Source organism: Amblyomma maculatum, chromosome 1, assembly GCF_055883805.1.
Source record: "Amblyomma maculatum isolate TAMU_Amacu chromosome 1, ASM5588380v1, whole genome shotgun sequence".
In the NCBI taxonomy this organism is placed as follows: domain Eukaryota; kingdom Metazoa; phylum Arthropoda; class Arachnida; order Ixodida; family Ixodidae; genus Amblyomma; species Amblyomma maculatum.
Genome location: NC_139344.1, coordinates 362,242,634 through 362,386,812, shown reverse-complemented (window position 1 = coordinate 362,386,812; position 144,179 = coordinate 362,242,634). Strand labels below are relative to the sequence as shown.

Genomic DNA, 144,179 nt, shown 5'->3' with positions numbered 1-144,179 from the left:
TGAGGAAATCAGCATATGGGCTATGCCTCTGATGCCGTAGTGATCCAATTTCTTAAGCAACGCAGAGTGATTAGCAAGGTCAAACGCCTTTGAAAAATGTAAAAATAATCCAAATGCCATGTTTTTTATTCAAATTTTTTTTAGTATGAACTCTTTCTAAGCAAGGAAAGCTAACTTAGTCGATCTGTTTTTACGAAAGCCATATTGAGCTGTAGTGATAATGTTATATCTTTCAGCGAAGCAGGATAGCCGTTTAAGAGTAACTTTTTCGAGGCCTTTTGAAAACACAGGTAGGATAGGTATCGGCCGATAGTTTGCCACTTCATTTTTGTTTCCTTTCTTATATACAACTGTAACTTTTGCCCTTTGCATAAGACGCGGGAAAACGCCGGACACCAAATATAGGTTGAAGATATGGGCAAGACAAGGTGCAAGAATGTCGATAGTAAATTTTATGGGCTGTATCTGGAAACCTGACGCATCTGTAGCTTTACTATTATTAAGTGATAAAAACTCTGTAATGACTTCATTTACTGTAACCAGTGCTAAAAATATTTGTTCGCCATTTTGGGCACTCATATTAGACAGATTTACGTCGCTGTTTGATGTATCATCAAAGGAAAGTAGTCATCAAAGGCATCTGCTAGGTCAGCACCTTTTAATTCAATTCGTTCATGAATAATTTTTGTGGTCGGTTCGGAAGAATTATCAGATAGATTTTAAAACCTTCTTAGATTTTCCACCAGTTGAATTAAATCGGTTATAAATTTATTGTTTTTTAGCGACGCGAAGTTGCTTTGTGACAAAGTTCCTAAATTTTTTTAACGTTTTCAGCGCTTCAGGACGCCTACTTTGTAAAACAGTCTGTAAAGTTTATCTCGTTTGCTTATCAACTGCAACATTTCTTTGTGCACCCATGGTTTCCTGCTTTTCTTTGATTGTGAGAATTTCTTCAATGGAAAAGAAGCATAATAAATGGCAGTAAATATCTCTAAACATTTTGCATATGCTTCATCAGGGTCCCTTTCCTCAAAAACATGTTCGCAGTTAACAATAGATGAGCGTTCCTTTAACTCGTATAACGTGTGATCATTTATAACTCGATAAAATGACGTTTGGTGCGGTTGTCGTTGGGAATTCGGAGTGAAATTAACAGATATTAATATTGGCATGTGATCACTCAGAGCATAAGAAATAGTGCCAGATTTCAAGCTATCTGTTTTGAAGTTTGTTATGAAAAGATCTAAAAGTGTTCGTGATTCTGTCGTAATCCGTGTAGGTGACATGATGACATTCACACAGGAGTGAACTTTAAGTAAAATATTAAACTCGATTGATGTGTTATTATTGACCAGCATGTCAATGTTAAAAGCACCACCTAAAATTAACTTATATTGGTTCATGTTAACAAATTCTAGGAATGAATCAAGAAATAAAAAGAGCTCAGCAGTACTGCTACCCGGGGGACGATAGCAGACACAAAATATTCTTGTGCCAGACTTGACTGCCAAGGCTTCGTAATGAGGCGTTATGCAACGAAATTCAGGCAGCATTTCCGATTTTAAGATTCGAAACTAACACTGAAACACCACCTGCCCTTCTTATGGATCGATTCATATAGAAACACTTGTATGTCGGTATAACAAACGTCACCTTCACAAGCAAACCACGTTTCCGAAAAGATAACATCGAAACGAGTTTCCACTTCTCTGAAAAAAAAAACAGCCAAGTTCTTCTTGCTTATTTCGGCCACATCTGAGATTAACGTGAATACAAAAGCAGCAATGAGGATTATCAAGCTTAATGGAACTACTGAGGTCAGAGAGATCAAGTAGATCAGTAAAAAAAAAAGACATTGAAAAAGAGTGCCGCGTATTACCGCACATTACTGGCCTCACAATCAGTCTAAATCTGCTGCACAACGGATGACAATCGCAGGATCGTATTGTTTCTTTCTAACGAACACTTTTTTCAATTCCGGTGCCAAACGTACTGGTACTCATTTTCACCTGCCCAAGTCTTTGCATAGCGCAACAGCTCACGGCTTTGACGCGTCATGTTTTCAATAACTGAAACATCCGACTGAGCATCTCTTAAGGCTGTCCGCTTCTGAAACCACATGTCACGAGTTGAGAGCTTTGAAAACCGTGCAATGATCCCGGGCACCTTCCCTGCCTTTGAAGGAAGTCTGTGCCCAACACCGACGTCGTTCAAAGTGAGCTCTGGCAAATTCACACATTTTGCTACATCATTTACCTTTTCCATCAGATTCTCATCATTTGTCACCGGTATGCCATGCACCTCAAGGTTCAACTTTCTATTTCGCCACTCAAGGTCGTTCACAGTCATTTTCAACAACTCAACATCATCAGCGTCGACTCTATTCTCAAGGGCACTAACACGTTTCTTTAAGGTACAGATTTCTTTACCATGTTTCACTTGTTGCTCAAGTATATCATCGTATTTTTTTACATTAGTTCAATGGAATTCTTCACTTCATCGACTTGATCAGGCAGGCCAGCAAGAGCATCAGGTTTTTGGCATATGCCGGCTAAACAGCTATCAAGGTCTAGCTGCGTACTGGGTGCGTCAGAGCTTCCTGCGTTTGTTTTACGACAGTCTGGACATCGCCACACTTTGCGACCTTTCTCGCCTTTTCCCTTATATGTTGACAAAGAGACACCAGAGCAATTGCCGAGATGGTAGGTGTACTCACATTCGGCGCACTTGATGGCGAGTCCATCACTTGGCAGACATTCTTTGCAGGAAGGGCATGCAAGGTAGGGCATGTCTCTAGCATATTAGCCTTAGTATAGCTTATGTAACATACAGGTTTAAAATTGGAAATATTTCTCCTAACTCTACAAATGAGAGCACGGTAAAAAAAAAAGGAAACAGCGAGCAACACGGCAGCAGCAGCAGTGGTGAAAGAAAAATGTCTAGTAGAAAGGTAGGCTTTTCGCCAACCTGTAAGGCGAAAACAAAGCAGATAAGCGGGCGTCCGATCACCACCGTCGCTGCTGCTCGTGTGACCCGTTTACAGCTCGGCCGGCCGAAGCACGGTGGCGCATAAGTCTGTGACGTCACACTTAGAGCTGTCCTGAGGCCAGTGCAGCACGGTTCTTCGTTGAAATCTGTAAGGCGAAAACAAAGTAGATAAGAGGGCGTCCGATCACCACCGACGCTGCTGCTCGGTGGTGATCATTTCCTACCATTTCCTACCAAAAACATTTCCTACCGGGCAGAAAGTGGCGAACACGTCTCATCTCTTTGCAGTGAAGTTGCAAAATTTCGCACTCTTGACGCCCACTTTCTCTTGCTTTATACGGAATGTATATGAACTGAAATATTGAAATTTTAAGAGCGTAGCTAGAAAACTTACAAAATGTGCAACGGTCAGCATATATATGTTAATAAACGACATAAGGTTCCAAGTCTATCGTTAAGTCATTTTGTGCAGATCGGGATCTTCAGTATTAGCTGCCTTGAACTATGTATCAAGAAAGAAGAGTAATTTAGGTGACCGTAAATTAAGGCAAAAGGAAACCGAGGTGCCTGAACAGCACAGGAGCGAAGTGCAAAGAACTGTCACGCAATGCGCAAAATTAGGTCACGTCCTTTTGGATTCCCTAGTGCTTTTCCGGCCCGGTACAACAGACACGGTATAAGCTACATGTCAGGGCATCTAAGCAATGTGAACCGTCCGAAGAAGAGAACTGAGAAAAGGAGGGATCTGAGTGAAAGAGAGCAGCCATGGCGATTTCCTTTGGGAGCAATATCTCGACGTGGCCACGTTCTCTCTCTGATCCCATAGATTATTGCCCCCAGATGGGGATACACCGCGCTTCTCTTAATAGGCCCACACTTTCCGCAGCCACGAATAGGGTGGAGGACGACTGATGTAGAGCGCTGCCTCGCACCCCTCGTCTCGTAGAGAATCCTCCACGCTTGCCAACTAGGAGCTGGTGGGCGCACTCAGAGGTACACGTGAATGCCTGCTCAGCGCTTCTCATTACAACAGAAACATTTACCTAAATAATGAAGAATTCATGGAGGTGACGATGTTTAGTGTTCAAATGACGTGCCAACTTAAATTTGCATACGTTAAGTGTACTACACTAAGACGCGTCTCTTTCTAATCGTTTTTGGTCTTCCGACGTGTCAGATAACATTTAAAATGAGCGTTCTGTTTTCGTGAAAAGCAATCCTCTGGTGTCGAATACCTGGCTTGCTTGATTGAGAAAAAAATATTAACGCAGTATCGGGAAGACACGAAAAAACCATATTGAATTTGTTCTACGAATTCAAGTGAGCAGGGCATCACGAATGCAGTTTCTTCTTAAAACGACAGAATGTTACAGGAAGAAAACGAAGTAATGGTACAGCTTCAAGACTTTAAAGTATTTGTTATTTAAAATATCGGTAGATTGTGTACCATGTATTGAAAAAATCGGTGGAATGTGCACAGCTGCCATCACGCAATTGCAGAAGAAATATAAATTTCTTACTTTTCAGGCTACCTAAACCCTTCCTATAGTTTTTGCCTCATCCAGCGCCGGAGCTTCGTGGAAAGATGGATTATCCGAGAGCCGAGCGCGAGAAAGCGAACTACTTTATAGTTTCTTACTCTCTAAACCTTATCTCTACTTTGCACTATATTCGTCCCTGTTCTTGGCGACGTTCTTCGCCTGTTTTCTTCGCAGCCTGTCGGCCTAGATCCGCCCGTCTGTCTACCGGATGCCTGTCGGAAGTATGATCGAACTCACGCATGGAAATGTGACAAGAAACAATTTGCCGTCGTCTTTCTAACAATCAACGACATCACCAGTGCAGCGAAATCGCAGCAGACCAAGCCTATAGAGACCCTACATTCCGCACCGTCTTCAGTGGGGAGGAAAGCAGCTGTTGCAGCAGCATGCCTAATACATCCGTTCTTCGCGCCATAGGTTGGTAACCATCTCACTATTCGTTAAGATATGCGACAATAGATTGCCATCTTTTGCTTACTTGCTCGAGTGTAATTTAGAGATAGATGGATTTATTGAAAGGAAAAGGCAGAGAGGTTGGCCCGAATAATTTGTCATGTTGCTCGTGACTGCCTTCAGTCAGCACTTCGTTGCTATGCTACGGCGATGACGAGTTTCATTGCGATAGCAATACTGCGCCAGGTTTCGGCCCGTCGCGTTGTCCCGGGAAGGGCCACGTTTGACCTTGAACAGCCGAGGAGGAGGAGGAGGAGGAGGAGGAGGAGGAGGAGGAGGAGGAGGAGGAGGAGGAGGAGTAAAAAAGAAGAAGAATTTAACCCTTCTCATTTATATGTGGGCTGGTAGCTTACGCTTTCGCGTCATACTCTTAAAGGCCCACTGTCCACCCTCCGGTCGAAAATATTTTCTTCCCCTGTGACTGTGAGACTTCGCCCCTAGAAAGCAAGGCCTCAAAATGTTTTTGAAAAGAGTAACTAATAACGCAGTTACAGCCACCGCAATCACCCGATTCTATCATGCCTCTCTCCTTCCGTTCCCTCGCAAAGGTTTTTCACTCTCCTGCCCGAGGTCGTCTAGCCTCCGCAATACAAATTCCCCTTCCTCCTCCGCGTTTGGCGGGAGGTGGGGCGTGGCTCTCCGCGAGCGCGAAAAAAAAAAAACGGTCGAGGGAGCGCGTGCCGCTGGATTGTCTGGTCGTGGCGAGGGAAAAGCGCGCTGCGAGAGGTAGACACCCATCCTTCTCCCGTCAGTCAGCGAGACGGACCAATGGACATCGTTCCCGGTACGTACGTGTGGCCCGTCGGGCCAGCGCAGGAAACGGGGAAGCTGGCTTCCCAGAGGAGAACATGAGAGAGCTTTGAATTGTATTTTCTATGCTTTGCGGCGCGCGTGTCACTGTAGCATTTTGCACAGACTATCTCCGGTACCTGATCGAAACACTGGGCTCCTTTGCTTAAAAGGGCCTTCCCTGGACAGTGGCCCTTTAAAGGATGAGCTTAAGTGCCCCAAATAGTGTAGCACCTTACACTGATAGGGCCTGATAGGAGAATAATGTAGCAGGCAAAAGAAGCTTCCCCCGTTGCTATCGCAATTCAAATAAGGTTAACCACAGTTAAACCACAATTCATTTTTATCTCAATCTCACCGATTCTGTCTTCACTTCAAAGTAACAGCTGACGAGCGAGGTTAATAAATTTCCTTAACACATATACAAAAAATATCGATGGCTTAACCCAGCGAAGTCAGGATATACAAGTTGAAAGCAGTAGTAGTCGTGGATTACACCGAATCATTTCTCTGTTCTTGTCGCATCTTCGGCTCCGCCGCCTTGCGTCGTCGCTTTGCCTGTCTTTCTTCTCGCTCTTAGGAAGTTTCCACTGACGTTTATCTCACTCATCTTCTTTCTATGTGCCGCTTCTTCCCGGCGACCGATGTCGGCAGGATGAGTAAATTCGGCTTGTAGGCGAGCGTAGCGAGCGCTCTCAATGAGCCTATTTGCCCCATCCATGGCTTGGCACTAGACTCGCTGCAATTCTCAGCGAGTGGCTGCTCCGCTGCTTATATCCCACCCTGCAGCTCTTTGCGCTCACAAAGCCCTGATCTTCTTAAACCTACGTCGTTTGCATGGGCAATTTTAACACTCCGTATTCAGACTGTAAATATGTCAACAACTCACCTAGAGGTGCAGCGAATGCGCGCCAGAGACACATTTAGGCTAGAATTACTCAAACCCCATCTAGACCACCACATATTGCAGCAATGTAATAGAGACGTGCCCCGACATTTCACTGCTCAATAACACGTTCACTACGACGTTGACAAACATGGGCAAGAATTTCGGCAGTGCCATTCAATAATCCGCACTTCTACCTCTACAGCCAAAATCAGTTGCAAACTCGGCACAGCATGAAATGGACTGGGGTAAATATCGAGCAAATGCGAACTCCAAGACATTCAGTCTATTATGGAACTGAGCGAGACAATCTAACAATTCCATAAGTCGGCTATTACCGAGGTCAAATGCGTGCCAGATACACCCGAAATCGATCGTCATCTAAACTTTTGGGTGATAAAACAAGCACTGCTGCGAAGGTAGAAAAAAAAACATGAAAGCTAAAACTTCGCATTGAACAGATTACGCAAGAAGCCCCAAAATACACCAGGACGCCGTTCAAGCAAAACTAACAGGATTCTTGAAAAACGCTACAAAGCACTCTCAGCACTTCTTAAACGTAGGCCATACTCCAACATCTATCATACATCTCCACATGCACTTCGAACATGACTGCACACTTTTTTCCAGGAACAGATCAGCTTCATCAAGCACTCACTGACAAATACATAGGCACTTATATGGACCCCAAGTCAGCAGCAAAACATCAGAATGCTGAGCTAGAAACTGGTCGCACCAATTACAACCGCAGAAGTGTAGCAGCAGCCCAATCAGTAGCACACAATACCACTGCTGGCACTGACAGCATCCCAAATAGCATAATCTGCAATCTTAATAAAACTGGTATTAGGACCCTCATGACTTACATATAAGTAAATCCCTTTGAGAAAAGGGCGAATTTCAATGGAATGGAAGCATTCTGGAATTATAACCATCCAAAACCAAGCATGACGATCTCATGCCTAGGCAATTTCTATAAATGAGTTATACACACCCGCCTTCAAATTTAATTGAGGACAATCAACCCCTCTCTCTCACAATGATCAGCTTCCGAAACGGACTGCCTCGCAGCGATTCATTTTTCCTCACAAAAGAAGAGGTCCTTATTTGAGAAATCTCAAGCTACAGTGAATGATGCATCGTGGTTATTCACCTTAAGGGAAGCTATAATAATATCTCAAACATTGTCATCTTAAAGGATCTGAGAAGATAGGATACATTTGGACTTTCATCAGCAATCGAACAGCAGCAATTGGAATGGGAGAGATCGCATGGCGACGCTAGACATGCCAAAGACACCTATGGCATCTGCTATGCCATCTGCATTGAAGCTCAAGCAGACAAATGCAGGCTGTGGTGTGCACAGAGAAATCGGAAGTCATGTATAACATGTGGGTTATGCCTATCGATCTCCGGACCCCCTCAGTATTACAATACATCGGGTTTTTGTTTTTTGTTTTTACATCGCGTAGCCAGACAAGGACAAAACACGGAGAAACAAGTCGTACACACAGGCGCTTTGTCCTTGTCTGGCTACGCGCTGCAAAAAACGATGGAAAACCAACTAGTCCGACAACTTGTCCTCTTCAAACAACACATGCATCAAAAAGATTCAAAAGAAGATTGAAAAGATGAATTTTTTATCTTTGGCTAAAAAGAGGGGAGTGTTATATTTGCCCTCCAAAAAATTTAGAGAACGAATCTACTAATTGATAGAATGACAATGCGAGTCACTAACATTTGCAAAGGCATGAGGGAGGAAGATACCATACTGGTAAATGCCCTCATTATTATCCGGCTAGTCTACGGATTCCTAACATAGAAATGTTCTAGAAGGAGAATGACGAAGGAAATGCTCTTTTGGATGGCATACAAACAGGTGATTGGCCTACCCTCCTTCATGCCTAACTTGAGGCATATGGCCTTCACAATATCTTCAAAGAAACTCAGTAAATGATGCTCCTAACCCCAAAAATTACATCTGTACTCTGCACCAGTAGGCAGGTAAATTCTAGAGAGAATGGGCATGCCAGCTAACCAAGCGAAATTTCTAGATATCAGGGCCCTACCACCAGCCCTTCACAAAAGGACCCATGTGACTCCACTACAAAAAACATAGAGAAACACAGGAGACTGAAGAGCTATACACATACCACATAAGACACCCTCACCACTAAGCGCTAAAGGCTGTTTAAGTTGACGCATCTAGCTGTGCCTACTCTCCATACTCAGTAGCAGTCGTCCTGGATAATTAATTCTGGGAAATCACAATCCTTCACATCAAACTCTACTGCAGCACAAGTGGCAGCCACCGTGGTGGCCATTCAGCATGGCGAAAGCACCAGCAAAAACTTCAGCATAGTCATAGGTTCACAGGTAACGTGTGTGGGCCTTGCAAGGCAAATACCTAAATAATTATATAAATTATCTACCAGAACAAAGGCACTAACTCTGATTGGGAACACCAGCTTGTCTGAATGCCAGTGCGTGAAGGCTTCGAGGGAAATGGTAGCGGACAGCTTAGCTCGAGGATATACAAAAGGAGTGCCTGATCTCCCAGATCGCATCCCTACCTCAACCTATAGCAAGCAACTTCAATCAGTAAGACAGCAAATGATCTTTTCCACTTCACACCCCAGACTAATGGCACAGGAGGCTGGGGACTGGAGGAAACTTCAAACACCTTCCCAAACTTACTCAGCTACTGCTTGATCTTTCCAAGTACGAAAAGATTTGTCTACACTGTGGGGACACTGACTATATTCCACACTACTTGAGCCTGCACCGGAGACAAAACCCCTAGAACTAGGCTTAACTAAGGCCGAGGAACAGAGAGGGGCAAGAGTCAACTGGTCACCCAAGCAAGGGCAGCGGCCAAAGTGACTTAGGCACTGCACTGAGGTCACTGCCTTTCAGTGTATCGCTCTCCTATTTTAGATATTTTTAACGATCAGGTCACCCAAACTGCCTTGCATATTTTCGGCGAAAATTCGTTTAGCGTGGTAGAGTAGGGCTATATTGCAGGCAGTAAAGTGCAAGGCTTGCTTCACCTAACCAGTGCAGAGAGGCAAGAGTCCTCGTGAGCACAATATGACACACCTTTCGCTCTGCACGATCTATTTAATCTCTGACAAAGGGCGCTGGCGAACCTGACCACGTTTTCTCGCTTGAAGGCAGCTAGTAGACTCTGGAACCACGCATGCATTTGCAAGGACCTAGAAGATGCTAGCACTGCACCCAATTATTGTCCAGCAGTTATTATCTACCTGAGTCCTTGCTCGAGGAAGCTTTGTTCGCAAAAACGTACCATGCAGCGAACTCCTCCCTCATTATCTCCTTACCTTTTGGCCAAGCAGTTTTCCTGCCACATGCTGAAGGCATAAATTTTGCAAAATGTATGCACTTCTTTTGATTTTAATCGCTTTCCAAATTTAGTAATCATGGTACTGGCCTTTAGGACTGTGCAAACACAAAGCTTTTTTTTTTTTTTTTTTGCTGAATGCAAACAAAATATTCAAACATAGCGCACAGTTAGAATCGTGAGTAGACCTTAAGTTGTATGAAGATTTTCAACTAGTTTCTGCAACTGCAACTGTTTTAAAGCAACATTATAAAATCACATTGCCATTATCAGTTGCGAGAAGCAAAGCACACAAGTGTAATCCACAGTTTGAGCGAAACAAATAATTAACAAAAAATCAAGAATCCTGAAGAAAGAAAATTTATTTCTTCATCCCAAAGACAACACAATCACGCCACAGAAAGAATGGCTTTCTACGAAAACTAAATTTCTTTTTACATATTACTTCTAAGCTACTTATTCGACACCTGTAGAGTGGGCATTGCTGACTGACTAGGTTCCCACACTGACTAGGTTCCCAAGACTTGCAGCAAAGCCTATAAATGAGTATTTCTATCATGAAGCTTTCATGAATCATTTAGACCACACAATAAAACATTGTGAATAATTGAAGTGTACATGCCAGGAATGTCGGATGTGCTTGCCTCAACGCTAAAAATATTTATGAAAGTATAGCAAAAAGGTCGAGAAAATATTGATCTAAAGTAATTCCAGTTATCACAATTAAAAATGCAGACGTCTCAATAAAATCAATGATTAGATATGTAGTAAAATTATTAGCTCAAAATAAGATGCTGCTACTCTACAATGAAACAAGCTTACTGCACTCAGCACCAGCCACACTGAATCAAGCATGCAAAGTTGGTTTTTTTTTTTCACAGCGTTTTACACTCCACCGTAGTGTCTGCATTTTCCTTTACCCAGGGATGATCCAGCACTTCATCCAAGGAAATGCGGTCTTTCGCAAGTGGCTTGAGTAGCTGTATCAGGAAAAGAACGAAAGTAAACAAGCACAGTAAAAAAAAAAAAAAAAAAAAAAAAAAAAAAAAAACAAGCATACACGCTAGACATACATCATACGTCAGACATGGCCAAACAAATAAGTGTTAAGCTCAGTTTGGCATTTGACATGCTTGCCCAAACTCCAAGTACCAGAGAAGGCATAAACAGCAATATTGTTTGTGCATCTAGCAGATTATCATAGTACTGCAAGACATAGTACAATAAAATCTGCGAAATGTGACCAACTATAGTTTTACCTAATCGGCGCAGAATCCTCAAAAACTACAGCTTTTGCAATACAGTTTTTTCAGACCATGGACATTGAAAGTTATTTTAGCAAGGACACTCTCTCCAAGGTACAGTACACTAGCTTTGGTTTTGCCTCAAGGCACTTTCCAGGTTTTTAAATAGTTATTCTGCCTCAAAAACAAAAAGGTAACCCAAACCTGGTGACGTAATCTAATATAAAAGGTAACATGAACCTGGTGATGGTAAATGAAAAAAAAAAGAGACATAAAGAAAATAAATTTGAAAAAAAAATCACTTTTTATCTTACATGTTCAACAGTGCAGTCCATATCAGTTTAATTGTGGTCTTATGCATTCTCGTCTCGTTTCTCCCACTTGCAACTAGGTGGCATTGCTTAACAGCAAGCTATAAAGTTATTAATACATAGTAACTCTAGCAAACTGCGCTGTTGGATACGAGCTCCACCGTTGGAGCAAATGCTGCTATTTGTCGATCTCATACCGCAGAGGAGATCATGCGACTCATCTTACATCAGGAGCAGAGGGTGCTCGAAACAATTCATGCATTTTAAAAAGCACGAGTTATATTATTCTATTTTTTTCTGTCCGCGTATCATATCTACTTGCCTAATTATTGTCACACTTTTATATTCCCCCATAATATATAAAAACTTGGGGGATGCACTTACTGCGAAGAATAAACACTCAGAAAAATTGTACATTTTGACAGCCAAATTAATAGGTGAAGCCATTATGCGAGTAAGTACGGTGTTTTCCACCCAGTACAAAAGCACTCCTGAATCAGAGATTAGTCCCTGGGTTATATGCACCACTGGCAAGAGCACAACTTTCAGTGCACCTAATTTCCCAGTTGCAGTTTTGCGAGTTCTGTGACATCTCTAGATAATGGGACAGTTTTACCTGCCAGCATACTGACCAGTAAAATTATCTCCTTTCCACTCATCACTTACCAAAAAGAAATAGTTAGAATTACTCCCTTATAAAATTTATACATTGCTAAAATCTACATTACCAATCTTATTTCCTTGTTTCTGTATTCCTTCTAGTCCTCCATTTCAAACCATTGGTCCTATCGCTGTTACACAATTGATACTAAGGTGTAAGTATGCGCACGTGCAGAACAACCATACATGTTCTCAATTTATATACATAATCTTATATAAAAATTATGTGCTCTTCATTTAGTATCGTTTTCTCAAGAAAAGTTTCGCTTGCTTGGTCCCAGTCTCTCCGTCATAAATTGCAAGTTGTCGCATGAATGGGGCAGACAATGTGTATCCCAACCGCAGCCTCAAAAAATGGAACAGAAAAATGTCCCTTTCGTGTAAAGGCCATATCGTATCATGTTAGAAAAAAAAATTGTGGCCTTATATGAATGCATATAGCATGTCTTTTTTTTTTTTTTTCATGAAACTATTCTTCAGAAATTGTGTCCTCAGCCTAATGCCTTGTTCTTCTTCGCCCCCTTAACTGTCTCGCTGCAGTTATTTTCCTACTGCTCCTCCCTCCCTGCCATGTTTTTTTTTTTTTTTTTGCATGTCATCTCCACGCAAACTTAATGCTAATAATACACAACCATGCCCTGCAAGGCAAATGAACATTTTTTATTCCTCTCGTTGCGTTTCCTCATCTTCATCAGATTAAATCATTAATTCTTAGGTAGCTGAGGCGTTCCCTAGAAGTTGTGTTTAACAAAGGAAAAAACAGCGCTAAATGTTAGAATACACAGAAAGACGAACGGGACAGGCGCTGACGCCAACTACATCAAAAGAATTTTTTGTGGAAAACACAATGTGGTTAGTGGTTAAACACAATGTCACACCAACTAGCCCACCAAGAGATACTGATTTCCTAGAAGTATACGATTGAAAACACATATAGCTGAGCTGAGACATCGTTTTCACTTTCACATCAGAATTAATCAATAGCTTCCGTAATTAGTTGTCTGTCAAAGCGTGGACGCACCTGGCACGTGGACTCACCGCAAATTCGCTGCTGAGATTTGGAAGTGACACGGTGATGATGATAATGACAATGCAGATGTACAAGCATCCACTCTATCTGCTGTCTAAATCTTACCCAACAATTTGTATGTTTATGTTGCCTCTCCGAAGACCAAGACATGGCCACACTATTTCTTTCCCTATACATCATCAACCAACCATCAAGAAAGGATGTAAGAAGTGGCACAAACCAAAAGGCGATAGAGTGGTTGTTTTTGCAGAAAATACTTGCAGCATGGAAACCAAGCGAACGTTTTGCGTGTCTTATCAACCAGCACAGCACAGATGCAGCTTTCAGCCATTACCCTAACATAATTTGACGCAATCTCCGCCACTTACTTTTCTGATGATGTCGCGCGCCCAGAGGCTGACATGGCGCGGGAACCGAACCTGCGCTTTCCGAATGTTCTCGTTTGTTTCTTTCTCAGTGTTGGCCATAAATGGTGTCTGGCCCACTAGGAGCTCGTAGATGAGAATTCCCAGGCTCCAGTGGTCGACCCTCTCATCATACGGGGATTTGTTGATCATCTCTGGCGACAGGTAGACTGGCGTACCGCAGAATGTCACTCGTCTGAAGAGTGCATTGCAAAACGCAGCAATTGAGTGCGAATTTTCGACTGACACTTTTCGCTATCTGCTGCCTTTTCATGCAGCTGCAGACCCTCCCCTCCCCCCCCCCCCCTCGAGTCATTTTAGTGGACACAAATATAAAGGGGCACTGCAAATAAATTGAAGCTAATTATAGTGCTCTGCCGGAAAATGGTTAGCTTGTAGTTCATTTCAACCTCTGAGGTTCTTAAATCTAATTTTTCCCTCAATTAGCGTCTTTTGTGGCGTAGGAAACGATCATTACTTGGAACGAAAACAGAATTAAGCTGCCTTTAATCCCTTTCTAAATAGCATGCCTGACTAACAAGAGGCGATTGAGAAAAGAAATAGACTTGTCACGCAATAACCAGCAGCTCACAAAACAACACCGATATTCAGGGCTTGGTTACACGGAAACTGAAGGCGTGCCATCCACACAGGGTGGAAACCGTGCTGAAATTCCCCAAGGCGCTGGCGACGAAGTTATTTCCTCATTGACAATGATCTGACATCGAACTAATGCACCGCGCTCCAGAAAAAAAAAAAAAGTGAAAAGGGTTTTTTTTTTTTTTTTTTAGCATCATGGAAAAGATGACCAGGTCGCACAAAGACTGAAACCCACGCCTGTAAGAGTAAAGGTTTCCTTGCTCCACGAAGCAAGCCCCTTTTCATCAATGATCATTTTATGCTGGAAAAAACATCTCTTTTGTAAGGCCCTCACCCTAAAAAAAGAACAGGGGGCTTATTTCTTACAGGTCGACCATTGTCATGCAGAAGGGCACCTTACAGTAATGTGTAGTATATTTCTAGCGTCAGCAACCTTGGCATCTTCAATTAAACCAGTACCCAAAACAGTCATTTCTTTGTAATAAAAACACTATAAGTGGGTCCACCTTACTTTCATCATGATACGGTAATGTTTGCCTTGAACTTAATAATGTCCTGACTCACCATAAATCATATCGGCAATTACCCTCGCCTTCAATCGTCTTTTATGCAATATTTTTCCTCCAGAAAGCAAGCATAACAAAAGAGATTCCATTGTTAAAAAGGATGACAGGAACAATTCAGTTAATTACAGAATGATTACCGGCATTTTCAATGACTGAAATGATTGCTTTTTTTTTTTAAGTGCCTTAAAAAAAGTAGCTCAGATACACATGTTGTCGTCTTATGAGAGCCGTACTATAACTACAGAATCACTGCATGACTTTAAAAAAAACCTCTCTACTGAAACTGCCCTTTAGCCCACCTCAAAATTTATTGTGCATAATTCTGAAGACTGGCATTGTCATATTCTTCTGGTTCCAGTCAAGCTACTCTTGTTTAAATCTCTATTCATGCCCCACTACATTACCGTCGCCTTATATGAGGCATATTCACATCAATTAGCCTTCAGATACTGTCTACGACAACAAAAAAAAAAAAAAAAAAGCTCTTCGAGAGATATTTGATTAACCCCGGGTGTAAGCTGCATAAGACCTTTCAGCATTGCTAACAAACATTTTTTTCTCTGAATTACTTACGCCTGTTTGGCTTTACAAACAAGGAAAAGAGGAATCATTCTCTTAACTAATCTAGTGGAATTTGTAATGATCGTATCAACCTACTATCAGCGTTGGACAGAGCTGTATTTTAAAACGACTGCTTGATGTATCCCGCTATGCTGAAAACCTAGTGTTTCCCCATCGGCTTCCGGAATCCTGTCCCGAAAATCCTGATTAGTCCACAGAGTAGTGGCATCACAACCACATGACCACACACAGAAATCTCAAGACACCCCACAACGCTCACGTAATACACAATGTTCCGCTTGGAACCAGAATAAATAAACATGCAGCGAAAATTAAACATCGCTGCATGGCTCAAATGATTTAACTTCGTAGTTTACTTAAAGAAAAACAAGAATTATCAGTTTCAGGCCAGATTCAAACCCACATTTGGTTTGTAAGCGTGTAATAATAATAAAAATAATTGGTTGATGGGAAGGAAAAGGCGCACTATCTGTCGCACTTGCTCTGTGGACACCTGAACCGCGCCGTAAGGGAAGGGGAAGGTGGTAGTAAAAGTGGAAAGAGAGAAAAGTGGAGCCGTAGTGGAGGTCTACGGAGTAATTTTGACCACCTGGGGATCTTTAACGTGCGCTGACATCGCACAGCACACGGACGCCACTTCGTTTCGCCTCCATCGAAACGGAGCCGTCGTGGTCGGGTTCGAACCCACATTTGGTTGTACACACTTGTACGGCTTGGGAACAAGCAGGTATATAGGTGTATGCTGCGTGGTTTTTAAAGTACAGTTCCATCTTACTATAGTGTATACACTAGCAAGGAGTATGCGTGTGATTACAGAGGATCACAGGCTGCTGTCACGTCGTACATTTAAGGTGGAACTTGTCTCCCTATTTTTCATACCCACCCCACAAAGTAACTACGGTATACTGAATGGCTGTGTTATTTGCTCAGAAATAAACAGACTAACTGCTAATGGTCTTGAAATTGTCTACTATTCGAAGGCCAATTATACAGAACTCTGTAGTACTTTACTCCTCTCCTTTTTTTAATCACAGGACCTTCCTTGTTCGCATGACATTATTCCTTTTGTGGTGTGAACTTGAATATAAGCGTAGGTTTCACAGACACTACTGATACGCATTATATATGACAGTTTCAAGCTTTTACCACAATACTTGTACTGCCGAGTTTTTCTTGCTCTATGCACAGACGTTTTTGAGCTCGAAAGACTGATTAACGTTGTGCCATTATTGTTTGCGACCACTGGCTGGTTGCGCTCACTTATGCGATTTCTTTACCTGCTTGTAAATTAATTGGTTTGGTCTGGAAGATTGAAGACTGGTTTGATTTGATTTTACCGTCCATTTCCGTGATTTTTTGCATACCTGGCAGGCAGGAGGAAACGAAAACGAGGCAAGAAACGCGAGTTTCTTTCACACCTTGCATAATTCAGACGACAGGTCCCTCAAGGTTTACAAAAGGCAAGAGTTTATCATTCTATATATCTGTGTCATATCTGTCTTTCACTAAGCTGAATTCCACAATTTTAAAACCGTGACCGAACCGGATTAGACCTAGTATGCTGAAAAAGCTAGGTAACGTAATCTTCACAACTGACGAAATATTCACGCTGGTGTATAGGGCATAACATAGCCTCAATGCATGCAATCAACCCCGGACGCCATGTAAAAGCTCTCCAGAGCCATGTAATCTAGTATACAATAAATTCTTTAAATAATATGTGCGCCCACCTGGATGAGGATGAACGAACTGACCAGCCAAAGTCGGCCATCTTGATTTCTCCATTGAAGCCCAGCAGCAAATTTTCTGGTTTAATGTCTCGGTGGATAACGTTATGGCTGTGGCACAGCTTGAGTGCAAGGCACAGCTGGTAGGTATACTGCATGAGGGAGAGCACATTGTTGATGCAAATGATGTTACCAGACAGATGTGTTAAGCCTAAAAATGGCTACCTTTTCTGTCAAACCATCTTTTTGATGCACGCGACAAAATGAGTGTCAGCACCATCTGTTCATTATCGCATTCAAGTTTGGTATATAGCGTAAAACCCACTTAAAACAATACCCGTTTTAACAATATATCGTATATAAACGGGCAGCCGCTGCACCGTCAGATTTGCTCTGTGTTCTGTGGTAAAATAAACTGCTTATTACATTGGTGTCATATTATATTATCGGTTATAACAATCAAATGGGGTCACCGAAAGTCAACAAAGACGTGGAAACCCGGCGATAACGAAAACACGCGCTCACGCGGAGACGCCGACAACGCCGACCACGTGACAATGGAAAAAAAAAAAAAAAAAAAAAAAAAAACAGAAAAAAAATCGGGACAGAGCGCGTCAAGCCTTTGCGTTGGTCGGGTGGGCCGGGGAAGCTTGCATGCCACGTAGACGCGGAGGAGGACAGAGCGCTCCTCACCTCCTCCGTCACCTCCGTCACGCCGGAGTTTGACGGAGGAGGGGAGTAGCTCAAATATTTAGGAGAATCCCCCAAGGTTCGGGAGTAATTACTCATTGGCATCCACCCAAGCACAGCCAACGGCTACGAAGAAAAGCTATACAGCTTCCTCAGAAACTTCGTAGTTACAGAAATATTCGTCCTAAATGGTGCCAGTTAATGGTGCCAGGGAAAGCTTTAAGCGCTCCCCTCAAGACCGCCCATTACCTAAGAAGCTCGCGTCCTCTCTACCTCTGCACGGTAGAGGAGTCCATTCTGAGGGTGCGCTGACCGTGGTGTGCTGCACTAACTTTCCCTATCTGTGTTGTCCAAGCCCCCGCTTCGCGGTTTCACATGTTTTATGGCAAGCGTGCAGCAGCGTTCGTGCACGTGTCTATAGCGTGGTTCTCCTAGTGTGCCATCATCGTTGCCACGATTTTGTTGGCCCAGGATTTTCCGTGAACAGCAATGGAGGATTGTCCAAGAACGCCTGAAGAACTCGCTCCTGATGGCAGCGCAGTTCATTTTTGAAGCATGCATGACAAAAGTAAGCTCCTCCACCATCATGAACTGCTTCGAGAACACGAGCTTCGCTGGGGATGCCGGCGACGCAGAAGGTCGCAAAGCTCCTGTTGACTCAGCGATGACCGAACCTTGGCCCACAGTGATCGGTTGTGACAGCGACGCGTCGGGACTTGAGGAATTTTTACATGCCGCCGATACAGTATAGAGACAGATAAAGAGCTGACAAGCAAGGCTATCGTCGCGGCAATCACTGGCGCGGAGGACGGTGACGGTAGCGACGACGACGAACTGGAAACTGTGCAGGTGGCTTTGAGAATTATCGACTCTGCAGGACTTTGTCTTTACTAAGAACCTTCCACTGCACTATGTTCAGCAGTTCAATGACCTGCAGAAAGATATCGGCCAGATTGCCATAAAACAGACAGCGCTTACGGATTACGGGTTTCTTACCGCTACGAAATAAAAAGTGTAAGCCACCTCGTCTTTTTTAAATGTGTAGTTTATAATGTTTTCTTTGTTTTTTCGGCCTAACCCGGTTGCAACAATGATATTTCCAAAATGCTTCAATATTGTTATAAGTGGGTTTGACTGTAGTTTCGTTTCCACAAAATGAGCCCCATGTCTTTTTAATAAAGTTTTATGTTATTATATGTTATTTTATGTTTGATGTTATATGTGCCATATATTTAATGCTGAACACTCCACCCAGCCTTCACCAAACTCTATGAAGTCGGACATTCCCAAATAAAAATAGCTGCTTGGACAGTTATTTTGTTACATTCCTACATATGGTGGCCACGTGCGGTGTGGTCTTATCTGGTGGTATAAATGCAGAATGTCTTTGTAGGTTTTGTCTGAAAGTCATGAAGTGGTAAACAAACTCTATTGCATTGGAAAGGCAGCTAGGCATGCTCGCACCCTTTGGGACAGGTAAGACAAAGCCATTTTGTAAGTATTTAAAAAGGTAACTTAATTTCATGCTTCCACGAAGAGTTGCTCTGGCTGCCCACAGATGATTGTACAGTAGCACGCAAAAATAAGGATCACTTAAGGATTAATCTAGCCTGGTTACTCTGCTCAAACACTGCTTATTTTTGCAAGAAGGCTGTTACAGAAGATTTCTCTTTCCTGCACTGACTTTTTTTTTTTTTCTTGCGGACTAAGAAGTGGCAGATAAAGTTTTTAGCGTGAATATTGTCAAGTTGCATGAGATCCCACTGTCAGGTAGCTTGGCGCATAAGGGGATGCCGATAAAAGTTTTGGGGTTTTAGTGAAGAAAATGGGTTGTAGAGGAATGACATTCATCAGTGACACACCTCATTCTCCTCAAAGGTGAATGCAATTCAGACATTGGCTCTGAAACTTGTACACCCATCAGGAAAGAGGACTGTGGTTATGTTTCAGCCCATCTAACAGCCCCTACGACATCGTCAGTGCCCTTTGAGTGTTTGTTTAGATTGGGTCTAGATTGGGTGACAAGTACAGTGAACCAAGCTTACACAAACTCGCTTCATCTGCTTTAAAAAAGTGGCCTGAGAAGTCACCACGCATTCATGCTTCCGGTCAGCATTAAGGTGTTTAAAGCCCTGCTTTCCAGAAACCTTCTTCATGTCTATAGAACATCATTTATAGCATGTAACCCTTTTTGTGAAATGCTTAGGGCCTGTGCCCATGCAGTTAGCATAAATTTTTCCGTTTTCCAGAACCTTTTCATGAATGGTGTCCACATTGTCTGACGTGTGACATCAACCTTTTGTCCCGTCGTGCTAGGATCACTTTCGGTATCCCATCCGCGTTGCCGGTTTGTGGTATCTTCAGAATTAATCTATAAGGACGACACTAAGTGAAAGCAACCGAACTGGTTTATTCTGTCGCATCTGCATATACGTACTCCGGTCGCGGCAGTACGCCGTTTCTTTTGTCTTCGTTCCTATGTGTGCGTCCGCTTCCCTGTTTACAAGTGGCTGGGCCGTTTCGCGCATATGCTCGGCGGGGCTTCCCTGGTTGAACTCTACCTCTGCCGAGCATGTAGCGTCATCTATTATTGGCGCAAAACACTGCAGTGCCAACATCTGTTTTTGACTGCTCTTTAGGTTTTGTTTCGTTATGTGCGGTTTATAACGTCCGAAACTGCACATGGGTGGGTTATGAGACACGCCGTAGTGAAGGGCTCCACATTATTTTTGACCACCTGAAGTTCTTTAGCATGCTCTCTCATCACAATGAACATGACCATTTTTGCATTTCGCTTCCACTAATATGCAACCTCCACAGCTGAGATTCAATGGGCGCAGCAAATGAACACGACACCATGACAGATACATTTTCAGCACATTTGAAGTGTATGAAGTGCGTTTTCAGCACATTCCCCTTAATACATTCAGTTGTGAGCCAGCACTGTTATGTTTCACCCTTCCTTCATCCGTCACCAGTGCTGAGATTTTCCAACTCAAAATTCCGAGCCAGCTAGCCTAATTGTAACTAATTAGCCTTTCTCGTGTGCCCCTTGTACTTAACCAACTGGAAGTCACTGCAACAGGATTGCCACAGACAGAGGAACAAGCCACGTCATTGACCAATGCTGTGGAAAAAGTTAGAACTGATGCTTGGGCGAGTTGGTATGCCATTTTTTATGAAGAACAGCGGTACTTGGACAAGGAGGGAAGGAAGACATACACAGACAAGCGCTGACTTTCAACTGATGTTTATTGCTCAGAACGTGGTAATATGTATATCAGGCTCCAAACAACAAACGAAAACAAAGAAGCGATACACATTTGATTATGCACTGGAAAACACGTGAGATGCCACCACGTCACTTCCCTGTAGCTAGATACCTTATTTCCTTGGCTGACAACGCCAAGGACGGGCTGCTGACACAGGCGTCATTTGACCAAGCAATTTGTGCGGCTTCAATAATTTCACGATGCCTATTCCCGATGCCTATTTAACACTATTGTTTGTTTGTTTTTTGGAAATATGGCCGGCAGTCTTTACTGATACAATCTCTGTAAAGGATGCCGAGATGCCCTTTAACGGAGTTCAAAACATTGTTATTGTGTTCTCTTAGGCACTCGTTAAGGCATCTGCCCGTCTGGCCGACGTACTGTTTGCCGCAAGATAATGGGATGGACAAGATAACACCATCTTTGCATGCAACAAATTGATTTTCATGTTTTATAGCGCACTTTTCTAGTATATATATAGATACAGCGCATCCACGCTGAATCTATAGATTATGAATAGATTACCACGTTCCGAGCAATAAACATCAGTTGAAAGTCAGCGCCTGTCCGTGTATGTCTTCCTTCCGTCCTTGTCCAAGTATCGCTGTTCTTCAAAACTGTGGAAAAGGGCAAGGGTAAGGCAGAACAGAGCACTCACCGTGGCGGCCTGTTTTTCAGTGAATCGCCCCACTTCACACAGTCGACGGTACAGCTCCCCCTCAGGAGCATACTCCAGGATCAAGTACACACGCTTCTCATCATGGAACCAATTGTATAAGCACAGGATGTTAGGGTGCCTGCAAAGGAAGGCACAAAGACACCGAGGAGGAACTACGAGTCGGTAACTAGCAGTCAATCGCAGAGCACATGGTACGGTCTTTGTTAGCTTACACTGAAAAGTACACATAATTTTATATGTGGAGAGGTGGCTTTTATATACAATCATCATCCCCAGCCAGGTTATATCCATTGCAGAGTGAAGGCCTCTCCCATATTCCTCCAATTAACCTGGTCCTGTGCTAGTTGCATCTACTCGACTCCTGCAAACCTCTTGAGCTCATCCGCATACCTGATTTTCTGTCGCTTCCTGGTACACTTTCGTTCCCTTGTAATCCAATTTGTTACCCTTGGCAGCCACCAGTAATCCTCTCTTCGTGCTACATGTCCTGCCCATGTCCATTTCTTCCTCTTCTTGATTTCAACTAGAATGTCATTAACATGAGTTATTTCTCGCCCACTCTGCCCGCTTCCTATCTCAGAGCTCACACCTACCATTTTCCGTCCCGTAGTTCTTTGCGTTGTCTTCAACTTAAATAGAGCCCTTTTTATTCGACTCCATGGTTCAGCCCCACAGGTGAATGCAAGTAGATGCCACTGTTAAAAATTCTTCTCTCTTCGATGATAATGGTAAGCTGCTAGTCATAATATCCGAGTACTTACCAAATGAACTCCATCCTAACCTTGCTCCCTTAGCTAGAAATATATGAATATAGTGTGAAGATGGCCCCTTCGCTGGACGCTGACGAAGAAGAAGCAGTCTGTGGAACTGCTATCGCGCAGATCGTTTGCTGGTCTTGATCGCACCACACCGCTTCATTAAACCTTCTTCCACAATAGTTATGAATTGAAATAATTCTGCCAGGTGTCCTGGCTAGTCTGAGCCAAATATTAAACATGTACTACGGCTAGTTAGGTGAAAGCGACTTTAACCATGCTGTCGACCGCTCTTTGTAGTAACATAATGTTATTGTATTTTGTTCAATGGAGTATACTTTGAAAACTTACTTTCACTTTTCTGAAAAAAATTTCATGGCCAAATTGTATGAAATCCCATGAAGCACCTTACACACGAATTTTGATGTGTGCCATAGATGAGCTTTTTACACATTGAAACAAAAAGAAGCCTTCTCTCTGCGAGAAAATGTCATGTGGCCTTGCACTTGGTCAGGGCAACATCAGCCCTCTCAAAAGCGCGATTCACGAACGTAGACATGTTCCCAAATCGTTTCCTTCCATTTTGTCAGCAGCACCCACTTAACCATTCTCACCCTTTCACATACGTGACACCATCGAACACGGTTATGTCCACACATTTTGCTTATGAGAGCACTGATGTCGCTCTGCACATGCACATTGTCGTACGTAATATATATATATATATATATATATATATATATATATATATATATATATATATATATATACATACATACAAGTGAAAAGTTGCTTCATACTGTTTCCAAGTTTATTTGTAGTCGACGTTTCGGCAGGAGCCCTGCCTTTAGCTGAGAGTCTTGAGAAAGGCAGGGCTCCTGCCGAAACGTCGACTACAAATAAACTTGGAAACAGTATGAAGCAATTTTTCACTTGTATGTAACCTCTAGCAACCAAGTACGTCTATTTACTTATACTATATATATATATATATATATATATATATATATATATATATATATATTTTTTTTTTTTTTCATCTTTCATGCGGTTTCTTTTCAACACAGGAAGACCTCTCTGTAGCATAGAACTGAATAGATTCAACGTTTTTGAGCTTGCTCTACAACATGGCACTGGAATTTTCACGGGCAATGCAAGAACGAAAAAGATTCTCGGTTTATTTGCGAATCAAATGAACAAAATACAAAAATGTTCCGGCTTATTAACATATATCGTCAGGAAAATGTTTGAAATGACATGCACCAAATATGCTAGTTTATTTTTTTAAAACCTTGGCTCCAGTTAGCTGAGACACCTGGTGGATGCGATTGTAAGTGCTAAAAAAAAAAAAAAACATCCTCAGAAGAGGACCCACAAATAAAGAAAAGAAATGGACATTTAAAGCATAGATAAAACATTCCAAGGCAGTCAGTCATGTATCTTTTTTAATCGCTACAACAAGCATTGATGCACTCAATTAGTTGCATTCAAATAGTTTGCGCAGCAACATGTATATCTGCTAAATCATAATAATGGCTTCTTAGGAAAATATGTACATGCAAAGATATACCCTCCAGACTGCCACACTTATCGCATACTTGCAAGTTCCCAGTTCGTGCCGTTCAGAGCAAGTGCAGCCTTCCTTAAGATAAAAAAGAAACGCTGTCACGGAAGCGCTACGATAATTTGTCAACTTTTCAAGCTCATGTAAAAGCCACGTCAACAAAACATGGTTCGTTAGTAGCCATTTCCTTTCAAATCTGAGCTTCGATTCGAATATATGAGGGGCCTTGTAGGTAAAACATACCAAGTTTTTGTTTTTGCGTTAATGCCTGTTTTTATTTTGCATTAGCGCCTGAAACAGTGAGATATTGATCCCTCTCGAACAAGTCGGGTTTGGTTTGGTTTGGTTTGTATGTTTAACATCCCGAACAAATATGGTTTGATTTATGGGCTTTAACGTCCCAAAGCGGCTCGGGTTATGACAGGTGCCGTAGTGGAGGACTCCGGAAATTTCGACCGCCTGAGTTCTTCAACGTGCACTAGCAACGCGCAGCACATGGACGCCACTCAGTTTCGCCTCCATCGAAACGCAGCCACCGGCTGCACAGGCCAAGCAGGCTTACCTTAGGAGCGACTGTATTTGAATTTCCCTTTGAAGTTGCTCCTCCATCGAGTGTTTCACCAGCTTAGACTTGAACATCACCTGCACGCAATATTTTATCCTACAGTTCTTCCTCCAGCAGAACGCTGCTTGCTTGACATTTCGCCAACCAAGTGTTTACTATACTATACCAGTGTTAATGAATGTTCTAAATTGGGCGCTACTACATTGAGCTCCGCGCATTTCTTGCTCAGCTTTCGCTTCGATCATGTTTAGGTTTGGTTTTTGGTTTGGTTTTGGGTGTTTAACGTCCCAAAGCGACTCGGGCTATGAGGGACGCCGTAGTGGACGACTCCGGAAATTCCGACCACCTGGGGTTCTTTAACGTGCACTGACATCGCACAGCACAAGGGCGCCTAGCTTTTCGCCTCCATCGAAAAGCGGCCGCCGAGGCCGGGATTTGATCCCGCGTCCTTGGGCACAGTAGTCGAGCGCCCTAACCACTGCGCCACCCCGGCGGGGCAATATATGCATGCAGAAAGACGTCAGAACATTCAAACACAAACTTCCGATGACTCATTCACCTCGGTAAGAGAGGACAAGGATTCGAAATTTTCCTTAAATTATTGTGTCCAGTTTTATGCCGTTTTCCAGCCTGTCGTCAGAGCTTCATTTTTTGCTGAGATGCATCAGGCAGCCCTTAAAAAAAGTACTCAAATAATCCACGCTGGTTATATATGCATATCGGGGAAATGGTCGGACAATAAGAATTTTCCCCGTTCAGGTTTTCTGACTACATGCTCAACTTGTTGAACAGATTTCTTTGCGCTGGCGTTATATATTTTGATCTCATTTGTATATCTACATTTCTAGGACCATGCTGCAGATCACATTCTTTGCTTTCTTTACTTTTTTCGATTTATAAAGTTCTTGTATGAAGTTATCTTTAAAATGTAGAGAGGTCTACAGGAACTACATAGCGAAACTTCAGAACTGTTCCAGAAAAAGAAACTTCAGACTGTCTTGACCTGTAGCATACATGTGGAAATGCAGTGAACGTTTAACCAGCCTTCAGCTGCCATATTTTGTTAAGCCTTGCATGGCTTTTCGCAAGGATCGGGAGGATTAAATACTAAGACAAAGAGCTTGAAAAAAAAAGCTGGAATTTTGTGAGAGTATTAATTTTAATATACTCCAAACGTTTAGTGAAAATCTATCAGGAAAAAATAATTTGCAGCAAGTTGCGCCCTCCCCCCCTCCCCCTATTAAGTATAGGCAAGCGTCATGTCGTGTGCTGTGCGATGTCAGCGCACGTTAAAGATCCCCAGGTGGTCGAAATTACTCCGTAGCCCTCCACTACGGCTCCTCTTTCTCTCTTTCCACTTTCACTCCCATCTTCCTCCCTTCCCTTACGGTGCGGTTGCGGTGTCCACAGAAAAACAAGTGAGACAGTTACCGCGTCTTTCCCTTCCTATAAATAAATCAGTTAAATCAGTTTGTAAACAAAAGCGATGTCAGCGCACGTTAAAGATCCCCAGGTGGTCGAAATTACTCCGTAGCCCTTAACTACGGCTCCTCTTTCTCTCTTTCCCTTTCACTCCCATCTTCCTCCCTTCCCTTACAGTGCGGTTGCGGTGTCCACAGAAAACAAGTGAGACAGTTACCGCTCCTTTCCCTTCCTATAAATAAATCAGTTAAATCAGTTTGTAAACAAAAGCGATGTCAGCGCACGTTAAAGATCCCCAGGTGGTCGAAATTACTCCGTAGCCCTCCACTACGGCTCCACTTTCTCTCTTTCCACTTTCATTCCCACCTTTCCGCCCTTCCCTTACGGCGCGGTTGCGGTGTCCACAGAAAACAAGTGAGACAGTTACCAAGCCTTTCCCTTCCTATATATAAATAAGTTTTTTGTAAACAAAAGTGGCGCTGCGATCGGCAGCGACAGGTGGTGTAGGCAAAAACGCAGCGTGCCTACACTGCGCCAAGCGACGCCGCGTTCGAAACCAGTTCGCGCGTGCGAATATTCTGAAGCGTAAGCTTTGCTTGCGCGTAGAAATAGTTTGGTCTATGCCTGGAGAGTAGTTCAGCACTTTACTAACCGATTACTGACGGAATTACTTGGAGAAGAGCACTGTATTGGCTTCCTTCTCCGTGGCATCAACAGCGCGCGGCTACGGTGGGCGACTGTAGCAACGTTGGACTGTAGTGACTGATTAAATTATGAAAACGAGCAATCGCAATGTATAAAAAAAAAACTAATATATAGTCAACACTGTCCAACTTCCGAGCCTATTGTTAGCGCATGCAAGGACGATAATATGTATGACTGGAAGTGCGTTTTTCATATGATGACTATTTTGATGGGTACCTTTTCTGCTGCTCCAAGCAATTTCACTCTAAAGAACAATATTACCGGCAACTATACTGAACTAGAAATCATATTTTTAGCTCACTGTACCAGCAACTTAAGTCATATAATTTCACTGAATAAGAACTCTTCTAGTTCTTTGTAACACTGGAGAAAAACGCTGACCAACAGCTACCCTCAATATGCAGCGCCAATATGAAACATTTTTTTTTTAAGTACTTCTTGATGGATTTCAGCAAGTAAACTTTGGAACATAAAAATCGAACCACAGAAGTGGATGCAAATATTTGTTTTTCAAAATTACATTTGGCTTATTTTTTCCACCTCAAAGTCGTATCAACAAGGTCCTATAGTCTTCACCTTGTTCAAGACTGGTTGTAAAGTGCAGCAAGTTCTAAATAAGTTCATGTTTTCAACTCCTGAATCTTAATTATCTGCAATTCCCATTCATATATGTACTTTTCTTTACACTCTCTGCTACGTGCATACGCCCTCAAAAACACCCACTCCCCAGCCTGTACTCCCGTAATCCATGGCTCTTCAACCCCTTAACAGGAACACTTTCTTTGAGAAATGGTACCAAAATGGTCAGTATTGGTATTTAACGAAACGGTGTTTTGGTTGGTGTAAAGTATAAAAAACACAATAAGATATGTTTGCTTTCCATACAGACGTAACTTTTTTATGCCTATTTGTGTTGTATTGAAATGCAGCTATTTCAAGGTACCTATAGGAGAACATGCATGAATAGCTTTCAAAAATGTCATGAAATGTTTGTCAAACTCTAAAAATCCCTCAAATCTTCGTATTCAAACCTTTCACGGGTGGTCTGGCTTATATTGTTTTATGGAGTTTAACGTCCCAAAGTGACTCTGGCTATATGAGACCCAGGGCTCCGGACATTTCGACCCCCTGGGGTTTTTTAACATGCATTGACATCGCACAGCAAACGGGCGCCTTGCTTTTCCGCATCGCCGCTGTCGTGCTCCGCAATTTTAATTGTGCAGTGACAAGTCTTTTTATCAGGCTAAGCTAAAGCTATCAGCTACCGTCTCTCGACAATCCAAAAAAAAGAAAAGTATTCTAGATGAATCCCACATATCAGATGACATGCTTTGAAGCGCGCATTTGCGAAAAGCTATTTCAAATCGAACTTTCATGTCAACTCTCTTGACACATGCTATTTCCAGAGTTTAGCGTTCGAGACTCATGAGTATGTTAAAATCACATCTTCAACATGGCGGCGTACTTCGAAGCAGGCCGTCCTGCTTCGCAGTACACTCGTTGTTGTTAATGGGTTTCTTGGTATTTTTGTTGGGAATCCCGCTTTCATTTGGCCTGAACTCACCTGCATCAAGATTCACGAGTATTAAAATGTTTTTATTATTATTATTATTATTATTATTATTATTATTATTATTATTATTATTATTATTATTATTATTGTTATTATTATTATTATTATTATTATTATTATTATTATTATTATTATTATTATTATTATTATTATTATTATTATTATTATTTTTATTATTATTATTATTATTATTATTATTATTATTATTATTATTATTATTATTATTATTATTATTATTATTATTATTATTATTATTATTATTATTATTATTATTATTGGCGATGACTGCTTCTCCCAGGGCTGAAGTCGGTTCGGTGAAAAAATGGCTAAGTTCGGAAAAACAGATGACACCGCTAGGCTGAAGCTGGCACCGCGGCTTCGTTTGCAATGAACGGATTGGACAGCGTAACGTCACTCAAAAGGCTATTTTAAAGCTTATATGATTTTCTTTTATGTTTGGTACATAGACAGCGTCTATTTATATCTTTTACAGCCCAATCTGCATATGCCACGAGCACGTACAAATTTGGGGCGAACAAGGAAGTGGTGAGATACAGCAGCATGCTTCATGTGAAGCGCACATGCACTTGTCCGCCTGCCATAGCAGCTGCTGAAGCCACCAAAATAAAGTCAAATTGTAATACACATCATATCATGCAACTTAATTATGGCTGCGTTATGTTTTTCGAGCACCGCTTGCAACAATTATCTCTCGAACACTGTAGATACGGTCCTACACAATCAAGCAAGGTGACATTGACAAGATAAACTGTGCCTTTTCTATGCAATCCCCTAGTTCCAGTGTTGGTATTGTTTATCATTTAATTGTTTTTTTTTCTTCACAAGTTTCAATAAGTCGTTCAGGACATATAATCTCACAAGTGCCTGATTACCGCCATTCACATTATCAATTCTGATATGTTTCAAACATGGTTTGGTTTGGTTTTAGGGTTTAACATCTAAAAGCAACTCAGGCTATGAAGGACACCATGGTGGAGGGCTCCGGATATTTCTCTCACCTATAGCGTTCTTTAACATATGCACTGACCTCACACAGTACATAGGAGCCTTGCTTTCCGGCGTTATTAAAAAGTGACTGCCACAGCCAAGATTTGATCCTGCATCCTTGGTTTTAGCAATTAAGCGCCTTAACCACTCAGACATTGCAGCAGGGGTTCAAACTGGGTTTTAAAAAACATGAGGTATTAAATGCTTCTTCAACAAATATATACCTCAGAACTGTACGTCATAATGCTAGCTGCCATTTTTACATAAAATATGACTCTGTGGTGATTCTACACCCACCTTAAGAGCAACAATATACTTTGTTTTCTTTTCCCGGGCAAGGTAGACGACGCCATATTTGCCCTTCCCGAGTGGTCGGCCTATCTCGAAATCCTGGAGGCACCAGATTTTGGCCGGCCTGCAAGTTTAAAATGAGAGAAGAAATAGTGCTTCTAGACGAATGATACAGCAAGAAATAAAGACAAAGTTTCTGATTAATGATTAATGTGGAATATAACTGTTCCACAGTGTTGCATTAACCATACATCGTCATTACCAGAGTCAAATGACGAAGTGCGACATTTCAGCATTTTGTTTTAAATCATCATAAGCCAGCTGCTGCAACACTATCTCAACAAATTCCCTTAGCTCATCTTGGTCATGCAACATCGGGATCAGTGCCATCCACAGTAAAGCATTTCACATCCCTTTGAGGCTAAGATTTTTCTTGGTTCCATACCAGCCCTTTCCCCATTTCCATTTGCATTTCAGGCCAGAACATATGCCATACCTCATGTTCATCAAATCACATATACCATGTTTCCTTATTATGTGTGTCGTTTTTTGTTTATACACAGATGATTGTACTGCTCGTTAGTGTATCATTTCAGTTTGCTTCCGAATTCCGCCTCTACAGTGCTCTGCAACTTTATCGGAAACGTTTTAAAATTTCTTCCGTCGCAAACGGTGACTCATTTGCACTGAAACCTGAAGGTTGGCCATGCATGTCGTGAAATTAAAACTGCAATCATGGGTAGAAAGTAGTGTAATCGGAGAGCTTCAGAACGGGTTTAGAAATGGCAGGCGCTTAGATGATAGCCTGTTGTGCTTACCCAGTGCATCGAAATAGCTGGAGCGGAAAACAGGCCTTTGTATTTAGCCTTTCTGGATATAAACGGTGCGTACGACAACGTAAACAGGGACTCCTGTGAAACATACTGAAAGAAGGTAACGGTCATGAGATAACAGATTTCCTACGGGAAATATGCCGGGATAACAAAGTAGAAATTACATAGGGAGGGATAAGAAGTACGGACGCTGTCAATGCATGCAAACGATCACCGCAGCTATTCATGCTTTATATGATAAATATGGAACGGATGATATAGGAAAGTAATCTAGGTTTTAACCTATCATGTAGATTAGGTGGAAAGGTCGTAAAGTAGCGCCTCCCAGGTTTAATGTATGTAGACAATATTGTGCTTTTAGCAGATAGCAAGGAAGACTTGCAAACACTTAAGTATTGCGGAGACGAGGAGGGCTCTAAACTTCAGTTTTAGCGCAGTTAAGTCATGTCTGATTATTTTCAACGGCTCAACTGATCAGGGTCCTAAAATACAAGGCTATGAAATACCTAGATTGGCAGAATATAATAATCTCAAGGTAGCGGGAATTCAACATTCCCCTGGCCCGCACGACGCGGCGAATGCCCTCTCCCTCTCTTTTACGAGGAGCCCTCATCTTTCTTCTCCTGACATCCTCCTCCCGGAGCTGTGGCGGAGGAGGCGGAGGATGAGAGAACTGGCGTAGCGCGCCGGGCGGCCCCTCCTTCTCCCTCCCCTCTCATTTCGGCGGAGAGTATCTGCATCCAAAGAGACGACGCCGCGTCGCCGGAGCGCGCGGGTGCTGCTACGACACCGAGGATGAAAATTGAGCACTCTCAATAAGAACTTGGCCCGCTGGCTGTGCCTCGGTGTTTCTTTCGCGAAGCCGGAGCCCCGTGAGAACCCCTACAAGATATGGGTAAACGAAGGATTCCCTAGCGAAAAAACCGTATGAGTCACAATAACCTCATACAGATTTCTCATAAATTTCATACTAACCTCATACAAATCTCATACAATCTCATATATTTCTCATACGTTGAATGATATATGTATGAGCTTATATGAGAATTATAAGAGTTTAGTATGAGAAATCTGCATGAGGTTATTGTAACTGAGTTTTTTCGCTAGGGTTGACATACATTGAAAATCATGAGCAATCACTTAAAGTTTTGTGCCTAAAAGCAGATGTACGTTCGACATTAGAAATAAATTAGAGAGCTGTCGGACGATTGGCCCTGGATTCCCACGGCAAAACCACAAATGAGGCGGTACATGGAATGTGGGCTAGGTATTTCTTGAAGCACGGGAAGCTCAGAGTAAAATATTATATAAGGAACGCCTGAGGAAATTGGACTGTAGCAGTTGGGCAGCTAAAGTATTTAAATATCTATACCTAAAAAGTGTTGACTCACAATGGGGGAAAAGAACCAGGAAACTAACCAGTAAGATATGCTGGTCACAAGGACGGAGAAATAAAGAGCGTTAAACAACAGCTGAAAAACACAGAAGGTAAAGTTTGGATAAAGTCTGTGAAAAAAAAAAAAAGAGAGTGTAGAACTATACCGAAAGTGGACAAGGCAGATCACGAAGGAAGTTTTCTTTAATAACTCAAGAGTCAGTGCCCTACTTTTTGAAGCTAGATCAGGATGCCTTAAAACACGCACAGCTACAAAAATTTAGCTATGAAAATGGCACTGCAGTATGTGGTAAATCCATAGAAACAATTGAACATGTTATACTCGAATATGATGTGATGGTATCCATCCGGATGTCGATGCAGGTCAGTTACTCTTTCTGGGGCCCTGGGGTTTAGAGATACCAGTTGTCGAGTGAATGAATCTGCGGTAAAAGCTAGCAAAAAGCAATTGGAAGATCGGTGGCTTCAGAGCAGAAAAGTGACATAATGCAGTAATTTAGAAATAAAAATTCAGTAAATGGAATGGTAGTATTGTTGACCGATCTAAAACAATATTCAAGATATAGGAGAAAAATAAAAACGAGCATGAGAGTAACTGCTACCATGCACCTGTTTCAAAGGGGACTATATTCCATCCATCCATCCATCCAGCTCGAAACGTCGTTGACGTCTTTTTCTCCCCAATCTCGTTTCAGACGGTTCTTGGGTTTTTTTTTATCATGCGCGGCCAAACCGTGCAGGCACCATGGTCAAAGTTCGTAACAAAAGGGTCAACAATGCGCAAGTTTTGTGCGCTTTTTCAGCGCAAATGAGCCTCCGGTTGAGGCGGGAGAATTTTTGAAAACGGTTCCGATAAAGTTTCAGAACACTGTACAATGCACCACACTCCAGACAGCGTTTCTTGCATGTGAGATGTCATAACAGCAAGGAAAAATACTGGGTGTGCCTTGTCACATGCGAGTACTCCTCCACTATATATTTCCATGTACTTTACTACCCATAAGCTGTTGCTTTTCATCACAGAGTCTACCACAAGGTAGAGACAGCCTATGCCATCAGAGAAGATTTCTGAGGTATTCGGATCTAATCCTAGCTCAAGCCTACCTTTGAAATCAAGCTCTCTGAATACTGATTTGTGACATAAAGTGGGCAACTATATTCCCTGTAGCCACCAGACACCCTGAATGCAACCATATATGTCTAGCAAAGCATCACAAGTGCCCAAATGTTAGTGCAGATCCACTTGTGGAAAAATGTCGTCAAAGATACGTATACGTGCCATATCGTGGTGAAAATTGTAACCGGTCCAATTGGGTTACAAGACGATTTCTTGAAAGTTTCAAACTGACACCAATTCAACTCCCATTTAATCTGCAAGAGCCAACTGGAAATTGTGCTACGAACCAGCTGGACCCGTCATGATTTTCAGCAGAGGTGCCTAGAGCTAAATATACTTTAAAAATTCTAAGGCACAATGAGCTGTGCATATGAAAAGCAAAGAAAAAAACTGCAAGAGTCATAAAATCCCCGTCGATCGCACTTCTGGCACCAAATGATTCTGAGGTGGTGACATCAATATCCAGTTTTGTGCCAATCCGTTATTCCAGTTTCGCATGTGTAAGCTGTTTTTTTTTTGCTAAAATATAGGTGCCCTCACGTATTATCGACGTCTTCAGGGTTGCTTGTGGACGCCGTCCCAGATAATGGCTGCTCTTCTACCATGTTACTGCGAGTCGATCACACCCGAACTCCTTCGAAGAGCACTGCGCACATCCGTAAATTAGAGAGCGATAATTTATGAAAAGGACTACAACACTGTAACGGGTATACACGCCGATTAGTACATGTACAGTCGAGCGCGATTTGAAGGTTATCGCGCCTGATAATTTACATTGCTGCTCGCATTTCGGTGCCATGATATAGCAGGTGATCGTCAGAGTGGCATCCTAACCATGAATGCCGATGCTGCACTGTGGGTGCACATCATTGCTTAAAGGGACAGAACACTGGAATTTAGGTCTTCCATTTTTTTCGCCGCGGTGGAAAGATTGATGTCTCAAATGTTTGATTCCAAAACGGTTTTGTCAGAAACGCTGTAGAAAACTTTTACCGGGAATTTTTCGATCAATGCGTGCGCCCGTTTTTATGTAGTCCGATGATGGAAACCATGAGCAGCGACCGCGATGACGACTGGTGGCCGACATAAAAGACGTACCGAAAACAAATATAACTTTCACTAGTCAGACAGTAATCAGACATTTTTTGCGTAGAGTAACGTCCTTTTCAGTTTCACACTCAATGCTGTTACGGCACAATAACGCACGCCCTCGTCGACGAAAGTTTTAGTGGGCACTGTCATTGCTTCATTCACGAAATTGCAAACACTGTGGCGCCATCTAGTGTCAAAACCTGAAAGTATATCTATCGCAGTGCGAAAGCAGGGGTGGTTTTTATTTAAAGACGCGCTGGAGACAGCGCAAAATATAATACATTATGGCAAGCACTCTAGAATAAAAAAGAACAATACGCAGTTACGAAAATCACCGATATTTTGCTGACATCTAGTCACGTGGGGGGGTACACTGAAAGTACTAGGGTTTCTCCGCTAGATAGCGCCTCTGTCGTTTTTATGCGATTTTCAATGGCAAATTAAAATTGTTAAGCCTCTTTTCTTGTATATTGTAGTGCTCGATCTGTACTATATGAGGAAAGATCTTTTCATCTCCACCATAAGCTCATGACATAGTTTGGCCACATAGTTTGGCCAGTGTTCTGTCTCTTTAAATAATTCTGCAACTGGAAGATTCGATCTTCGTAAAATACGCGAATACCGAAAGGCCAACCACGAGCGGTGAATGACAAATTTACGCGGCGAGCGCCGGGCTAGCTGAAGGTCTACTTCGGATCAGTTGGCCTGTGGCACTTCACAAACAGAAAAATGTATATGACTTGTATAAAGTCAAACTGAACTTTAAGTATTTAAAAAATTGAGTACATGAAGCGCCACGCGCAAAACTAGTCCCGCTTGAGAAACTACTGACGCACAGCGAGGTATACTGCTAGCAGACCACGGAGTGCTTCTTGATATTACAAGATAAGACAACAACTTCCTTTTGAACCTTTTTCTACGACCTAACTTCTGCGAATAAATTATTAACTCTCGAGAAGAACTCATCTGGAACCGACTCCCGCTGTTCACATTCGTGATACCAACTAGCAAAAAACTACCGCGGCACTTAAGACTCCTTACGTGCCTAAGAATATGCACCCGATTCATGACAAGGAACGAAGACAGCATAGAGCAAAATTTATTAACGACCCTCCTGAGGAATCAGCCTATTGCACGATGCTGCCTGCGGGCTAGAAGGGACCGCGGTCATAGCAGTGGTAGCTGGGAACCACTCCCAGAAACTAATTGGATCCATTAATACGCGTTAATAGCTGAAGAGGCTGATATAGCGCTAGCATGTACAGCCATATAAAGCCAGAACTATCTATTCAGATAATAAGGCGGCTGTTAGGAACTTCGGCAAAGGCCTAGCTAATTTTCAAGCAGGCAGCCAGTCTACTGAGAAAGCACCCGCTAAACCGGGAGGTTTCAGTCATCTGGGTTCCAGCTCACGAGGGTCTACCAGGCAATGGGGCTGCCCATCGCCTCGCTCGAGATGTATACACCCACGGCCATAGAGACCCCGCTACCCGGAGACAAAGACCCTCTCATCACCTACAAGAAGCTCTCTGAGACTCCCAGACTAAACAGAAAGATCTATCCACCACCAGATAGGTCCCTAATACCCTCGGAATGCAGGACCTGGCGAAAAATTCAGGCCAATCGTTTCTTTCTTCGTGTTACTCTGCATAATGAGTTGACAGGGGACCCAGAGGCTTGCAATCTTTGCAACGTACCTCTGAGTCAAAATCACCTAATCTGGCAATGCCCCGATTCTCCGGGAGCTAAAGAAACTGATCCCCTTGATCAAATTACCTGTACTGTGAAAAACTGCGCCGAAATAAACACACCACGCAGTTTTTCACAGTACAAATATGAACCAACTAGCCCAAGAAACGGTATTAATGCAAATTACCTGGGAGTCCTACATCTGCAGCCCAAATGTAGATGAACAAAAGATCGTCCTACGCCTGGCGGAGGAGGCTTACTTCAAGACCTTCTCTGCGGCCACGGCACAGGAGAGCCGGCAAGGAGACCCTCCCCCTGGCTGAGCCCCTGCCCCGAGGTCCATGTCGGTGTAAATAAAGTATTCTCACTCACTCACTCCTTACGTGCTGCTAATGAGTATCGTTAAGTTCTGCTGTTTCACTTCCGTTGCGTGTGTGTTTTTAGACGCTGTAGATAATTGTTAGCTCGGTTAACGCGCGATTTAATCAGTTTGACATGATTTTCCCGTGGTTTAGCGTTCGATTCTGCATTATACTCTTCGAGGTCTTTTCAACGATATATGTTTTAACTCCTATAACGTTAATGATGATATTATTAATCCCATTTAAATAATTTTTAACGGTTAACTAAAAGCTGTAATTAGTGTAATACAGTCATACTCGATATAAGCTGTTCAGCGATATAACTTTATGTGGTAGCGAAACTTTCAATTTGGCTATAATTAACGGTAAGTAATTAGGACATACAATTGGTCCTGTGCAATTGCACTCAGCATAACGTATATGCAATGATGTATGACTTATTGGTGTAGCCTAATGTTCAACTTAATCCTAGATAACTAATTAACGACGGTTAACTGAGAGCTACAATTAGTAATGGACAATTATACTCAACATAAGCCATCCGATGATATAACACGTTGCGCTATTATACTCAACATAAGCTACACAGCCATGCAGACACATTCTGTTCACACATACCATAAATATGGCGCACATGAGCTAAGTAATGCTGCGCAATAATAAAGCACTACGAAGCAGTCACCTTTAACTTTGTTTCCCTGATAATAATAATAATAATAATAATAATAATAATAATAATAATAATAATTATTATTATTATTATTATTATTATTATTATTATTATTATTATTATTATTATTATTATTATTATTATTATTATTAATTGGTTCACGGGTAAGGAACATAGCACCTTTTTGTGTATAGCAATACCCGCAGCAATATTTGGATACCTTAGACGAGGATAAATGCCAAATTGCGAATCGCTATCCTGCACTGCCATAGTACTACTACAGTGAACTAGAATTCTAGTTCACTGTAGTACCGGTAGTACTGCTATGGTGGATTGCTGCGGTATTCAAAATCCCCCAGCATGGCGGAAATGTGCAAGGTCAGCGCAAGGGGGCGCCAGTTTTTGCATAAGTTCTAATAAAGCGATTCCTGGCCTCAAGCGCTGCATATGTTATCACGAAATATATCCTCCTTGGTGATACGCTGCAAGCAAGGCTGCGAGAATAAAAGAATGCGCATGCGCACTGCTATGTCTCGACATCAGAAGTGCAACGTCAGGCGATGCGGCGATGCAATTAAATTTAAAGCCACTCATCTTATTTACCTGATCTGTCATTGTCGCGTACGTGCCCCAGGTTATTTTGTCGCCGGTTTTTCAAGACAGGCTTGGTTGTATTAACCCAGGCAGGGAAGAAAATACGACATACAGACAAGAAAACACGGCGCACGTATGCCCGAAGATCCAGCTGACAGGAGTTCTGCACCCTGTGCATGTACCGTCTTTGCCAAAAGCAAGACCGACTGAAATACAGACCTGCACAAAAAACAGGGTCCTATGGGACCTCGTGCGCCAACTTTCGTTACCTTTCTCGTCGTTGAGGGCGCTCGGTTGACCTGTTCGTCTGTCATTTTCATCATCATCAAATCACAAATTAATATAAACAAACTGTACCCAAATTAAAAAAAAATATCTTTGCCCAAGTTATACTTCTAAAATTTTGCCTTTTTGTATTTTAGCGGAGAGTGTTTATTTTTATAATGTTTTTCTCTCGCTAGACGACATACCGCGATTCCGCTTTGTGCGACGGCACTGCAATTACTCGCTGCACATGCGCAGAACAGGTGCTTATGCATTACAGCGTGGACAGATAAACTATAACGACGAAGAAAAATAACAGAACTAATAGACCCTTCTTATTAACAGGTTTACAGTAGCGCCAGGTTACCCGTAGTGTTCGTTCCCTAGCGGCGAAGGCTATGAACTAGAAGGTGCGCGCTGGAGCAGTGGTATCTGTGCATGTCTGTGTTTCAGTCGGTCTTGGCCAAAAGTAACCAGGCTGCATGGTTTGCTTCTCGCCTGTATTCTAAAGCCAACGTGGAGGACCTGGAACCCGTGGCGAACACGAACGGCCGCGCTAGCTCCGCGCGTGTGTCGGACATGGGCGTGTACATATCCGTCTCAACCACAAAATCTAAGCAAGTCGCACAGGAGGTGGACAAGCGACGCGGAATAAATTATGAGCTGAAAACGATGCATACTTACACTAATCGCAGAGGCACGCTATGAACAAGACAGGGCGGCACAGCAGCTCCTAGGGCCAGCAAAGACCGCCGTAAAGGCCGCTGCAAATCGTGCAGCCTCGTCCGCCTCGTGACGTTCGGCGGAAGCTATCTGGTGCTGCTGGCACGAGCGCGAGAAAGCACGCGTGGCGCGAGGGCAATGCGGCCAGTGAACCAATGCGCGCCGTTTTTGGAAGAGGACAAAAACAATTTAGCCCGCACCAAAACCATTGAATAATTACGACCATATTGACATTACTACCTAAGCAGGCATGATTAAACTGACATGTACCGCAGTGTCCACGGTGTTACTGGTGCCAATTAGATACCCATTACCAGATGTACGTACTACACTTCCATGCCACGCTACCGTGCTACTCGCGTTTCTGCGGTTTCGTTGCTGCCCTTCCTGTGGGCGAAAGCAAAAGGAAAAACTCCATACCTGTGCGTATAGTTTCGGTTTACTTTGCGTGCAGAGAACTTCCCGTGGGTGAAAGCTCCATATCCGGATGCATAGTTTCGGTTTCGTTTACACGTGCTGGACGCCACACTAAAGTTTCGAAAGCACATTTTTAATTTATTTACTGTGATAGTGCAGGTGTACTTTGCAATTTATTCTATATTTATTGTACCTAGTGCACATGTATTTTACATGCAGCCCAGCTCTTTTTTTTTTCTTTAAGACCTTGGATTCCATTGCAGTGTGCACATATTCAACACTTAAAAGTGCTTTTTTTAATCTTTATTGCAAAACAGATCTTCGGTCACAGCCATCCAGCCTTCACTGGCCAAACAAAATGCACAGAGAAGTTTATCAGTCGCAACATACACGCAATGTTGCACATATTGAATGCTGCACGACCAAAGGTGATGAGGGCTTTTGGCAAATAAGGCATGTTACACAGAAGTGCGCACACATTTGCAATTAATAACTTGGTGCGGGATAGTCGGTGAATGATTGTAGAAAGTGGCAGCGCAGTAGAAACGCGGATACAAGAGAAGGTACATAGACAACAGGGCAAGCGCTGATCTGTCATTTATGTGCATTCTTTCTTTCGTTTTTTTTTTCTTTGCGCTGCCACTTTCTACAACACTTGCAATGCTTTTGTCATTTACAAGTTATCAGTAAAGTAAATGTAAAGAACTGAATGAGTTCAAACAAATGCAATCACACAAACACAAACAAAAATAAGTCAGAACTCACAAATTTTTTAACACTGTACTCGAGTAGACAACAAAGATTCCTAGTGTGAGATAGCACAAGCCAACTTTCCCACACATCCTTTTAGACTCGTCGGACAGTATTCCATGAACATAAAACATCACACTTACAACAAGCTTAATACTTGCATTTCAGAAAAAAATGGATGAAAATCAAAAACACGAAGGAAGGCTTTTGAAGGAGCCTAAAGGAATGCAAAGGAAGGAGGTCTGCTACACCATTGTGTTCCACGGCCACAGTAATGCATGTGTGTGCGGCCACAGGAGCGACCACATATACAAGCATTGTTTTCAAAATTCCAGTAGAGTAGAACGACACTTCACATTTCATTTCAACTAGTATTACAGTTGGCATGATGCAGATATTACGGCATAATAGTAGTGTCCCAACTAATTTTGATACAACTATGTCAGAGTGGTAGAAGTAGCATTTCAACTAATTTGCTTCGCTTTCAACTACGCATATTAACCGAAAAACAAATTTCACATCTGAATACCACAGACTGATAGATATTAGAAATTGCCTCACTATATGCACTGGTTGAGACATCAAAGGAGGAGGTGTATTGTATAAGTAAATAAATGCGAAGAAAGTGTACCACATTATGCACAGTAATTGCAGTTTACTTCAGGCGCTCACCTGTTTTCAGTCGTGGCTTTCCCCAATGCATAGGCAAATAAACATAACCTCTTCTTGACAAAAAACTGCAGAGTTGTCCGAACTTTGTCGAAAAATATTCTCTCTCAGTACAGTTGCACAGTGTGAAATCGGTGCTTCCCAAACCACTAGCAAAATGTGGGTTCTATCACCTAGTCTTTCAGACGAAAGTGCAAATCAGTAACATGAACTTGAGTTGCCTTACATGACTATGCATTCAGCAGCCATGAAAATTACAAAAATAGCCAGGAGTACGTACACGACATCATAGTGGAGGATGCCCAGATGCAGGAGAGGATACGGGTTCTTGGACATGGGCAGGCAAGTTGCAGTCAAACATTGAAAAACTGCCTCCCCAAAGTGCGGTCCATTCGAGACTCGAAAAGTTGCCTTGCACGGCTTAAACCTCTGTTGAGCTAATTGAGCTAGCGGCATTATACTGTACACAACCCACCACGTGAGCCATCATCACTTTAGCTCTAACACAGGCCATTTCAGGCAAGGTTTCCACTTGGCCATCTTTTCTCACTCCAATGTAAATGCTCTCGATGAGCAAAAGCAGGTGTATCTTCGAAGCCAGCCCAAAGCACCGGGATCACGTCAGCACAGCATGGCACATCTTCTCTTACTCCAATGCAAACGGTCTCGATGAGCACAAGCAAATATATCTGCGAAGTCAACCCAACACACCGGGATCACACAACCATGGCAGAACAACAATTGCCAGCTTCCACTATAACATGTATGCACATGCATGTGAATACATGTATGTGTGTAAATACATCTATCTTCCACAAACTTGTTTTTTCACCTACCCTTGCTCAGGCAGGTAGAAGAACATATCGTCACCAACCCTGATCAACTGCTTCTCTATTCAATGTACGTCTATGATGCTGAACACTGAACACCTTCAATTCTCGTGCTGCCCAACAACTGGATGGTGACACAGAAATGTGCTTGTAATTAGAACTCTGCACATACCGGTTTACAAGGCACAAACAACCTTGAGCTGTGCAACGACACCACATTTACCATAAACCTCACCGACCAATACGATACAGCATCACCACAACATGCTTCAAGTGCCAGTTCCAGAGTAATGCACGTCCTAAAATAGAAGCCAAATAGCAATAGTTTACTCTATGCTGTTCCAGGTAGAGCCCTCATTGACTTCTATATTTCATCTTCCACTGCACAATGTTCTGACCTAAAGAGAGCACGAAAGTCCTTCATTTTGAAACATGCACGAACATTGCATTCGTCAACCCGCCCGGTATGGGGACAAACGGCGTTAAACGCTGACCAACTCGGACTGTACAGAACAATAATGCTCTTTATACATTTTCTCACAAACAGTTTCAAGCATTTACCCACATCAAATAAACGCCCTTTCAACACCCGCTCTCAAGGCATCTCTGCTACGAGAGAAACCATCATCGGGGCCAGCTCCTCCTGACCTAATGAGTCCTGCAAGTTCCAAGTCGCACTGCACAAAGATAGTTGAGGGCGATCACTAACCTCTAAGCGAAAAAAAATCTGGACATTACAAAACAGAAGCCAACACAAACAGTGATAGGCTGGTACGGCACGTCTAAAGCAGAGAAGTGCCACGCATCAACAGTTTTGAACAAACAATGCCGGCATGACAAGGGAGTGACATCAACCCCAAAGCTTGCCGCTGCAACTTATGCATTGGCCTGTTCACTATGGGCAGACACAATTGCTCGTAACAACAATGAGAAACAACGCTTTCAGTCTCGCAGAACAAACTAGCTAGAAAAATACTTTGCTGGGTAAACTAAGTGAAGAAAAAAAGCACAACCTTCTTAAAAACAACAAAAGTGCATAAGTGTTATCATGCCACCTATATTGGGTGATAAATGCTGCACACACTTTCAAAAAATGAACGATAGATACAACCTTCAAAAACAAGAATAAAAAGGAAACTAAACAGTACATCGGGAAGCGGTACCCACTTAACAGCAAAAAAAAATGTACACTGGAGGTTTTGTTCTCGAGGTCCTGACTCTGAGCATCAAGTCATTAGGTCCACATTACACTTTATACAGAGCTTCATACAGAGGAATGGTTAGGCAAAACGCAGTAACTTTGCCTGACTCAAGATCACACAGCATATTTCAAAGTGGCAAATACACTGAAAGCCATAGGCATGGCGTATACATGGGGCATTTAGCAAAAAAATAAAATAAAAAAGTTGGTAAAAGCAAGGCATCAATCACTTCTCCATCACATGACTTTCAATAATGCTCCCTGCGCAAAGACGTCCACTTGAAGTGGCAAATACAACACAACTCTTGACTCTTCTGAAGCGAAAACTAGGCGCGCTGTACCACATAATGCCTAGGTCCACGAAACTGGGATGCCCAGGTAAAGGAGGCACTTTCAGAAAATGTAGCACAGCAGTCACTCGGTGAAAGAGGTGCATACAGCCTATAACACCACTTCTTAGGCAGTACTGGTCCTTTTTGGTGCAAGTGCAGCACACTTCATATAAAAGAAAAATATAAAAGAAATAGGCTCAAAATGTGCCAAACAGACCAGCCTTCCAAGTTGGACTTCAGAGTTTTGGAGAACCTCATCAATTCTATGAACCCAGCACAATGTGCTTTGGACCTCTCCCTCAAAATGCTGAATATTGCCCGTAGATGTCAAGGTGAAAAAATGTGAGCACTTAAAGCGAGTGCTCTGCTGCTTTCACCTGATTCGGGCATTATGTCTGACACAGGTCACAGTTAAACTCCATCTTTTTTTTTCCACTCTTGCATGCAACAATTGTCGCTGGCAATAACAAAATGAGGACGAATCTGCACTACTTCAATGCACCACTCTTTTCAAGCGGGAAGGAGAACCAACTTCTGAGCGAAGCCGAACTTCAGAAGGCGTAACATAATTTATGCACTCCTGTCCACGCAAGAGCAATAAAACTGAAGTAGCAAATCACCGTGTCTAGCTTAGAGTAAAACACAGCTCTTAAATGCAAAATTACCATGACCTTTGTCTTCGGTGTCTAGATTGTTACCACGGCTCAAACCAACATCATTCCAATGTCATGTCTAAGCTGTCATTGTTCAACCTGACATCTCAATAAGCCTTCCTTCTAATGCACTTCCAAGACACCATTTCCACATCACGCTGTTCAAACCAATGCGAAGCGCATCTCTGCAGGCTGCTCACTGCGTGGCAGACCTTTGCCAACACACGCACTTACACAACAAACATGAAAACTCTTCTCAGGTAGCAAACTCAGTCCACCATGATCGACACACGACCACAAAGACCGCACATAAGCCTTCCTTCTGATGCACTTCCAAAACACCATTTCCACATCACGCTGTTCAAAACAATGTGAAGCGCATCTTTGCAGGCTGCTCACTGCGTGGCACATTTTTGCCAACACGCGCACTTACGCAACAAACACGAAAACTCTTCTCAGGTAGCAAACTCAGTCCATCAGGATCGACACACGACCACAAAGACCGCGCGTGTGACACACTTTCTCAAAATATTTCAGAACACTGCACCAGTGCCTGACTGCGCATTGCTACCCTGGTGCGCTGGTGCAGGGCACACTTGGTGCACATGTTGTTGCACTGCCTTTGCCCCGTCATGCAGCTCTGAGGGCACCAGTGTTACACTGCTCCTGCCCTCAGAGGGACAGAAGGTCGTCTTCACGATCGAGCAGGCCCGCCTCGCGGCTGCAGGCACCAGAGGCCACGAATCGTCGCAGCTCTTCTTCCTCCTGGGGCTTGAGGCCACTCGAGAAGAGCGGGGGGCTAGAACCCAGCCGTCCAAAGGCTGCCTCCATTTCCTGCCACGGTTAAAAACAACGACAGGTGAGCTTGGATGCAAAAAACAGACTTTGGGCACGAACCAAACATACTCGGGGCCAATCATTTGTCTCTTTTTTTCCCTAGTGAATTTGAGGCTACAAATCAAGCAGTAATTTTTTAGCTCAAATGTCGGCACAAAGTCATCATCATCATCAGCCTGACTATACCCACTGCAGGGCGAAGGCCTCTCCCATATTTCTCCGCTTAACCCGGTTCTGTGCAAGCTGCATCCACTTGACCCCCGCGAATTTCTTAACCTCATCCGCCCACCTAACTTTCTGCCGCCCCCTGCTACGCTTTCCTTCTCTTGGAATCCAGTTTGTTACCCTAAGCAACCATCGATTATCCTCTCTTCGCATTACATGTCCTGCCCATGCCCATTTCTTCTTCTTAATTTCCACTAGAATGTCGGTAACTTGAGTTATTTCTCTGACCCACTCTGCACGCTTCCTATCTCTTAATGCTACCCCTACCATTTTTCGTTCCATAACCCTCGGGGTTGTCCTCAACTTAAATAGAACTCTCTTGGTTAGCCTCCACGTTTCAGCCCCATAGGTGGGTACAGGTAAGATGCAACTGTTGTATACTTTCCTCTTCAGCGATACCGGTAAGCTACTAGTCATAATCTGCGAGTGCTTGCCAAATGTGCTCCATCCCAATCTTATTCTTCTTGTTATTTCCTTTTCATGGTCCGGATCTGAGGTTACTACCTGTCCTAAGTAGACATAATCGCCTACTACTTCCAGTACTTCGCTACCTAATGTAAACTGCGGTTCCTTCCCGAGGCTGTTGGATATTACCTTAGTCTTCTGCATATTGATTTTCAAGCCTACCTTCCTACATTTCCTGTCTAGGTCACCAATCATTATTTGCAGTTCATCCCCCGAGTTGCTTAGCAAGGCAATGTCATCAGCAAATCGCAGATTACTGAGGTATTCTCCATCTACCTTATCCCTAACTGCTCCCATTCCAAGTCTCTGAATACTTCCTCTAAGCAAGCTGTGAATAGTACTGGGGAGATTGTGTCTCCTTGCCTAACACCTTTCTGTATGGGAATCTTGTTACTTTCTTTATGCAGAACTATGGTTGCTGGGCAGCCACTATATATATCTTCCAGCACTTTCATGTACGGCTCGTCTACTCCCTGATTTCGCAATGCCTGCATCACCGCCGATGTTTCAACTGAGTCAAATGCTTTTTCGTAATCAATGAATGCTATGTATAAGGGCTGGTTATATTCCGAGCATTTTTCTATCACCTGATTGATGGTATGGATATGATCGATAGTAGAGTACCGTTTCCGAAAACCTGCTTGATCCTTTGCTTGATTGCAGTCTAAGGTTGTCCTGATTCTATTAGCGATTACCTTAGTAAATACCTTATACGTAACAGACAGTAAGCTGATTGGTCTGTAATTTTTAAGGTCCTTAGAGTCCCCTTTCTTATGAATGAGGATAATGTTTGCATTCTTCCATGGTTCCGGTACCATCGATGACACCAGACACTGCGTATACAGGGTGGCCAGTTTTTCTAGCACGATATCCCCCGTCCTTTAGCAAATCTGTAGTTATCTGATCCTCTCCAGCTGATTTCCCTCTTTTCATACTTTTTAATGCTTTCATGACCTCGCCCTTCGTCACTGGTGGAATGTCTGACTGTTTTTCCCTGCCACCAATCTCGTTACGGTCCTGACTACTTTGGCTGCTGTAGAGATCTGTATAGAACTCCTCGGCTACTTTGACTATCTTGTCCATATTCGTGATGATGTTGCCCGCCTTGTCCCTTTTCGCATACATTTGGTCTTTGCCTATGCCCAATTTCTTCTTTACCGCTTTAAGGCTTCCCCTGTTCTTAACAGCATGCTCAATTTTCTCCATGTTATACTTCCTTATATCAGCCACCTTGCGCTTATTGATTAGCTTTGATATATCGGCCAATTCAATCTGGTCTGTTGGATTGGAAGCTTGCATACTCTGGCGTTTCTTAATCAAATCTTTCGTCTCCTTAGACAGCTTGCCGGTATCCTCTCTAACTATCCTACCGCCTACTTCTACCGCACACTCAGTAATGATGTCTCTGAAATTATTGTTCATTGCTTCTAGGGTAGTGTCGCCATCCTCGGTTAGAGCTGAATATCTACTCTGTAGCGAGATCCTGAATTCTTCTGCCCTCCCCCTCACCGCTAATTCGTTGATGGGTTTCTTTCTTACTAATCTGTTGCGTTCCTTCTTCAGATTTAGGCTAGTTCGGGACCTCACCATCCTGTGGTCACTGCATCACACTTTCCCGATTCAACAAGGTTGACGACTGGGCAAGTTGGTAAGGGTTCATACTTAACCAGCCAAAGGATGAGACACAGGAAAGAAGAGGACAGGACAAGGCTGGACTAGCAACTGAATGTTTATTGAACAGAAGAAAAAAACGAAGACTCCTTCGTTCAATAAACATTCAGTTGCTAGTCCAGCCTTGTCCTGTCCTCTTCTTTCTTGTGTCTCGTCCTTTGGCTGGTTAAATATCAACACCTTCTCGATTACCTCTGCATCTTGCACAATGGCGGGGTTTGAACACATTATGAAGTCAATTTCATTTTTAGTCTCCCCGTTAGAACTTTTCCATGTCCATTTCCGTTTCTTCCGTTTGCGGTACAAGACTGATTAGTCAATAAAACTGTTTTTCGGTCTTTACTCCCTTATTTAAGAAAAGACAATATGCTATAAATGCTTACTTTTTTTTTTTTTGTGGAACGTAACATGATGCACTTTTTGCTCACTATTTTCATTAAGAATACAGATGTGATGGGCTTACTGAAAAAAAAAAAAAAAATATAGCAATCAAATCAAATATTTCTTTTCTTCACATTTAGTGCATTCAATCTGTGACTTGCATTGCCATCCTGTGCTTCCCTTTTGCATCTGCCCATATACACTGCCTTGTGCAAAAACATCTATAAAAACCCATGGCAACCATTTTAAGCTAACAAGCGCCAAGAAGCAGGTCATCATTAGAGTGAGTACCATTTGGTACTATAGTTATACAAATAAAGCGTGCGGTTAGTACTACCAGCGGCTTGGTTTCAAACTATATTTTCTAGAAAGCAAATTTTTGCCAGCCAAATTAAAATGCCATATAACATGGTTTCACTCAATTTGAAAATCAGCACACTGCAATACACAACCAGCCAGAGATTAGCTGGCTGAATAAACAAAGCAGCGTCTTTTACACACATTGTTTTGCTAATGCATACATTAAAAAAAAGGAGGGGTTCGACGTACTATTTGTATATAAATATTCACATCATAAATCATATCTGATATTGGGCCATATCAAGGTGCACTTCTCTTAACTCAAGCCTCTGGTTATTCAAACAAGAAAATCTCTGGTCTCCTTACCATCAATGACATTTAACTGTATACTGCACATTATACTTACAAACTCTTACTCCACAAAAAACTTCTCCTGTGTAGATTGGGGGCTTTAGAATAAGGTTTCACATAATCCTTGTGTTCTTTGTGTTTTCTGGTCTCCCCAAGCATTTAACTCGTCTCATTTCAAGGTAGGCATTAATTGCGTACAGTTATGTTTTATCTATAGCTAGTCCAGCATAGTCACTAGCCAACTCTAACTGCTTTGTTAGGAGTCTGCATATACCCTCCTCTCTGTATATAAAAAGCATGTAGCAATTATACCACACAAGAAAAAAATTGGAGAATGGTTACGATGCTCGGTAATGCAAAATTTGAGCACAACCATACTGTGCTAAATCAGTATTCTGCCTGTTACAAAAAATATGTAATTGACTGAAATTCCGATTGCTCCACTTGGGATGAAATTGATTAGTGTAGTCAATTACGGTCCCTGAAAAGTAACTGAATAATTACGAAAGTAATCAGTTATTGCATTATTTTCCTTCCATCATTTATTCCTATAACACAAATTTATTCTGACAATAATGAACTAATGCAGATCGTTTTGTCACATGATATGCATTTACAAAAGGATGTTGTTCTTTGGAACCGTTACGGATTCATCTTTCCTCGTCGACAGGTCAACGGCCACATACTCTCTCTCAATTTGTGCGTTGGTGGGAAGAGTCTCCCTACTATACGGTACGAAAACCTTGTGCCCCAGCTCACATACAAAATCATCTCACGCGGCGAGGGTACTTGCACAGGATATACGTGATATTTCTCGGGAAGCGAACCACCGTACGAGATGGCGGCGAGCCGGTGAGGGCCCCAACATAATCACGCACGGTGCTTCTCCAGAAGTCCACTGCCGCTCTGTCAGACAAAACTTCCCAACTAGCGTCAGTGTTTGCCACCAAATTGAGGTTCTCATAGCTGGACAATCAGCCACATTTCGCTTTTGGGGAAACAAATGCAACTGGTTAAAAGTAATCAATTGCAAAAACATATGTGACTCGACCACGGCGTTGCCATTTGAAGACAGTAATCAATTATAATTACAAAATTACAAGAAAATTCAAGTATAGTCACAAGGAATCAATTACCTGCACTGCGCTACATACCATTCTGGCTCAAATCATAGGTGACTGCACATGCTATTGCTGCACTTTCATCCTCTGCTGTGCTCCTTGTTCGCTCAGAAGTTAGGCTGTCCGATCAATGCTGCTAAGTCCACAAATGGGTTCCAGAGGTGCACTCCAAAAATGCACTATGGTGCAGAGCAACAGCTCTTGTTCGTGGCTGAACAGTTTGCTGCTGCGATATTTCAGCTTTTTGTTTTCAGATCTCCTTTTCCTTATAACCCCCCCCCCCCATTTCATTTCTTTTTATTCTAATCATATTTTCAACCTTAATTTCTTTCCAGGCATCTCAGTGAGTTTAAATTATCCCTTAGGCTAATTCCGACGAGCACAATCAGGAAGACCGACAGGTAAACATGTGGCGCAGACTTGAAAATACCACCTCAATTACCCCTTCAATAAAAAAAAAAAACACCTTGCCTCCTCAAAACACCTCAAATACACCACCTCAATTCGACCAAAAAGCCTTTCCCACCTTGTTTTGCTGTGATTCTCATTTACCGCTATGATACAGTGCTAGTTTTGTTAAAAAAAAATAACAGCAAAAGGGGCGCGTTCTGAAGGAGAAGTACACAGGACGCTAAAAACACAACTGAAATTTTCTTTTCTTAGTCAACTGCTGGCAGGGTGAACGCGTCCTTTCCGCTGGTTTTTTTTCACATAGTACCATGCACAAATTAGCCCAACAAGCTAAGCTTCTTCGCACTGCTATTTCTGCATTGCAAGTGCGTCTATAGCGTTGCAATTCCATTATGCAATCGATCACTTATACTCTATTTTCCACACAGTGTAACCTAGCCATCATTTATCTGTTAAAGGGTGTAACTCCTACCAAGAAAAGAAAAACAAAAAGGCAGCACATTTACCTGTCACAGTGAAGAATGCAGCAACTACAGACAAACACGAAGGAAAAGACAACATCGGCATTAATGCTATTCCCGCATCCCCATTTGTCGTGCTTTCTCAACTCCAGCCAAGGAACTAATCGACAAGATGCGTTGCGTTGGCTTTTATGACACATAGGCAACTAAGGCCATCATGTACCAAGTTGAGGGTAAAATAGTTCCTTTATATAAATAAATTAAGAGTTTGAAAAAAAAATCTACAATGGTGTTCTCTTCTAGGAAGAGGCTAGGATGAAATCGGATGTGTTTGTTATAGACACACAAAATATTTCTTCCCAATGTCCTCCAATTTCATGCACAATATTAAAATGTAGTTTATTGTCAACTGTTCACCGCATGCCTCACATGTAGGTTTTTCTTGTTTGAGAAGTATGAAGTTGTGTGTGAGATGTGTATGTCCACTGAAGACGCAACGTAGGGTTACCTCTAAAAAGCGCTCTCCATGACTGGATGACTTCCATTCTTAAATGATAGGCTTGAACAGGTGGTTTGTTATTTCCTTCACTATTCCATGAAGCCTGCCATTTAGCTCTGTACGAGTTTCACACAGTCTTTACGCGCATGTTGACTTGCTTTATTACAGTGTTATGGGCGCGTGCAGCACAATTGTCCACTTCCTCGTTCCCACCAATTCCCAAGTAGCTAGAGACCCAGCTGAATTTTATGAATTTATCAGCTCTTACAACAATGTGAATGACATCTTCATCCACAAGTTCACCTTCACGAGGTCACCTTTACTGGAAGCTTCATGCTCTGAAGGCATACCTACCGTATTTGCACAATTCTAATGCGCACTTTTTCCGAAAATAAGCGTTTAAAAATACATGCGCGTTACAATCAAACTCGAAACGCCAAAAAAAAAAAAAAAAATACAACTTCAAACCGATACCTGCATCAAAAACTGAAACGAAGCAGCTCAATGAGCGATAGCCAGCCGCAGTGCCATCGGTATCAGCAAGCCGTTTTGAGTCAGATCCATCCATGAGTGGATCCAGCGTTTCGATTGCCATTTTTCGCATACGTTCCGTTTCGCTGGTGTACCCAGAAGCTGCGTTGAATTCGTGCATTCACCCACAGCACAGTGACAAGATGGAAAGGCAACGACGCTTTCATAACGAGGCATCGTTTAAGCGGAAAGTAATCCTGTTACCAGAAAAGGAGGGGAACCGGGCAGCGTCCCGTGCATTAGATGTTCTGGAGACATGCGTTCGCGATGACCATTTGTGGTCGGTGGACAGTGAAAAAGAGCTGTCTTCCGACTCTGACGGCGAGTAGACTATGATGTTCCCATCTCGTGGTTGTGTTCGTGTGTTCCGATATGTGTTCTTGAGTTCGATTAAATCTTTTAGGCAACTTTCAGACGCTTGCTGACTGCGTTATTCAGTGTGCGCGGTAGAATCGGCACAAAGTTATTTCTGTGGTTTCCGGGCCTTAAATATTACTGCGTGTTACAGTCAGGGGTGCGTTAGAATCGTGCAAATACGGTAATCAAAAACTCATGACGTGCAAAATTATTCGAGAGAAGTAAACCACTATATGTTCTCTTACTGCTCTGCCCTTTCTCATTTTCCCATTCTTGCTTGGTAACACTCACAGTGATGCCCTCATCAATTGTTGTGGTAGCTGCCTTGGACATCTGTATAGTTAAACAACACTGAGCAAGCTGCAACTCGGCAATGGCAAGCTTAAGTACTGTCCGCTTTTTTTTTTTATTCTGCCTCATTCACCCCTTCTTTGGATTCCTTCTTTCTCACCACGGTCGAGCTGTCCGCTCACTACATATGACTGTTACCATGCCTTTCCGTACCAGCCCTTGCAACCCATACACAAACTAGCACAAAGTGTTGCAAGAGAGATGCGTGGAGGTGTTTGGCGGAGTCTCACGATCATGCGTTCCACCCGATGACGATGGCACCGTGGGCCGCGCACAAGAAGTGGTCACCTGATTGCGGAGATCAACTACGCGCTGTCTGCGGGAGCTACGTGTGACCGGTGGCGGAAGGTCTCCCGCGAGCAGTTCTCGCTGTAATGAGACAAGAGCGCAAGGCACCAGTCTAAGGTGGTGCAAATGGTGAAGTGGCGGCAAGGCTGTGCAGCTGCTGTGTCAATCGGGATGTAGGTGCTGTGCTCGTGCTGTGTAAGGTGCTGTGCTGGTCCTTGCTGCACACGTCTGCTTCTGACTAACGTGAATGCTATGGCGAACAAAACGGCAGTGCGTGCAAATGCCAGCCACTCTTGCAAAATTCTGCGTATTGTGGATGCTGGGATATGTAAAACTTCAGGACTACACAGATAAAGCCTGATATGGTCACAACTTGCTTTTGCTCGACTTAAGCGAGGGATTTTGTATATGTAGGCAGAGTGACGAATTTCCGTCAAGCAGGACCTTTGTTGTAAATGCACTGTGGTGACCTTGTGTTTGAAATTTTGCAATACTATGCTGAAAATATGAGCTCACTGGGAGGTTCTTCCATCTCCCAGGACTTGCAAGAAGTATTACAGAAGCCTCTATGCTACTTTGCCGCAGCAAGAAAAGAAAAAAAAAAAAGGACTTATTGCTATGCCTTGGTCAATAACATGCTTTCTTTTTTTTTTTAATCCTCCAAGTGCATTACTTGGCCCTGTCAAGGCAAAGGAAAGTCTTTTTTTATCCTGACTGCTGCTGCTGCTCTTGGTTCGCTATTACAGATGCTTATAGGATGGTACAGATTTATGCTTTGTTTTACCCAGTTTCCTTCGATTAATTCGAAGGCCTGACACTGTTGTATTACAGCTGCACACACCCTTCTCTCTTCTGGCAATGACAGCGACAGCTGTTCTGAATCATATTACATACCATATGCCAAGTCAAAATCTGAGGAGGACAGTTTTCCAGCGGATGACAAAATACATTTAGGTTGGTGCTATTTGCAAGCCTGACATGGTCATGCAATACAGAAATGGGCGCAACGTGATGGCGCCCGAACACGGCATACCCAGTGAAACTGCCATGTGCACACTAACGCAACTCTGCACCCCGATCAAAGTGCAGATAAACGTTTTATGCGAGCAGAAAGCGATAAAGCCGTGCTTCAAGGAATACCACATTGTATAAAATGCTGACCATTTTTTTCAGCTTTGGGAGCTGTTGTGCTTTAAATACTACCACTAAATTTTTTCTCCTTTATTTTAGTCATTCTGTTCGCTCAAAAACCCGAGAAAAAAAAATTGAAACTGGCTGAAAGTTCCCTTTTTTTAATTTGAGCCTTAAAAGGTTTAGTAGTCCTCTCTGTTCTACCCTCAACAAACAGAGGGTCAGCTATGTTTAGTCAGGTTAGTTAGAGCTCAACAAGCAACAACAAACATGGGTTCACCTATACTTGCTTACATGCACGCCAGACAACATGGGCTCACAACATGGGATACTTGCTCGGACTTATGCCCCTTGCATCGACCGTCGCGAATGCTCAGGCCCAAATAGCCCCAATTACTCTAACCAAACGGGAAGCCAATAAAGAGCTCTGGCCATAAGACACACCGTGTCCGAGGAGAGGTCAATGAGCGGCGTGACGCGGCCTTCCTCCTTTCCTTCAGCCTCCTTGTTGCCATTGGCCTCTGGACGGTCACCCAGCTGACCTCCACCCTCCTGCAGAGAAAAATCAGGGGCAAAATCTGCGCTCATCCTTCTTTGACACAGAGTCCAGGCAACAACGTTGCACAACAGCGAAAGGAAGCCAACATTGTGCAACAAGATGTGTACCATGAACGAACTTCACAGGTATCCACAAAGTTTACACTGTACCTTAACTTTTCCCTTTCAGACCTCCTTCTCCTTAATACGCTTTTTTTTTATGTTGGCAACCAGTGAGGAGTTTTTGTCAGCCCTACTCTGGCCACGGTGTGGCTCACAGTAAAATAAAATGAAATAACTAAGGGCTCTGAGATGTTAAAGAGCTGCAAAACATTTGACACATCTTGCATCAGGTTTCACAGGTAAGCACGATATTAAAGGGCAGCTGCATCACTTTTTAAAAAAAATGAGTTCGGAATACAGATATATAGTTTACGACCCCCTGAACACGAATACGACGTTAAATTTAGTCATAAGTGACCGCAAACTACTTTTTAATCAGAAAAACGTGCACCAACGCCGTGGAGCGTTTTGAAAGTGGCGCTCTTGCCTCTGATTGGTCAAGCGCGCCGTGACGTCAAGGACGGCAATGACAGCGGCGGTCCAAGCGATTGTACATGCACGCACGTGCTTTTCTGTGCATGCATGCTGCTGAACATGCAACGATCACGCTGCTCAGTGGAATATGATATTGAGCCGTACTTGTTCGAGCCAGCGGCGGCTTCGGAACAAGGTGACACTTGCGGCAGCGGCGACATGACGAGTGAGGAGACAGCTAGCAGCGGCGATATGACGAGCGAGGAGACAGCGCTAACCTTTTCCCGCATGGGAAATTCACACTGGTACGTACCGCTGTGCTGCACTGCTGTATGCGCCTGTGATTCGCTCTCAATTGAACATATCTGCGTTACTCGTGCCCTAAATCTCCTGCCAGACTCGAACGAAGCAGTGCCACGTCAATGCGCTTGATGTGCCGATTGTAAACAAATGAACTCATCCAGACAAGCCGTCGCCCCAGTTTTGTTGCGTGAATTTAGTCATTTATATGTCAGCAAGAGCAGCAAAAGTCATGCTCTCAGCTCCCGCAACCTTGAGTACGTATACATTTTATTCTGGCGGGATTTAGCAAATTAACGCGGGAGCGCGGTATCGACGAGAAGCCAGGCCGCTGCCTTGCTGCGCGCGTGTAATCCCATTTAGAACACCGGTAAAAATACCGAAACGCTAGGACAGCTATCGGCAGTCACGCGCTGCCATGTCACGAGTTTAGCGCACTTCATTTAGCTGCGCTTAACATCGCGACTTCGACCACAGACATCAAGCTGCCCCGATTTCTTTTCTTAATTGGGATAGTTGTTGAAATGAGTTTGACAGTGGGTAGCTCAAAAGAAAGATAGCACAGAAGGCAGGGGGACAGGACACACACTAGACTTGCGACTGAATTTTACTCCGGAAAAAACGAGTTTACACACATTTTTTTATCTTTATCCAAGTGCAACCAAGGAAGATAAAAAAAAATGCATAAACGCATCCTCTTCGGAGTAAAATTCAGTTGCAAGTCTAGCGTGTGTCCTTGTTCCACTGACTTCTGTGTGCGTCTTTCTGGTGCGCTAGCCACTATGTGTCAGACCCATTAAGTCAGTCTATGAATCCAATAAAGGATATTTAAACTGCATTTGCATTGCTCAGACTGTCTTTTATTTACAGGTGCTCATGCATGCACTGTGTCCCAATGGACACTGAAGAAGAATGTATGTGCTGCCAGGAGGTCCAACAAATAACCAAAAAACAGAAGCACCCACTGTGCATTGTAAGAACAAAGAAATTCAGGGATGTGTGCCTCAATACCACAGTCTTGGAAGTGGCACTTGCGCAAAGAGGCACCAAAGTAGCTGCAAAAGCTGACAAAGAAACTTTTAACCGGTAAGAGATGTTATCAGTTTTGCTAAAAGGTAAAACTGCTAGAAAGAAATGGGACAAGAGAGGAAGGCACAAAAAACAACACGGGCGCAAACTTTCAACTTGTTCTTTCCTCTTGTCTCATTTCTTTTCATTTGTGCAGTTCTACCTTTTATCTGCAATGAACCAACTAGCCCGCAGAAATGTTCACCAGTTTTGATGTTGAATAATGCAAATACACTTTTTATGTCCGCAGGCAAATGAGGTATGCAGCATACCGCCAATTCGTGTGGCTGACATGGAAGCGGATGGGCAAAGGCAGAAGAGTAATTCTGCCAAGCTGTGTGGTCAGTGCAATTAGGAAACGTTACGCATCAAAAAATGGACTATACACATGTTTTAGACATGTCTGAAAATGCCCTCAGGATAAGGACAGGAGACATGTATACTGGAGAATAAATATTTATTGCGAATGACAATTGTTTGATACTGCTACAGTGGATACAAGCCAAACACTAAGCTAGAAATACCCCTCAAAAGAGGCTTTTCAGCCAACGATACACAGTTGTTGACTGCGATGCCATGATGCTATCACCATTGGTTGGAAGGTGAAGTTGTATCTGACAATAGCATTTTAGTACACACATAAGTGGCGATTCAAACTGTTAGTGTAAGCTCTGCCTTTAATTAAAGACTACTTGCAAGCACCTGATCTCAAAGAGTCACAGTTGCCCCTGCTACCAACCTAGCTGAAAGCTCACATTCTGCCACATAAATGCTGTCGCCATTCTCAAGCTTCTCATTTCAAGAGGTCACATTTGTTGTTGCCCAATGGTGCATGTGGGTAAGTTGCTAGAGAACTCTCGCATACCATGTAGACAATCAGCATGAAGGAAAGCAATGCTTCACCAAGCCAGCAACAGACCAAGTGATATATGTGTAAAATCTTACCAAGCATGCAACTATATTTGTTACGTGGTGACACTAGGAGGCCCCAAGGTAAAAACTGACAGAAAGGGGGGGGGGGGGGGGGGGGGGGGGTAGTACTAAGAACACACAATTTATTACAAATTGCTGCAAACACAAGTCACAATATAAATAAGAAATACTGAATTAGTAGTAGCAAGCAAAGGAGACAAAGTGGATAAACAGCACATTGATTAGTGCATTAGGCATCGGTGAATATATTCATATAGCATTCTTTAACATGAGTCTGGAATGAATGTAAAGCACATGGTTCAATTTCGACAGGAAACGTGTTCCACAGTGCTATGCTGGCAAATCTAGTGGTAAATATGATGTAGTTTGTTCAAACCTTGAAAAGAAGACTGCAACAAGGCACCCAAAGGGTAAATGAACTCAAATATATACACATTTAGCTCGACAGCAAAAAAGTGGTTTGTGTGAATTTCATGTTTCCATGTGCAAGAGCAAAAGCACCGGAAGTGTGTTAAACCACCGCTCTGCAATATGTGCGGGTCCTGCCAGCAATTCGCCCAGTCAAGGCTCCCACGAATTCATCTCTGGATTCCGTCTTCCATGCTTCATACTGACATGGTGAGCAAATACCAGCCCCAAGCAGTAGGGATCACTCAATCTGTACAGCTCTCCAAATGGCACCAACAACCCTGGGACAATGCACAATGATACGCATGTATTCAACATACATGCAGAATCTGAAATCAAAGTGCTGGCTGTTCACACTACCAAATCTGTCAGACTAATAACATAGGTTCCTGTGATGATTCCTCAAGGTGTTCCAGGTGGTTCCCCGAAAGTGTCTTCTTGACGGCACCCAAACCCTTATCCATGGGGAAGAAGCAGGAAGAGAAAGAGCGAAATAAATACTCTTCTGCCTTAGAGCAGAGACTGCCAGTATGAGTCCCGCTAGCGATGTGTGTCATCCATTTTCTGGGCGTCTCCCGCGCCCTTCTCTCGGCATGGTGGTGACTTGGTTTAGCATTCTGAGGCTCAGCCCTTACAACCCTATAACAATTCTGGCAACAAGGCGAAAGTCTTTTTCTTGCATTGCATTACATTCATTACATTCTCTGCTACTATATCAACCTACGAAGTACTGGAGCTGTTTTATGGCAAAGAAGCAGCCTGGACTGAGTACCTGGATTGAGTGAAGCTGTTTTTTGATGCCAACTGCATTCCAGAGGAAAAAAAAGGGTGGGTGTTTCTGACGTACTGTGGCCCAACACATCACATGCTCTTTGCTATGGAGCTTGTTAACGCCCAAGATGCCCGATCAAGTGTCCAGTCTCCATAGATGACATGTTCACCATGCTGTCATGCTACCTCATTTCGAAATCTTCCATGGCGGTGTGCCGCTTCATGTTCAACAGTTGCTATAGCCAACCAAATGAATCTGCAAACAACTACACAGAATCACTGAGAAAGCTATCACCAAACTATAAGTGCAGCACTTTTTTTACTGACATGCTGTGGGATAGACTTCTTTGTGGCAATAATGATGCACCAAAGTAGCAGCACCTCCTTGAAGAACCAAACCTGATGTTCAAGTTAACAGTCAACTCCTTGTTGTGCTGGAGACTGAAGATTGACTGAGACATGTTGATGCTAACGCAGGGCATAGCCAAAGCTCACCAAGTTTACACTGTATATGAGCGCACATGAAACAGAAAGGTTGTGATTGCTGTGGAAAACCACACTAAGCAACAGTATGCCAGCATGCCAATCACGGTGCAACACATGCATTATGATAAGGTATTTAGCAGGAGTATGTCACTCTATGAAGCTACAGACACAAAGCAGAACATGTCAAGTAGGCAAAACAAGCAAAGGCAATGGAGCCAGTGCAAAGCCTTGAGAATGATGGGAACCTTTCTGCAACCAAACCGCAAGTCTACAAGCTGTGGCAAATGAACAGCGAGTAAACATTTTCATAATTGTGGCAGTTTACAAGTTCCAAGTGAGTCTCTATGAATGGAGCTGGACATAAGGCGGTGGGTATTTTCGAAATGAATGAAACTGCATTCCAAAAGCAATTTTTTAAGCTAAGTAAATCCATCGGACATAACACAGAAGAGTTATTGTGGAAGACTTACGCCTGTTAGGGGAAAGGTTACCATGCCAGTACTGTTTTGGTGAAGAAAAGCTACACTGCAATTGTTTGTAGCTCCAGACTACTATCCAGCCCTTCTCGGGAGATATTGGATCAACGCACTGCAGCTCGACCTAGAATGGAGCTGGACATAAGGCGGTGGGTATTTTCGAAATGAATGAAACCGCATTCCAAAAGCAATTTTTTAAGCTAAGTAAATCCATCGGACATAACACAGAAGAGTTATTGTGGAAGACTTACGCCTGTTAGGGGAAAGGTTACCATGCCAGTACCGTTTTGGTGAAGAAAAGCTACACTGCAATTGTTTGTAGCTCCAGACTACTATCCAGCCCTTCTCGGGAGAAATTGGATCAACGCACTGCAGCTCGACCTAGGTGATGCCAGAGTTGCTGGCTCACTTAAGAGCATTGGTGAGCTCCTCACTCAATGCAAAAACGCATGACATATAGTCATACATTGCTAGCCTTGTTAGTCATGGACATAACTCAGCCAGACCGAGACCGAGAAACTCTACACATTTCACTTGTTACTAGAAATCAGCATGAACATTAGCAAGTGCGTTTGCTGGAAGTCCCTTTATCAAATGGGGAAGCGGTGTACTCTTGTATGCTGTTTTCATTTGAACAAAATTCAAGAATTCAAGTAACAAAATTGTTGACATCAACCTCACCATAGTGGTTCAGTGGTTACGGTGCTCAACTGCTGAACACAAAGATGAGAGACCGAATTCCAGGCACGTCAGCAACTTTCAAGACGTCTTTGTATTCTGCAATGTCAGTGGATGTTAAAAAACACCAGGAAGTCAAAATTTCCCTACCCATCACCATGGCCTTTCTCATAGCCTGAGTTGCTTTAGAACATTGAACCCTATAACCAAACTACTGACATAACCAACCTAGGCCATGCTACGGCTTTCACATCTGGAAAAAACATGACACACTTGTAGCCATACTGTAAAACTTATTCCAAATCCTATGCAGTGACTGGAATGAACAGCATTTAAATGTTGATGTTGATGTTATGTTTGCCTCTTGTTCGCACAACTTTCAGGATGATGCACAGCCGACCAAACTATTACAACTGACTGAATCTTGTCTTCTTTTGCCGCACAGCCTCATCCTTTGACACCATAGGGTACTGGCTGCTTAGTGGTGGTGGTTCTTTCACACAGAGGACCGTCCTTGTGTGTGGTTTCTTCTCCACCTCAGCCATGACTACTTTCAACAGCCTCCTCACGTATCCTGCGAAAGTATTTCAGATGGCATTGATAATTCAGTAACAAATAGAGTACACTCAATCATACCATGGGTGGGCTGCTCCTTCACAGGACGAGCTGTTGCTTTGCCTGCTGTGGCCTTTGGGTACCTCAAGCTCCACCTCTCTCTGCCATCCTGTGTACATGCCTGGCTTCTTCCACTATTTTCATTGTAGTGGAGTGCTGCTAACTGGGTTCTGTAAGTCACATATGGTCAGTACAGTTATACACAATGTCATAATCCTTTTGTGCTATGCAGGGCAGTACAAAACAACCAAATATAAGAGACTGCCAATCTGCATGAGCTGACAACAGGTGACAAGCTTTTGTTTTCCAATGATTGCACGGGATTTTCAGCAATATGAGTAGGACTAGAGAAATGCATGAATAGTAGATTTAACAGCACTAGCTAGTAATGAGCATAATATCCTACAGACTAAGCAATGTAAACACAGCATGCAAAGTAACAGTGCTTACCAAAAGAGGGGAACCGATGATACCAAAAGGAGCATAGGTGATTTTTTTTGTGCATGCACTGGTCACATAGTAAAACTAAGAAACCATGCTGTTGCGAAATACGGCTAGACTCTGTCAAGGTTAAAAATGGGTTTTTTATTTGGATTATGTGACTCAAATGAAGTAAAGGCTCCAGGCCATTGAAAGTTACAGACTGGCTCCCAAAGTGGCTGCTCTGTACCACTGCATAAGGAAGAATTCTTATTTTTCACCAAACCTGCAGCCCTTACTTTGCAACAATACAAGTCCAGCTCTTGATTTTGTTTAAAGTTGCACCTAAAGCAGGAAGGCCTGCAAAAAGAGGCTGTGGCCTAGCATCCACTTCCCATACACTTCATGAAACATGTGGTGCCATGGCAGCAAAAATGATGAACTTGGCACATGCAAATGCAAAAAAGCAATGGTGATATGGTTGCTTGCTTGGTTATCAAGTATTTAATCACTGTGCATATGCAGCAGAATGAGAGAAGAGTAGAATGGATATGAGGTGTTCTATCTGTAGCCATTTCATCCACCCTTGCTTTACACATAGAATGAAATAAAAAAAATTAAACAGCACTGCAGAATCTGCATTGGAGTAATGCGAAAGCAGGGATGCTGCTGTTGGTTGCTCCTGGTTGCTTAATTCACTTCTTGTTCACCCATTTTACTCTTTGGTACTTTCAAATTGTGCACCAATCCCTCCCTATGCCCTTTTTCGGCTCTACTTCTGGTTGCGTGACGTCACAACCTCTACGTCATAATAATTCACTTCTTGTTTACCCATTTTAGTTTTGGTATTTTCAAATAGCACGCCAATCCCTTCCTATGCCCTTTTCTGGCTCGACTTCAGGTTGCGTGACGTCATATCCTTGACGTCACCTTAATTGACTGGTTTAATTAAGGATTTAGTATTTAATACATCTTGACATCACCTTAATTGACTGACCTAATCTTTCATTTCTTTCTTTGCCTTTGACGAGGGTATCAGAAATACAGGACCCACTGACGCGCGGCACTGCATGTGGGTCGGTCTGCGCAAGGAGTGTACAGCGCAACGACGCGTTCCGTCAGTTGTGGTTACACGCCAGTAAGCAACTGATCACAGCTGAGGTTGTGTATCGGTATATGTTTGCATCCTACAGCGAACCTGTGCGATGGAGAGTTGTGGATGCCATTTTCTTGATTTAGCATAAAACACGCATATATTTTCACTGATTGAATGGGGTGCTAAGGCAAGGTTACAGCGTAAGTACCCTAAATTTTGGTTAGCTGAATTAGTTATATGGCGAACTTGTTGCGACCAGGTTAAATTGTTGCTCAAGTGGATGCCGAGTTTAATAACTATTTTAGTATTTGATACATTCAAATGTGGTGTCAAGCCATTGGCTAATGAGACCATTTTTGCCTTTACTTTTACGTTTTTCCTCTAATTATTTACCTAGTTATCTTATTGGCCTAATTATTTTTTCAGACACAACATTACGTCACCCTCTATCAATTGACACCACTCATTAAACTCTACCACTTCTCAATTACTCACAACTGCGGCGGACACGATTTTGCGGACGCGGTCTGCGAACAGAAATCTGTGAACATAGCGAAGTAATGTATTCGCATTAATAATGTTTTCTTAATTTCCTACGTGTGGGATACAGAAAGCAGCATGCTTACCTTGCCTTCATGCCCAAGTAAGAGTACTGGCAGAACTTTGGAGCAAAGTGGAGCAGCAGCCCATGAAACGTTTCAAGCCCATACGTCTGGTGACTTGTTGACAGCTTAGGCATGTCTGCTAGCAAGTATCTGGAGGTTGCAATAGCTTTCAGTGTTATGAATGCCTTGGATTCTGAAAAGGATGCCCAGAAACATGTTTAAAAGAACAGAAGGTACGAGTTATAGCAAAGACATAAAAAACAAGAGTTGCAGAAAAAAAGAAATTTTGCTAGTGTGGCTTCCCATAGCAAATCTGTTCACTGAAATTGAGCTTGATCAGGACAAACATGACAATGACTGAAAAGCATGTTAAATTTTGTGACAAATGTCATTTACTGTTCACACCGTCTGTTTTGCTTCTACAGTGAGTTACTGGTTAAACCTTTTCATTGAAGTGCTCATATTGTGCTGCATCATGCATGAGCAATATTACTCATGCAAAGCAAAAACAAGTTTGCTTTTAACAATGCCTATTCAGGAAGCACATTGAGCTTATACTGATGAAGACCCAGACAAAACTGGTTGAAACAACCACCACTGATTCACTGAGCATTACGACAGAAATTTTTCTTAACTTGTGCAAACCACAAGACATGCTAGATGACTGTGAGCAGAGCCTCTTCAGCGGTGTCCCCATTAGTAAACTGCATATTACAACAGCAATAAACACTGCCTACTGTTGGCTTCTGCATAAAATATAAGGAGAGCTCTAGTAATCACTGCTTGCTGAGACAGCTGCAAGTCTATTGTTGCCTTTATTGTGATCGCCGCAAGCTTGTTTTAGAAATGAAACATTGAGGCCTGATAAAAAATCAATACAATAAAGCTGCATCAGCCCTTAGACTGCCTGTTTACTGCTCACTGAATGCACTGAAGCCTTTTCAAGATAACTACCAATTTACAGCACTATTCCAGTAAATACTGCTTTGAATCGGCACATATGTGTGTGTCTAGGACCCTGCATGTCAGCTGTGCAAGGCATATGGCTCGTGGACTGAGAGGCAAACATGAACGTGACAAAGACAACATAACAAAGAAAATGTGAAAAGACGTATTCTATGTTCATGTACTGCAAAATTACACTTCACAAATAAGTATTCAGCCAGTATGTGGGGCCTCATAAAGTTAAAATACTGCCTACACTCCTAAGCTTTTAGGACATAAAAAGCATATACTGAAAGTACTGCCCGCTCTCTTTTCATCTACCAAATTGCATTAGCACTAAAATCTCAGGTATGATGCTTTGGTCCCAAGTGACTCAGGCTATAAGAGATGACATAGTGAAGGGCTTGTGAAATTTCGTCCACACAGGGTTCTTTAACATGCACTGAGATCGTACAGCACATAGGCATCTTGCTCTTTAACTTCAACGAAAAGTGGCCACAACAGCCAGGATTTGATCCTGCTTCCTTGGGTTCAGAAGTCAAGCACCATAACCACTAAGACCCCGCAGCATGCACCTCATGTATGAGATGTATTACTATAAATGGTTGGTTGGCGCAATGTGCATGTGAAAAAATGATGAAAAATTAAAAAAATATTCTGATGTTGCACTGCTTATGTGTGCAGTACAATGGCAACAATAACTCGAATATCTGCCAGTTAAAGTACCACATACCTTCCTTGAGCCATTGCCGGGGTTCAATTTCTCCATGCAGGCATACAGGGAAGAGGGCACAGTCGTGGACATGAACGTCTCGACAGTGATTTAGCAGTGATGTCCACTTGGGCACAATCATCTCCTTGCATCCATGGCTTGACACCGCTGCCCAATACAGGTGGTTTTCAACTGCTTTAGCCCAAAGCCCAAGCTCCTTGCAGCCACTCTGCTTTACAGCAGCAGCTATCTTCTTTGTCACACCTGGAAGCATATTTTACAATAAAGGTGAATACAGAGTCATCAAAATACAACATGTAAGTTGGTACTATGATCAAGAAATCTGCTTTGCAGTACCTTTTGCCACATGCCAGACATCAAACTCGTGGGTTATGCTTGGCTTGTCCCTTTTCAGAAATGCCTTTACTTGGGTGTGTCGGTCCGTCACCAATACTTCAATGGACAATCCATGCTCCTCCACAAATGTGAGGCCACGTTTCAGCCCCTCCAGCTCCATATGGCAGCTGCCACCAACCTCATTGGACTGCAATATTTAGAATTCAAAAGTTCAAATTAACATGAAACTAGACCAAGCAGCAAGCATCCAAGGTGCAACCTCAGTAGTTCTTGCTACTGTAAAACTGTTCATAAAATATTAGTAGGTAGTACCAAGTTTTCAGACCATGAAGGATGTTTAGAACAAACCTGGACAAGTTCGAAATGCAGGACCTTGTTCTTTTCTAAATCGAGCAAAGTGTATGTTCCAAACTTTGCGCTATAACCGGGTGAATCGGCCCGCCCATCTCCGGCAAGCTTCACTTCCCTGCCCGAGGCATCCTCCAAGAGCTGTTTTTGCTCTTCTTTCCAAACCTGTAGAAAATTTCACATCACTAAGCATCTCACCTGCAATAAATGGCTGAATGAAAAACTAAATTCAGAAAGCTTACTGTGTCAATGGCAGGCCAGAGGTAATCATGCTGAAGCTTGAAGAATGTTCTTGGCCTAATCACTTGTATTCCAATTGAAGCCAGCATTCTCAATGTAGCTGTGGGGTTGTTACCAGCAAATAAAACAGCTGCACTAAGCTGCACATTTAGGACAGGCTGCTGGTTGATGACTTCTTGATTGCTCCAGTAATATGTATGGCCTGCTGGGCATTCTGCGTACACCTCCAGCAATGTGCCTGTGCATTTTAAAGTGCAACTGCATGTTGCAAGGCAGGTGTGGCAGGTGTGAAACAGTACTTTTAGCTTCTTCACCTCAACTAAGCAGACTATGCTTTCTTCGGGTTCAGTGGGAGCATCTAAAACATTAGCTCGGTCGTCATGGCTGAAACAAGTAGCACAAATTTTGTGATGAACAGAAAAATAAAGACATGAAACACTCACTGTATAAATTAATTTGTCTTGTGCAATGTCACCAGATATCACAAACACCCAAGTATGATGCGGCAAGCACAGTGTCATAACACATACCTGAACTCTGTTGAAGGACTGTAGTCTTCATCTTGGTCATCAACCTCATTTTCACTGAAGCTGTCCACAGTGTCCTCCTCAAAATCAACCGGGGCCACCTTGACCTGTGCAGTGGTAGCCAACATGCTGCTCCCAACCTGGATACCTGGAACAAGCATTTTGTATGTGGTCTGCACTCAGAGCAACTTCAAAACCTGAAAAAGTGTTTCCTTTTCATTCGGATACACAACAGCCACAATGCACTCACACTCTTTCTCTGCTTAACCTATGTAATACACGTTAATGGGAATCGTGAGTGCATCTGGGTTACTAGAAACCACACTTCACCTTGGATGTGTGTGTGTGTGTGTGGGGGGGGGGGGGGGGGTGAACAATAATTTGTTGCGAAACCAGAGAAACATACCAATAGAAGTCATCCGAGGTCTTGTCTGCAGGCTCTTCGACAGCATAGTTGTATCTTTTTCGGTCTGTGAACCTTGACAAGCTGTTGCTGGACGCACCACCACTTGACAGCATTTATCTACTGACTCAAAGCAGTTGATATATGCTTGCTCAGCTGCTATGATATGTGGATGTGGCATATCCAGATGCGGCAGGTGCAAATGAGGCTGATGTGAATTTGCGATATCCGAAGGCGGCATATCTGAGGGTGGCTCTCTTGAAGGCTGCTCACTCGAAGGCAGCTCATTTGAAGGCGGCTCACTTGAAGACGGCAGTGCCAAGTCCGACGAAGTTTGTGAGCCTGCTGGGCATTCCGAATTTCCCAGGAGCTCTCCAAGAACCTGAAAATAAAAAAAATGGCCATAAGATATAAACATGACATAAGAAACTTAATTTAACAAAGCAGAGGCGAGTTTAGGATGTGCGTTCTCCTTTATGACATAGGTTTCTGACTTCCATTTAAAAAAGTTCATGCTTGGCATGTGCAAGCAGAATCGGATCGCCAAGTGCAAAACGTATAGAGGTCCAAAACTGCTCGTTTTTCTGAACAAAACTTTTCATGAGCAAATAAGGGCTGCCTTTCCGTTCATCGATTCAGCAGTGTGATGACTCTTTCCGAATCGCACCGATAGCCTAATCATGGTTAGCCAATATGCTCACACACTGCAGCGTTGTGGCCATTGGCTGAGCACACCTGCTGCAATCGTTTAGAAATTAAGTTCACTGTGCCAAAATTTCGACAGCTCTTGCCCAATATTTTTACTGTGACACCTTACTGTATTTCTGTATTGTCTCATGGTTGTCCTTTTGTGCTGTGTCACATTTTATCTGATGCTTGCATTTGCACATAGCGAGTGACCTCATGCACTTACAGTTATATACCGCTGCTTTTTTTTTTTTTTTACTTCTCTATCCACCCTGCCAAGATCATGGAAACAAGAACGCAGTATAATAAATAAATAAACAAATTAGAACATAAGCGTGCCAGCCGCCAATGCACTTTCATGAATTAGGCAGGCTGGCTGGCTGTCGCGCGACTGACATATTTGAAGCACATAATGGTTTTCACAACAAATTCTTGCGCTCAAGCGCTGTAGCGTGCATATGGAACAAAAAAGCCACGAACGCCGAGTCTCCCATATAGTATATGCACTAGCCTTCATTCTAATCATCCCGGAGCACACCGTCAATTCCTCTCCAGCGCATATAGGCGCGCTCCCGTCTGTACGCCGAGCATGCCACCAAATGCACCGTGAGGCGAAGGAGTGTCGGGCAGGTGAAGGCGCAGGTAAAAAAAAAATGATGCATGTAGTTAGCCCCGTGACAGCCAACTCAATTTCAAAAGAAAAGTAAAACATTAGTGCACTGAAATCCGGCGAGCCTGGCGGCCGAGCAAGCCAGTGGAGCGGGCCTTGCACGGGAAATACGAGTCACTACAAGCCCCGATTGCACAAACAAAAAGGAGCTAACGCAGCTAACGCCCTAAGTGCCGTCGACGACTAGAGAGAGAAAAAGAATACAGGATCACCTTGAGAGAGATATATAACGCGCCCGTCCGACGCGCGCGGCTAGCGCGGTCTTTCGCTGGGTGCGGCGTTGGGGTTCCTGGCTATGCATGAGCGCGTGAAGAAGGTATGACACTCCTTACATCCCACTAATTACCCACTCCCTCCTCTTAAAAAAAAAAAAAAGCCCTGCTCTGTGACATTACTTCTCAGTTTTCCAGCCGCGTCAGCGGGCGCCAATGCTGAATTGTTTTACTTTCACCTGTGCCTTCGTCTGCCCGGCCACCCATCTGCCCCACAGAACAAAAACGTAAACAGAACAGAAGAGCAATATGATGTATTGGACCTCTTACCTCGAGTTTTCTTCTTTTTGCGAAAGCAGCTCTTGGCGGCGGAGAGGTGCTCTTGTGCGCGAAGACAGAAGGCACAGCACCGGTTTTCAATCGCGCAGATTTTATCGGTATCCCAAAAGATCGCATCAAAGACAAGCTTTGGTGATAGTCACTGTCGCGAAAATGATCTGAGCAGATCACCGACGATTTCGTAGGCTTGAAATTCTTCCTCTTGACAGTGGCAACCCACTGCGCCGATAGCCTGCGCTCCTTAGGAAATTTATGAAACGCGACATCCTCTCGGCCGCCAGTGTTCGTGCAGCCATAGGCTGCGCAGTACCACGGCATGGTCGTTCTTTTCGTGAAGAACGGTGCAAGATGCACTGAAAAAGCTTGCGGCAACGTTCGCAAAGGAGAAAACAAGCGCGAGACAAGAAAAAGGTTGCACTGCGTAGCCTGCAAGCGACAGGCGATGCACGGCCTGCTCGGGCAATAGAAGCGGAAGAGAGGTAGATGCCGTCCTTGACGTCACTACCGCCTGTCGTACTCCTGTCGTCTGCTACTGACATCCCCCCCTCCCGCGCTGTGCACTGCGGAGAAGCCTGAACGCGGAGAAGCCTTCACTGCGGAGAAGCCTGAACTTTAATCGATGATTACGTCACTATTTCAAAAGCTAAAGCCAAAATATTTCGTATACTTAACATACAAACCCTGCAGATTCGACCCTCTGAAGCGCATCAAATTCTAAAACCGGTGCAGCTTCCCTTTAAGGGGGGACCCTGGTCTTAAGACAATATTTTTTATTTACTGGTAGATTTTGATGAAAGTTGCACCTTGTATGCAGCTTTTCGTGCTGATTTCAAATATGTACATTAACTTTATGTAAGCCATTTAGTTCTGAAGATATTGAGCACTTTATGTTCTTTGTTTGGAGGTGAGCTGTCAGTAAAACTACAGGAGTTATAATAAAAACTGACATATCAAATCAATTTAGAACACACAGAGAATGCAAAAATCAAGATTGAATGTCCTGGTTCCATTTTAACCAAAGTTACAGCTTGTCAAAGTTCAGAGACCAAAATGCCACCTTGACACTCCAGAAAAAATGAAATTTTTAAAAACTTTCCTCATTAAATACCACAAATTCATTTATATTTTTGCACTGCACATGAGTTTACCTTTCTGGTGCAAAAGGAATTATAGCAATATCATAAGTAGAACCAGAGATATTGCACCTCCAAACATGTACTGACCTCAATATTTTGATTTTGAGAAATTGAGGAAAAATGTGTAGATAAGTTTTTGAAGCACCAAAGCTAACAGCAACTCATTAAAGTGGGTTCTGACTAGCTTCTGATGTCAATGCATCATTTACCATCGATATAATTCGCCCTCAAAGAATGAAACTACCGGCGAACGGAACGCATGGTCCGGAGGCCGCCACCAAGACGAGTGCGTTTGCATCGTGACCTCCGCAAAAGTTGGTGCCAAGTTCTGGCGCGCGATCGCCATTCTCACGTTCATGCAGTAAACGCTGTCGGCCTCCAACTAGTGATAAGCGACCGTTGCTCGTCTTGCACAGCGTAGCATTCAGAAGAAAGTTTATTTCGACAAGATTTGGGATTCCGCGCAATCTTCTCTAAGTTCCGCGTGTCGCGGGACGCTGCTTCGTGACTGCTGCTGCGGCTGGTCGCGGCACTGCCTCACAGGGCGATCTATCCCGGCGTTGAAAGCTACACTTGCTCTTCTGCACCCTCACGGTTCCGTACGTGGCAGATCGTGCCACTCCTCGCTATCGCACTGAGCACGACCGGCTATGCTACACCGTTATCAGGCCATCGCGGACTCGACGCTTCGGCGCTTCGTCAATGATTGCAGATAACAAGATGCGGCGATGCAGCGTCGCCGGCGCGTTTATCTCCTCTCGCTACTTTTTTTTAGGCTAATGACGAAGCGTGAATCTCGATATTGCGCATTTCGCGTTGTGGTTACGATGAAGGAACGGCGCTAGGCCGACTAGGCCTAAAGGAGAGACCTTTTCAAAATGGCGCTGGACCGCGAGCAGTCGACGCCGCCAGCCAACCAAAGCTCGCCTTTTGCTCACGTGCGGTGGGAGTCCAATAACAGGGCGTGTTTCACGCAATTTTGTTCCTTTGTTTTCCTCTTCGGTGGGCTTGTTCATGGTCATCAACCAGGATATAGGAATGGCCTGAATTGCGATCTTTCGAACAACACCAAGATTATGTTCGCGGATCGCATATTTCTCGAACTGCGGGAGACCGAAATTCGGCGCGATTTGACCTCAGTTTAAAGGGCCACACGTGCAGATTCTCGTCTTTGGAACGCTGTAACACGCAAATTAGGCGATATTTTTCAACGAAACTTCGGAGATAGCTACGGAAATGTCTCAGAATCGCGAAAACGAGAAGATTGAAAATTCGATACTCTGACCGATTTTTGGCTGCAAAGACCCGGGTCCCCCCTTAACCAGCGATACCAGTGCACTGTGGAGGAAGTTGAAGGAAGCCAGTTGCTTATCTCATAACTCTCGACAGTCCAATGTACTAGCTGTCAAGTAAATACTTCTTATCCTATTAAACAGCAAAATGCAGCATGAGAATTCTCTCTCCACACTTGAAGCATGTTATAAATGCACATGTAAGCTGTCTGAAGTGGTAAGGCTAGTGCGCAAAGTCACACACTTCATATTTACAGAAAGCAGCAGGTCAAGTGAAGTACGGTCAGGCCTCACAGCCTGATGATGCTGAAAACATTTTTTCACCATTTTAATGACTAACACAGCAAATTTTTTAATAATGTCTCAGTTCTCCAGACTCTCTGATCCGTGTCTCCTCATATGTACAGCTGCACAAATCAAGATATCTCGGATGGGAAGCCAGCACTAATAATAAGAATCGGTTGTGAATCAAACCTAATATTTTCGTACGTCGGTGCAGTTGGTGCAAATGGAAGCCAAATACTTTTCTGCGAAACCCAGCTACGAAAAGAAATGCAGGCAGAGCAAAAAAAATCGTGTTTGCAATTGCAATCAGCATAATGTCATCACGGTGATGGAGATCCAGGAAGAAGGCGGGCAGTGAAAGGCTTCCAAAGGAAAAAAGAAAGGAACTTGGAGGCTGGAATAAAAACAAGCATGCTCAACAATAGTCAAAGAACAGAATGCCTGCCACTCTTGGCCTACACTCAATTTAAAGCTGGTATTCCGCATTCGAGGTAAGGGCATCGAAAGCAACTACAACAGCCTTGAAAAATATGGAAGCAGCTCCAATGATACGACATGAACGAGTCACACCTTGCATCACAAACAAAAGTACAAGGGGTTTCCAACGTTACAGTCCCTTCGCAAAGAAGTTGGATGCTTTACTGAAAAGGAAGGAGAGCACAAATAAATGACTGGCAATGTAAAATGAACACAGAGTGTAAAGCCAAAGCGTCCGTTAGTAAACACAATGCAGATTTACACAGGCAAGGTAGCGTTGTGTCTGGCATCACTGGGATGCAGCCAATTCAACAACAATTACTTCAGAGTCCAGTTAATTTAGTAGACGGAGAACCTTGGGACGAGCCAAAATAGTGGTGCCGGAGGTTTCAGTGAATGGTCCTCCAAACAAGACTTGGTCTCTAGCACATTTTTTTTCTATCTGTATTTGGGTAAACTGCCAGGCTTCTCCTGTGAAGAGTAGATAGGCAGTGATGTCAAAATTGCCTTCGGCAACCTTGGGCAGCGTGTGTGTGGTGGAAGCCTCCCTTCCATGGGCAAGTCTAAACGGCATCACTTTGGTGGTCTTACGCACTGACGTGTTGCAGGAAATCACAATTTCAAGAGGGTGGAGACCCCTCGTATCTTGCGTTTCGCACTGACATGAGGTATCTGCAGATATCTACTTGCAGAAGGGGCGACATAAGCGGTCACTCATCGGGAAGGCAAGACATGGGGGAACTGCTGGCGAAACACGAGAAGGCTCACAAAGTGAGCACAAGGCCAGCAACCTGTGCAGCAACACAGAAAGAAGCGCCAGTTGTGGAATGACGTCCCCAAACACTGCATTTTCACAAGACCTAGCTCGCAGAGCTCTTTGTATAATGGTTGCGAAGTAGTACTTCAAACCCAGCAAACTGGGACCGTTAACTGCGATGGGAGCTAGTTGCCAAGCAACACTATCATGTGACACTGCTCGGCCAAATGTTAACAGAATAGTCATCCCTGAACACAATAGGGGAACTAATTACGCAAAATAAATAAATAATCGGTAACACAGCATCATCATAACATCACACCTGTGTCGCTGGGGTGGTTGCCGCGTGTCGCGAACCTTGCCAGGCTTGAAAGGCCACCTAAGAGCACAAGAAAAACAGGGTAAACTTTTACATACAAAATACACAACAAGAGGTAACAAGGTACGGAAAAAATACAACAGAGCGATGACATTAGCCGGAGCTAAAACCATCAGTTAGCGGAAAGTGCCTCTATAGCGAGACCCAGCTCTCCTGGCCGGTTAGTTCTCTGTGCGATCCAAAATAATTACAAGCTGCTTTATATGGTCTAGTGGATTTCCAGCTCCTAATCAGAATGTATAAACAGTAAAATTCCTGCTCGAACTGAATTCGGGCGTGGTTTTGCATGGCTATAAAGCTGCACCTGAAATTGCCTGAAGACAAAAAAAGAAATGAGGCTGTCACTGTATAATTGCAGTCAATCAGCGTGCATAGCCAGAACTATCAGGGGGAATAAAATATGGCCTATATTTTAAAAATAGAAAGTACCCATGGCAAAAAGAAGTTGCCACACACTTCATGCAAGCTCTACAGCAGCAACAGTGCACTTCCAGTCCCGAACTAATTCGCCAGTTCATGTGATGCCAGAGTTCCAGAGCCCCGCCCACTAGGCCTCCACCTCTGACCAAGAGCTCTCCCTCCCACCACAAAGCAGCCACAGCCCTTCCACCCCAGACTCTACACAGTGTCACCAAAGTCCCAAAATCTATCACCCCGCCGGGCACCAAGAGAAGAGACAACCCTGCATTTATTAATGCGACTGTGTTAAAGTCCCCGTTCTCTGAAAAACCTGCTATCGGCATTATGAGAAAAAAAAATTGCAGTCGATTTCAATAATCAACCAAATGCGAAGTAGGTGCGTAGCACCGCTTACGCTGCAGTATCAGACGGCCTGGCTTCATCCATAGCGACGTCAATTAAAAGCGTGGCATAACACGTCCTAAGCTCTCTTCACACCATCTGCAGTGGCTCTTATCACCGAATAGCCCGGTGAGCGGCTTGGAGCCGAGCAGTGACTGATGCTAGGTAGAGAGTCAAAATTCAGAATGCGCGTGCGACACGCGTTTACTCAGTTCAAAGTAACATGCGCTTGTACAGCATTGCCCGGTGACGGCCGCAACTATGATGCGTGCCACTCTCTCATTGGCTGCAACTGTAACTGCATTGGCTGCACTTTCTCATTAGCTAAGAAGCATGATGCGGCACAACACCACCTTGGATCGCGCTGTCGCTACCACCTCCTTCGCGCCTCAAGCTTATGGACAGAGAGAGAGTAGGCGTCATTCTGCCATCAGCAAAATCTGTGATTGAGGCCAGAAGCGAATCACGGGCATGCCTCTGGTAGGTGCTAGTTGGAAGGTGACATGACCATGCGCTGACTGGTCGTTAGGTCATGGGACATCACAAGGCCACACGGCATGGCCGATCTGATAGTCACTACCCACTCCAGCTTCGCCCTCAAGGTGAGAGGGTGAGATCGAATCCATTCTTTCAGGAACATTGGATCCCGAGTTACACGCACTTCCCCTAGGCCGTGCAGGTACAGTCGAACCTCGATATACCTAACACGGATATATCGAATTATTAATTATATCGAACACTTTCTATACCACGCGGAAAATCGCATGCATTTTTAATTTTTTATTTCGAACGGCGTCGGTTGCCAAATGGATAAATCGAACTCCGCCACCCCAAACCATGTGCACTCTGTTGACAGAAGGCGAGCTTTCCCTCAACGCCCTCGAAGATAGCGGAGGCGCGATGGGCGTTCCCGACTGCTGCGCACGATCGCTGCATACATCGGTCGCGCCGAGGGCGCCATTTGAACGTAGCGGCGTATGCACGCGGCGGCTTGGCCGGGCTAGGGTGGCTAGCCTGATTTAGTTTGTCAACGACTAACCGCGTCTCGGCGCCGCCACTTGTGCTGCGCCAGTCGTTATCGTGTGTGGCCTAGGCAGCCTAGGTGGCCTAGGCCTGTCACGGCGTGGTCGGTGTTGTGATGGCTGCAAACACGAAGAAGCGGACGACCCTGACATTTGCTGCGAAATTGGAAGTGATCCGCCGCGTTGAAAATGGTGAAAAAAAGTCAAGCGTCGCCGAAGCTTTCAGCATACCGAGGAGCACTTTGAGCACTCTGCTGAAAAACAAGAGTGACATAAAGGCCAAGGCGGAACAAAACCAGCACTCAGGCGCGCGGCGGGTGCGCAAAGCTGCCTTTGAAGACATTGAGAAGGCGCTGCACAAATGGTTCATCGACGCAAGGGCCCGGAATATTCCTGTATCGGGACCGATGATACAACAGAAGGCCAAGAACTTTGCATTCATTCTCGGTGCCGAGAACTTCAATGCCAGCAGCGGTTGGCTGCAACGTTTTAAGGCCCGCTTTAACATTGTCGGGAAGACAGTCTCGAGGAAAGTGAGGACGCCAATGAAGGCGAGATCAAGAAGTGGCTTGAAGAAGAGTGGCCTAAGATTCTCGTCAAGTATGAGCCCAATCAGATATTCAATACTGACGAGACGGGCCTGTTCTGGCAAATGCTTCCGCGACAAACGCTCGACACGCGCGGAGACAAGTGCCACGGCGGCAAGCAAGGCAAGGCTCGTATTACAGTTCTGTTGGCTGCGAATATGGACGGCAGCACGAAGCTGCGGCCACTTGTCATAGGCAAGTTCAAAACCCCGAGATGCATGCGCAACTGCCCCAGTGTTCCGGTGACATACGCATGGAACAAGAAATCGTGGATGACTCGGGAGATATTCCAAAAATGGTTGAAGGCATGGGACTCGGAGCTGGCGCGTCAAGGCCGGACGGTTTGCCTCATCGTTGACAATTGCACAGCACACCACACTGATGTCCAGCTGAGCAACATTGAAATTAAGTTTTTGCCGCTGAACACGACGTCGAAGCTGCAACCATTGGACCAGGGCATTATTCGCGCTTTCAAATCCATTTATAAACGTCGGCTGATCGACATTTTGCTTCTCAAGCTGCGGATGGGCCAAGAGCTAAAGATAGACCTTTTGGGTGCCATTCAAATGCTGAAAGCCTCGTGGGACAGCGTCAAGCAGTCGACAGTAGTTCACTGCTTTCGACATGCGGGTTTTGTAAGCCGCATTGAAGAAGCTTCCGAGCAAGCAACTGAAGAATCAGCGTTGGACGACGGCACAGAGGAAGAATGCCAGCTCGAAGAAACCTGGAGCCAGTTGGAGCGCTTTGTCGGTGCTGAGCCACACAGCATGTGCATTGATGACTTCGTTGGCAGTGATGACAGCACCGAAACAGTGGCGGAGTTGACAGATGTAGAGATTGCGGCGGAAGTTACTGCTGAGGGCCAAACGAAGACGATGCCGAGGTTGATCCCGTAAGCGCTGCCCCGCTCCCAACTGCAACTGAGGCTGTAGCTGCTTTGGACCTTGTGCGCCGCTACTGCGGCACAATAGAAGGCGCTGGACTATCACTTGTGGACCGTTTAGACTATGTTGAGGACGCCGTGGTTAAGCACGTGGTTGCCAATTTGAAGCAAGCTACGCTGCTACAGTACTTTAAGCCAAAGGAATAAATACTTTGTTTGAAACTTCAAGTGAGTATTTATTGCGCCACTGTGCCACGATTGGTTCATTGATTGATTTGTACTAGTTTTTGACGCGTGTTCTACGCGATTTTGTATATCGAATTCCGGCTATATCGAACTATTTTGCAATCACCGCGCTGTTCGATATATCGAGGTTCGACTGTACTATGTTCGTAAGGCTTAGTTAAAGAAGGGTTTTATATCTATAGTGGGTTCTCTTTTGTATAATGTAGTCACTTACAAATTAATACTAGTGAGTATGTGTTGGTTAACTGAGCACAAATCAAAGCATCATTGATTAACTAAGTAGCAAGGTGAACAGAAGCAGATGAGGATCTGCAAGACCAACAAATTGATGCCATTAACGCTGTCACATCATACCCTTAGAGGCAAAGCTTACGTGTACCCTCACTCCCCCTGTCAATTTTTCTACTTGCATTAGTGCCTTCTCCTTGGGCGCCATTCACTCACCTGGAAAGCCTGCGAAATGGTGAGAGCAGCTGCCTGGGCCACCCGGCGTTTGGCACAGAGGAAAGCATGACACTCCATCACCTCGTTGCTGTGTGTGCCGATAAATGCTACGACCCGGTCGAAGCTGGCATCCGCAGAGCAGAACGAGATCCTGCAAGTGTGTCCAGAGGTCGTGCGTCATGAGTGCACTCTGTTTCAGCAGGACTGGTAAAAGAATGAACACTGCTCCCTTCTCCTGCCCCTCCCCTTACATTTCTACCCCAATTCGCCTTTTGAGCGAGTTCTATGCACATGCGCGAAGTCCCAGCGGCGACTGATGGAAACATATTGGACGGCGTCGACGGCGTTTCTCGTCGCCTTCAGTGCACGGGAGCTGGGGCACGGTGGCCGTCGCAGGCTTGGCAAAGTGATGCCAACCACATCTGCCGCGTACGGTTGCCACTAACGAGGCATGCCAGGGTACGCAAGACGCGGTTTTTCAGGTTCCCTTCAGCGAGCTGTGACCAACAATGACGTGAAGCTTGAATTAAGGCTACCAAGCGTCAAGATGTGAATGGCCGACCTTAGCAACCGACTGCGTACTCTCGACTGTGCGAAAAATAATTCGTTACAGGTATGTATTCATCCGAAAGAAATGTAATGATGAAAAGTACCTACTGGAGTTAGCACCAAGCCTGTAACCCAACAGTGATAGCCGCAATGAGGATTTGTTAGATGCGTGTTTAGTTTATGAGCGACGGGGCCTGATCGCGATGTATTTTGTTGTTTGTTTTCTTTATGTGCTAAGGGGCCGGATAGTGCAAGGCGGCTATCTGCACAAGACCATAATATTTAGCATGTTTTATCGCGACTGCCGCCTGACTAACAAAAAAAGAAAATACAGCATTTTTTTTTATGATGCACCGTCGTTCGCGAGCCGAGTGGTTGAGCTGGTCATGAGGCTCGCGAACGTCGGTACATCACAACAAATGCCGTATTTTTTTCTTGTTAGTCAGGCGGCCGTCACAATAAAACATGCTAAATATTGCGGTCTAGCACACACAGCCGCCTGTAATATCTGCGCTATCTGGCCCTTTCGCACAGAAAGAAAACAAAAGACAAAATACATCGCCATCAGGCCCCGTCGCACATAAAGTAAACACGCACTGAACAAATCCTCATTGCAGCTATCACTGGTGCGTTACAGGCTGGGTGCGAACTACAGTAGGCACTTTTCATCATGCATATTTCCTTTAGATGCATGCATACCTGCAGTATCTGCGTTTTTGCCGCTCGGAGCATATGACGCAATTGACGCTCTTGCACGACGCACAGTGTTCAACAGCACTGAATCATCCATTGCCAGAAAAATGCCGCGTGTTTCCTGCAGGTGTGCATTCCGGCCGGGACAATGCCCTGTTCAGGGGGTGTGGATAAGTGCCTCTCTGCCAAGCTTCGTAGATGAAATCCTATAGCTGCACGCTTGTAGATGATGCGAGGAGGAAGGAACGCCCATTGCACCATGCCGGCGCTGCGGTGACCGCATTGTGCTTGGTAACTCAAGCCGCCCCGCGCATATGTGCCGCTCGTAAATCACAGAGACGATTTGCTCTTTGAAATCCCTCTCTCTCTGCCTCCGTGCTATCCTTTCGTCTTTTTTTTTTTTTTTTTTTACAATAAATTTAAGTCGGTCGTGAATCTGCACGCTGAGAGTCTCGTTCTGTCACATCGAACACAGCCCGCGCCATGGCCCGCGCTACTCTCTTTACAATAAGAAGATAGTATATGCATGTGTTATGAGTGGATTGTGAAAACGCTGCAACATTCCCCCATACTGCGTGAATATGAAACTGCAATCACTGTTACTACTTTCCGCCCCGAAGGCAAAAACAAAAAGGGGGCGTTGGCGAGGCCATTTCGCATGGTGCTCTTTTGTGTCGTCTGCTACACTGCCGTCCAATGTGTTTCCCACCGCTTCCGGCATGATAGTGCCACATCCTCCCGCAAAAGGCGGATTGACAGGGCTATTATTAACAGCAAACGTAAATGTGAGTCAGAAATGCTCCACTGACAAAGAATGAAAAGAAACTATAAGTGCATTTAAGTGGAGAGAATGCTCAATAGAGACCGTTTAGAATCGCTAAATACAGAAACGGATCAGAGACAGCATCCATGCAACCGACGGTTCCCTTTCCATAAGGTGAATCTAGTCAGGAAAACCTCAATATTTAGAAACTGGCAGTCACAAAGGCACTCCCAGAATCATATACTAATGCATTCTAGTAACAACGCTTTGTTGAAAATTATTTCTGAACAGTTTATTGCCAACTGTACTTAACAGTGAATACTGTAAGCGACATTGAGAGACTGCTGTTACTGCTTAAATATACCTATTTCAAGTTGTTTTCAAGCTGTCTTTAACAGCTCTATTCATATCCAGGCCACTTCTTTCATGCTCCACCACTTTAAGTTATCCCCTAACCGTGGGTATTTTCGGGAGCACAGCCTCAAAACGTACTACCACGTTTCGTGATCTTAGTTTCTACGCAACAGCATATAGGGGTCATTCAGCTGAAAAGCCGTTGCCGTACTCTAGTTTAAAGAAGGGAGTTGGAAACACCTCGGAAAAATATACACGCGATTTTATATGAAATTTGCGACTCTACAGTTCTTTGTGCAGCATTGAGAGTGACGTCATGACATTTTGCTTCCTATTTACATCCATCTGCCAGTCTAGTTGGAGGCTAGCTAGTTTGTGATATGGGTTTTAATTTACAACATACAGTCAAACCCACTTATAACAATATTGAAGTGCCATGGAAATATCATTGTTATAACCGTTAATTGTTATAACTGAGTTAGGCCAAAAAAGAAAAGAAAACGTTATAAACTACATATTTAATGAGGACAAGGTAGCTTACACTTCTTATTTCGTAGCGGGAAGGCAGCCGTAACCCATAAGCGTTGTCAGTTTCACGGTAATCTAGCAGACATCTCTCTGCAGGGCATCCAACTGCTGAACATAGTGCAGTGGAAGGCTCTTAGCAAAAACAGAGTTGCGCAAGGAGTCAATCATTCTCAAAGCCTCCTGGTGAGACGCAACCTCCACATGTTCCGGCTCATCATTGTCGATGCTACTGTCACAGTCCTCTGCGCCAGTGACAGCTGCGATGATAGCCTCATCTGTCAGCTCTTCATCTGCTGTGACTGTATCATCAGCATGTAAAAATTCCTCAAGTCCCGACGAGTTGCAGTCACTATTGCTCACTGCAGACAGTTGTTACTCACTCACTGCTGCTATGTCTAAGAATTTTTGCTACTGTAACTCTTACACATATTTTATTTGCCAGTGCTGTGCATTTATCAACAATCTGAAAGTTTGCAACTTAGATACAATTTAGACACAACTTAGACACAATGGGCGCCGCCACTATTCGCAGACACTCGAATTTCGACAATTCAAAACCGCCGTTTCTTTTTTTTATACACGGGCCCTATGGAAAGTTTCACAACTAGTAATATTAAAGAGCTTTGGGGCAATACACCATGAACGTTTCAAACTTGCCTGTAGATAGAAACATCTAGTTGCAGCTCCCCTGTAGCCAGGTCCCGCGTGGAGATGCCCTTGGGTGACACCGTGATGGCCACTTTGGGCAACTTTTTGCCACTCGCCTTGGCCTGTACATGCGCACCGCCCCAAAGAGAATAGTCAAAACATCAGCTAACACAACAGTGAGACAACGCAATGATTCCAGCGGACTACAGCTTTTGACTGCACAGGCTGTGCTCTGTATTCACGGCTAAGAAGGTACACAACTTTAACATCTGAGCTAAATAAAAAGTGTGCGGGCGTGACTTTTTTCATTGCCTAGTAAAAAAAAAAAAAACTGCACGAGCCCAAGTTATGCAGATTACATGTACATGAGAGAGAGAGACTGTTATGAAAGTAACATGGACGCGTTGAAGAGTGAGCAGCACTGGGGAGCATGATGGGTCCCCTGCATCTCCTCTGCGGTAATGCTAAGATTTGAAGTCTTTATGTTCTCTCCCAACCTAATGCACACCAGAAAGGTCTCCATTACTGGCCCAGGTGTGTCTTTTCAAAACTACATAGCAGCAATTTTACATTTCACACATTTATTACCAATGCAATTACCGCCTTTCTTTCTTTTCCCTTAAACTCCATAATGCTATCTTCTCCCAGAGGGCAACATCAGCAACTTCAAATAGTGCTTGAAAGCGCTACTCTTTACAGGAATAAAACTTTTTTTGCTTCTTTATCTCAACTTCTGAATACTACCTCGGATAATTTTAAAAGAACCGAAATTTACCTACACGGGTGCTTTCATAGTTATCATGAGTACTGGTAGGCAGAAAACCAGCTTCAAGAACACACAATAACACATAACGGCTGGCACTCCATATTCAAGCATCACCTTGCACGCATACAAGCGTGACGGGCATGCACTGTACGCTCCTTCTAGCAATTTGTACCTCATACTGCACAGCCCAAACTGCACTTTCTTTTTTTCCCCGTACAGTACACGCAGTTAAACCCAATTACATGTGATTGAAGATCAGGAAAATGCCTCGAATTTTAGACTGCCAACACAATCTCGCATTGCCACAAATTCACTCCTGTTATACTCAGAGTGGTTTTCTTCAGCCCCTCTAGGCATAAAGGTCGTGTTGCACACACAGGGTCATATTTTCTCATAAACCTCTCCCGCTAACACACGCAGCAACGAGACACAAAAAAATTGCCCCCACAGTAATGTTACAACTGTTACGTACCAAACGACAGTGGCACGAAAAAAAAAAAAAAAAGGAAAAAAGAAACTCCTATTTTGTCCTTCGACGGTGCAAGGAAAGAAAACGACACCACTACAAACTAGGGTGCATTCTACATTCTGCCTAGACTGCACAACCTACGTGAGACATATTTTCTAGAGTGCACACTTCTCAGAGCACACCTGGATAACATTCTCAATGGGCAGCAGCAAATGCGAGATTTTTTTGGTCATGATATACGGGGCCGTAAACAATATACCCCAGCGTTGTCCTGTAAACATAAACGATGCCCATCAGAGAAAGCCCCTGCTAGTGCAGAAAAAGGAATGACACAGCAAACCTGGCAATACTCCAGGGGAAATGGAAGCACTGAAGCTAGCTCTCCGAAACTGATCTTGTTCTATCGTAGTGTATGCACTTGCCTGCACGTCTCGTCACTTAATCGTGAAACAGCACATTCATGTGGAAATACATGACTGTCAAACTACTTTATATTGAAGCACAGATGGGATTCTGCATTCCAATCATGAAAAGACCGCAATCACCGAGAATGGAGCTTTCAAAAGCTAGAAAAGACAACTGTGTTTGCTTGCTCTTTAACCAATGAAGCCAAAAGCAAGAACCACAGGTTTCTGAAGTAAACATGTACAGGCCAATATCACTTGTTGCTACAAGTTAATGGAGCATGTAATTAACAAAGCAGTCATAACCTACCTGGAAACAACAACCTTCATATATGCAAACCAGCACAGTTTCAGGAAGGGTTTATCAAATCAAGAGTTGCAAAGCTACTTGAAATTACACGACTTTGCGGCTGCCACTAACTGTGCTCACCGGCTAGATTCGGTGCTTATTAACTTTGCAAAGGTGTTTAATTCTAGAGAAGCTCAGTCTTATTGGCATTAATTCAAAAACAATTTCATGAATCGTCACTTACATCTTAGGCCGTTCTCAATACGTCGAAATGAAAATTGCTAAATCAGATACTTTGGGTGTTTGTTCAGGTGTTCCCCAGGGGGTCCGTATCAGAGCCTACACTTTTTCTTATCTATATCAATTATTTTTCCTGTGTCACTCAAAATGTTTTATTAAGGCTGTTTGCATACGACTGCGTTGGTTATACTGTTCGTTCACAAGATGACCAAAATAATCTGAACCTAAAATTGACCAGCATTGCCCCTTGGTATGACACTTGGGGTATGAAGATAAAGGTCAGCAAAACATCATCTGTCACCATAACAAGGGAGAAGACTCCTATTTATTTTGCTTATCTGTTAGCAGGATGCTGGTAATGGCAACACGAGCTTTGACTGGCAGGAAGAATCTTAAATCCACCTCTCTTGGCAATACATGTGTTTTGCTGACAAAGGTTAACATAACTAGAAAGAACCAGTGAATAAATTTTTGACTGACGACAATAACTTAAGTAGTTGTGCCCAATGTCTGCTACAAGCTATAGACCACAGCGTGGACGATATTGCAATGAAAAGGAAAACTTATTTATGCATTAGTAGTTCTCGGTCTAGTAACAATGCCCAAAAATTTAATTCCTAGTTTTATTTAGTCAAGAAGGTTGTACAGGAAAGAGCAAGCGATGTTCCGTGACGAAAATCGCTGGTATTATATGAGCATGAGCAGCTGGCATAACCAAACATCCTAGTAAATACTTTTGTTGAGATTTCAAAACGCAATTACTTCACATTCTTCTTGTCAGAGTTCGCAACTTTTTTTTTTTTTAATTCTGTAGCAATGAATGTTTCACAGCACAGTGGTGCTGCCTTAGCATTAATGAAATCTGCCGAACAGTGATGCCACAATCTTACCATAGCAGCATACATAAATATCATTCAGGTGAACACTCATGTAAGCAACAAGTTTCCCTCCAGCTGCATGAAATAAAGTGCAAGATCATCCCCACAATACATAAAATTACATTATTTCTAGGGTACACTAACACTGTTTAACAGAACAGTAATGTCCAACCGCAAGCATACTGCTTTTTGGACTACCACTTCTGCAACCAACCGTCATTGCAATCGGTATTGAGCAAATCAAGCAAACACGGCATTTTGCAAGTGTCCACAGAACAAAAAAATTATGTTATGAATATTCCATTGCATTTTTATCTATATAACAAGAAATTATTGCACACTCCAAATAGTGGTTTGGAGCACATTTTCCTTGGTTGGACAAGTAAAGAGAACGTTTTAAGGGGAATTTGAATTTAAATTCTAAATTTCAGATTCTTATTGGCTGAAATGGATTCCGTACTATTTCGCACATTTAAAGCTCTGGTCTGTTGGAAGTATACAACTCATCACTTATGTAGCAGGGTGGAAAGCTGGGCTAGTTGAGTTGTATTTGTGATGAAAGAGCATGGAGGACAAAAACAACAACAAGAAAAAGAATAACACAAGTTTTGCACCGTCCTTCTTGCTTTTGACCTAATTTTTCATACTACTTAAATCATTTATGACCGCAAAACCTAGAGTGCAAAACAGAAGCTGGACCCTAAAGATCAGCCGCTGGTTCCTGTAAACTGCAGCCTCACATTTTTCTTTTTTTTTTTTCTTTTCTGCTCGTCCGATTCCCAAGGCATTTCTTGCAGCCAGCCACTGGACGACACTGACAAAAATGCAGCGCATGGCTTTCACGAGCTAGTAAGGTGCACAAGAAAAAGAAAAAAAAAAAAAGGGAAGCAATGAGGTGGCAACGTCAACGCGTAATCATCACCATGGCAATGATGGCCTTGATGGCATCTGCGGTGGCCTTGTCCCCACTGGGCTCCTCGACCAGAGTGCTGCCCAGGTATTTCGCATAGAAGGTGATGCCTTCCACCACCGGTTGCTGGATGTTCACCCACTCCTCTGACAGCTCTGCGTGAACAAATAGGTCAGTCGTCATCATTTTCGTCCCGCTGCTGTTCCACTGCAAGACAGAGGTCTCTCTCCCCGTGATCTTCAATTAGCCCTGTCAAACGACAGCTTCGTCCACCATATCCGTACAATACTTCATCTCCCCATCTGACTCTCTACCATCCCTAGCTTGTTTACCTTCCTCAGAATCCACCCCGTTTCCCAAAGGAATAGTTGTTTATCTGTTCTCCCCATTACAAACCCTGCCTAAATTCATTTCTTCTTCTTGATCTCAGCTGGGATATTACTTAATCATGGGATATTATTGATGACTGTGCTTTCTCCCTGCGAAACAAACCACACTGCATAGAAGCACCACTAGAAGGCTCACCAAACGGGGTATGCACTGTTCCATGCCCTCGAGTGGAGCAAGTACCCGCCAGCGGGAGTTTTAGAGTGCACATTATATTGCAGAGGCTATCCACCACAGAAGGCAACTTCGTTTGAACATTTGTTGCTATAAATGAGCAGATAGTTGTTCAAATATCAAGTGGATAATTACCATACGGTGAGAAGCCGCCGTCTTTAAAAAAAGAAAGAGAACGAAGTTCGATAAAGCAAGCTGTTAAATGGTGGCGGGCCACAAGCGCTGTATTACATCCTTTCACTTACCCTGTCTATCACGCACATACATACATATCTACACATACACTTTTTTATTTCTAGGTGAAACACCCCTAGAAATGTGCAGTGTAGCACTGTGCATTAGTCACTAGCACTGGCAATAACTATACAACCAAAAACAAAGGCAAAACAACCTCGAACCTTATATGTTTCTCATGATACGTCAAAAGCAAGTTTATCAAAATAGTACATCCAACACTTAACCTATAAAAACAACTTGACATGTTTGGAACATACTTGCTTCTCAAAAGAGTTAGCTCCAAAATGGCACGAACCACGCAATACAAGAACGAAGCTGCAACAGGCTTGCAGGAAATATCGCAACGCCACCACCAATTTTAACTGTCACAAAAAAGAATGCTCAATTTTCACAACAGGTCATCATCATTTCTTCTACCAAGCCCCAAGGCTCCAGCACTAAATCACAATGGCTTACACTGTAATCCTTTTAATTCAATGTAACATGCTGCACTAGCTGCATTTTTAATCAAGCCAGCTTGCTTAGCGAAAGCTTATGCTTCTTCACGGGATGACAAGGTGACGCTCACACTGCGAGACGTGTCATAGGCAAGGGACCCGTATTAGTTGCGACCACCTGGGAGTTCTGCAATTATGCAGTGAACCCTAAAACGCACAGGTGTTTTCCTATTTTGCCCTTTTGCCCCAACTGGAATGAGACCAGAAACAAAACCCACCAATACACGCCCACCAACAGAACATCATAAAAAAAAAAAAAAAAAAGCCAGCACCCAACCCGCGACAAATTTTTTTTACCGAGTGCATGCATTGGTAGGTGCCTAGTAACACGGCATGCTACCTGACAAGAGTGAGCCGATCAAAGCCACAAACTCATTTGGACCATTGCGAGCGAGGCCAATCAAAAGCCCTCCCTTACAGTGACACCTGTCACGTGCAACCTTTTTTGACAGCCGGCTGCATTCTTCTTCTATGATCACATGCATGTGTGGTGGAGCAGGGAGACCATAGAAACAGTGAAAGGCCCCTTGTTTTCCTTGATGCTACTTTTAACATTCTCAACTTACTGGCCTGTTCCTTATAATAATGTCAAATTATTATTCAATCACTCCTGAATGAGACCAATGCTGTCAAGTTTTTAAGGTTTCCTTGACATTGCAAAAGAGCTCTCTTCATAGCTGTACATAATCGCCACACTGTAGGAGAAATGCAAATCTGTGCATCCCATACGAAGAGCATTGCGCCAGGCAAGCTACCAACTAACCAACTGGAGCAGTTGGTGCCAAATGAGGGCTCCAGTAGCTTCTCTTTCTTGCACTGATAAGTCCATTATCAAACAAATAGTCAGTGCAAATTAACAAAACAACTAACAAAGCAGCCTCTACAGGCTAGCGCTCTAGCTGCAAAATGTAGCCATTAGACATTTTTAGGTTTTACACGGTGGTCACACAGTAGGAGCAGAACGGGTTTGAAGTGGAGACTACTACGCTCAAAGTGAGAATCAAAGCGGTAAGAAATGGAGACTACTACGCTTAAAGTGAGAATCAAAGCGGTAATGCATTATTCGCAGATTCTTCCGAAGCAACTGAAAATGTACCCCACATCGTGACACTTTTCAAATTAGACGTTCTGCTCAAGTGCACGACAGCTGTATCTCTCATTTCTAGCTACCTCAAAAGATTGGCAGCAATTCATCCTTGTTAGTTCCAAGATTCCTAGCTAACCTTAGTGTCCTGGAGAACAAGTACCTCGGGCTTTTCTTTGTTTACACGATACTGAAATTGAGGACGGCATGGAATCACATGCAAATGACTATGTCATGCACTCGCGAATTTAAAAGGTTCTTTTTTTTTTTTGTCAGCGTAAGTGCAGAGACACAAACTGAAGTTGACATGCATAGATAGATTGCCGCATCCCAATGACAAAGACGCCACTTCCACTGAAAACAGAGCTGCATGAAGCTGGAAAAGGCCAATTTCGCCAGTAGACTGAAGTGCATGGGTCCTAGAGGCTGGACTACTTTCCAAGAAGGCAATCAAAGTCATTTCTCAGTGTAGATATCCCAAGTTGAAATCGAGAAGCGGGAAAATTTTGTAACGCAAATTTCTCGGCAATAAATGGGTCATTCTTAGTAACAGCACCGCCAGTGGCAGGTGAGGGGTGGCCATTATCACCCCAAATAGTTTTGCGGTGCTTTCTTCTACCCCCGGTGAGAAGCTGTCGACTATCAAGGGCCTCCAGTGCCTTAATATTTGCAATAAATAGACCGGTGACAACCGAAAATGTGAAGCTCTCGCCTTAGCACTACATTCTTTTTCCTGTATTTAAAGTGCCAGCTCTCACTCGTTCACCACTCTGCTATGAACCTCCCAGTGTCATTATCTTTTATCCAGATAAACATTAGCATACTAATAAACAACCAGAGAATCAATTTTGCTACAAAGAAAAACTGAATGTAATGGTACTCAGCATCCTTTTAAAGAGTGCATCGGACAGGTTGTCACGCTAATCAAAGCTGAGAAAGCTGTACCCATGAAGCGTGCGCTATATGCATTTGACGCTCAGTTATTGCACCCCAACCACATTTTCTTTACCTTCACGGTTTGTAATTAAATGCACCTTCACCAGCGGACTCTAATGATTTAGAACGAAAAAGGGGCGTAACAATTACGTAACTGCTAATAATACCTCTAGCATATGCTGCCCTGGACTTTGGGGGGGGTCCATTATTTGTGGCCCTTTCACAATGGCCAATATAGAGGTAGATAACTTAGCAGTAATAAAGCGCTTGCTGTATCTGCAAGACTCAACATACACTTATTGCACAGTTTTTTATCTGAGAAGACTCATTTTAACGCAAAGATTTGCTGTTCATGATGTTGTACAGAACTCGCTGCAGAGTGAGTTGATAAACAATTTCTTGATATGAAATGCATTAGGTAGTGGAAGGATAATGACAGATATGGACATGGACACCACGCTACTGTCGAAAAATGAAAGGTAACAACAAAAAAAAGGCAGTATGTGGCACTGCAATCTATATATGATCACCCACAGCGCACGCTGAGCAACATACAGGGATCTGGGAAATGAGGAGAAGGGGGTGGAGAGCGCATAAGGGGCCATAGCCACCCCCCCCCCACATATTTCTTATGTTGGGGCTTAATCCCCTCCGCCACCAGACTTCCACCTAGTTTTCTTATCTTGTTTTTTTTTTTTCTTTTTTTTTTTTTTCCTGTAGCCTAAGGGGCTCCGCATTCCCATAAAACTGATGATTGCTACCCCGACATTCCAGAGGGTCATTTTACGTAAATGGCACCCATAAAACAGTGATTGATCAGAGATGCTAGGCATCATTTTGGTCTTTATAGGACAGCAATTAAAAAAAAAAAAAAAGGAAATGCATACACAGGCTGGCACAGCTACCACGCTGAGCTGAACTTGATCACTGATTTCTTGCTGTGCAGAAATCTGAGAAGGGGCGTACAATAAGCGCGAGTGCTTTTTCAATACATAAGCAATAAAAAAATGTACAATTATTCCACCCTTCACTCAAAATATACTTCCGGCATTACTGGCCAGTTCTGCAATAGAGCAAGCTCTTAAGCCAGTTGGTGCATAAGAGACGTTCAACACGGACGACACTGGACTTTCCACTGTCATTGGTGTCTAATGTGTCTAATGCCTCTTCTTGTGCATGCATCTTTTGTATCTACTAGTACTCTCATTTTGTTATGATTTCAGATATGCATCTTTCGTTTTTTTGTTAATGGTGCGGAAGGAGTGCTCACAGAAGTTTCACCTGCTTTTCTGATTAGAAATGCTTTGATGATCTCCTGGGTAAATTTTTCTTTGTGTTTTGTGATAAAAAATATTTATGATAACTTTGGCAACGACTCTTTGCATCCTCTACAGTGGATAGCAAGATGGCCTTCAATGGCAGTCTTCTGTATGTCTCATCATGCTCGAGCAGCTGTTTATTAAAGCATCTGCCTGTTTGCCCAATGTAATCTTTTCAACAAGATACTTGAATGCTTCGAGCAACTACTTAAAGGACTATAGACACCAAATCTTGGTGCCATTTTTCTTTTTGTTAATGATGCGTAAGCCATTCCTTTATATCTATCCTGCTACGCAGTTTTCACCAACAACCACTAAATGATTTATAATTCAATGCTCTTTCCTCATCAGTTCCGGTTTGGGCGCCCGTCTCGGCTGCGGGAGGTGGTCAGTTCGAAACCCGCCACCAGACACCCACCGGTAAAATTGGGTACAAGCGTCCCCTGGCCCGGCGCCCGGCCCTTTCAGGGGTGTGCGTTTGGAAGAGGCTCTGCTAACCCTGCTGTGCTCCTTCGGGAGCTTAGTTTACAACAAGTGATTGTGATGTCACAGCAGTCTCTTGGCTGTGACATCACAATCAAGTCTTGTTGCACATCGTTGATTCTTCACTTGTAGCAATTCCTGTTATCGAGGAAGGCTGCCTTTATCATTGTAACAAATTCAAACGACACAGCAGAGATTATGTCACTGCATTTTCAGCCCTTTCCTGATCTAGATTTGATTTTGACGCCACAGCCATCGCTCTGCTGTTGAAACCGAAACCAGAACAGGCGAGAAAAGAAATTCAATTACAGTTGAAACTCGATTTAAGGAACGTTAATTATTTCGTTAAATCCGGTATCCAAGAAGCTACCGCGGCATCATACGTGCGAATCCTTAATGCTCCTAAAATGAAATGCAGCCAGCAAAAATGACCGGCGCCAGTAGCACACAAGAAACAAACATTTTTACTCAAGACAAGCCCACGAGGACAAATTTATTTTCCACCAAAGAAGTCACTAACTTAGCCTGCGTGCGTTTTGTGAGCAATGACCGCACCGATTTCTCGTAGGTCTGAAAAGCTACGTAGCACTGTAGGCCTAACAAGCTGAGCTTGTGAGAAGCATGCACTCAAAGGCACTGGAAATTATTCGCAGAAGCACAATGGCGAACAAGCCACACGAAGCATGCCACAAAAAAACACCGAAGTGACATGAGAATGTGAGAATGTGACATGAGATTTTTTTTTTGCCGCTGGCACCATCTGGTGAATTCAGTTGAACATTACAGCTCTCGTTTTGCGCCGCACAGTTTGGAAAAAGGCGGGACGAAGGTGCCCCGCACTGTTACCGTGGGCTCGCAATTAATAAATTTTGGAGTGCTCTCTACAAAAAAGACCGAAAATAGCCCCTTTCCACCTTCATTTTTCGAAAGAAGGTTCACTAAATCAGGGCAGATCATGGAATTGATTTCATTATTTTGAGTTAGTCAAAGCATTGGATCCTATGGGCGTCTGAGGGGGAATTACGATATCTTCGTTAAATTGGCACTTTCGTTAAATTGGGTTTCGTTAGAGTTTTCCGTGTATAAATTACTCAGCAGTCATAGACAAATATAACGCAGTGATCCGTGCACAATAATGTCTTAAGCGTCATTACAAAGGATAAAACACAAACCCAAAAATTAGGTGTCTATAATCCTTTAAGTGCAAGGTACAAAGAGATACGATGTTTTATGGTACAACCTTGAGGTATGTGCCGCTAGCAATTCCTTCCTCCCGCATTAGTTGCCAAGCTTTGTGGAGCAAAAAACAGCTTTTACTCCAATTTTGTTTGCAAGCTTTTTTCAAGCTGTGGCCAAAAGTGTGCATGTTTGGAATGACAGTCTTCTTGGAGTTCCCAGTCTGTCTATCCTAATCATTTCGTTCCTTCAGCATGCCACTCGCCATTGCATACAACAACTGTGGTCGGTGACCGGCGGCTAAAAAGCAGGAAACCTGATTCTCAAAGCTGCGCTTCTGAAGGTGATGGCACGATTTTTGAATGGCATTCTGAAGCACAAGGAAGACAATGAACAAATTTGTAACAGCAATAACAGTTCCATTTTGAAAACGCACAATACCAAAGTTGCCAATAGCATCTACTGCATATGTCAGTATAATCTTTTGTGTGGCAAAGAGTAATACAAAACCTCCATGTCCAATGAGAAACCATTAAAACATTTGTTAAGGTTACCATTAAAAAATTTGGTCAGTTAATCAGAACTGCTGATGTCATACGAATCATCGGGAGGTTTAACACTGCTTCAACTTCAGGAAGGATGCAATGTATTTCTGCCAGCAACAATCCTCCAAAGTATTCCGTGCCAGCATCGAGAAACCTGGAACTAAGGAGTATTCGAATTTTCGCTGGAACCTATCACGACACATCATCATGAACAGGGATGAAAAATGGAACCTCTAAATTTGCACAAGCATTTGCCACCCAAACAGTTTTATGAGATAAGATGCAAATCATTGCCACTGCAGAGGAGTTAACATGGCCTATACAGCAATGCAACAAAAGATCCAATCTGTTTCATTTGATAAAAGGTATGCTGTACAAATCTCTTGCAAAACTTTCCATTACCGTACCAAACTTTTTTTTTTTTCAGTCCATTTACCAAGAATGCTAAAATATACGTATGAACTGTTCACAGTCACAACTTGTATCCTGAAGGAGCTCATCGGTAATGACCAAAAACAGTCATGCTGTAACGCAATTATTGAAGTTACTTCTACCTGTTTAGCCCAAAAGACAATAACAGGCCAAGTGTGTGCCCCTGAATAACTGCACAAATCAGTAGCCACAGACTTGCAGTGCTCAATTGAAGTGGCTTTCAAATGGACGCTCGCTTGCCCGGCTGAGGTGCCAGTTTCCAATAGTGCAACATTTGAGCACGTACCAGACCTTATATGGCACATGGCCAGTGCCATACTTACATACACTCGCATCATGGCCTGCCTTTCTCGGCCTTCTGTTTTTCTTTTTATAAAGCTCGTGCCAAATTGCGCAGCCGTCCTTCGCAGCAGCTGAGAGCGGACCTAACCTCTCGCACGCTTGCCGCGTCCTAGAAGCACGCGGCGCAGCGTCCACCGCACACTCTCGCGTGTGCCGGTACATCGAAGAACCCGCTTGCTGCGACTGTGCAACCTCCGCGCTGGCTGTGACGACCGTTGCGTCACAACTGTATACCCCACAGCCAGTTCCCTCCCCGCCGAGCCGAAGTTTAGCTTCATTTCTTCGTCTCTCGCTAACGGTGACCTCGCTTCCCTGCGCGCGCTCCGAGCCGACGTGCGCTGCGACGCCTCCCCGACAAGAGCGACGTCGCGACAGTGCCGTCACAGTGGTACTACAAACAGGCCCTTCAAAAGCCCCGGCGCCTGACAAACGTCCCATTATGTTCTTCGCGAACACGACAAGCTAGCACTGCGCGCGCAGTCCGCCGCCGACCCGGCCGCGCGCACACGTGCGCCCACCCTACGTTTTAACATTTTATTTATACGACGCCGTCGTTCGTTCTTCTCAGAGAGCACGCACACACAAACGGATAGCTAGTACAAGGAAGACTCCAAACGTTACCATGACCCATGCGCTGCCGGTAGAGGTGCAACTATCAATGATTAAGTGACGCAATCTGCAAATTTATGCCGCGTTCGTCACGCCCAGTGAAGGAATGCAAGGTGCACTGAATGCAGACGCACCCCGCCAGGATGCTATTCTGGATCGCGAAAGCGCCGAGACAATGGAGCGTATCATTTTGCATCATCGCACGATACGCGAAGCGCTTTCAAAGTGCGAGGAGATTAGTCACGCTGCAAGAGTGCTACGTGCGCCGCGCGGTCGGTGCACCTGCACCGTGCGACGCGCTGCATGCTGTCTCCCGGAAACGCAGTGCTGCCGATACGTGTCCTACGCCGGCAAAAATAGTCTTCTTTTTCTACTCTCGCGAAGAAAACAACGGTCTGCGGATCGTCCCGGCTCAGCATGACGTACGAAGCGAACTTCCCGGTACACATAATAGAACCGGGGTCCCGCCCATTCAATCGAGTTAAAAGCAGTCGCGCTGGCTCGAGCGAAAGGAAACCACAGGCGCGGCGCGTGTCTTCTCTTTCAAAAACGCGCCGGTTTCTCTTTCTGGTTCGTGCACAGGGAACAAAGCACGCGTAGGAAGCGTGCACTTCTTAAAACGCGGATCCGTCAACAAACACACCACTCGAAAGACAACGTCGATCAAGCCACGCTTAACTTACTTTTGTGTCGCAGACGACCCAGCAAGCCCATAGGCGAAGACCAGACGGATTTCCAGATCGATGTCATGTCTTCAAGGCAGAAGAATCTCAGAGCAAGGCGATACTGAGTTACCGTAATATGCGCGCTAAACAAACGTCAACGAAGATCGACGACGATGCTTGGCCGCGAGCCAGAGTTTGTTTTCACTTGGGGTAATACGGCGCTGGTTTCGCCGTCGTTGTGATCAGTTCCTGTCCGTAGGCGCCTCGTAACCAGACTCGCCGCCGGGAAAAAACAGCCGTTCGCGGAAATTTGACGGCGCGGCGCTCGCTTGACACCGTCCCCTTGCAACCTGCGGCCACTGCTGCTACTGCGAGCTAACTTTACGGCCGTCATGTAACGAGAGGAGAAGCGGAAAGCCAAAAGAAGCAAAAAATGCGCGTTTCCTTTTTCTGCTATTTTCACGTTGCATACCGTCATATGGCGCGCCTCAGTTTCGCAGAGGAAAAGAAAGGGGTTCCAAAGTTCGCGCAAGATGATGCTGCTCAAGCACTCACAAAACCCGCGATAAACTCGAAGTTCAAACGGGTGACAAGTGTAACGGATTCTCTTGACTGTTACACACTACATTTTGTCCTTGGCACGTCTTTGCGACAGCTACGTGAGCTGGGCGGCGTCGCATCGACGCTATCTCCATCGCCATCACTTGTGGCGAGAGCTTGGCGAGAGCAGCTGAGAGGTGGAAAACAGTTCGTAAGCTGTGCCCACTCTGCCGCGTCAGTGTGAACTTATGAGTTTTCTTCGTTGTAGACCCGCCGTTACTCTCTGACGTATCATCGGTATCGTCCTGGTAAGCCAAAAAAGTGGGTTGTGTGTCCGTGTCGAGTATTTGCTGGACACTTTTTGAAGCCGGCGCTCACGCGTGCACTTCGGTTGGCGTGATTTTGGAGGGCCGATTTGACGCTTGCGGCCCGCTGCAAAACGTTAAAAAAATTACAGCTTGGTATATGTTTTCGTTATAATAGTGCGCGTTCGCGCTGCAGGTGATTATTAGAAGAAATCAGTGTGTCAGCCACCATAGAGCCTCTTTTTTGGTTCGCATTGGGTGGTCTCGTATCCGTTATCTGGGCACCAAGTTTGCAAAGTTTGCTGAGGATTCGATGTATCCCTTGGCGCAGTTGAGTTCGTGAGCCGTCCTTCCTTCGATTATCTTCCGGACGCATTACTTCGCTTGGCCCGATGTGTGCTCAGCATTTTGCACTGAAACCACATCTTCCCGAGAGGCGTGTCCGTGTAGTGTATGTACAATGTGCTGTTATAAAGGTAAGTAGCAGCGCCGGCATTCTGAGGAGGCCTCCCGAAGGGCACTCGATCGTCTCAATAGTCTACAAATTTGGGTTAGCACCATTCTGTACTACTAACCGCTCGCGTTCACTCGTGCTAATGCCCAGGGTAATGTGAAAAGCTTATGGATCAAAATACTCACATTTTAGCAATCGTGCAACGCTTCTGTGTTTTATGTTACAAAGGCAGCATTTCTCACGCGTTAGTGTACTTAGGTGTACACTCAAATGGTATGAACTTATTATTAGTGGACGAAAGAGCTGTTAAGATTGCCGTGTATCACGTCCGATAGAGAGTAGTGGAAAATAAGCCAGGTGGGCTTCTACTCGCGCAAGTAGCTGCACGGCTTCTGGGCTGAGATTTATTTATTTATTTATTTATTATTATTTTTTTTTTGCATTCTGGGAGTACTGTGCAGTTTGTTCTCTTTGGTAGGGAAAAAAAAAAATTGTTTGGGAAGACATATTAGTAGTTAGTACAACTTCAGTACCCATCATAAAAACCTGTGGTTGGACGGCAAGATTAAAGGTAATTTGTTGTAGCCCATGCCACCAGATATGAAGCCTCACAGTTGTAGTGGGAATTACAGCTTCATTCGTTGGGTCATTTAAGGAACTTTTGGAAATTTTAATTTTGCACCAGTGTGATACTGAGAGGCATAAAAAATAGTCTTGCTGGTTTTTGTCCACTGGACAAAAGAAAAAAAGTTTATCAATCCTGTAAACTTCCTTAACCTACCCCCTCCCCCTCCCTACATACAACCTATCTTCCAATACCTCCTGCACAAATTCTCATTTTTTCCACGTGTAATTGCAGGCTAGTATGCCCTTTATCACCCACTTTTGTAAGTGAAATAAGTTTTATTGCGCATTTTCTTTGCACTGCAAGGTCTAATGTACTACTTCGTAATGCATTCTACTAGTTTTGCTATATGCATTACTTTGCTCAAGCATGATATGCGTACAGTATTTCCGAAACGAAAATTAGGACTAAGCATAGAGCAATGGATTTCAGTAGCTAAATGCTTTCTGGCATGTTTCAAGTACCAATGCTTCTATAACTCCTGTCGCAAACCAAACGATGTGAGGTGGAAAAGTTACTAAGGATAAAGTAGATTCTGAATTTACTCGTTACTGAACACATTTAACTACATTCAGGGCAATTGGGATTTTGACTATGGCAAATGATATGTGATGACTCACTGAAGAGGTACAGGAGTGGCGCATCAATAGCTGTGTCAGTCCTCCAGTACTTTAGCTGTAAAACTCTCACCTGGCACATTGCTCAATGTATGTCTGCATCGTTCCATGACTTGTGTAGCTGGCGTCATCTATGCGTCTTGTAACTGGATGCGCCTGAACGATCCATTGTGATTGTCGAAGCTGTTCTTGCCTTGGCTCTGCTAGGAAGGTGCACTTTTGCTAGAAATGTAACTTAAATAGTGAGCACCACCAATATAATATGGTTTAAGACAAAGCTATTGACTGCAATTGGTTACTGTACTCTGCTGCTTAGGAAGGGAATGTTGTTTTTGCTCTGATACTATGGCTGATTTGCAGAAAAAAAAATAATGAAGTTGCAGAGTATAGTTAGTGAAGCTTTGTGTTGCATGGTAACATTGTGGCCGTGAGGAGAATTTATTTATTTATGTAAAGGACTTCATCTCAGAGGCAATATCCTATCAGTAAAGATGGGTTCCATGTAGTATATTGAAAGCAGAGTACTGTACATGTTCCGCTCTTCTGGGCCTTGTCTTGTTTTCGAGTACTCAAAATTTTAGATAGCTTTCGAGGGTAGCTTCTGTTTAATGACACTTTTTTTCTGTTTCCCGAGATTATCCTAGTATAATGACTGCACAGGGTTAACACTGTTTATAACCATGATGGTGGCTTGTTGCTTTTTTCTTTGTATGGATGGTTGCCTCATATCACATGGTAGCAAAAATGTCACCAGGAAAGATTTGCAGGTATTTATTACTCATTGACATCCACCCAAGCACAGCCATATGGCTACAAAGGTTGTGGCGTTAGTAGGTTGTGGACTGCCCCGGAAAGGCGGTGGTGCTGCGTTCGATCCCTAAGCCAGGATAAATTTTTATTTATCTACAAAGTTTCTGAGAAAGCTGTATAGCTTTCCTTTTTTGCCGTCTGACTGCACTTGGGTGGATGTCAATGAGTCAACTCCCTTATTACAAATCTACTCCACCGTGGGGGATTTCCGTAAATATTCGACCAGCCCACCACGTAGCTCACTTCTCAGTAAGCTGTCTTAATAGCAGTCACTGTGCAGTGTCAGTGCATATTAACGGAAGAAGAGAGTCTAGAGCAGAAATTTTGTATAAGTCACAATGAAGGTGTTATTGTTGTCATTCGTTATACCTTTGAAGGCCTGCGGGGCATTTAGAAGTAAAACTTTTTGCTGGGCTAGTTGGTTGAAAAAGGCAGTGTGAATGAAGTTGCCCAAAAGCAAAAAGTGCTGTCACTGTCATTTTTGGCGCTCTTTCATGTCATTTCTTCTTTTCACCTCCAGGCTACTTCTTCCACGCTGCTTTTTTCATGTCGTAATGGGCATTTAGAAAGTGGAGCCATATTAAACATGATAAGGCACTAGGTGGCGCCCAGCATCACCTAATTTTTAACAGGTAATAATAAGAAATATGGCAAGGACAGCAAGTACTAGAAAGAGTTAAGACGGTTATGACTGCAGATAATGCAAAAGTGATGACTTCGAAACCCTGTAAAGTGACAGGCATGGTGATAGTTTTACTATGATTGGACTCTTTAATGTAAAAAAATTGGAAAGCACTTTGTAGCAGAATTTCTTTAAAATTCTTGACAAAAAAAAAGGAAATGTAATCAACTAAACACAAATAGATGAAAACTAGCTTTGCACAAGATTAAATCATTTTTGGCATTAACATGAAAAAAAAATTCCCCTGAACATCTGAGTAATATGCGTTACGGGGCTATTTGGTTCATTCTCGTAGTTATTTAAGTGCAAGAAAGACGACACAGAAGACAAGACAAGGTGCTATGACCTGTCCTTGTCTGCTGTGTCGTCTTTTTTTGTGCTTAATTAACTTAACCGTTGAACATTTTATAATTGTGACAATTTTTCGTCCGCTACTTAAAGAACCCCCGTTTGTGTATGCTTATTTCTCAAAAAAGACTGAGGGAGCGTAAAGGGTGAAATTATTGTGTAGCCCTCTACTATGGCTTCCCATCGCCTATGTGCGCCGGCTCCCTAATAAAGTTATACATACTTATGCACCATAGCAATTTGTAAGTCGTTGACTGCATGGTAATAACCTAATTCTGGAGTGTTCCATTTGCTTAGACAAGAAAAAAAAACTAACAGGAGCCGTTAGTGCAAAAAAAAAATTGTTGTAGTCTATCTCTACTTAGATGCGTATGATGGATCTTTTGTTTAATTTATACGAAGTCAGGAAGTTCACTTGAGTGAGTTTTGGAGTAACAAGCTAAAAAAAAAGAAGCCTTTAAACGTTGCAGCTTTGCTTGAATAACCATGGTATGATGAAGGCCTGCACAGTGTAGAAGCTCAGTGGGCAATCTTTGAAGACTGCAGCTGTTATAATGAAAATGCACAGCTTTTTTTCTTTATCATTTTGAGTGTGAGGGTGTTTTTCACTTTAGGAACCGACTGTATACAGGATAATGCAACTATATTTGCATTATCCTAGGTCGGTTGGACTAGTGTGGCGTAAACGAAGTGTTTAGTTTTGAGAGTCGAGGCGTTGCAAGGGTTTCTTGAGAAGACAACTTCTGCATCTCTGTGCATGTTACCTGTTATATCTGCTCTCTCTAGGTCAAGTCGGAGGGAATGACGACTCCTGAATAATGATGCTTAGCGTAATGATATGTCATGGATATCAAGGAAGCATTAGCCGAGAGATGTATCTACTAGCTGTCTCACCGAGTGACATGTCTAGGCGGGCAGAACTTGACAAGGAAATCATTATTGTTTAGTGCCCTTTTGTGAGACTGTCATTTCATTGGATTTTAAAAAACAGACAAAGAAAAGTTGTCAGGTCCATGTATGCACTAAATTGGCAGGTGTGCCCTAAATTTTGTGTCGATGTTGCATGTCCTAGCTGTGCCACTCACCTTCTGTTGACGTGTGATCACTTTTGTGGCACTAAGGCCATCACGTGCAAAGCACAAGGTTTGATAGATTTTTTTGGTGGGAGAAAGTTAAAAGTGTTTTTAAAACACAACAAGTTTGACTTTCGCCTCTTTTAGGATAAAAATGAAGAATTTTGTCCTAGGAGTAAGCCAGGGTGTAATGGAACTTACTTATCATAAAATTGTGGGAATTGTCTATTTCTTTTCGAAGTTCATCAAATTTTATACGGAATATTAAGGTGCAGTTTACTGTGACCACCTTTCTGTAGTGTTTGGATGCAAGTTTGTTTTTCTTTGCAAGAGTGAAGTGTGTGCATCCAGTAATGTACTTCGTTATCCTGTGCTTCCTGCCATTTTTCTCTTAGTTTTCTTTGTACAGATTTTATGGTACCATTACGTGGCTTTTTCACTTTCCGTATTTTAGCATTACAGGGGTCTGCGGCACATGCATCAGCTCTCTCTCTCTCTCTCTCTCTATGCGCGTTCTGTCCTAGCTGCAAATACAGGAGCTATATTTTTATGTAGTTTAGGCCGAGCCACTTGTCCTTTTCCTTCTATTGCGCAGTTTCCCATAAAATAAATCATCACTTGAGGTCAACACGATGTCGTCATCATCAGCACCATCTTCATCACCGTGGCATTACTATGTGCCACTCCTGCTTGCCTCTCCCATGGCACTGCTCATGGTATCACGGCTGTGGCGGCGCTATCAGGCCCGGCGGGCTTGCTTGCGTCACCGACACTTCCTCATCACGGGTGGTTCGAGTGGCATCGGTCGGGCACTGGCTCGTGCGGTAGTACGGCGCGGCGCCAATGTGACGCTAGTGGCCCGCAATCTTGACCGGCTCGAGGAAGTCAAGATAGAACTGCTAGAAGAAGCGAGCTCGCCTGAGCAGGCTATTCACACCCTATCGGCTGACCTGACAGAGGGGGACGTCGGTGAAGCCGCACTCGTTCGTGGCGTTGTGGAAGCGGAGCAGGTGTGCGGGCCTGTCGACTACCTGGTTAATTGTGCAGGAGCAGCGATCAGCCAACGCTTTGATGAGACGCTGCTGTCCGATTTTCGACGCATGATGGAGGCAAGTGTGTGTTATTCGACCTTAGCTTTGCTATCTCTGTTTCAGCTTTATTTCCAACTGGAAGCCACACCTAGCTCAAGCAGCACGAATCACGGGTTTAATATTGGTACTGTATTGACAATACATGGCCCTATATAGGGCCTGTGAAACTGCCAACATACTCTGATATTGGGCAATTTGATTGTGCCGATGAGGTGGATTGTGAGAATGCTCTGAGCAGGCGGCACCAAGAGTTCTTTTTTTTCTTGTGAACTCTCTCAAACCCGCGGTGGGGCCCACAACAAATTGGCGTGATTGTTGCACATGGTTCGCGCCTGGGCCTCTCTTGCACAGATTCACACCCTGCGAGCCAACCCTAGATCATAAGTGCACTGCATTTCTCCCTCAACTCCGCTCATCTAACCACTGAGCTGAGCAGACCACTCACAGAGGAAGCTAGGTCATTGCTCTCTCTATCTCTCCCTCTGTGCACATTGTCTATGCCTTTCTGTATTTAAGTGCCTGTCTTCTGCCACCTATGCACCACCTACTTAGAGCGAGTGTTAAAAAGCAGCAGCTCAACTCTAGTGAGCCCCATGGACCATGCATACAGCTTAAAAGGCACACAAAACTTCATCTACATTTCATTCTTAGTCAGAATTGATTTTATGGCTCTTTCTTGCCATTTTGGCATTTGTGTGGCCGCGAAAGGCAGGTTTGTTGCATAGAAAATTATGTTTAGAAATTTTCTTGCCATTCACTTCAAATTAATGACATCCACGCCCAGAAGGATTCAGTGGTCACCGCTTCAGAGTGAATACGGGGTCTAGCCTCAGAAATTGGCCAAGACAGCAGCTTGGCCATATTGGTTATTGATTTGTGGCAGAGCGGCGCATGGCAGAAAAATAAAAACATACAGCATCTCTTAGGATATCTCTTGAGAGGCTAACTGCAAAAGCCTACTCTTCCTCCTAGCATTTGCCTCTTCCTCTTGCCTCTTCTCCTTAGCTATTTCTCTTTCCTATTTTTCTCTTGGCCTCTCATTTCAGTTAGTACTCATTACTAAGCATTTTCACTCATTTCTAATCAGTTGTAGTTGTTACAAGTCGTTATGTAGTCTTTAGTAGTCTTTACAAATCATTAGTAACCATCTTAGTCATTGTTACTAATTACTAAGCATTTTTAATCATTTCTAATCAATATTAGTCACCACAAGTCATCGTTAGACATATTGTTCATTACAAGTCTTTAGTATTCGATACAATTCATTAGTAGTCATTTTAGTCATTACTACTCAATATTAAGCGCTTTTAGTCATTCTAATCAATTGTAGTCGTTATGATTTATTGTTAGACATATGGTTCATTAGAAGTCATTAGTAGTCACTATAACCTCTGCCAATCTCTATTTAACCTCCAATAATCACTAACTTTCACTATCAATCATTTTTCCTCCTTTAATATGTCTTTATACGGCGGACATCTCCTGATGATGTGTCCGGCAGTCACGTCCAGCCGACGCCCATGGGCCTAGGAAGGCCGTCATCTTAAGAATCTGTCGAAAAGCTGGCGTGAATGTGGTGATGACTGCCTGTATGAAAGCTCATTTCAGAAAAAATTGTACATCCAAAAAAAAAAAAAAGAAGGATGTACAATAAAACACCAGACCCCCTTTCTGGATGTTATAAGAAGACGTGTTTCTTTGAATTAAACTGAGTTGTGAGTTAGCACTAGTCTGTTGTCGCTTTGTTCTGCACTGTTCCGTCACGAACTCAGGAATCGATGTATAAAAACCTGTACCAAAGCACTGGAGTTTACTTTGCCATGGGTGATGGCACCTATATTTTGTTTTTTGACCTTTGCCGACTCATAAAAGCTCGGTCTTCAGTCTATTAGAGTGTGCTAAACTGTTGATACAGGCCACCTTCATCTCGTCCTCGGTGACCCTTGGCAACAGCTTGTCCTTTGGTAGGGTGCTTCGCTGTTCTTTTGTTAGCTTGTGTTTCTGGAGCATGTTTAGAAAACTGTATGTCTCGATCTAAAGTCTACAGCTTTTGCACAGTTGGTGACTTGCTGTAATGCCATGTCCTCCCATGCCACTCAAATCAGGTCAACTACCTGAGTGCTGTACATGTCACTCGTGCGGTGCTACCTGGCATGAAGCAGCGTGGATCGGGCAGTGTGACGTTTGTGTCTTCCATCGCTGGCGTCATGGGAATCTATGGCTTTACGGCCTACTGCCCAGCCAAGTTTGCCCTCGTTGGACTGGCCCAGTCTCTTCGCATGGAGGTGAGTGATAGCTAGTCCATTGCATGTGGATCAAATTCATCCTGTGAATGGAGCGAGGCTTGCGGTTTAACGGAATAGCTGCAGTTGATGTTCTAAATGATTCTAGCCCGGTGAAACCCAATGTCTCTCAAAAGGAGCTGGGACAGTCCATATGTCTTAGTTTCCTTCCCTTCCTGTCTGATGTGCGTACAAAAAAAAAATTGTGGTTGGATGCATGGCCTTTCAAAATCAAATAATAATGACTGGCTGTATAATGAAGCAGTTGATGAATAAGTGCAACAAGATTAGCAGAAGGGAAAGGCATACTTTGGTTTGGATGTCCGGGGTACTTGGGAAGCATTCCAAGCATACCTGCCAGTGTCAGAATTCGGGAGACAGCGGAAAGTGGGGGAGTGGAGGTGGATGACGTCAAGTGCGTGTGTGCAGGGATTGTACTTGGCATTTTCCTTTTTTTATTATTATTTCCATGCAAGTCTTGGGTTACTTCAGAAATTCCACCGACAGCCAGTCGGACGCGGCAGTCTTAGTCACAAGTGATGGCGTCATAAATCCAGGAGGCAGTCACAGGGGTTAGCACGGTCACATGATCTACTACTACACGCCTATGACGCTAAAAACACATCGTAGGCGACGCAAAAGAAGGGTGGCTTTTGCTTACGGGCGCACCGGAGAGAGTGCAAAATATATTAAAATAAGGCGGGCTTACACCAACCAGTGAAATTTTCCCAAGACGTGGTCACGTGGGTTACTACAGTGATAATTACAGCGTTTCACCGCAAGAGTCCCCTTCAGTCCTTTTCTTGTGATTTTTATTGCCAAATTAAAATTATAAATGCTTGCTTCTGATAAAGTAGTGCTTGATCTGTACTATACGAGGCAAGATCTTTTCATATCCACCATGATTCCATTACATATTTTAGTCAGTGTTTTTCCCTTTAAGAACAGACTATATTCTTGTCGTGAGTGTGGGTGAAACTCCATCACATTTCTGGACTATACATGTAGCGCCTTTTTTATGCGTAATTGCTTCATGGGACACCGGCAGTGGAGTAATCATGGCTGGGCGCAACTTGCCCTCACCGAGAGGAGCAACGTATGCAAACGTGCCACAGTGGGCGGTCTTACTGTGCAGGTGAAGCACCGGGGAGTGCATGTGATGGTGGCTTTTCCGCCAGACACCGACACACCGGGCTTTACCGAAGAGCAACGCACCAAGCCAGCCGAAACGAAGCTCATCTCTTCCACGGTCGGGCTGTGGTCGCCCGATGCCGTTGCCTGTGCCATACTGCAAGACGTTCTAGAAGGCAACGTCACCTCCACCATGGGGCTGGATAGCAATGTGATCCTCACACTGTGCGCCGGTATGATGCCGCCGAGCTCACTGCTCGAGCTGGTGACACAGGCCGCAACCATGGGCGTGCTGCGCATTGTGGGATGCCTTTACCTGGCCCACTTCTACAGGCTGGTGTCCCGCTGTGCGGCAAAGCGCGAAGGTGGCAAGAAGGACAGCTAACTCGTGATAGCAGAAATGAGCACAGTAGTAGTTGGAAGGAGAAATCGATGTCGATTGTGGTGGCATCTCAAATCATCGGCCCAATATTGGTATTGTGATGCCTGGGCCTGGCCCTATGTACGACTAGTATGATGCCAACATACCCCTAATATTGGGCCGATTGCCTGAGCTGTCCGAGATACAGAATTAACTGCACACTACGTGCAGGGTGGTATGTGAAATGGACATATTAATAACTGTGGAGCAGTCCTCTTCGGTGCCTGGAGCTATGCATGTGCATGCCGGACAAGTTGTTACGGCCCCTCATTTAACAAAGAAGCGGGGCCAAGAAGAAGGTCTGGCTTGCTATATGGCACATTATGTGCGCATGTGTGTCGGTAGTAATTTGCATCTGAGGAGTTGTCACATCGGCATGACACGGGCCATCGACCATCTCTGCATTGCCGTCGTTTTTTAGCAACTACCTTCTGTGTTGGTCACAGATTGGTTATCTTGTACACATCTTTATTTTCTAGTGTTGTGTCTGTCTGGGCATCTGTTGCTGCTCAGCCATGGAAAACTCTTACACCCTGTCTGCTGTGCTATGCCCTACCAGCATTTGTGGAGGAGAACAAGACGCTGCTAAGCACGTCTTGTTCAAGCTTCAAGTGGCATTTATGAAGCGTACAAAATGTCATGATGGAGGAGCTTGATTGCCACCTTTGCAATAGCCGCAGAACATTTATTCCCCACTATTTTGAACACAGTGTTAAGTGCATGCACACATATGGTGTGTAGCACTAAGTGCTGTTGAAAAGGTGCAATGATTTTGTTGCGATGGTGTAACATTGAAGATGATGTACATTCAGTTCACACCTGTGTTGCAATTCTGCCACGTTTTCTTTCAGTGTGTGTGCTTTTGTTGTCTATTTGTCTCAGCTCTACATCTCTCAGGGTTCTGATATCATTATATAAGGCACAGAGACCTGTACTGTACGTTTACTACCTGGTATGGATTCTGTAAGCTAGTTTTAATGCTGGACAGCTAGGATGCGCCTTATCAGTGTGGGTGGTTTTTATGTCCTGTTCAGCTATTCTGGCGGTGACTGGTTTTTTTACAGTGGCGTAGCTTCGTCATGTAACCTGTATTACTTAATGTGTGGGTGTGTATGCGTAACTAAAGCAAACAGATACACGTGTTTGGAAAACTTGTGCAGTAGTAGCTGCTCAGCTGTACCGCACACGACAGCTAGTCACGGTGTCTCGCAGTGTCCGACCACTGTGCCAGTCTTCCTTCCTTGGGGGACAGACATTTGTCCGCCTACGTCTTCACATCAATCCAAGATAGTGAACTGGTGTGATTTTTGCTCAGTGGAACATCAGTGAATTAATAAACTGCTTGCAAAACAGTTGTCGTTTGCTGCTTCGAAGTGCATGCTTCACGCTGAGAATGTTTTGTCATCCCAGGTCCTAAATAGCAAAAACAACTGCAATTGTATGCGCCATGACTTGGAAAATGTATTTTTTATTGTGTTTGCTTGCTTTCCTTTCTGTCAGAGGTAACAAACTACTTCAATGATTCTGATTGCAGGCAAACGGTGGGGTCTTATGCATCTAGTTGGTATGGTATAAATACAGCCCTTCGTTTTTTGATTAAAGCCTGATTTTATCCAATACATGCACCAAAGACAGACTAATTAACATTTGGCTTAAACATGGTTTCTACCTGGAAATGGGCTTTAGAAATAATTTTTAGCTTACAAGGCTGAAGATGCCTAAGTGAAAGCGGCGCCCACCTTGTGCTCATTCCACAGAAGGTGCATACAAGTTAACCGTTTTAGACATGTTAATGCTTGTTATTCAAGATGCAGCTTATTTTAATAGGAAAGCACTAGTGCGGAGGCTCAGAGAAATAGTTTAATACTGGTAATTAATCCTGGTATTGTCGTATCAGGCGCTATATACACTGATGACATCCTGCTCAAAGGGCATCTATGTTGGTGTTTTCACAATGTTTTGGCCGTGCAGGTCTTGCATAGCGTGAAACTGCTGCTTAAGATATGGCAAACTGATTACAGTAAATGAGAAAAGGAACATGATTCACTTAACAGTTGTGTAATGCAACCTACCATTTCATGCAGTTTTGAAACAAGCTAAAAAAAAGACCATTTTATGTTACATAAAAAAAAAAAAAGATAAGCACATACTGTGCACTGTGCTGCAAAATATGGAAAAAAAAAAAAGCTTTTCACTGGACGCCCGATTTCTACTTTAATTTGAGCTCAATAGATATCGCCCATTTTTACCGTTCAAATTCTCAAAGGAAAAAAACTACCTGAAAACAAGGGGCTCTAGGAATAAGCTGTATGTGGTATATGAGGGGTGCCATTGTGGAGGTTTCTATATTAATTTTAGCCTTGTATGGTTCTTTAAAATCACCTGGGTATTTTGCATTGCACCCCTCGATCGTAATTTAGTTCCCACAGCCTTATAGCCATTAAGCCTGGCTAGCCATAGTTAAATGCCAACAAATAAGTGGAGCCGCTTTCAGAGCTGGTTGTGGCAAGCATTCTTTTGCAGCTAGCAAAGTAAGGTTATTAAATAGCCGTACCATTTGTCTGCCATAGCGACTATGTTGCTGCAGTGTTTGGCTGCTAAGAATGAGCTCAACTTCGATCCATCGTGGCAGCCACTTTTAAATGGAAGTGAAATAAGGAAATCATAGGGGTTTAACCCTGATGACATTGAAGACTAAAGAATGGCTGTACAACGCTATTTTCAGATTCTACTCATTGAAACCTTTTCAACGATATACGACTTGACATGGTAGCAATGAATTTATAAATTATTACAACACATAACTAGTAAAGCAATCAGTCATGTGGTCATAAATACTCAGTAAATTTTTGACCTTGCCTGAGCTTGAAAATCTGGTGGACATAACAAGTTCACAGTGTTTGCAATTGTTACGACATGCAATAGCGAAGTTGAAGCAGTGGCTAAGTCTCCACCTTATATTAAAGGAAAGTGCACATATGGTCATACGCAAATGGGAAACAGCAAAGGGAGCCATTATTGCTGTCCCATCATGCATTTTAAGACAAAGCTTATGTGTGCACCCTTAATTTTTCAAGCCACTGTCTACAACAAGCCTAAGGTTGCCTTCATTCTGTTAGCAATTAACTTAGACTTCAACCAAAAGATGAGCAGCTTTTTATAAAGGGTACTCTACCATCGATCATATCGATACTATCAACCAGCCGGTAGAAAAATCCTCTGAATATAACCATCCCCTGTATATAGCATTAATTGAATTCAAGCAAGCATATAGCTCAGTTGAAATATCGGCAGTCATTGCAAAATTGGGATGTAGATAAGCCATATGCATAGGCATGCACAGATGCCCCCCCCTCTAATCTTCTAAGGGGGGAGGGTGGGGGGCATGTCAGCCCCATACCTTCACTCTGTTGGATCTGTGCCGTCGTTTCTAAAAGTGCAGGGTTATTGTCCATGCAGTTTTTTCACTATACTGGCGGCCAAGGACATGTGCTGTTACATTTCATGCCACCCTATCCTCCAAAGAGCTGGAGAGCCAATTAAGGAACCGTTGTGAGAAATGTGTCGAGTAATTTTCATTTCTGCATCCATGGTGAAGCTTATGCTTTTTATGCACAATATTTTGTATGTGTTACTACACAGTGAAACTTGGCTCCCCCTAATGCAGAACCCTGCGCATGCCTATGGCCATATGCGAAAGTATTGAAAAATACTGAAAGTACTGGAAATGCATATGTGGTGGCTGCACAGTAACTATAGTTCTCCATAAAGGAAGTAACAAAATTCCCATAAGGAAAGGTGTTAGGCAAGTAGACACGGTCGGTCTCCTCAGTACTATACACAGCGTGCTTAGAGGAAGTGTTCAGACTTGTAATGGGAACAGTTAAGGATAAAGGTTAATGGAGAAAGCAGAATACCTCAGTAATGTGCGATTCACTGATGACATTGCCTTGCTAAGTAAACCAAGGAATGAAGTACAAAGAATGATGACAGACAGGAAAAGCAGAAAGGTAGGCCTAAAAAAAACATGCAGGATACTACAATAATATTCGACAGCCTCGCAAAGTACACTGGGCAGCGTAGCACTGTAAGTGGTAGGCAAATATGTCTACTTAGGACAGGTAGTAACCGCAGATCCGAACCATGAAAGGAAAATAGCTAGAATAGGATGGAGCGTATTTGGCAAGTACTTGCAGATGACTAACAACTGGTATCAAGGGAAAAGTATATAACAGTTGCATCTTACCGGTACTAACAAATGAGGCTGAAACACTTATGTTGAGGACAATGCAGGGAGCTATGGAATAGAAAATGGCGGGCGTAATAAGAGACTGGAACCATGCAGAGTGGGTCAGAACAATAACAAGTTAATGGTGTTCTAGTGGGAATCAAGAAGAAATGGGCAGGACATATAGCTCGAAGAGAGGATAACCGATTGTTACTGAGGGTAACAAATTGGATTTCAAGGGAAGGCAGGCATAGCAGGGGGTGGCAGAAAGTTAGGTGGGCAGATGAGATTAAGAAGTTTGCAGGGGTCAAGTGGATGCAGCTAGCACAGGACTGGGTTAATTGGAGAAGTATGGGAGAGGCATTTGCCCTGCAAGGGGTATAGACTAGTTCATTATGTACACAACAATGGAGGCCTTTTAGCACAAGCTGTACGCCTGTTGTGACTTTGCACTAGCACTTGTTTCCACTTCCAGATCGCACATATGTGCTCATTGGATGACGTCCTATCTACGTTATGTGAAACGCTGCATGGCAGAGATATAAAGCCCGTTGGATGGCCTAGTTAAGACTCTACAGACCTCAGGAAAATCAGCGAATAGGGGCTATCACGGTGGGATCAGTTCCCAACTTCAGACATTGGCAAAGTCAATGAAAGTTGTTTCAGTGTTTGCTGAAGAACTCCAGTGGTTAAACCTGTGTTACAGTGTCTTCCACAGCCCCCAGTGTAGCATTTGCACCACAAGTGCCCACTTACCTAATTATCGTCACCTATTCACCTGGAAAGAAAAGGATTGGAGGTTCCTTTCATGGCAATCAACCCTGAGAACAGCTACTGACACGATTATAAAATATGTTGCAAAGAAACAAGGAAGCCTCGTATTCAAAGCAAGAAAACATTTATTGATATTGCAACTGGCCACTCTAAAAAAAAAAGGCTTCTCCTTTGCTCTTCACCTTGCTCTCAGATGCGATGTGCTTTTAGCATCAATCTAGCCACTTCAGAGTCCAGCTGTGGGAAATCAGCGGGTGCCTGTGTAGCAAGTGACGACTGACCACAGTGGATGAGAAAATCTCTGGTGTAGAACTTGCGTCGTGGCTGCACACCACACGGTGAAGGAGGAGGCTCTTGATTCTCATGCACGTTCCCAGCAGTCTTGAACTCTCCGGTTGAGAAACTTTTGAAGCGAGTCTGTGATGGCAAGCTTTTCACGGCGTCGGGCTGTGAAGCAGAAATCACTGCATGGGTAGCTGAAGGGGTTGCTAGACTGTTGTACTGCTTAGCGTCATCTGATGAGCTATGACGAATTGTGCTGTAGTCTATCTGCACTGGCGGGCTTTTCACAGTCTTGGGCCATGGAGCACGCTTCAATGCATTGTTGTCTACTGCCTGCTTAACAGGCAGCATCACTTTGGAGCACTGCTCAGTTACTGCATGGTCACAAGATTGCATACCTGGCTCGGAGATCCAGCCAGAATCTTGTTTCTGAAGTGGGGACAGCTTGTCTGCTCTTTGCATGCTCATCTGCATTGCAGAGGGATCACCATCACCTCCAACAGTATTAACATCTTCCCAGCATAGCCCAGGTGCTTTGGTGCTACTGCACTGATATGCAGTGAGTGGAGTCGTGTCACTAGGACCAGGGTGCACATAATCCCTTTCCTGCGAAGTTTCTGCGTGCAGGCCAGCAGCCCTGCTTGCAATGGACAGCTTAGTGTGCTCCAAAGTAGTGCAAAGATCTTCGATAGCAGAAGTAACATTTTTTCCCATTTCATTGGAACCGTTCAGCCGGTTCAACTTCCTGAAAAAGCACTCTTTCACTGCCTCAGCTGCAGTTTTAACGAGGTCAGGCTTCTGTCCAGTGATGCAGATAATATCGTTGCCAATGGTGACAGTGCTGACATATTCTCCAAAAACTGGCTCACTGCCACTCTTGCTGGGTATAAGTAGAGGTGTATGTTTACTGCCCTCAACATGAGTGGTTTCATGCAAAGTTTCTTGTGCAAGAGGCACTAGGTCCTGGCCTGTCACTTCAGCCGGTTCCTCTGCCATCATTCTAGCGTTAACTTCAGCATGACTTGCACTCTGAATCAACCAGTTCTGGCAACTTGGGTTTTCTTTTTCGTGGTCCGGTATGGCAATTTCATTCCCAGAAAATCTCCAACCTGAGTCGCCGCTGGGCTTGTCGAGGCCAGGTGGATAGCTCGGCTGCGGTAGAGGCGGTGGTAGGACAGCTGGCGCGATGGTTTGCGCTGGTCGAGGACTGGTCAGCTGGGCTGCTTCGGACTTGTAGCCACAGTCTTCTGCCACGTCGCCGTCGTCATGCTTCCATCCCATTGCTCGCAGTTCGATCACCTCAATGATCTTCAGCCGCAATACGTCATCACTCCTGTCGTCGAGGCATGCGTCGCGCAGGCGCCAGAACATCTCGTCCAGATGCTCTTTGCAATTTCTTTCCATCATCGCTCCCTCTTCCTTCACGATATTGCAAAGGTCTTCGATCGGAATCGAAACGCTGGCACTAGCACCACATTCGTCGGCAGAATTGCTGTGGCCCTGAAGTGCAGACAGCGTGGTCGTGGATGGGTTGGCGACGCTCATAGGGGTCGATAGTGAAGCGTCTGAACTCGAGCACGACCGCAAAGGTCGCGGCCGCTCGAGTCTACGCGTCCCTTGTGGACATCTAGCAGCTGTCTCCGGGCACAGCGTCATTCTCGAATAACAGGGTAATAGACTTGAGCACCGCAGCACCGTGTCACAACCTGCACGATCTGTGGGAACGCGCAAATGACGTAACCACGAAGCACGTACTCGCACTACGCGCCTTCCGCAAACGTGACCACCAGGGTAGGTGCACCAGGGCCGAAACGCTACAAGTGGTGCAACGTTGAAGTGATGCGGCAAACAAAAACAAACCGTAGTCCATATGATGGTTTGTAGTTTTATGGATAGTCGGTATATAGTGCAATGCTGACAATAAACGTTTTCCAATACAACCATATAACCTGCAGCGCAGGCCGGACTCAAAAAACGAAAACAAAAAAAAAAAAAAAAAAAAAGAAGAAGAAGAAACGCTGCCCCTGGTGCACCTGGGGTCCGCCCTTATTGTTAGCACAACGCATCGCTTTTTCTGTGTCCATGCTTCCAAAAGCGATGCGAACGCTTTTAGATAACAAGGAAGGCTGTATTAACTGCGTCATTGTAGACGCGCTAGCATATGCAAACCCGCATGCAGATTCCGGACAACAGAAGAAAGCTGGTTATGATATGCGCTCTGTTCGGTAAATGCTTTTTTAGTTTAAAGCTTATGTCGATCACGACAGTAGGTCGCGTTCGCTAGCCTTATTAAAAAATGAAGGCAGATAGCTATAGGACAAACTCACCACACAAATGCAGTTCGCCAGGGTACAAATCACCCCGCCATCGAAATCACGAAATAGCACTACGTGGATGGATGGTGAGAAGGGTACGAACGTCGTCTTTGAAACAGGGCAGTGATGGGCGCCACGGATACCGCTTCATTGCAGCAGCCAACCTTTTTTTATTTATTTATTTGGCCATACCCTTCATCCATCATAACATATCCTTTATTCGTACCCCGCCGGGGTGGTGCAGTGGTAAGACGCCCGACCACTGTGCCGGAGTACCCGTGTTCGAACCCGACCTCGGTGGCTGCGTTTCGATGGAGGCGAAACGGAGTGGCATCCGTGTGCTGTGCGATGTCAGTGCACGTTAAAGAACCCCAGGTGGTCGAAATTTCCGGAGTCCTCCACTACGGCGTCATCTCATAGCCTTAGTCGCCTTGGGACGTTAAACCCCACAAACCAACCAACCAACCTTTATTCGTCTAAGTAATAAACGTCGAAAAAAAAAAAAAAAGAAATACGCTCGCGCGCAATTTTCTATTTATATTTTGGAAATACAAAGCTCCCTTCTTCCTATCGCTTTCCTTTGTACTACTATCCTCTTCCCTTCTCTTTCCTGCCGACTGTAGCTCGGGTGCTGAACATAGATATCAGTTCCCGCGGCCGGCAACATCCTTTTCCTTCCTTTTGAAGCCAAAAAGCTTCACTACAAGCTTAGGTGCTTAGGTCGCCGTGCGTGGCACAAGCCGCTACTGCGCATGCGCCGTAACCATGGCAATCAGCTGCGTTCTGTCCACAGGTTTGATTTATAGGAAGGGAAAGGCGCGGTAACTGTCTCACTTGTTTTCTGTGGACACCTCAACCGCGCCGTAAGGGAAGGTGGGAGTGAAAGTGGAAAAAGAGAAAGAGGAGCCATAGTGGATGGCTACGAAGTAATTTCGACCACCTAGAGATATTTAACGTGCGCTGACATTCCGCCGCTGCGCTCGCTACAGAGAGGAGGAGGGTAGCGGCTCCCAGCAGATGCGCGCACAGGCGCGAAGCGATGGTTAGTTTTTGCAATGCGCATGGGCGCGCTGCCGCGGAAAGCGGACCGAGTGCGGATGGCAAGAGTCTGACGGTATCGCATACGCAGGACATGTAAGTGGATTCTGCCATAACAGAGTTTGGGATCATAAACTTCTATCGATATCACAAAGCACGCACACACCTGTTTCGCCTCCATCGCAACGCAACTGCTTTTGCTCTACACTCGGTTTAGCAGCTTTAAACCCCTCTAATTTTTAAAAAAATATTTTAATACACCTGTATAAGTGCTTTGGCTACTTGCGCTTCCACGTGATTTCCATCACCAGTCTGCAAATTATTCCCAAAGATGACTCACTATTAAATGTTGCTTTAAATTTAAACCAGGAAACATACAGGCATTGTTCCACATGAAAAAAAAAGGAGTATATATATATATATATATATATATATATATATATATATACATATACACATAAACAAAAAAGATTCAAAAACAGGATAACACAAGTTGATTTAATTTTGACGATTATTGCCATATACAGGACTTCAAAGACAATTCAAGTTCACAGGCACACACAGCTTGTTTCACAGGAGCGACTAGAGCGGCCCCCTCTGAACACACAGTGCTATAGCCGCCACACAATCACAGCAGTAGAGAAGAGAGCATGTACACAGTCACACTTTTCATGCCAGGCTCGTTTTTGGTGGGTTTCTCGCTTTCTACATGAGCATTCTCTGTGGGAATGTAACCTGACAGTCAAAGCCAGGATTCCCAACATAGCTGAAAGTCGTACTAAGGATGGCACCAATGAGCAATGCAACAAAATTTGTTTCAGCTGCATATGAAAAGAATGTTTAGTACGCTCCAAAAGAATTTACCACATGTATTTTTTAAATTCCAGGGCCCACATTTTAAGTTCGCGCAGTTTCGCTCTCACCTGATTGATGAAAATGCTGGAACCAGAAGTGGTCACATCCGAACTGAAATCCGGTTCCAGAGTTTCCATGAGTAAGACGACGCAAGGTGAGGGCAAACATTTCTGAAAATGATGAAACCTCTGAATACTGTGTGATATCAATTGGGAATTGTTCCTCAGACCAGTCTGACCAGTTGGGATTATCACTAAAAATAAATGTGTAGTCAACGAGTCTTCATGCACAGTAAGGTGCCAATGAGTTACCTTACACAGTACTATCAAATGTGCCCCTATAACCAAGAAACCCAAAGAATGAGGGGTGCAGTGTGCAATTAACAGAGACTACGTACCATACATGCAGCTCGCTGCAAAGCCAAATATCTTCCAACGACATTTCAAATGAACCATCTCAAAGCAAATACGCCTTCAACATTTAGGCACAGCCACTTGTCTAATTCTGAATGAGAGCATGAAGCACCATGCCATATCTGTAGCCGTTAAGCCTTTCAATAACCTTTCAACAGCCTTTCAATAAGTTGTCAAAAAACCTGCAACAAGCGGTGACCATGAGAGTGTCAGATGCACTTGATGAATTGCCACCTTTTGACTTAAGGTCGCACGTTTGATAACAGAGACAATTCTGACAGTTGTTATCGAGCCAAACTTCAATCGGACTTCAATGGAAAATGGAAAAACTCTCAAAAGGCAACATGAGTCTTGCAACAAGCAACAACAGTAAAAAGTAAAACGGGGTTTTCACCGCACAGTGACAAGAACACTTGGCACCAAGCAGATGTTCAACTCAACCATATGCACGATAAAAGAAGAAAGCTAGCAAATACAAGGTGCTCAACAATAAGATTGAGAGCAAAATGCAACAAACGGTAATAAAGAGATGTACACAAAGAAAAAATTCTGTGGGAACAAGAACAATTCAGTTCAAGTAATAACAGTAACAAAAACTGCAGGCAAAAGGGCAACACAAACAGCCAAAAAGATGCAGCAATTATGAATAACAAAAAATGTGAAAAAATACAAACTGAATACACTGCCAGGGTGTTACCAATAATATCAGCCACTAACTGCCGTGACTATAAAGCCTGGTTCACACTGCGGGAACACAACAGCGGCAGGGACAAAACATGTGTGCCCATCAAACCGGAAACTTGTCCCTCAAGAAACTTGTTTCCAAATAGCTTGTCACACTGGACAAACAGCTGAGAAACAAGGCAGGTTGCTGAAGTGTTACCTCAGTATGACAGACTTGGGCAACGAAAACAAAAAACGCAAACAGCGGCCGTCGGCAGTGTTTGGCTTGTTCGCCGGCCAAGCGAAAATCCTGGCGACAACACACCACCATAGCATGCACTTAACGGTGCTTGATCGTTTAATAGTTCTAGTCCTTGCAAACAGAACTCAAAAAAAAAAAAAGAAAAAAAAAGGCCCCCTTCATCGCTTTGTTTTGCTCTGCGATATGGCGCCTTGCAAAAGATCAGGCAGGGGGTCGTATTGAAATCAGATGTGCAGATGTGGTAGGCCCACATTGGTTCCCCTCCTCTTCCGTGAGCAGAAGCCACTCACGAAAGAGAGTATGTGAGCGGGGACTATACGAGCGGCTACGCCTGAGGGCAGTGGTGTAGTGTTGCCGAAGTTGTTTTCTTCAGTGTGACAAGGAGTTCGCCAAGTACTCCCGCAGAAGCTTCTGTTCTGTGTAGCAGGACGACAGAGACATGTTTCCAGGCAGTTCATGTTGAAGCTGTGTGACAGGGTCGCCAACACTTCATGAAAACACCGTCGCCAGATAGAATCGACCAACTGTTTCCGCAGTGTGAACCGTGATTAGGAATTAGCGGGAAAACTACATGCAAATCAAAGGCAAACTTAACAAGGTAACTCAGTGCACTTTCACAGAATCTAACAGCACAAGCAGAGCCTGCATGTTAAAAACCTTCCTCTTCTGGGTAACTTTTGGAAACTTCATGAAAAGCATATGTTTTCACAGTGTTTCCAGAGGACATAACTCAGGCGACAAGAAAATGCCTCTATGAGGCAGGTGGCACCTCATAATGACGGTATGAAACAACACACTGAGGAAGACTAGCTTCCATTTTGCCAAACCTACAGCAGAGGTAGTTGCACGTTTAAAATGTCGAATAACCAATGAAACTAAGCATGGAAAGTATAACAACAGTCTCAAATCAATGCAGCTATGATAATATGTAACCTTTTACCTGTCTCTCCTGCCAGTATGAATGCCAATGTTTTCCATCTGTGCTTGAGCACAAGTTTCAGCTCCGTAACTCGATACTTGCTTTGAAAATTCAGTTTTCGTTTCTTGTGCAGAGCTTGGTTAGGGCACTGTAGCCAAGTGCGCTCACCTTTGTACTGTGTGTTTTTGTGCGAGTGTGCACACTCACTCCAGTAACCAGTAAAACAGTGCCCTGTCACCGCTACATTGTTTTCCAGCAATTGGGGCTCATTCTGAAGTTGCAAGAAAGGATTGTCATGATGCAAAACAAAAGTTACCACTATAATTATCTCAAATTATACATACATTGGGCAGATCACAGATGAGAAATATTAGAGGCCCGCATGTAGCCTAACACCAATCCTTACCTGCTTGCTTCACAAAAGACTAGCTTTGAGCACAGAAAAAAAGCTTGTCCCATATGAGCACGCAAGGTTACGAAAAAAAGGAGTTGTACACAAGCACAAGCAGCTTTGCTTCAACAACATACACAAAAAAAGGCTTATCAACGTGCACACAACAGAGCATTCTAATGCGCATTTCCCATGAGCGGGCTTCATTTGAACGCCTTGCTCTGTGCTGAAGATGAGAGAGCCCATAGACTGTCCGCAGTTCCCTCAACAGAAGGCTGTCTATGCGGTCTCACCTTGCAGGGTTAGCGTATAGTTCAGACCTGCCAAAAAGTGGTGCTTATCCTCTCATTTATACTTTATATATGAAACCATAGCTTCCATAGCTATATATATATATATATATGGAATATAGCTGTCCATAGCTATACATTCCATATACATTTATCATTACACAGATGAGCACATTTAGTGCTAATCATGTACTATTGCGCATGAAAACAGCAGCATCACATTAATTATCGGAATATATAATGCAAGATGGCCACTCATTACAGATCATCCTTTTAACGGCAGCCAAAGCACACATCAAACTAGTCTTAGCTTCATTAAAGAAAAACCTTACCGAAAACTAATGTACAGGGTCCTTCAAAATATGTGCGAACACGGCGAAGCATGCCCACGCTCCGTGAGCGTCAGCGCATCTGGCGCGGTCGCGCATCGAAACAATGTGGCGCATGCGCACGCTATGTGCGCATGCGAACGCTTCGAATATATGCGAATATGCGAATATGTGCGAACGCTTCGCCGTGTTCGCACATATTTTGAAGGACCCTGTACATGAGTTTATAATATGCCTTATGGCAAGCTTTCGTTAAATAAAAAAAAAAAAAAAAAAAAAAAAAAAAGGCCACAAAACATTCCTTTTCAGTAACATTTACATTCTCAAAGGTCAGCAGTTGAAAGTTGCCGACTTTGGAAACCTTGGTAAGTTACACAAAGATGAAGAAAGCACAGCATCATTGTCACTACATGAACCTGTAAACTTCCTTAGTGGGTAAATTTTAGGTTCAAAGCAAGTGACTCAGAGCTAAACCAATAGGAATGGCTATTAGCCGGCGTCCGGCGCTCAGCTTCGCACTGTGCTCTCTCCCTCTGCTCCCCTTTGCTCACCAACGCAACTTTGTGCACGCTTTCCCCCTCTGCCTATTCTCCCTGCAGAAAGAGTCTCATTGACGTGCCACCTCTCGACACTGCTGCGAAACGAAGTGCACTTGTGGATCGATCCATCGCAACCAACGGGCAAAAAACAGACTGAGCGGTAGTAGTTCTGCGCGTCGTCTGCTAGCTGGAAAATGCACTGTAGAGCGTAAGCCAATCTGCATCTTTAAGGTAAAACTTGAAGATAAAGCTCCGCCCGTGTCATATTTTTTTTTTCTTTTGTCTTTATGCACCCATGACATGAATTGACAGGCCATGCAGACGATGAGCTGCGTAATGAGATCAAGGTACGGCAGATGTATGAGGAGCGCACTGTGCAGTGTTTTTCAATGCTGATGGTAGGAAAACATTGTGTAAGCGAAGAAGTGTTTGGTTGATGGCTGTAAATCAGGGTAACACAGGAAAGGAAGAACAGCACTGTTTTTCTGGCCACAATAACGTGCATAATACTCCCAACACAGCCATCTATAAAACTGAACAGAAGACACACATACATGCAAGAAACACGTCTGCGTGCATAGGTGCGTGCGTGCGCAAATACAGGATGGAGTCAGCGGGACGGTCCAGTGAACTATATAAAGCAGATGACAAAAGTGATAGCCAGGGGTATGTGCGAGCGGTGACGCAGGCAATGAACAATACACCAGTGTAGCTCGAAGTATGCAGGCGACAAGCGCAATTGTCAGGGATACATGCCAGCGGTGACCAGGCGACATGACTGCATAGACACAAAGCAGACGATAAACTTGACAACACCATGGGAACCGCCGGAGCAGCGATGGCACACTTCACCAGCATCGATGCTAAACTTAGCACTATCGGAACTGCCACCAAGCTTTCTCCAACGTAGCACTTTCCCAACAAAGGAGTCGACGCTCCTGTGTATCTTGCTCCATCGTTATTGGTCAGTGCGATAAAAACTCATGCCAGCACTCGAGCTACCCAGCTGTACCATAGAACAAGCAACGCTAGGAGTTTTTGCGCAGGCAATATTTTACAAAAGATTAAACTAATTACTTTAACGAAAAGCAAGAATAGTCTCAGTAAATGGTACCGCATACAACCCAGCGATATGGGGAGATTACTGGTCACACTGAAGAGAATTGAAAATATATTGTGATAAATGATACATCCTTATAATTGCCTAACACTGTCTTGCTAGGACTCGAAGTGGCATAAGGTACTGTTCAGTTTTTTTTATAATTTGTGGTTATGAGGAACAAACTGAAATTCTTATCTGTCAGTGTACAATAGTACTATGTTTCGTCCTTTTTGAGTTATCCTAGCAGATAAAAAAACCTGTACCAGTCTCTTGTAGTCCACCCAGATTAGACCAAGGCAGTCTTGAGGCTCACCACAAATGAAAAATTCGCGATAAGAAAAAAAAGGGAACACTCTGCTTATTAGCGTAAAAAAAATTTAAGGCAATCAAGAGCGCTGAAAGTCGGTAAGTCAAATTATCTATGGATTATGCTGTTACACACGCATATGCAGTCTTATTAGTACAGTCATAGTGTTTGGAAATAGACCAAGACTTCACTTCCAAAGAAAAACAAAAATAGGCATCAGGCAATGATTCGAGTTTGAATGCTACATGCCCTCACAAAGTGCTTGAAACACAAGGTCCATGCTTTAACAGTAACTGATACATCAATACGCTATAGCCATTACTGGTGTGTGGCAAGAAACCCAGAAGAATACACGTGCCCACCACGATGTAATTCTGGAGCAGAACAGAGAGTTACTTCCTCTTATTTAAAAGAAGAAGGGTGACAAAAGGTGTCAGATACTCACATTTCTCAGCACACACACACAAAAGGATTATACCAGTGCATCACCAGTTTACACACCAAGTGCTGGAAGAACGTGAGCTAGTGCTTGCACACCATGCCCGGAAGAAGGGATGCAGTAAACGGCTTCAGCAGCATTGCAACTGCCCACAATGTGTCTATGCAGTGTGGACGGTCAGCATTTTGTACATACATCACAGGACACACTCAATAGCCTGGCCTATCCTTGCAAGATGTCTAGTAAATATATGGCGGCCTGGAAGAACTGCTACTATCACTTGACCCCAACATGGGGGCACATCTTCTGCAAAAGACACTGCTGCATAACCAAAGAAGGCAAAGCAGAGTGGGATGTCTTGCATTAGAATGCGACAGATGGAAGTGGCAACACCAGCGCACGGTATGCGCATGTTTTGCGAAAAACTGACGCAAAAGACCTGCGCGATGCCAGAGACCGACAGCAACATCGAAAGATAGAAGCCTAGTCCCATAAGCAGACGACTGGTCAAGTGTAGGCTTACTACGGAGGTAAGCGACACAATTTGCACTTCACGGCTCATTGAGCAACTGTCGTCCCAAACAGTATACAGTTCTTCCGGCATGTAACATTCGTCGCAGCCCGTTCTTATCGAGGTCGAAGTGATAAATTGTGGGGTAGGTCTTTCTGCTCGATCATAGAGTATATCTCTGGCTTGTTGGGATCACTGCGCACCAGTCTGAACGTGCATCCTGGAACTGGTGACGATCAGTGCAAGTTCGAGCAGCAGAGAAAACACTTGCATCTGAAATGCACTGCAACTCACTACTGTCGTTTCAGAATGCAGATTCCACCTCCTTCGCTGCAGGTTGCCACTCAGCTCTAACAACTTACTCCACCAGGTGTTGCATCCACTTCTGGAAGCCCCCCCTCCCCCCCCTCCCCCAATTCTCCCCAACCCCACAGTTGCCTCAATTACTTAGTAGGAGGTTGTTGCCATCCACCAAATGCCTTCTCAACCTCAAGGGCTGCATCCAAACAGAGGTTATCCTTGTAGAAGCCAGCTACAATTTGCACACCAAGTGGCGTGCCCGTGGTTCGAGAGAGTCCCACGGGGCACTGGCACGACGGGTGTCCAAGGACATTGAAGATGGCCGTATAGGCATAGTTGAACGGCTTGAGCATTGGCTGGTAGTGGAATGGTGCCGGTTCCGGGTGTGACGGGTAGACGAAGATGGCTGTGCCACTTCCCAGCAGGGCGTCTAGGCGGTCGCGCAGCACGTCCGCTTTTGACAGCATGCGAACGAGCGATGGGTGTCCACGCTTGGGAGACAGCCACTCCAGGAGGCAGAGGGCGAGGGCGGGCAGTGTGTGTGGCGAGCGCCGCAGCAGCCAACGAAACAGCTCGCGCCAGACGGGCACCTTCCCCTGAAGCAAAGTAGCAAAGCGTGGACATCTGTCATTGCACGGCAAAGAAATCGAGAACACCAGACAAACCATGCAATTTGCATTGTGGGCCAGGGATTCTCAGTCTTTTTAAAAGCCTTAGCAAAACACCAACGGCTCTCAAAAGGTGCTGAGGAATACCGTATCTCTTGGGCTTTCATCCCTTCCTGCCCGAAATGCACGGGGGAAAAAAAAAGCACGCAGACATGCCCCTTAAAGATGCCGGAAGTCACTTTATTTAATAATCACAGGCAGTTTACTGGACTAGTCTACAGTACAATTACAGTAAAAGATCGTTAATTCGAACTTGGATAATTCGAATTTTAGGATAATTCGAACTAGACTACTTGGTCCGGCCAAGCTCCATAGAGATCTGTGTATAAAAAAGCCCATTAATTCGAACGCGAGTCGGTTCCGCTACGAATAATTCGAACTACGCGCCGCCGCGTCTGGGCGGCTTGGCGCACATCACGCGGCAAAAAAAAATAAAATAATAATAATAATAAAAAAGTAAAGAAACACTTCCGCGATCGGAGAGCATAGTTAAAGGCTGCGCACGTCCAAAACGGGGACAGAAGATGGAACCAGGTAAAACGAAGGAAAAGGGGGTAAAACTTAAATGGTGCCATGACCACCGCGGCGGGCAGCGGCGTTGGAGGGAGGGGACGGCGGCCGCGGCAAGCGACGGCGGCGGCTGCCTGCTCTCTCTTCTGCGCAACGTAGCTCGGAACTAAATAATCGTTAATTCCAACCCTGTTTATTTGTAAATAGGGATAAGTACTGTCGGCGCAGTCCCAGCCAACGCCCATGAAAGGCTATGATCTCGAACGGGCACTACGGGTTAAACTTTTTTTCTTTTTTTTTTTTGCGATAGCCATCCGTCCTTCCAACCATCAGTTGTCAACGGAAGCACGCAAGTCAGCCGCGATCATAACGCTGCTTCAAAAGTAGCTTGCTGCTATCGCGCGTTCCGATTATTGGAGTGGCAGTTGATGGGCCCGCCCCAGTCGCTCATAGCATGATAAAGCGAACGTACTGAAAAGGAGGCTTACACAACCGAACAAGCGCTGGCACTTTGCCAAGTTTGCTTCTCCCCACCCTGCTGGAGCTAAAGTCAAAAGATAAACACCCCGTTATCGCTGCGCATCTTGGCCCACTGCCAAGAAATGTGTTGTGGACCGGGACTCGACGGCGGGAAACGGAAACGGAAGGACGGACGCGCTAACGACTGACGCCTTTTTTTTGTTTTTTTTTTTCCGTTTGCACAAATCTGGGCTGGGTGGGTTCATTATGCGAGCGGGTTCGTTACGCCACTATATACGGTACATTTACAGTAATACAAATGGTTCTTGTCAGTTTTTTCGAGGCCATTCGATAATTCAAACTTTTTTCCGGGTCCCGTGAAGTTCGAATTAACGAGCTTTTACTGTACTAATGCAGGTATGTGCACTTGGGGAACCAATGCAGTACTCCAAAAAACCTAGCTTGAGAAACCCTGCATAAAACGATGCACCTCTTTTGGTGCATGCGAACGTCGGTGTTGAAAGAATCAGTTCCACTTGCCTTCAGCAGCGCCAGCTCGGAGGCGAAGGAAGGCACACTTGCACCGGCCAGCCGGGCAGTGAATATTTGTGCCGAGTAGCGGAACTCATCCAGGGCTAGCTCAACCACAGGGCTGCCATGCGTCTCACGGAAGTATCGCACCACCTGTGTAGCAGTGAGGACATCGTTTCGAAGCTGCAATAGAACCGCTTAACCCAAATCTGGAACAAAAACTGGACTCTCTGATGACCGCATTCACGGCAGCACGTGACACGTAGCTGTTACGTGTTGCCGTTGCACTCTGCACGACTACAGTGCAGTTATGACTGCATTATGACAGTTTTGGCTTCGAAGGCATGCATTTCCTCAGAGTACGTGTTTGTGTGATGCGAAATTTAATGCCGTGAAACAAGTGTGACAGCATTGTCGACTTGCTCGCCAGAACCAGCGTTCTAGTAACGTTGTTTGCTCTTCGGTTTCAGTTCTTTTTATTTCGCAATATAATGACGCGCAAGTTATTTCGTTTTAAATTATCACGTAGCCGTTCATTGCGCAGCGTTCAGCGTGCTGTCATGCAATTTTTCATTTAACCAGGCGCGCAAGCAAGATTATAGCAGACTCTGCTGGTGCTATGTAGCAAATGTTTGAAAGCATTGCTGCATTTCCAAATTACGTCTAAATGATCATCCAGGCGGGCAAAAAGTATTTCCTGAAAACAACTGTCACAAGAGTAGTGGAACTCCTGCAAGCTTTACCATAAATGTGAAAAAAAAGTGAGCAATAGAATTCAAATTTATGAAATTCTACACTTTCATGACTTGTTTCGGTGCGGAGTTCACGCATGGCACTTTCTGTGTAGCCTTCTGCGTGACGCCTTCTGCATGATGCTTCCTGCATGATGCTTTCTGCATGTAGCTTTCCGTGTGGCTTTCACACTTAATGTCCATACTTGATGCATAGTGTTGAGTATCTGGCATAATTGTTTAACACTGACGTAACATTCTCGAGGCATTGCAGATGAAGCTATGTGATGTTAAGAAGATAGTGAGAGACCGGAAAGCGTGGCGTGACATGGTCCATAGGGTCACGAAGAGTCGGACACGACTGAACGCCTGAACTGAACTGAACTGAACATTAAGGTTAACATTAATGCTCTGCTAAGTCTAATGTAGGTCATGGTCGTCACCGCCATGACAGAGGTTATACAGCTGAATTCAAAACATATTCATACCACACAAAGTGCTAACCTGTAGCAAGAACTACACTATTGTCTTTTTTTTGCCCTTAGTGCCTCTTTTTCTAATGTTTATTTTCTCCTTGGCCAAAAATTTGAGGGAGAAATACTTAGAAGTACGAATGAATAACAAATCACACAAGCATGGCACAAAAGCTTTGCAATAAACACCAGAAGGCAAGTCCCAGCACACAAATGCACCCACAACTCCTACGCAGATTTGTCATGTGCGTTGTTTTAGAGAAATTTGTGCTGCAAACGGGTGTAACAAAAAAATTTAAACTTTACCTTGCGCACAGCATCTTTCATCTCGGGGTGGACTGGTGTGCAGAGGGCCCCACCCATGTCGTCCACCATGTAGTATACGGTCACCTTGGACCAGTCCACCTGCAGGTATGCAAGAAGATAGCAGCAAGAGTAAGTGAAGGTGAAGCAAAATCGCGCCGTTTCTCTACAAGGGGTACAGAGAAACACCACTATTCTTGGGAAAAGTGGGAAAAGACGACCGCCACACTACACTACAAGCAGTACATACAATTTGGCGCCATTTTTCTTCTTGTTAATGAAGCATAAGACATTCCTGTACATGGATCACCCTGTGGCTTCCACCTACGACTGCGAAATATTTTGTAACTGAATTTTCTTTTCTCATGAATTTTGGTTTCGGTTTCAGTAGCCGTTTGGCGGCTGTGACGTCACAATCAAGTCTGGGTAATGCGAGGCATGAAAAAACAGCGATATAATTGCAGACTCTTCACTTGCTGCGATTCTTGTTCTTGAGGCAGGCTGACTTTATTGCTCTAGTGAATTCAAACAACGGAGCTGCGATTATATCAGTGTTTTGTTTTTTTCATCCCTCATGTGACCTAGACTTTACTTTGACATCAGTCATTGCTCGATGTTGAAAAAAAAAATTCGATTAAAAATTACTTAGCTGTCACAGGCGAATGTCACGTGGTAATCTGCGTACAGTAGTCTCTTACGCATCATTAGAACGGATAAAACACGAACACAAAAACTAAGTCTCTATACTATTGACACTGCTGAACCTCCTTTCTGCTTGCAAGTTTCCATAGCCCCCTGGTTATCACGTTTTACTATCACCTTGTGTGCCACAAATGTGGGGCGCTTTCTGACCTTAAGTGCTATTCGAATAATACAATCCTAAGGAAAATTGTAGTCCTTTACCTCAACGTAATGTAACCACCAGTCATTGCCATCCGTTTCTGTGCCCAGCAATGAACTAGCCTTTCTTACTATGACAAATTTTAGTGCAACAATTTTCACTCCAAGCTAAAAAAATTAGTATTCAGACAAGTTAAGAACAGAACGTTACTCAAAAGTGCCCCGTCCTTGGCGGAGATGCTGGATGGAAACGAAATAGCGCGTTTTTGAGCTGATCACCCCATTGCTTTTTACAGCTACAGTGGCTGGATGGGCTTTCACCAGACATGATATGAAAAAGTCAGTGCAAAATAAGGACGAAGGACAAAAGGGAGCACACAAAGGACATTCATGAGCTCTCGTCAACGTCCCATGCATCCTCCCTTTTGTCTACAACAGCGGCAGCATGCTCTTCTTCGTGAGACATATTCCACACACCTGTTCTGCCCGTGGCAGCAAGTGAGGTTCTTTGACCCTTTGGCCACTAACCTTGGTGTTGAAGGGCACTAGGGATGCACGGGGACCAGCCATGACGGCCAACATGGGCGCCAGGTCTCGGGCATAGCGGCACATGGGGCCTGCCACCAGGCAGGCATCCAGGGAGTCGTCGCGTGCGGGCGGGTACTGGCCCTTGTTTGAAACCAGTCCTGCATGGACAAAAGGCATGCTCTCAGTCAAGCTCATGTACAGCATGGTCCACTGAAAACACGCGACAGCATGTCTGCCATGCTTCGCGAAGCGGTGCCACGAGAGCGGGCAGCAAATGATGTCACAGCTCCAGTGATTTGCGAAGTATGTAGGCCACGCGATAGCACGCTCCCTTTAACAATAGGCCACTGCCGGCTGCTCTCGCGACAGACATGCTGCTGTACGTTCCCTTTAACAGTGAACTGTACTGTACACATGCATGTATAGAACCTCTATCGCAATTGCACAACCTACTTAGTTTGCTCCCAGGCCGCACGCGGCGTGGCTCGTTCCGCATTGTCACCACTCCAAACCTCTCCAAGGCAGGAAGAATTGTCACCCTCATCTCTTTGAGGTTTGACTTCACACATCAACTTTCTTACCAACGGGGCATGGTTATCCAACCAAGCACAGCAAAAAGTAGTGCACATGGTGGCGCATCATTTTTTTTCACATCGTTTCAGGTTTATTTACAGAGGTGAGTCAACCTGAGCCTGGTGCATTAGCACGAGACAGTGAACTTCTTTCATACCCCCCCCCCCCCCCCCCTCCCCTTCCCTCCTTCGTTCTGTCTTCAGCACTGTGTGACAATGCGTAAGTCGTACCTTCATGTACAGCGCATCGACAAAAAAAAATGAGAAAAAAAACAAAACATAATTCACACATCAGAAAGTAAAGTATGTTGCTAAAGGTCAGTCTAATAAATAATACATCAGGATTATGGCTTGGTTTGGTTTATGGGGTTTAACGTCCCAAAGCTACTGAGGCTATGAGAGACGCTATAGTGGAGGGCTCCAGAAATTTTGACCACCTGGGGTTCTTTAGCATGCACTGACATCGCACAGCACACAGACGCCTTGCTTTTCGCCTCCACCGAAAAGTGGCCGCCGCGGCCGGGATTCAATCTCGCATCCCTGGGCACAGCAGTCAAGCGTCCTAACTACTGCACCACCATGGCAGGGTAATACATTAGGATGAGTTTCAGATGATAAATGTGGACTGCAATGTGAAGCGATGAAAAGTTGACAAAGGTGCCATGTTGAGCAGGTTCAACAATTCTCTAAGGACCTCTGATGTTCAGTAGATATGTACAACCTCGAGACCACATCGCACGATGAGCTGAAGGCACCTAAAGCACTGCCGCTTGTTTGCATTAATCAGGTTCCAGGTTGGCAGGAAAATATATATGCTCATCACCCGGAACCAGAAGAAGCTCATAAGACGAGCTAATCACGAAGGCTTTAGAGGTACAGTAGACTCTCGTTAAGACGAACTCGCTTAAGATGAACCCTCGGTTAAGATGAACAGTGGAGGTCGTTTGTTTGGTTCCCCATAGAGTCAGTGCAAAAAAAATCTGCTTAAGATGAACACTTTGCAATCACTAATCGGTTAAAATGAATTTTTACGGCCAACCGCACCCCACCCGCGCAGCTTACTCGACCGTCCGAGCAGCGCTTCAGCGGAAAGAAAAAAAACAAAAAGCTTTTCAGTGCCACGACCATCCGTGCCGCCGACGCACGCAGACCCAAGCACGTCAGCGTCGAAAATGCGATTCTACGAAGGCGGAAGAGTGCCGCTGCTCGTCCTCTCCCACCGTTCTCCCGCTCACTCCTTTTGTCCCCGCAGTAGGAGTAGGTTCGCGTTTCGCGTCGCGCCGGCTGTCTTGGTACGACCTCGGGCAAGGACGAAACAGAGCGCAGAGAGGAAGAGAGAGAGAGAAAAAAAAAAAAGAGCATGCGCGGCCCGGCCAGCAAAACTAGCGAAACGCGGGAAAAAAAATGGTGAGAAGAAAAAGCAGCCAATGACGTTTCCCAATGGTGATCACGTGATAGTGTCGTCATGCCAGTGCTACCGAGCTCCGCGCCTTTGCTGACCGCCAACGACGCCTACTACGCAGTGCACAGATCCATTGTTCGTGGCGGGTGTGCGCATCGTGTCCCGCAATTTTCTACCAGGCTGTACGCTGTCACCTCGTGGTGTGCGCTGTTTGTTTTCGTGCACGCAGTGTTTGCCGTGTTGCTACTATGGCTAGTCGGCCAACAACTTGAAAAAAGCCGCTTGAGCTTCGTGAGAAGGCCGAAGTTTTGACCGAAGTTCGCGCCGGCCGGCTTTCAAAGACTGAAATAGCGCTCAAGTTCGGCATCGCGAAAAGTACTGTGAGTGGTATCGTGAAGGATGAAATGCGGATTACCAGTGCTTTGGAGGATGGTGAGTTTGCGCCGAAGCGGAAGAGGATGCGCACAGCTATGCACAAAGACCTTGAAGACGTTCTGCTTGCCTGGGTGAAGAGAGCACGCAGTGTGAATTTGCCAGTGAATGGAGTGCTACTGAAAGCTAAGGCGGAAGAAATTGCCCTGTGACTGAATGTCGAGTTTGCGTGCAGTGATGGATGGCTCGACCGTTTTCGGAAAAGGCATGGACTGGCCTTTCGTTGTGTTGTCGGCGAGGCCGCTGCAGTGGATGAAGCGGTCTGCAGCGATTGGAGGCAGAACAAGATGAATGAACTCATGGACGAATGTGACCCTCTAGACATATACAATGTGGACGAAACTGCGCTTTTCTACCAGCTACTCCCAAATAAGACGCTCGCATTTGCTGATGATGACTGCGTGGCGGGCAAACGGAGCAAGCTTCGAGTAACGGTCCTCGTGAGCGCAAATATGACTGGGACTGACAAACTAAAGTTGCTGGTGATTGGCAAATCTAAAGCAACACGCTGCTTTAAAAACATAAAAATGCTGCCGGTCACGTACATGGCTAATTCAAAAGCGTGGATGACGCAGGCACTTTTCGAGCAGTGGCTTCAAGAGATGGATCGCCACTGGAATTCCAGAGATAGAAGAGAAAAGTTCTTATTGTTGTTGACAACTGTCCCAGACACGGCCACGTCACCGGACTTCATGCCATCCAACTGGAGTTTCTATCAGCGAATACAACGGCGAAGCTGCAGGCTATGGACCAGGGAGTAATAAGTAGCTTGAAGAGGCACTATCGTCGCTGTCTGCTGCAAAAGATGCTGATTTGCATGGAGAGCAGTAAGGAGTACACAGTTAACCTGTTAAGTGCTGTCCATTTACTGAGTGCCTGGGAGCAGGTTACTCAAGCCACTATTGCCAAAGCCTTCCGCCATGCAGGATTTGTGGCACTTAGTGATTGCTCAGTGCAAAATGACTGCAATACTACAAATGAGGACCACACTGCGAACTTAAAGGATAGAAGCATTGTTTCTGCGCTGAGCAGTAAGGGTGTGTTCATTGACATCAGTGCGTATGTCAGCATTGACGAAAGTGTGGAAACGTGTAGGGCTGACACACTGGACGCTCGGATTGAAGAAGTGCTTGACCTACCACCGGAAACTGCTGCTGAAGATGACAGCTTGAATGTTATGCCTGAATCTGCACTAGTTACCTGTGATGCAGCTGATGCCTGCCTAGACACTTTAATACAGTTTTTTGAACAGTGTGAGGGCACTGAAGGGTATCTTCAAAAGTTAAGCGAGATGTCTGCTTTTGTAGCAGGCCGTCGATTTTCACAACAGACACAAAAAAAAATAACAGACTGGGTAACAGTCAACAATGCCTGATGCCTTACTACTGAAAAGTGTAGTAGACAATCATTAGTCCAATAAATGCTTGTATTGCAGTTTATTTTCCTGAAAGGCCATTTTATTCATTTGTTCTTATATAGGAGGTATTTGGACACACTCTGCATGCTCAAACATTTTTGGAAGCACTTCTGATTAGACGAACAATTTTCATGGTCCCTTGGAGTTCGTCTGAAAGGGAGTCTACTGTACATGCGAAACAGCCATTTTGTGAGTGAAGTCTGTTATTATAGTAGTTTCAGCAAAGAATCGGCGTATGATTGCTTTTTCTAAGACATAATGTGAGCCATACATCGGAATAGCCAAGCTTCATAGCAATAACGCAACAAGACTGTTGTGACTATATACTGTTAACCATTGTATGGAAAGATGTAAGAGAGAAAAATCCCTTCTGCAAAATGAAAAATGTAGTTCAACACACCACTGCACTGCGTGTCTTAGAAACACAATATATTACAACAAGAATTTCGATCAACGCTTTTATTGCAATTTGCACAGTTTAGTATTAAACATAGAATACTTGCATAGTTACACCTCCCTGACAATGCTAGTTATACCTGCCTGGTACCACAGTGTAGCAGAAACAAACAAATCTGATGACATTTGTCCAAACAAATACATGAGGGTTGGCTGACCTCTGGTTGGCTTGTGGCCAAAGATGCCATTGAAGAATGCCGGCATTCGAATGCTGCCACCAATATCAGTGCCAACACCAAATACAGAGCCAGCACTGGCGATAAGGCTTCCTTCACCACCTGCAAATAGTGAGATATATGTTACCAACTTGATGTGCAAATTGTGTGCTGGCTGCAGAAGAAGCATACAGAAGAAGGACACAGCCGAACAAATGTTTTTCTTTTTTTACCTTTAGAGCTGTTAATATAGCGGAAGTTTGCAATGCAAGGTTTCAGTACATGAGGTGCACGAAATAACCTTATAAAATTTCCTCAAAGTAAACTTCATAGAAAAGTAAGAGTGCTAATAAACGTTACCGAGCTCAAAGATAAGTACAGATTTCAATGGTGATGCAGAAAAAAAGGAAAGGCAAATGCCAGCATGACCTTAGATCGTTGAAGTGAGCTTTGACAAACTGCAGCATCTTGCAGTTTTTCAACGACATAGATGGCACTCGCTAAGTCAGGTTCAGTAATTGCGTTTACATTTTAATGGTAATCACTACAATTTGCATGCCAAAGCAATGACAGGTCCTTACATAGCCTTAAGTCTTTGAATGGATATACAGTCCATGTAGATGCTTCTTTGCCCATTTGCATATGCTTGTTCTCTTCCATGACTGCCAACGTTTATAGTTGCATGACTGGTAGTAGAATTCTGGTCTTTGTCAACATGCTTGCATTTTATATAGAATTAATTGCTGTGCTTCCAATCTTTGTGCAAAATCTTTGAAAAGAACAGGAAATTTATCTGTAACTGAGTTTGCCTCGGGAAGGCAGTAATTGACAGGCGATATGGTAGGGGTACTAATTTGTCAGCGGGTTTTGTGATGTCGCAAGACCACACGACATGGCTTAGTTGGCCGAAGCTTTCTTGCGATGGGAGGATGACGTGGAATAGAAGCCAGGACCCTTTGTCCTGATGCCAGACTTGAATAAAAGCGGGGCATTTATTATATCTTTGTCGGGTGGACTTTCACATAATTTGGTACCTTATGACTACATATTAATGAGTATGTGTGGATTACAGTGGTTAATTAATGAATTGGTGATTGCAGGCTTGTTCGATTCAGCTGTTCTCCTTGCAACAGCAAAAAACAACCATCCTGGACCTGGCACTCTCATACAAGTGTCATAGTATGAGATAATAATTTATTGCCCGATTCCCTGCTTTTCTCGCACTCATACTGTGTATGGCACCTACAACCAGAAAGGACGTTTCATATATTCACCACCATGGCCAGAAGTGGTAATGCGAGCATAAATGGTAAATGACACACAGGCAAAAATAGCAAACACTGCAGCTCACTGAGTGTACCACTGTCTTTAGCAATCACAGTTCACTCTTTGCAGTATAGTAGTACTGTTCTTTCTCCCGCACTTACATTTGTATAAAATGAAAAAAAAAAAAAAAAAAATACTGAATGCCACTTCACTTTGGGCACTACAACTACCTCACTCCTAGTAGCAAAAGAGAGGAATTTTCTTTTCTTTAAAGCCAATGTCCAACTGAGGCTTAGCGGCATCGCGGTCGGGCAGGCTTGCATGCAACAAGTAAGCATGGCAGTTGCCTGCAAGAAGAACGGACCACTGGATCCACCGCAAATGCGCCGGCTGTCGTACGGGTTGTTTGTGCGGCCATGCAGGTTGTTGTACGACTCCCACCACATGCACAGCTCCGAGATGTTGGTCACCGCCAGTGGGATGGCACCAGCTGAACGCAGCAGGGCCATGCCCTCCGCATCCTGTGGAGCACGAAAGCCCTCACGCAGCACCAGTCCCGAGTCCTGAAGCATGCCTGAAAAAAATGCACAACTGCAGTTAAAGGCAGAAGATGGGAAAGGGCGCACGGTTTCATACCTTTCCTGCGTCCCTCAACACCTTTTGGACATTATTTCATACCTCTCTTTTGTCCCTCAACACCTTGTGGACGTTATTCCATACCTCTCCTTTGACCCTCAACACCTCATGGCCTTTCCATGTTACTTCCCCAACGAATTTAGTACCAAGAAAGCCAGAATCGGCCTCTTCAATTAATGCATGTATGACCTCCTTACATATATATACTTCCTCCAACCTAGCTCCATTTTTCTGTAGCACACTGAGTTCTTTTCATGCCCCCCCAAAATATCATAATACCACTGCGTGGATCCATGACCAGCGAATACAACCACTTCTTTATGAATGACGAAATAGGAAGCAGACTATGCACAACACCTCTTCCGTTCGCTCGCCCCCTTTCTCTGTGCTGCAGTTTATCAAAAGGCTTCCTTAAATCTGAGGAGTAGAAGCTCCTAATCCCAACATTTCTGAAAAAAAAGCAAGAAGCCATATGTGTCAGGTCACTTGCAGTATTAAAGCAAAGGATAAGAGAATATTCTGCATCTCTCGATGAATAATTTGCAATTTTTGATTGTTTTTTTTTTATCAATGCGTCTCACACAGTGGTGCAATTTTACCCAGCCAAAAATGATAAATTAGTGCACATTATTGCTTGACATGCCAAGTCAATGTAAAGTAAATGTGTAATGGCCAAAACCACATCTCGCAACAGATAGACCAAATGGAGTGGCGGCATCTGCATCCAGCTCAGCCACAGCGACCCTAAAGTGTAGATTTCAGTGACTGTTCCATTCCTGTCTGAACCACACAAGTACAAAGCCGAGACAAAGGCCTGGCCAATCAAGCCAACCACAAAGGCCTGGCAGCAGAAGGCACATTAGCTCTCTCTTTCTCTCTCTCTCTCTCCCCCCCCCCCCCCCCCCCCCCCTCCTGCTCAAGGATTGCCTCAAGTGTACAATTTTGTTTCGATCTAATGAAGGAATCCTCGGCGCTTTGCTACAGCATCTTTCAGAAAAACTGCTTCTTGAAGGGAAGTGCAACTTACAAACTCGAAAATGCCGTAACTGACGACAATACAACAAAGAAATTGACCTCGCTTTCTTCAGTCTTGGTCCCACTGGCTACTACACATTTCTGAAACAGTCTGGAAATTCGCCGCACTCTTTGCCATTCATATCGGCTTCACATTTAGGTCACCAACGACTAGCATCTTGTTCGCAAGGCAAATGACTCTTCCTCTTTGTTAACAGGAAATAAAAAGCCTGGCGTAATGTGAGAATGCAGTGAGTAGAGCAGCACAAGCAACAACCGCGGTCACCTTCCATTTTCCTGCAACCTCTTTTAGGTGACCCCAAAGAGGTGACTATTAAACTAAGCATGTTTACTGAGAAGACTTGCATAAATACTGACTCAAATTAAGTGCTCTGTGTCTGTTTCCACCTTCCCCGCCCCCTAGTTTCAGATTCTTTGGTATTGTGCTTCCCCGGAACTGTAGTCATATTCCATTCAGGAAATTCTCCCTTTTTCAGAAAGTTTTGAAGGGCAAAATTTGGCAAAAAAGAAAAGGAATGTTAACAGAGTTTCGGGAAAATTTTGAGAACCGAAAATGTCTAGCTCTTTAACAAACTGGCAGAATTTGGTTAGGCCATAAAACATAACTGCAGAGCTGAGCTTCCCAGGCAGTACCAAATATTGGCCCAATATTGGTACCTTATTGGCAGTGTTCAACCCAATATAAGGCCACTGCATTACCAACACAGTGCCAATATTGGGCTGATGGTTCGTGCCACCTGGGTTAGCTCTGCGAGATGTATGGCGCTTCTCCATTTTTGAAGCTATGAATACAACCTGCACTGAAACTCGCCTTTCACAGCATAGCAGTCCTTGGTCGTGAGTGGCACCCCAAGGAAGGGCTTATCCTTGGCCAGCTGATCAGGTGCGATCGTCTTGGATGCCACGAGCCTATCAGCTGCTTCAGCCTCGGCTAAGGCCTCCTCCAGCCGGTCTTCAACAACCGCGTTGACCACAGGCTGCACCTCGCGGATGCGTCGCATGTAGCATTCGACCAAGTCGACGCTCTTCAACTGCACAGCAACAAGGAAAAGGAATGCCAGGCACAGCATAATAAGCACAAAACAATTTAAAAAGGCTGCTACAGCCCAAATTCAATTTCATTTCGCATTTTTCATGAAACTAGCAGGTTAAAAAAAAAATGACTGATCTGCTGGGGACCACATCTTCACGTAGATGTTAATACTGGTTGCTACAAGTGCGCACACTGCACAAATGGTTAGTTTTAGGGGTTTTCGAAGGTTTTTATACCGTAACAAAATATCTACTACAGGTTCTCATCCTTGTCCCAATGACCTCTTTTATGATTATGCATTTTTGTGACATTTGTTTTCTGTAGAAATCTAGTTTTTATGCTTTCTGTTTTCATTAGTTCAGTTCATTCAATTCGTGCACAGTCAGCAGTGCATTTGTAACGCTGCTGATATCCATTCCTCGCTTGGTAACAAAAGCTGTTGGGCTTGACCTCAGTCGTTTTGCTGTGTGTGCAAAGGCTTCAGTTTTGAATGAAGAATTTGTCCCGATTGAAGGCGATAATTTTTTCTTAATAACGCAAGACATGAAACTCTTGAATGAGCTCAGGTTCGAAATTTATAAATAACATTTATAAATAAAATTCACAACACACGACGACAACCCATTGAAATGAAAAAAAATGGCACACAGGTGGTGGGTTTGGGTTAAAGCACTGTTGCCCATCTGCCTATTAGGTCTGCCTGGCTTTACCTCCATGCTGCCTAAAAAAAATCCTAGTAGCTCCAGCAGGGTGTCGCTTTCTTTGGATGGAAATGCACTGGTCACATGCTCTACACAAGGATGACGCAGACTTCATATCTCTACTGTTCAGAGGCCGCCAAAATGAGATCAATGCCTATGGCAATAAGCCAATTCAAATTTCAGAATGCCAATATGTTTGATCCTAGTGGAAAAAACACTAGAAACGATTCTTCCATACTGCAAACCGCTACATTTATTTTGGAGTATTTGTAATTCATGCCAGGTCCAACCGCAAAGCATTGCATACATAAAGAGACACTGTGGAAAAACTGATGTTAGCTCATACTGACAGATTACTATACTCCAATGACAGAAACGCTACCAAGCTTGTAATGAAAAAAAAAACTTGTAAATATGAGTGATGCCATGACCCACCCTTTACCTTAGCAAACCACCGAGTGTAAACACAGCATTTTGCACTCAGGGCCATGACTTTAATTACGGAGTGCTTTTTACTTGAAGCATCGCAAGTTTAAGTGAAAAGAATATTTTAAATCCAATTTTCTCGGCACCAAGCATATCGTTTAGCTGGACAAACACCAATATAACCACAGAGCCAAAAAATCTACTTTTACTCAGAAATATTTATATGCAGTATTCCAGAGTGCCTTTTTTGCCAACACAGACACATTCTTCCACAGAGTAAACTACAGCTATTTTCTTCAAGATTCGTCCCCCCCCCCCCCCCTCTAAATCTGACAGGCTTCAGAAACTATTAAAGCCAATATGAACACACATCTTGCCTGAACCAAGATCGTCGTGTGAAAATGAAGTTTTTAACCCTTTGCAGCCCAATGGCCACATGTATGGCCAGAAAGCTATGACAGGGCTACTGATCACACAGCAGAAGTAAAGCTGTGAATAACATTAAAATATAGCGGCTGCATCAGTGATGACATAGGAGCAATATCTTCACGCCTTTGATTAGAATATATGATCCATAATCCAGTCTGGTAAAGAAGTGAGACTGATAGTTATATGCACAGAGGAACTAAGCCAAAAATCCATCCATCTTTTAGCAGTCCCCGGAGAACAATACGCGCCCTTTTCTGCAGATTTCATACGTGTGTGTGTCTGCGTGTGCGTCGCTTTTTTATTGAGTGAATTTTTGGCACTAAACGTCTTTAGGTGGTTTGGTTTGGAGGGGGACGGAGGAAGCCACAGTATCGCTCCCACTTCTCGGTGAATACCTACACATACAATGAATGGCATACGATTAGAGGTGCATATTTCACCAATTTGAAACCCTATTGCAAACTAGTCCCCAATTTGACTAAAAACTGGATGCTAAACGTGATGTGAAATGGTATGACATCACGCTGCACAAAACATGACTGCGTCACAATTTCCACATGAAACCACATGCATGCTTGGCACAAGGGGAGACCAATAGCTACTGCATAATGCAACTGCAGCAATCATCAGAGGCAATGACTTCGTGCCACAACAGTCTTTATGCCTTCAAGCCTTTAATTATGCACCATTCTTTCCATTGAAGAGCAAGTGCCGGACACCACAGGGGCACCCCTTTGATCTGTGCAGGGCAAATTAACCACCAGAAGCAAATTAAAAATACGGCAAAAATAAACAGTTATGTGCATGCAAGGAGAGATACACCGTTGTGTATTAGATAAACGTGACACTCAGTGGCATGGTAGATAGGCAAATAGGCACGTAAACTTTAACTGCTGTTTCATTAAGCAGTCTGACATTAATGCGAAACAGCACCCATAAAGTTGTCACCATCCTTCAACGCTAACTACAAGCATCACAAACTAGAAATTAAAAAGCTGGGAAAGCCAGCAGAGGGCATATCAGCCACCCCATTTGAGCCAAAACTTGAATTAGGCCATTATTATGCGAGCGCTTGCAACTTCCTCCTTCTAATTCAGGATGAATCATTAGAAGCTCGAGCAGGAAGTTTGCTTAATTTTGACTTGGCACACGTCTTTTCCTCATTGCTCTCTCGCTAACACGATGACGTAACCATGCAAAGGGAACTTGTTCACACCTCATTTCGAAGCCATGGCTATAATGCATGAATTAAGATTCCACGCAAGCAGAGAATGTTGAAACAAAGTACTACTTCACTGCAGCGCGTGTCGACAGCAATCCCCAAGGACAAAAAAGAAAGTGCACAGTGTAATGCGCACAAAGCCGAGAGATATGATGGTCGCGTCAACCTTTGTTTGAGGTGGGCTGTTGTGTTACGAAGGCAGTACCCTTGCCTGGCTTTGCCAGAACTAAATATATATATAATGTGCATACACGTGGCAAGCCTGACAGAAACCGAATGTTCAGACAGTATTTTTCTCTATGCTCACTTTACATTCTTTCACTCTGAATAAAACGCAATGAATATAGCATCTCAAAGCCATGTCAAGGTCATCCTAGCCATCAGCCAACTACTTCCCCTCAATGTCGCATTCTTTCGCAGCACTTTGACTCACTTAGGCAGCTCAGGATGCTGGCCGTCATTATTGTTCAGGCGAAAAGTGGGACACTGAGCCTGTGTTTTTACTGAAGGATATGACGACAGAAACCACATACAAGCACCCCCCCCCCACCCCCCCTTCTCTATTCACATTTCATTCCGCATCTTTTAACTGCCATTGTTACGTCACCAAGGCCCATTGTCTTTGTGCAAGTGGGCGCGTGCTCAAGAATAAGAATGGAGCTTTTTCTTTTCATTTTTCTTATGCTTTTCAAAATGAGCTTTTCATCACAATGTCAAAGAACAATCCAAGCTGGCTGACTGTGTTGGCAGCAGTAAGTAATTGCAATTATTATAAAAACATATCAAAGATATGTTTGCCTGTGCTTGTTAAAACACACAGTTTGACTACAACCCTGCGTCAGCTCATTCGAAAAAAAAAGAAAATAATCTCAAGATGTCAAAGTACATGTCCAAGTGTGGGTGCTGCGTGGAAGATAGTAAAGTTATCCACAAGGGAATTTGGATGCTGGAACTGTTTGCATTTAGAAGAGAATGCATTGATAGCATCCAGATAAAATTTGTCATGCAAAAAACAGTTACAAATGTGCCGCTCGCATGGAAAAAGCCATGCAATAGAGGTTTCCGCCTTTCGAAAATCCACAGCACATGCTGCAGCTATGCTGTTAGAGATAGCAGCCCTGTGCTTTTATCACATTCTGCTGGTGAAAGAAGTAGCCCCTTAGATAAAAATAACTGCATTGTTCACAGGACGCTCACTGCAGTGTACATGTACCAGCTGTTGCTTCAAAAGAGCTACAAATGATAAAGGGAGATAATGGATGTAACTCACCCGATAGCTACATAATTAATATGCATGCAGAACATGCCCCGCACGTGCCTATAAGGTTTCAATCTACAATAGAAATGTGATAACTGAGAGAAAAAAAGTGAAACATGCAAGACACGCAGAACGAAGTGTCTTTTTAAAACATTAATGCCTCCTCACAAGCAGCATGCTATTCTGAACATGCTGCACAAATGAGCGGGACAGTTCACACCACAATTCTCACAACCTGGAGAGGAGCTTGCAATTTGCCAAATACAGATATAAAGCTCAGTTGTACAAGTTTACCAGAGCGTATATCTTAATGTCACAAAACCATGCACGGGAAGCAGCATGACAGCAACCTACACATTGCCCTCCACATAAAACTGATTCCATGCATGCAGAATTGGGACTAGATGTGAGGTGACGAGAGGTGAACTGCTCTCAAGTGCAGATAAAAAGCATATGCTTCCACAGATCGCACTTATCTGCTTTTTACTGCTGTGCTGACTTGCTGAGGATGAAAAATACTTTCCAAAGATTTCTATTCAAAGCAAAATAGAAACATTTGATTTGAGGTGCTCTGTGAGCAAAATTACCGAAAAGTCCTTTTACTACAGCAGTAACTAAGCATCTTTGTTTGCATCGTCTTCTAGTGCTGTCGGTCATTCCCCTCTTTATTGAATCAGCACACGAAACAACTACTAGGCAAAATGATAAAAACAACTCCATCCTGTGACATTTCCACATAGCCCACTTACTCCAGATGGCACTAACCATACCCTTGTTATATCATTACTCACTGCTATAGTCCATTCCCCTCGTTACTAAACCACCACATGAAGCAACAATTCAAGTGAGTGATAAAAATACATCCTGCAGCTTTTCTCACAAAACCTACCAACCCCCGACGGGACTAAGCATCATGTTTATTCATTTCCTTTCCTCTTTTTCACTGAAAAAAATAATAATAATAAAATAATAATAATAAAAAAATTGTTGCTTTTAATATTTATCTTTAAGCAGCCGTAAGTGTGCAGGGACCGTTCAAACTGCACTCGGCCCATAAAAGGCAAACTGAACATCCAGCTGCAGATATTTCTACTGCAACAACATAACAGGGTAAAAATTTTTAAAAGAAGTGCATACGGCCTAAAGAAAAAAACAGGCTGGCATACATTATCAGCTGCGGTTAGGTACAAGTGGTAATAACATCTAGCCCAGTTCGTCTATTATTTAGAACAGAAGTGACTTCTTTTGGAAAAATAAACTGGCTATCTTTATTTACTCCTTTCTTGCAGTTATCATTCTACCATGCTTGTGAAAAGCAGAAGCGATACAACAATGGCAGTTAATCACAAGTGCCCCTAACGACAAGCACCTATAGATCACAGCCGCAGTTTTTCGTTATGACTCATCCTGGGCTAATGCACTGTAAATGAAACATGTCCGCACTGTCCACAGAAAACAAGCAACTCATGGACTCCTCGGGCTTTTTTTTTGTTGTGCGTTTTGACAGTTGTTGCCGTCTATTAAATCTAGTCTAGCCAATTCATTAGCGGTGACAGTTTAATTTTGTGTGCCTGTCTGTTTCTTACTTTTTTTTCCCCCCAAAGGAACAGTCGCTACCAAGCTGATATATACTCTTTCCCAGCTAATTGGCAAATAATGTCAAAAGGGCTACAACTGTAGGAAAAACAATTTATGGGGTTAAAAAGCCTTTTGCCAAATTTAATTCTAAAAAAGGCAAATTATAGAAAAATTGTTACTCCTTCGCATTAAGAGTGGCAGACACCATACAACAAATTAGATACTGAAATGTGTGTTAATTAGGAAGCCAAGAAAATAAAGCCTACTAATCAGCATTTCGATTAAGGCACTCAGAGATATGGCTGTAGCGGGCCAACTGTAGCTGCCTGATGCTAGGCATCCCATATTTGTTGTTATGTTTAAAGAAGACCAATTACCCTCGGCACTACAGAGCTTGAAACTTGTGCTGAGTGAATGTGTGAAACAGATGCTCAACAATCGAGGAACATACATAGCCACGCCCATGGACATTTCATACGCATCTTAGCTTCGTAGTGTTGAAGGCAATATCATTTTTCTACCTTTAATACTGATGGTCCATTATAATTTGGTAATTAGAACTTCCAAATTTAGTAATTGCAAATTCCTATCTGCTGCAATTAAAACTGTTAACTACCATTTTTGTTAGTTGCCCTGCACCTTTTGACATCCACTGGCACTAAAACCATTAGGCAACAATAACTGTCTCTAAAGGCTCTTCATAGGTAATTATTCCTTTGCTTCCATAATTACTTCCATCCTTTTTTTTATTAATTAACCTTCATGCAATCATGATGCATATGTTCAAGGAACTTTCAGGAAATGATAGCTTCCATGCTTAGCGGTAGGGCTAGGATAAGCATATGATGATTAACACAAAAAGTATGACCTTTCGTTTTTTTTTTCCCCTTTTTATTCCCTTTGGTAATATTTTTACAAAAGCGGGTGACAAAAGCACCTGGGCCCTTAGAAAGCTTCTAGTTTAGACCATGCAATAAATGCCCAAAATAGCCTATCCAGGCGTCGGTAACAAAAAAAATTGCGTGCACCTTTACAAGCATAAACATATGTGCCTTAAAATTAACAAATCATCTGATGAATCCATCCTGTGATATGTGGCCAATGAAAGAAGCAAAGCAGCAGTAGTGGACAGTGTGTACACACGTACCAATAATACAGAAATACCATGTCAATAGAAACTGAGGTTGTAACAAGGTCCTACCTATTGCAGTTATAAAAAAATGAAACACTATGTTGACAGAAATGAGACTTAATCCCTCGATTATTTTTACTCTGTTTAGATGGCTTGAGACCACAGCTTAACCACTATAATGAAATCTGTTGGTATTGTTTGTGCCAGACAGGAAGCTGTACTTTTGCTTAATCAACTTAAATGCTAAGAAGCAACCTGGTGCAGATGAATTGCCAAACTGTTTTCTAATATGGCATGCCAAATGATGCACAAAATACTGACCCTCATATTTAACAAATCTTTGACATGTGCCAAACTCCCAGTCGACCGGAAATAGGCCCAAACCACCCCCCTATCCTAGCAACCACCGACCCGCTTCTTTTCGGCCAATTTCAGTTTTGTGCATGTGTGCAAAAAACCATGGATCACATCTTTTCCAGACCAAACTATGTTCTTGACAATAACAAAATAACATATATATATGGTGGCACAGTTTTTGAAAATGCCTGTCTAGCTGTAACCCAGTAACTTGACACATGATCTCGCTGCAGCCTTATAAAGTCATAACCTGGTCAACATTATTTTTTTTTACTTCAAAAAAAAAAAAGCTTTCGATAATGTATATCACCGTAAAATATTACTCAAGCTAAAATCATTACTGAATAAATATAACCAGCTTGCGTGGATAAAGGCTTATCTGTATTATCATCATATTAAGGTTGCTAGTGTGTCCTCTAGATCCGTCAGTTGAGTTGGGAATTCCTCAGGGATAGGTACTTGGACCACTATTCCTTTTTCTCTAAAGTGCTCACAAGATCCCTGAAAAAATCAAACTTATCTTGGAACAAATGTGCAATTAACAATAGAACAGGTAGCTCTAATCATCAGGTAGATTTACACACATCTCTGGCCAATATACAAGAACAGTATACCCCATAGCAAATGGCTTTAAATCGCACACAAAGAAAAATTGGTTGAAATGACAGTCACTCGAAAGAAGCAACCTTTAAACTTCACATACTGCCGTGGCAATTACGCTTCAGCTACAATATCAGGTTATAAATATCTTGGATAAATAAATACAAACGACTAGCTGTGATGGGACGAGCACATAGGGTATGTATGAGTCAGTGAAATAGTTTGGTTACCTGGGAAGGACAGTGGCAAACTTAAATATTATTTTGACATGCTATAAAACGTACATCACATCGATATTGGACTATGCTGCTGCTATTTGGACCTCCAAGCAAAAACTAACATCAATAAACAGAAAAAAGCGCAACATAAACCACTAAGATTCATTTAAAATGCATACAACTGTTGCACATTTGCCTGGCTTCAAAATGTTACCAAAAAAAAAGGATGAAACGTTTTCACTTGCTTTATCATGACCAATTAAGAACTGGTCTAACACTTTAGGCTGCAACTCACCCAAAGAAAGGTTAACGAATACTCCAGTAAAACAAGTATTTTCGAAGAACTATTGTTTCTTAGAATGGCTTACCAGTGATGTACATTATCTGCTCATGTTGTCCAATGCACAAGCGTATCATTCTATCGAATCATCTGAACACATTCACTGAGAAGTATTCAAATTGCGGCGTCAAGTTGGATTACCTTTGAGTTTCAACACATTTTGCTTTTTTTCTGTTTCGCAATCAGATTTACTGTTGCTGGCCTAACATCAATTCACCAATTTCACGATGACTAGTTACGGTTCCATGTATTCAAATATTTTTCTCTCTGATCCTATGCATGCATTGTACACTGACATCTGCTAGTAATAACTGTGCTTTGGAGCAGCCGCAAACTCAAGCGAACCACACATACGCAAGTGCATATCCCCGAACCAAGCAGCTGTGTAAAGATATGACTTAATTTGCTCTGCAACACCCTACTCGAGTGCTTTTGACAAGTGAGATTGCCTCTGTACATGCATTCATAATGGCAGCGAAGGAGCACAGACACAAGAGAAGAAACATGCAACACACGGACGACCCCTGCTGTGTTGCGTATTTCTTCTCTTGCGTTCGTGCTCCTTGGCTGCCGTTATGAATACTTGTTTCACTCTGTACATGCAATGTCCTTGCTTAGGGAATGAGAGAAATAAAAACCAAACATGTTAGACTGAACATAGTGCCTTCATGCATGCAAATCAATATTCCAATATGCACTGTGTGCCTCCTGGAAAAGGCATAATCACATCGGCTCTCAGTTTGTTAACATCGGCTCTAACTCTATCTTTGCTTCTGATCATGTGTCATTTTTAGGTGTGGAACTTGATAAACATCTAAAATTTCGGACTCACATCACATCTATTTCTCGTAAAATGGCTTATGGCATTAGAGTGCTAATTAAAGTTCGGCCGTATTTTGATATTCCCACGCTCATTTCTCTATATTACTCGTTCATCCACACTCACATTCAGTACTGCATTTCATCTTGGGGAAACACGTACCCTTCGCACTTATCTTCCCTGCAAATTATCCAAAATCAAGCTATACGCATTATTACTTGCAGTCACCGCTTAGAAAATGCCCTTCGTTTGCTCCAATCACACAATATTCTTTCTGTAAAGAAAATAATCGACTACAGTTTATGTATCCTAATGTACAAATCTGTTAGAGAGCTACTTCCATTCTCACTAACCACCAATGATCAAATTCCGCGTCGTACGGACACACGTTTCGCCATCAACAACTTCTTGCTGCCTAAACCAAACACTAATTATGGGAAACAATCAGTCCGATTCTCTGCTACCACTCTTTGGAATTCATTACCTACAACTATCAAACAATCATTAACTATTTTTGCCTTTAAATCCGCTCTTCGTCAGTTTTTGTTATCACACTTATTGTAATTTTCAAGGTAATCTGTTCATGTGTTATCCTTTATATCTTTTTTATGAATTGTTTCCTATGTTTTCTTTATGTGATTAGGTGTTTATTCTTTGTTATTACATCAATAGCGTCTGTACTAATTCATGTTTCATTCGCCCCAACCCACTGATGCAAAATATTGTATAATTTCTGCAACTGCTCAATATGTATTTCTTTTCAATAATCATCATAGGAGGTCCCGTTCCGCAGTCCTTGACTTTGGGACTTCCTTCTGTATTCATGTTTTGTTAACCTTTGAAATACAATAAACTTCAAACTTCAAACTTCAAACAATTCACGGCAGACCACCATGTTAAACTCAGCAAGTTTGAAAATTTTTATGGTAACCTTGGCAATTTGTGAACATCCCTTGCACTGTGCATTATATAGAAGAGATATATATACAAATTTAGCCTTGGAACCATCAATGCTTAACTTAACGATGTGCACATCACAGTGTGCCCTGTAACCTGTGCTCTCACAACAACATCCCGGGTAGTAATATCTCCAGTCCTTGACACAGTTTAGCTTCTGTTAAGTGCTAAAGAGCCTCATACTTCAGGGTGTGCAAAATAAAGGTCTCCCCCGCTACTGCCAACATCAAAGAACACATCTCTGGGACTGTGTACACACTACAATTTATAGTTATCATTGTGTCCACTGACAAGAAAGCAGCAGTTATGAAAGTTCTTCTGTCCTCCCTTGTTTTTCTGTCACGCCATATGTTTCATGGTTTCCTCCAACCCTTCCTTCAGATATTCAAGGACCTCGCCTACCTTCAATTTACAAACAACATAAATGCGCTATCTGGGCCTTGATTGCAATCTACTATACACCAGCTCAAAGGAAAGAAGGTGCCCTAGAGAAGGCCTCGTGTGGCCCACCTTGACCGCTTCTCGGGCGCTCTGAACGCGTCAACCTGTTTTATTTTTTTACTCCCGCTTCTCGCCAGAACAAAGCGGCAAGGGAGCCGGACAGACGGGCTCGGTCAGGATGCCTGTTTTGACCTAAAACCTAAACCGACGGTTCTGCGCGTTCATCAACACGGGCGCCTCGCCTCCCTCGCAACGCGGCCGCTCGCAACTTCCAGGGAGAGTCATGTTTAGCATTACAGGTTATAGGCGCGTGGATGTTATGCGGGTATATATACTTTCCAAGGTCGACGTCGTGGCGCGACTTCAAAATGGAAGAACCTCAACGTGCCGTGACTGCGCGCGTCCCGTTTTTCTTCGCACCGAACGTTTCATATCCCTTTTAAAGCTAAAGATCGCGTGAGAGCAATTTGACGTGCCGAGACGGGCACATGATATGACGCGCTGGCTGGCCTAGGCTCAACTTCTCAGCGACAGGAAGCAACCGGTGATGCTTTCGCAACATGTCAAGTCATAAATATTCGCTGCGCAAAATGTATTTTGTAATCGCGCGCCGCCATATCAGCGCGGTCCTGCCCCAGAGCTCGTTCTGTATGCTCCTAATGCTCGCGGGATGTCTGCGCGTGCATCGCATAACAAAATTCATCCAGAAACGCAAGCATCGCGCTCTCGCACCGGAGCGCGCGGACAATGGCACGGGAACGGCGTATGTTTACTTAAGAGCAGGGAGAGCGTGCACATGTGCGGCGGAAAGCAGCAGCGCGCTGAATCAACGCGCTCGCTCGGCGGAGCACTTTCGTGTGCGCAGTGAATATGCACAGCTGTGGCACCGCCGCGGAAACTGGTGTGCACACAAAGCCGTAATCTTGGCTGCACACGACTGTTGCGCGCAGACCCTAGATACGCGATTGAGCCGCTGATACGCAATAATCACGAGGTTTGTTGGCACATCCACGACCGCGGTCGTGCCTGGAGGCAAAGCCGTACGTTACAATTTTTCGTTGGGAAGGACAGATTAGATTAAACTTACCGGTAAACTTGTTTGATCAGAAACCAATTGCAACAATGCTTTTAGCCGCAAATGCAGCCGCGTCAAGGTTTGTGACTCACCCGGCCGACACCTGTAATTACCCGGACAAAGAACCCGCACCCACGGCCGTCACGGCTGGGTGAAAACGAAAGTGGCCGCCTTACCTTGCCGGTCCGAATTTCTTCGGCGAGGACGGTGGCCGGTTTTAGCAGCAAGTCATCTATGATTGGAGGCAAGCGCTTCGGTTTGCCATGGATGAAGGCGAACAGAGAGGTGAGAAAGAACTCGTTGAACACCTTCACGTAGCGGATGACGATGAACAGGCACTTGAGCACCAATTTCTTCATGGTGGATGCCTTCGCCGTGAGTTCACGTGCACAGAAATGACTGCAGTTGCCGCCCACAGTCTATGAAACGAATTCGACACGCTATCAACTCGCGGTTTTGTCTGCGGACAGTTCTGGGAAAGCCGTCAGCACAGCTGACGCGCTAGCAACGGCGCGGCGTCCCGAACCACAGATGCTCGGTCTCCTACCGCTCCTCTGCTCCTAGAAGCCTAGAACCGACACTGGCGCGAGTCGCGAGCACCGTGGGTGACAGGCCTGCGGCCGCTGCCGCCGCAGAGAGAGAAATCGCGACCGGGGCGAGGAGGAACATTTGCCGCCTCGCCTCTAAACGCCGCACAGCCGCGCCTGACCTTGGACCTCTTCGATTCACGACGCTGATAAGCAAGCGATACTCGTGACGTCGCCGGGAGCTAAAGGGCTGCTTGACTCCCTCACAGAGCGGTACAGACGCTATGCACCTGTGCATTAGCGCGAAATTCGAATTCAACTTTGTCGTCTTGAAGCAAGCAGCTCACGTGAGCAAGAAGCAATGTTACTAGATTACATCTAGTAACGTTAAACAAGAATAATAATATGCATGAAACAAGAAATAAGCATTAGCTTCATCCGTGACAGCGACGATCTCGATTTTTTTGGGAATGGACTATTTTAAGGCCCCTCGATCCCAAATGTTTTTAGAACGACTAAACACGACAAAGAAAAACAAAGGAGGTGGGGTATAAAGGATAAAAAGAACGTAAAAATGATGTCCCAATATTCGTGGATTAAATTTTGAAGGAGGAAAATGTG

General features: G+C 43.9%; 6 protein-coding genes across 12 annotated transcripts; 1 reads left to right on the top strand and 5 right to left on the bottom strand.

The window, feature by feature from the left end:
- Positions 1-10,362: 10,362 nt before the first annotated feature.
- On the bottom strand, positions 10,363-38,929 carry LOC146207959 (aurora kinase A-like). 2 transcript variants are annotated; one of them, XM_084587192.1, is made up of 8 exons: positions 38,368-38,929; positions 33,553-33,658; positions 29,673-29,790; positions 24,665-24,744; positions 21,763-21,901; positions 17,146-17,294; positions 13,632-13,863; positions 10,363-10,998 (listed from the first exon to the last, which is right to left on the bottom strand). In XM_084587192.1, the coding sequence occupies exons 2-8, from the start codon at positions 33,615-33,617 to the stop codon at positions 10,894-10,896; spliced, it is 888 nt and encodes a 295-aa protein (XP_084443318.1). In that variant the 5' UTR covers positions 33,618-33,658; positions 38,368-38,929; the 3' UTR covers positions 10,363-10,893. The 2 variants fall into 2 exon arrangements, with proteins under 2 accessions (XP_084443318.1, XP_084443320.1); XM_084587194.1 differs by lacking the exon at positions 33,553-33,658 and having other exon boundaries at positions 38,368-38,467.
- Positions 38,930-43,790: 4,861 nt separating this feature from the next.
- On the bottom strand, positions 43,791-92,112 carry LOC146207957 (low density lipoprotein receptor adapter protein 1-like). 4 transcript variants are annotated; one of them, XM_084591671.1, is made up of 8 exons: positions 91,713-92,112; positions 82,821-82,963; positions 78,868-78,974; positions 75,318-75,474; positions 71,278-71,334; positions 53,083-53,190; positions 51,508-51,588; positions 43,791-44,092 (listed from the first exon to the last, which is right to left on the bottom strand). In XM_084591671.1, the coding sequence occupies exons 1-8, from the start codon at positions 91,777-91,779 to the stop codon at positions 43,931-43,933; spliced, it is 882 nt and encodes a 293-aa protein (XP_084447797.1). In that variant the 5' UTR covers positions 91,780-92,112; the 3' UTR covers positions 43,791-43,930. The 4 variants fall into 4 exon arrangements, with proteins under 4 accessions (XP_084447797.1, XP_084447796.1, XP_084447799.1 ...); XM_084591670.1 differs by having other exon boundaries at positions 75,318-75,468; positions 78,862-78,974; positions 91,713-92,109; XM_084591672.1 differs by having other exon boundaries at positions 43,907-44,092; positions 51,450-51,588; positions 75,318-75,468; positions 78,862-78,974; positions 91,713-92,109.
- LOC146207958 (uncharacterized) lies at positions 58,760-65,181 on the bottom strand. Its single transcript, XM_084587191.1, has 9 exons — positions 65,104-65,181; positions 64,701-64,845; positions 64,173-64,554; positions 63,931-64,095; positions 63,583-63,769; positions 63,247-63,489; positions 61,590-61,761; positions 59,469-59,617; positions 58,760-59,406 (listed from the first exon to the last, which is right to left on the bottom strand). The coding sequence occupies exons 1-9, from the start codon at positions 65,147-65,149 to the stop codon at positions 59,240-59,242; spliced, it is 1,656 nt and encodes a 551-aa protein (XP_084443317.1). The 5' UTR covers positions 65,150-65,181; the 3' UTR covers positions 58,760-59,239.
- Positions 92,113-92,371: 259 nt separating the features above from the next.
- On the top strand, positions 92,372-103,425 carry LOC146207956 (3-ketodihydrosphingosine reductase-like). Of its 3 annotated transcripts, XM_084591668.1 has the most exons (5): positions 92,372-92,542; positions 92,871-93,015; positions 97,744-98,257; positions 100,345-100,524; positions 101,657-103,425. In XM_084591668.1, exons 3-5 carry the CDS (start codon positions 97,781-97,783, stop codon positions 102,035-102,037), a joined length of 1,038 nt encoding a protein of 345 aa, XP_084447794.1. In that variant the 5' UTR covers positions 92,372-92,542; positions 92,871-93,015; positions 97,744-97,780; the 3' UTR covers positions 102,038-103,425. The 3 variants fall into 3 exon arrangements, with proteins under 3 accessions (XP_084447794.1, XP_084447793.1, XP_084447795.1); XM_084591667.1 differs by lacking the exon at positions 92,871-93,015; XM_084591669.1 differs by lacking the exon at positions 92,871-93,015 and having other exon boundaries at positions 92,372-92,555.
- A 3,578-nt stretch (positions 103,426-107,003) lies between these two features.
- Positions 107,004-109,353, bottom strand: LOC146207955 (uncharacterized). Its single transcript, XM_084591666.1, has one exon. The coding sequence runs from the start codon at positions 109,299-109,301 to the stop codon at positions 107,265-107,267; it is 2,037 nt and encodes a 678-aa protein (XP_084447792.1). The 5' UTR covers positions 109,302-109,353; the 3' UTR covers positions 107,004-107,264.
- Positions 109,354-118,154: 8,801 nt separating this feature from the next.
- On the bottom strand, positions 118,155-143,753 carry LOC146207954 (fatty-acid amide hydrolase 2-A-like). Its single transcript, XM_084591665.1, has 8 exons — positions 143,208-143,753; positions 131,256-131,475; positions 129,138-129,347; positions 127,511-127,630; positions 123,074-123,231; positions 121,709-121,807; positions 120,208-120,351; positions 118,155-118,626 (listed from the first exon to the last, which is right to left on the bottom strand). Exons 1-8 carry the CDS (start codon positions 143,388-143,390, stop codon positions 118,174-118,176), a joined length of 1,587 nt encoding a protein of 528 aa, XP_084447791.1. The 5' UTR covers positions 143,391-143,753; the 3' UTR covers positions 118,155-118,173.
- Between the last annotated feature and the right edge of the window lie 426 nt (positions 143,754-144,179).

Excerpts from the sequence above, each read along its gene's own strand:
- LOC146207959 (XM_084587192.1), bottom strand. The coding sequence starts at position 33,617 with ATGGTAGAAGAGCAGCCATTATCTGGGACGGCGTCCACAAGCAACCCT. Across the intron at positions 24,745-29,672 it reads AGTATATTGTTGCTCTTAAG|GTGATGTTCAAGTCTAAGCT; the intron begins GTGGGTGTAGAA and ends TATTGCGTGCAG. Across the intron at positions 13,864-17,145 it reads GTTCGTTCATCCTCATCCAG|ACGAGTGACATTCTGCGGTA; the intron begins GTGGGCGCACAT and ends TGCACTCTTCAG.
- LOC146207958 (XM_084587191.1), bottom strand. The coding sequence starts at position 65,149 with ATGCTGTCGAAGAGCCTGCAGACAAGACCTCGGATGACTTCTATTG. Across the intron at positions 63,490-63,582 it reads TGTCTGGCATGTGGCAAAAG|GTGTGACAAAGAAGATAGCT; the intron begins GTACTGCAAAGC and ends ATATGCTTCCAG. Across the intron at positions 61,762-63,246 it reads CCGGCAATGGCTCAAGGAAG|AATCCAAGGCATTCATAACA; the intron begins GTATGTGGTACT and ends CATCCTTTTCAG.
- LOC146207957 (XM_084591671.1), bottom strand. The coding sequence starts at position 91,779 with ATGACATCGATCTGGAAATCCGTCTGGTCTTCGCCTATGGGCTTGCTG. Across the intron at positions 75,475-78,867 it reads CTGCAACTAGATGTTTCTAT|TTGCAGGATCTCGTTCTGCT; the intron begins CTACAGGCAAGT and ends CTCTGGACACAC. Across the intron at positions 51,589-53,082 it reads TTGACCTCTCCTCGGACACG|CGAGAACTGCTCGCGGGAGA; the intron begins GTGTGTCTTATG and ends GTCTCATTACAG.
- LOC146207956 (XM_084591667.1), top strand. The coding sequence starts at position 97,781 with ATGTCGTCATCATCAGCACCATCTTCATCACCGTGGCATTACTATGTG. Across the intron at positions 98,258-100,344 it reads ATTTTCGACGCATGATGGAG|GTCAACTACCTGAGTGCTGT; the intron begins GCAAGTGTGTGT and ends CACTCAAATCAG. Across the intron at positions 100,525-101,656 it reads CCCAGTCTCTTCGCATGGAG|GTGAAGCACCGGGGAGTGCA; the intron begins GTGAGTGATAGC and ends CTTACTGTGCAG.
- LOC146207955 (XM_084591666.1), bottom strand. The coding sequence starts at position 109,301 with ATGGTTGTATTGGAAAACGTTTATTGTCAGCATTGCACTATATACCGA.
- LOC146207954 (XM_084591665.1), bottom strand. The coding sequence starts at position 143,390 with ATGAAGAAATTGGTGCTCAAGTGCCTGTTCATCGTCATCCGCTACGTG. Across the intron at positions 127,631-129,137 it reads CATTTGCGGTGGATCCAGTG|GTGGTGAAGGAAGCCTTATC; the intron begins GTCCGTTCTTCT and ends CACTATTTGCAG. Across the intron at positions 120,352-121,708 it reads TGAAAGATGCTGTGCGCAAG|GTGGTGCGATACTTCCGTGA; the intron begins GTAAAGTTTAAA and ends ACTGCTACACAG.